The 122086-nt window shown below is 37.7% G+C and overlaps 1 long non-coding RNA gene across 1 annotated transcript; it reads left to right on the top strand.

Annotated features, from left to right (window-relative positions):
* Positions 1-60115: 60115 nt before the first annotated feature.
* On the top strand, positions 60116-115072 carry LOC149169980 (uncharacterized). The gene is made up of 3 exons (XR_016259823.1): positions 60116-60725; positions 60820-60918; positions 114782-115072. It is a non-coding gene; the product is annotated as an uncharacterized LOC149169980 (long non-coding RNA).
* Positions 115073-122086: the final 7014 nt, after the last annotated feature.

Here is a 122086-nt window from a genome sequence, read left to right as displayed (position 1 = left end):
TATCGGCTTAGCTATACATAATATTTCTACAACTGACCACCCCTGAGCCCTCAATCAACGTACTACTGCTAGGGAATCCTTTGTCTCACAGCATTTTTCTCCCAAGAGAATGGATAAAGGAATGATGAATTTTATCTTCCTCATCATTTATTAAATAGACCAAACAACAGAAAGGTTCTGCATGCACACATTCCATGTGTCAACATGCAACTTTTATTTCTTTATTTTAAGTTTTACTTAATTTGATTTTTTTTTTTATTCATTTTTACTTTTTGATAACTTTACTTATTTTTACTATTTTTATAGTTCTCTTAATTTAACTGTTTATTATTTTATTTTACATTTTTTTTTTAATTTTATTTATTTCTATAGTTTAATTTTATATTTAATTATTTAGAACTTCAGTATTATTATTTATTATTTTATTTATTTATTATTGTTATATTCTCTTCATTATTTATTATTTATTTACTATTATTATCTTGTTTTTAATTTTTACTATTTATTTACCATTATTATCTTTTCTTTATTGTTTATCATTTATTCTTTTATTTTATTTATTATTATTAGGGGACATCACAAGTGTCATGTCATGTCATGAGCCATTATGCACCACATCATTTGTGGTTTATGTAATTCTTTATTGGAAAATGTAATGTAAAGTGGAAGTATAAAAGTTGTCTATGTAATGTGAAAAGTCATGTTAGAAGTCGAAAAGTCATGAGAAGTCAAACATTCATGAGCTTAGTCCAAGAGTTATAAGGGAGGTGAAGGATCACCCCATTTGTTATATATGCACCCTCATTGTTCATGCACAAAACATTTCACCTTGGATTCTCCCACAAGGCATTAGAGAGACAAAGTCAGTACTTTTGGGGAGCAAGTAGTGGCTCCAATGCTCCACTATTGGAGCTAATGATTTTCATTGTATACATGTATCTTGGGACTTTTACGTAATACTTAAAGCCTGATGGCCAACAGATTTTCATGCATGGACTGTGAATATTTGTAAGACTGTTTTATAAATGTTTATGATTCATGTTTGCTTTCACCTGTACTAAAGTAGTTGAACTATTTCGGTTATTTTAGTGATTAGCATATTGAAAATGTGTTGTAATGGTTGTAACAATCATCGCATCTATGTGGACTATTCTACTTGACGTTAGGCGATCCGTCCTTGCTTATGTGCGCATCTACTAGGGTGGTAATATTACCTCTCTCTTAGAGACTCACTTTTCCTCCCTCTGCATTAGAAGAACCTTGATAGACCTGCAACCGAACACTCACCAGGCACACTTGCTTATTTTTTCAAAGGCACATATGTGCTTCTCTCTCTTGTTGACAACTAAATCCAATGCAACCCTGTATGAATATATGGCAATCGATTTGATATTTCGGATGGGGCTCCTATTCTAAATGGTGTAAGGTCTAATGGGACTTCACATCAGGGAGACCCCCTTAGTTGACGGATTTCCAACACCTATCAAGAAATGGCGCTAGAAGGAAGGACAGATGTCAGGTTGTGCCCATTAAGTCTGCTTTGAATATATTAAATGGCTCTTCCCCAAATCATAATCCAGGGATGTTTTTCTAAAGAGCTTAATCTTACCATCCCTGCAGAAGTTTTTCATAACCTGTCCTAATTTAAGTTTGATGGCGAGGGTGAATTAACTCTTCGTGAACATTTGTTTCAAGTTATCTGTTTTTTCCTTTCTAGTGGAATACATTGCAAATATGTCATTGCTAGATTGCTCACCCTCACATTTAAAGGTCATGTTAAGAGATGATATCACACATTACCTGCTACTTTTATCCATTCATTCAACCAGCTTGTGAAGTAGCTTCATAAAGCATTTGACAGGTATGATTACCAGCATGTTCTTAAAAGAATTAATCAACTAAGAAATGAATCAATTGAGGATTTTTCCTTATCAATTCTTCCACCTTTTTTACGAACTTCCGAGAGAAGACATAGATTGAAATTTGTTTAAACACAAGTTTAAGCACTTGGTTTATATCTCTTTGCATGGAGAATCTAAACCCTCTTATGTTTTTACTCCGCCAACACTTGTAAATAATGAGACACCTTGAATTACAGAGGAGGAACCTACTACTCCTTTTGTTCCTTGTCCTCCTCCTTTTCCAGTTTCGATGAGGGTGCCTCCTTGTGATGATAATAAAGTATGGAAATTTGCTAATCAAATTCATAATCTGGCTTCTCATTCCCCTTCCAATTTTCATGATTCAGATCCCATGGAGGAAATCCCAGAATGGTTCATGAAGGCTATCGGTGAAGGCTAATTTCTCCATTTCGCAAGATGACATTACCACTCATAATTTAAATCTTGAATCTAATTTGGATACTTATCATCCTCTACCATCTCTTCCAAATCTAAGCAATGAATAGATGCAAGGTAGTCACATTTCACAGGTAAAGGAATAAGAAAGTGAGGATTGTTTCGATCGTTCTTCTCCTTTCCATAGTCCTCTAAGTGAAGATGGTGTTGCTTCACTCTTGGCTGATAATGAATCAAAGAATCTTTGTGATGAATCAAATAGAATTGACTTGCGTGATAAATCTAAAGTCTTGGACAACCATCATATTGATGATTCTGACTCCATTATTGTATAAGATGATGTATGCCCAAATGCACGAACTGATCTTTTAGTTCCTTCAGAAGATGTTGATTTGATAGAATTATATCTTGAATCTGATCCATCTGAACAAAAGGTTCTTATCAATACTTCCTCTTCATCTCACTATCCGTTGTGCTCTCTCGTTTGTAATGCATAAACTTGCGATGAAGATACTCCACACTATTCAAGTTCTCCATTTGAAGAGTTAAATTTTCAATCGACACAAGTTGGTGAGATTATCCATGATGAAAAAAAAAAATCAAATCATTGAGTATTATTTCCATCCCTCATTACCTTTTTTTGGCATGAAGATGATTCTTCTCAACTTTCTCATGAAATTTCCCGATTCATCTATCTTCAGATTTGCGATCAAGATAATCTTTCAACTTGAGTAATCTGGTTATTGTTGTAAAATATGATCGAATCAATGATGGATTCAATCGGTTAGTAGTAGTCTTATTGAAATCAATGGTAGTAGTTATTCTCACACCATGCATGATGTGGTTCAATCTTCAAAATGTGCTTTTACAGTCCTTGAAAGTTTTGGGACTTGCCAGGTAGTTGAGGCACTTCAACTTTCGTTGATGGTTATGACAGGATCTCACGACTAGGGTAAAGTCCTCGAACTAATTCATATATGGTTTCTCTCATGAAATCCTTCTCTTCACATTGTTTCACTCGATGAAAATTTCTTCGTGAAAGATGTTTGGTATTTCGGATGTAGTCATGAAAGCTTTTATTTCTGATTGGATTCGTGAATCCTCCTCAGTTGATTCATCTTCATGCAAATCTCTTGTATCAAACTCAGGTTTTGAATGTGTATCTCTCATAGAATCATGGAACTGTGAAGTTAACCATTTCGAAAATAATATTTAGTTGAAACAATCATGCCTGTCATATTCATTTTAGAATAGTCAGCTCTTGGTCTTTCTTGTGAATGTTATATCGCGAATCTTGTTCTTCATTGCACCTGAAATCCTCTTGGGTACTTGATGCAGGAGCATACGAGAACTCTTCATTAAAAGAGGAATCCAAAGATGAGAAGGAGGAGACGTGGACAAGCGTGCAAACCAAGAGGCAAATTCTGTTAAAACAGGGCTAAAATGATGGAATAGATAAAGTCTCTAGAAGACTTATTTAATGTAACTTAATCTGCCATGTATGCTTATAGAGAGATTTAGGGGTTTGTTGAGCGATTGTGGGAGAAATTCATGGATCGTAAGCAATCCCTCCCTTTTGTAACTTCTTATATAAGAGAGTCTGTGTAAGGAGGTGAGATAGATAGAGTGACAGATAGAGATTTGTGTAAACAAGGTGTGGATTCAATGTAGTCGAGAGAGGAAGTGTGACTAAGGCTGAAATGACTTAGAATGTAACCAAGTTCTGTATAATATAAATCTGCGTGTGTGTGCGAATTCCATGTATCTGTGTACTTATGCATTTTAAGTTATGTTGTGTATATATGTGTTGTTGAGTTAATTTATGTGTTACGGGTTTATTGATCGACCATCGATCACTGTGAGGATCGACAGCGATCCAAAGTTAAACAATTCAATTATTGTGTGAAGTGTCGAGTCGAAATGGTAGAGTTAATTAAGTGTTGATGCAGATACCATCATATGTGAAGAAGTGCAGAAGAAGAGTCATTGGATCATTGAAAGTGGTTTTACAACAGGAAAGTGGTTCATCGGACGTCCTAAGGGTTGTAAATGGTTTTTCAAAAGACGGACCCGATGGATGCTTGAACTGGAATATAAACGAGTTGAGATCCGGGGATGATCGGACCGTTCGTTGGTTAGACATATCTTTATGTTGACAAGAAAGACCTTCAATTTGTTGTGCAAAATATTGTAGCTCTTATATTTTTTGTTGCACATTGTTTTATCTCAATTTTAATTGATTATATCTTTGTGATTGCAGGTCAGGAACAACTATTGTGGGTACACTGGAAATTTCATTATACGTGACCCCAAACTTCTAGGTGGTTAGGTTAGGAATAGGTCTAGTTGCATGTTATTTTACCTACACATTCATATTGAAATAATTTTCTATAGTTTTTCATGTGTTTTATGATTTTGGTTTCACATCATGTTTTGGTTTAGCCTCCTTCTATTATGTCTTCTAGTTTTGTTTCCTTGTTGTGTGTTGTCTTTTCTTTCGTTTTGTAACACCTTACATGAATATGCTCTGTTGGCTCAAAAGGAAATGTGGCAACATAGAAATGGACTTTGTGACACTGCAACATTTGGCTAACTCCATGTCCTTGTTCCTTGTCTTGGTTACACCTTTTAGTCGATGATATTCCAACAGAAAATACGATCCTTGCATAAGGAAAGCCTTGTGTCGAACCATGATATCCATGTCTATTCTAGAAACCTCATGCCTAAACTCGGGTCTTTATGTTTTGTTGTTTTTAGGATGATCCAATAAAGTAGAGAAGGATAAGGGGGAAACCTAAACGAGAAAACCAATATCAAAGGTCTTATACATGCTTCTCTGAAGGGACAAAGTCTTCTATTCTCAATAAGTCAGGATTCCTTTTCCGCCCATGAAATAAATAAGCGTCGATGCACAACCCTATATAAAATAAATAAGTAAATAAAGGTGAAAGAAGAGAAAGACTTCCTATGCAGAGAGGTGAAGCAAGCAACTTCATCGAGGCACTATCCAGGCTTGCTGGAAACGGAGCATTGTTTTTGTCCCATAAGTGACTTTGTCGGGGTACTGTCCAGGCCTATTGGGAGCACAACAACAACAGAGATGAAAAAACATACTCTGAAAATTTAAAGCTCAGAAACTTCATTACCCTTTCTTGATTCAAAACATTGTGTGATAGTTGATCTTGTGTTTGTGTTTAACCGAGTAAAGGAATGAAGGGGACTATTTTTATGCACAGGGTAAGTGGGAAGCCATGGTAATCTGAATGATGAATCAATACTCCCTAAACAACTAGACCCTTCAAGAAAGAATTGACCAAGGCAGAGAAGTTGGTGTTCTACATATTTGTCACTAAGTCTTGTCACTACGACAAACACCCTCCAAAATTTTACCTACACTTGAATTTTGGAGCCTACTATAGATCTTGCGACCGGTCGTTCCGTGGTTACTTCTTGATCGATCAAAGTCATTTGCTCACAAATGATCAATTCACAACAAGTTCATGAGCACAATTTTTTACACAAGCTTGAAAAAGCATAGCACATCCCATCAAGATAGTGCTTGTGCAATCTTCAACCCTTATTGACAGTCAGTGCGCATGGTCATTTTCAGTCCCTCACTTTTGGTTGCGTTTGTACTTCTATTTCGGTGAGTTTTTCAAACCATCTCTTTTGTGCACCTTTGCTTTCGTAAGTGTCGTTTTCATGTTTTCAACTGTCACTTTTGCTTGCTTTCACTTTTATTAATATTGATTTCATGTTATATTTGCTCTGGAATGTGTCACTTTCACCTTCATTCACATATTGCAAGTGTCATTCTCACTTTTCTTGTTGATATAGCTAATGTCATCTTTTAGCATGTTAAGTGTCGCACATTATATAAAATCTAGTTCTGGTGTGTTTCAAGAGGTAATCTTTGCTATAATGAGTTATTCTCATCATGTAAACATGTATCGTACTCATTTCAAAAGTTTCATGCACGATCGCACAAGTGTCACCACGGTCGTCGCAAAGTGTATCTTTGGTGTAGGTCGTTGCAAAGTGTATCTTTGGTGTCGCACTTGGTATAGGTTGTCGCAAAGTTGTTACACTAAGGAAAGGATGTTGTTCAATTGTTCTGAGTGTTCCATGTTGTGTCATTAAGTATTATAAGTGTGTGGTCATGTTCAAAGTCATTATTTTTCTTATCTTCCTCTCATTGAGCCAACACTTAGTCAAATTGGGAAAACTCTCTGACCAGATGACTCAGCCTCCTTTAACCAACCTAAGTTGTGCATTGCATAATTTAAACCCTCAAGCAACAACCTTGTCTCTTGGAACTATGTAATGCACAATTCTTTCCTTTTAGAACTACGCACTACACAATATCAGTGCTCAGTCCCAACCCTTGAGCTCTAAAATTGTGCAATCCTTTCCTCCAGCCAACCCTCTCTATGTATTATGCAGTCTCAAGCATCAAACCTCAGCCTTGAGATCTTGCACTGTGCAACTACAGAATCACTTGGCCTCTGACCCTCTTGAACTGTGCATTGGGAAACTTTAAGCCTCAAGCCTGAGCCCTTGAGCCCCTCAACTGCGTATCTCTTGTATGAACTGTACATTGGTAAAATTCAAGCCTCAAGCTTGACCTCCTGAGTTCCTCAACTACGCATTCACTTAGCCCAGGCCTTTAGAATTGTGCATTATGTAGTCTCAAGACTCATGCCTCCAGCTTGGGCCCTTGAGTCCCTCAACTGCGCAATCCCTCTGCCCATGCCTCCATAATTATGCATTACGCAGTATCAAGGCTCAAGCCTCCATCCTAAGTCCTTAAGTCTCTCAACTGCACAATCCTTTGACCCTGGCCATCCTGAACTACATATTACACAATCTCAAGCCTCAATCCCAAACCTTGGCCTATGGAACTATGCAATCCATGAGTCAGTCACTCAAACAGTTTAACCCTGAAAAGTGATCTCATGAAGCATCTTAGGCTATGGGTTTATCGGAATGATGTCGTCTTTTCATGGGTGGATTTCAGTCCTAGGTATTCTATTTTGTCATGTCAGGATGATAATGAAGGAGATGGAGAAGGAGACCATGCTACAAGGAACCTAAGGAGCTGAGGAGATAATATGATAATTAGACAAAAAGACGAAGGAACACTGGATCATAACAGGAGTTGGAAGAGCAAGACCACATTGAAGACTCCTTATATTCAAGTCATAAGGAGGAAGAAGAAGAAAAACATGCACCATATTTTTAAGAAGACACAAAGAAAGTAGCAACAAAAAGTGACTTGACATTGTCATGTCATCATGTAGCCCATGTCATCAGTGTCATGTCATGTCATGAGCCATCAAGTGCCACATCATTCATGGATTATGTAATTCTATATTGGAAAATGTAATGTAAAGTGAAAGTCCAACAATCGTTTATGTAATATGAAAAGTCGTGTAGGAAGTCAAAAAGTGATGAGAAGTTAAATAATCACGAGAGTAGTACAAGAGTAATAAGGGAGATGAAGGATCGCCCCATTTGTTATGTATACACCCTCATTGTTCATGAAAAGGAATTTTCACCTTAGCTTCTCCCATAAGGCATCAGAGAGATAGAGTCAGTAATTTTGGGGAGCAAGTCGTGGCTCCAATGCTCCACTATTGGAGTTAGTGATGTTCATTGTATACATGTATCTTGGAACTTTTTCTCAACACTTGAAGCTTGATGGCCAACACGTTTTCATGCATGGAATGTGAATATTTGTAAGATTGTTCTATAAATGTTTATGATTCATGTTAGCCTTCACTTGTACTAAAGCAATTGAACTATTTTGGTTATTTTAGTGCTTATCATATTGAGAATGTTCTGTAATGGTTGTAACAATCGTCGAATCTATGTGGACTATTTTGCTTGATGTTAGGCGATTCTTTCTTGCTTGTGTGTGCCTTTACTTGGCTGTTATTATTACCTCTCTCTTAGAGGCTCACATTTCCTCACTCTGCAGTAGAAGAACCTTGATACACCTGCAACCGAACATTCATCATGTACACTTGCTTGCTTTTTCAAAGGCACATATGCGCTTCTCTCTCTTGTTAACAGTTAAAGCCAAGGATAAATTGTAAGAATATATGGAAACTAGGTTGATATTCTGGATGGGGCTCCTATTCCAAACGATGTGATGTCTAATTGGGACTTCACATCAGGGAGACCCCCTTGGTTGACATATTTCTAGCACCAATCAACACAATGTTGCAATAAAATATATTCATGTTGAAGCATTCATAAAACCCAATTCATTAATCCTGGATTAGAACATAATTATAGTTTCTTTGACAACATCTAAAAAATACCATGGGAAAAAACCATCATGCCAAAAACCATGCGAAAAATCATGGATAGGTTCATCCAACTATTATTGGGCTACTTCCTCCCTAGAAACCCCCCAACAAGGGGGGTTGCCGCCCCCATGTGACCCCCCTGCTACACCTGGCACACTTACTAGCTCATGGGACTAGTCATGGAAAGAATATAACACATACCCCAACATTCTCCCACTTGTTGTTTTCTTTCCACATAAGTGGGTGCAAGAGTGCACAATCATTGGTCCAAGGTTGCAATGCCCATTGTTTCTCTACACCAAGAAAATTTCTCAGTGTTGATAGTCTTTTTCAATACATCTCCAACATTATTCAGAGTTTTCACCTTTACCAGCAACACCTTTTTTTCTTCAACCTTATCCCTCACAAAGTGATACTGAACATCAATGTGCTTTGTCTTCGAACGATAAGTAAGATTCTTTGCCAAGAAAATTACACTTTGGCTATCACAATCTATACTTATAGCTCATTGTACCAACCCCATACTTGAACACAATCTCTGCAACCAAATTTCTTCCTTGCTTGCTTGAGTGGATGCCATGTATTCAACCTTTGTAGTTGAAAGTGCCACTACATACTGTCTCTTTCTCATCCAACTAACTACTCCTCCAGATAGGTTAAACACATACCCACTTGTAGATCTTCTCCAATCCAGATCTCCAACCTAGTTTGCATCAACAAAGACATGTATGCCCAAAAATATATCTAATCCTAGTCTTCCTTGGTAGCACAAACCATAATCACTACAGCCACACAAATAACTGAAAGCTTGCTTCACTACTATCTAATGCTCCTTCCCGGGTTTTGACATAAACCTGCTCAATACTCCCACTGCATGTGCAATGTATGGTATAGTACAAACCATTTCATACATCAAGCTACTTATTTCACTCACATATGGAACACGAGACATGTCCTCTTTCGCTTCTTATGTCTTGGGACACTGTTCAATAGATAACTTTAGACCTACAGGAATAGGAACTTTCACCGATTTACTATCATGCATATTAAACCTATGTAATATTGTCTCAACATACTTCCTCTGGTTTAACCAAAGCTTCCTCTTTGCCCGATCTCGTTTAATTTCCATGCCCAAAATATAATTTGCAGCACTAGGATCCTTCATGTTGAATTAAGAGGATAATTGGGTCTTCAAATCTTGGTTATGACAGGATCTCACGACTAGGGTAAAGTCCTCGAACTAATTCATATATGGTTTCTCTCATGAAATCCTTCTCTTCACATTGTTTCACTCGATGAAAAATTCTTCGTGAAAGATGTTTGGTATTTCGGATGTAGTCATGAAAGCTTTTATTTCTGATTGGATTCGTGAATCCTCCTCAGTTGATTCATCTTCATGCAAATCTCTTGTATCAAACTCAGGTTTTGAATGTGTATCTCTCATAGAATCATGGAACTGTGAAGTTAACCATTTCGAAAATAATATTTAGTTGAAACAATCATGCCTATCATATTCATTTTAGAATAGTCAGCTCTTGGTCTTTCTTGTGAATGTTATATCGCGAATCTTGTTCTTCATTGCACCTGAAATCCTCTTGGGTACTTGATGCAGGAGCATACGAGAACTCTTCATTAAAAGAGGAACCCAAAGATGAGAAGGAGGAGACGTGGACAAGCGTGCAAACCAAGAGGCAAATTCTGTTAAAACAGGGCTAAAATGATGGAATAGATAAAGTCTCTAGAAGACTTATTTAATGTAACTTAATCTGCCATGTATGCTTATAGAGAGATTTAGGGGTTTGTTGAGCGATTGTGGGAGAAATTCATGGATCGTAAGCAATCCCTCCCTTTTGTAACTTCTTATATAAGAGAGTCTGTGTAAGGAGGTGAGATAGATAGAGTGACAGATAGAGATTTGTGTAAACAAGGTGTGGATTCAATGTAGTCGAGAGAGGAAGTGTGACTAAGGCTGAAATGACTTAGAATGTAACCAAGTTCTGTATAATATAAATCTGCGTGTGTGTGCGAATTCCATGTATCTGTGTACTTATGCATTTTAAGTTATGTTGTGTATATATGTGTTGTTGAGTTAATTTATGTGTTACGGGTTTATTGATCGACCATCGATCACTGTGAGGATCGACAGCGATCCAAAGTTAAACAATTCAATTATTGTGTGAAGTGTCGAGTCGAAATGGTAGAGTTAATTAAGTGTTGATGCAGATACCATCATATGTGAAGAAGTGCATAAGAAGAGTCATTGGATCATTGAAAGTGGTTTTACAACAGGAAAGTGGTTCATCGGACGGCCTAAGGGCTGTAAATGGTTTTTCAAAAGACGGACCCGATGGATGCTTGAACTGGAATATAAACGAGTTGAGATCCGGGGATGATCGGACCGTTCGTTGGTTAGACGATAGGATGGATATCCAGTTGGAATACGCGCATAATTTAATCTAGAAACCGGACCCGAAAAATTATAAATCGCAATCTAAAGTCATATTGGCTCCGAAAGGGTGGCTAAATGTCGTGCAAGTTTCTTGTGCGATGTTGCGACAACCGTCGGATCAAGAACCAGATCACCTGCGGAGATTTAATCACAAATCTCATTCGGTAAAAGAGTTTGTGTCTGCGATAAACCCAGATTTGCGATATTACAATGAGCTGAGATTTGCGATGTTGCAATGGACTATGGACCGTCAGATCAAAGGGTTGATCGAACAACGGAGGTTAACTCTTGCATTTCGTAGGAATCAAGTGCTGGCAGATTGCAAAAACTGCGATGTGCAATGAAGCGTCGACCGTTGGATCGTGATGCTGATCAATGGCGGAGATTGAAGAACAACAAAAAGGCTTGGGAAAGAGTAGACTTGAGAAGTTTATGGATGCGGGTTTATTCTATTTGACATTCGGTCTTAGGCGTTCATGGTCGGGTTTCCACGTATTTCTGTGTATTTATGTTGATTGTTGTTGTCCCAGTTTTTAAGGCAAAAGCGCCAATTAACACTCCCGATAGAAACGTGGGCCCATAACCAACAGTCCACGATCGATATTTTGGAAATGAAAGGGATATTGCCTTAGCGCAATTTCTCCTTTCATCGGTACTAATGAATGCATGAGTTATTGTGTGAATCAAACTCTTCTTCATTCACTATATCTTGACTGGTCTCATGTGTTTGTTGTACTGGCATTCCTTTTCACTTCTTTTGACGATTATCGTGCCCGTACAGAATGCGACCAATCACAAGGAAATAGTTTGTTACATTTATCATGTGAGGAAGATGATTCATTTGTTCAAGGAATTCATAAATATGTTCAAACTACTCTATATTTGTTATCTTCTAATCGAGAATCTCTTGCCACAAATGATCCATCTAATCATAATATTAACTGTCATTAGTTTTATCATTTTCCCACCAGTATATTTGATGATAGTTGTTTCACATCGATTAATATTTGTGGTTTATCTCACCATCCGGATACTTGTCAAGTAGTTGAGGCACTTCAGACTTCACTGAATGTCGAGCCCTTACTATCTTGACAAGCATTCTAAATATGATAAGATTCATTTCCCTTACAAAATTGTCAGTGTGATCCCACAATTTTAATTGCAAATTCATCTTTTCAAAGATTTCAGGATTCTCAAGAGGATTGTTTTGAGTTCCATGATCTAGTCACTGAATGGTTGGAGCAATATTACCTGGAAAGCTCTATCGTAAATAATAATTTTCGGCCTTTTCTCATGCTTTCTAAGGAGTAGAGTGTAGATGAAGACACATTTGCAAGAAGCCCCCATGATTTGTCTTCTTGCAATTTTCAGGAAAAAAGAAAAAGAAAAAAAAGAGGTAAGAGTGTGAAATGGTTAGAAGTAGTGGTTATGACATATCTTTATGTTGACAAGAAAGACCTTCAATTTGTTGTGCAAAATATTGTAGCTCTTATATTTTTTTTTGCACATTGTTTTATCTCAATTTTAATTGATTATATCTTTGTGATTGCAGGTCAGGAACAACTATTGTGGGTACACTGGAAATTTCATTATACGTGACCCCAAACTTCTAGGTGGTTAGGTTAGGAATAGGTCTAGTTGCATGTTATTTTACCTACACATTCATATTGAAATAATTTTCTATAGTTTTTCATGTGTTTTATGATTTTGGTTTCACATCATGTTTTGGTTTAGCCTCCTTCTATTATGTCTTCTAGTTTTGTTTCCTTGTTGTGTGTTGTCTTTTCTTTCGTTTTGTAACACCTTACATGAATATGCTCTGTTGGCTCAAAAGGAAATGTGGCAACATAGAAATGGACTTTGTGACACTGCAACATTTGGCTAACTCCATGTCCTTGTTCCTTGTCTTGGTTACACCTTTTAGTCGATGATATTCCAACAGAAAATACGATCCTTGCATAAGGAAAGCCTTGTGTCGAACCATGATATCCATGTCTATTCTATAAACCTCATGCCTAAACTCGGGTCTTTATGTTTTGTTGTTTTTAGGATGATCCAATAAAGTAGAGAAGGATAAGGGGGAAACCTAAACGAGAAAACCAATATCAAAGGTCTTATACATGCTTCTCTGAAGGGACAAAGTCTTCTATTCTCAATAAGTCAGGATTCCTCTTCCGCCCATGAAATAAATAAGCGTCGATGCACAACCCTATATAAAATAAATAAGTAAAAAAAGGTGAAAGAAGAGAAAGACTTCCTACGCAGAGAGGTGAAGCAAGCAACTTCATCGAGGCACTATCCAGGCTTGCTGGAAACGGAGCAATGTTTTTGTCCCATAAGTGACTTTGTCGGGGTACTGTCCAGGCCTATTGGGAGCACAACAACAACAGAGATGAAAAAACATACTCTGAAAATCTAAAGCTCACAAACTTCATTACCCTTTCTTGATTCAAAACATTGTGTGATAGTTGATCTTGTGTTTGTGTTTAACCGAGTAAAGGAATGAAGGGGACTATTTTTATGCACAGGGTAAGTGGGAAGCCATGGTAATCTGAATGATGAATCAATACTCCCTAAACAACTAGACCCTTCACGAAAGAATTGACCAAGGCAGAGAAGTTGGTGTTCTACATATTTGTCACTAAGTCTTGTCACTACGACAAACACCCTCCAAAATTTTACCTACACTTGAATTTTGGAGCCTACTATAGATCTTGCGACCGGTCGTTCCGTGGTTACTTCTTGATCGATCAAAGTCATTTGCTCACAAATGATCAATTCACAACAAGTTCATGAGCACAATTTTTTACACAAGCTTGAAAAAGCATAGCACAGCCCATCAAGATAGTGCTTGTGCAATCTTCAACCCTTATTGATAGTCAATGCGCATGGTCATTTTCAGTCCCTCACTTTTGGTTGCGTTTGTACTTCTATTTCGGTGAGTTTTTCAAACCATCTCTTTTGTGCACCTTTGCTTTCGTAAGTGTCGTTTTCATGTTTTCAACTGTCACTTTTGCTTGCTTTCACTTTTATTAATATTGATTTCATGTTATATTTGCTCTGGAATGTGTCACTTTCACCTTCATTCACATATTGCAAGTGTCATTCTCACTTTTCTTGTTGATATAGCTAATGTCATCTTTTAGCATGTTAAGTGTCGCACATTATATAAAATCTAGTTCTGGTGTGTTTCAAGAGGTAATCTTTGCTATAATGAGTTATTCTCATCATGTAAACATGTATCGTACTCATTTCAAAAGTTTCATGCACGATCGCACAAGTGTCACCACGGTCGTCGCAAAGTGTATCTTTGGTGTAGGTCGTTGCAAAGTGTATCTTTGGTGTCGCACTTGGTATAGGTTGTCGCAAAGTTGTTACACTAAGGAAAGGATGTTGTTCAATTGTTCTGAGTGTTCCATGTTGTGTCATTAAGTATTATAAGTGTGTGGTCATGTTCAAAGTCATTATTTTTCTTATCTTCCTCTCATTGAGCCAACACTTAGTCAAATTGGGAAAACTCTCTGACCAGATGACTCAGCCTCCTTTAACCAACCTAAGTTGTGCATTGCATAATTTAAACCCTCAAGCAACAACCTTGTCTCTTGGAACTATGTAATGCACAATTCTTTCCTTTTAGAACTACGCACTACACAATATCAGTGCTCAGTCCCAACCCTTGAGCTCTAAAATTGTGCAATCCTTTCCTCCAGCCAACCCTCTCTATGTATTATGCAGTCTCAAGCATCAAGCCTCAGCCTTGAGATCTTGCACTGTGCAACTACAGAATCACTTGGCCTCTGACCCTCTTGAACTGTGCATTGGGAAACTTTAAGCCTCAAGCCTGAGCCCTTGAGCCCCTCAACTGCGTATCTCTTGTATGAACTGTACATTGGTAAAATTCAAGCCTCAAGCTTGACCTCCTGAGTTCCTCAACTACGCATTCACTTGGCCCAGGCCTTTAGAATTGTGCATTATGTAGTCTCAAGACTCATGCCTCCAGCTTGGGCCCTTGAGTCCCTCAACTGCGCAATCCCTCTGCCCATGCCTCCATAATTATGCATTACGCAGTATCAAGGCTCAAGCCTCCATCCTAAGTCCTTAAGTCTCTCAACTGCACAATCCTTTGACCCTGGCCATCCTGAACTACATATTACACAATCTCAAGCCTCAATCCCAAACCTTGGCCTATGGAACTATGCAATCCATGAGTCAGTCACTCAAACAGTTCAACCCTGAAAAGTGATCTCATGAAGCATCTTAGGCTATGGGTTTATCGGAATGATGTCGTCTTTTCATGGGTGGATTTCAGTCCTAGGTATTCTATTTTGTCATGTCAGGATGATGATGAAGGAGATGGAGAAGGAGACCATGCTACAAGGAACCTAAGGAGCTGAGGAGATAATATGATAATTAGACAAAAAGACGAAGGAACACTGGATCATAACAGGAGTTGGAAGAGCAAGACCACATTGAAGACTCCTTATATTCAAGTCATAAGGAGGAAGAAGAAGAAAAACATGCACCATATTTTTAAGAAGACACAAAGAAAGTAGCAACAAAAAGTGACTTGACATTGTCATGTCATCATGTAGCCCATGTCATCAGTGTCATGTCATGTCATGAGCCATCAAGTGCCACATCATTCATGGATTATGTAATTCTATATTGGAAAATGTAATGTAAAGTGAAAGTCCAACAATCGTTTATGTAATATGAAAAGTCGTGTAGGAAGTCAAAAAGTGATGAGAAGTTAAATAATCACGAGAGTAGTACAAGAGTAATAAGGGAGATGAAGGATCGCCCCATTTGTTATGTATACACCCTCATTGTTCATGAAAAGGAATTTTCACCTTAGCTCTTCCCATAAGGCATCAGAGAGATAGAGTCAGTACTTTTGGGGAGCAAGTCGTGGCTCCAATGCTCCACTATTGGAGTTAGTGATGTTCATTGTATACATGTATCTTGGAACTTTTTCTTAACACTTGAAGCTTGATGGCCAACACGTTTTCATGCATGGAATGTGAATATTTGTAAGATTGTTCTATAAATGTTTATGATTCATGTTAGCCTTCACTTGTACTAAAGCAATTGAACTATTTCGGTTATTTTAGTGCTTATCATATTGAGAATGTTCTGTAATGGTTGTAACAATCGTCGAATCTATGTGGACTATTTTGCTTGATGTTAGGCGATTCTTTCTTGCTTGTGTGTGCCTTTACTTGGCTGTTATTATTACCTCTCTCTTAGAGGCTCACATTTCCTCACTCTGCAGTAGAAGAACCTTGATACACCTGCAACCGAACATTCATCATGTACACTTGCTTGCTTTTTCAAAGGCACATATGCGCTTCTCTCTCTTGTTAACAGTTAAAGCCAAGGATAAATTGTAAGAATATATGGAAACTAGGTTGATATTCTGGATGGGGCTCCTATTCCAAACGATGTGATGTCTAATTGGGACTTCACATCAGGGAGACCCCCTTGGTTGACATATTTCTAGCACCAATCAACACAATGTTGCAATAAAATATATTCATGTTGAAGCATTCATAAAACCCAATTCATTAATCCTGGATTAGAACATAATTATAGTTTCTTTGACAACATCTAAAAAATACCATGGGAAAAAACCATCATGCCAAAAACCATGCGAAAAATCATGGATAGGTTCATCCAACTATTATTGGGCTACTTCCTCCCTAGAAACCCCCCAACAAGGGGGGTTGCCGCCCCCATGTGACCCCCCTGCTACACCTGGCACACTTACTAGCTCATGGGACTAGTCATGGAAAGAATATAACACATACCCCAACATTCTCCCACTTGTTGTTTTCTTTCCACATAAGTGGGTGCAAGAGTGCACAATCATTGGTCCAAGGTTGCAATGCCCATTGTTTCTCTACACCAAGAAAATTTCTCAGTGTTGATAGTCTTTTTCAATACATCTCCAACATTATTCAGAGTTTTCACCTTTACCAGCAACACCTTTTTTTCTTCAACCTTATCCCTCACAAAGTGATACTGAACATCAATGTGCTTTGTCTTCGAACGATAAGTAAGATTCTTTGCCAAGAAAATTACACTTTGGCTATCACAATCTATACTTATAGCTCATTGTACCAACCCCATACTTGAACACAATCTCTGCAACCAAATTTCTTCCTTGCTTGCTTGAGTGGATGCCATGTATTCAACCTTTGTAGTTGAAAGTGCCACTACATACTGTCTCTTTCTCATCCAACTAACTACTCCTCCAGATAGGTTAAACACATACCCACTTGTAGATCTTCTCCAATCCAGATCTCCAACCTAGTTTGCATCAACAAAGACATGTATGTCCAAAAATATATCTAATCCTAGTCTTCCTTGGTAGCACAAACCATAATCACTACAGCCACACAAATACCTGAAAGCTTGCTTCACTACTATCTAATGCTCCTTCCCGGGTTTTGACATAAACCTGCTCAATACTGCCACTGCATGTGCAATGTATGGTATAGTACAAACCATTTCATACATCAAGCTACTTATTTCACTCACATATGGAACACGAGACATGTCCTCTTTCGCTTCTTATGTCTTGGGACACTGTTCAATAGATAACTTTAGACCTACATGAATAGGAACTTTCACCGATTTACTATCATGCATATTAAACCTATGTAATATTGTCTCAACATACTTCCTCTGGTTTAACCAAAGCTTCCTCTTTGCCCGATCTCGTTTAATTTCCATGCCCAAAATATAATTTGCAGCACTAGGATCCTTCATGTTGAATTAAGAGGATAATTGGGTCTTCAAATCTTGGTTAATTTTTTTGTCATTTCCAATCAGCAACATATCATCCACATACAATACCAAATAAATAACATGGTCACCAATTAATTTAAAATACACAAAATGATCTGCTTTGCTCCTTGTGAATCCAAGTCCCCATATATATGTATCAAGATTTTGATACCACATCCTTGTGGCTACTTTAACCCATACATATACTTTTTTAATGTGCATACCAATTATTTCTTACCCTTCACTGCAAAGACTTATGGTTTCTTCATGTAGATCTCTTCTTCCGGATCCTCGTAAAGAACTATTTTCTTCACATCCATATGTTCTACCTCAAAATAAAAAGCAACATCAATAGATACAAGTAATCTAATAGAGGCTAACTTGGAAACAAAAGGAAAAATATCACCAAAATCAATTCTTGGCACCTGGGAACAACCTTTTGCTACCAACTGATCTTTGTATTTCTCCACCTTTCCTTCTACATTCATATTCTTCTTAAACGCCCATTTTCTACCAATGGGTTTCCTTCTATTCGGTAACTCCACCAAATCCCAAGGCTGATTTTTGTCCAAGGATTTCATTTATTCAACCATGGCCTTTTTCCAAACTTTGCCATCCTCTAAATCAAGTGACTCACTGACAGTTCTGGGATCATCATTAGTAATAGATAAATCAAAATATAAATAGAAAGTAGATGGACTATAACTCTTTGGTTTCCTTCTCTCTCGAAATAATCTCCTTAAAACTAGAGTGTGCATATCTTCCTCTTCTAATTCTTGTTCCTTTGTAGAGTCTAATTCTTCCTCTTTAATGTCAAACTCTATCTTCTTTGGTTTGTCTTCCTTTGGTAGAAATTCATGTTTAATAACATCTTTCACTTCTCTAAACTCCACATCTCTATTGTACGCAACCTTCCTTGTTTCAAGGTTCCAAATCTTTTAACCTTTTAAATTGTCCTTATACCTAATAAATATGCACCTTTCACATTTACTATCCAACTTGGTTCTTGTCTCCTTTAGAACATGTACATATGAATCGCAACTAAATACCCTGAGATGTGAGAAAGAGGGTTTCTTACCAGACCATACCTCATGTGGAGTCTTATCCTCCAACACTGATCAAGGTGATATATTAAACAAGTAACATGCAGTATCGACTGCTTCTGCCCAAAATTCCTATCTTAATCCAACGACACTGGGCGTGCTTCTTGCCTTTTCCACCAAGATCTTGTTCATTCTTTCTGCAAATCCATTTTGCTGAGGTGTATATGAAGTAGTCTTTTATCGTGCTATACCACACTTCTTACATAACTCTTTTAATTCCTTCTTGCATAAATCTCCACCATTATCTATCCTTAACACCTTAATCTTCTTCTTTGTCCGATTTTCCACCAGAGCCTTAAGTTCTTTAAACCTGTCAAAGACTTCAGATATCTTCATGAGGAAATATATCCATGTATTCCTTGAGAAGTTATCTATAAATGATACACAATACACAGATTTACTGAGAGATGTAACCGAAATAGGTCCAAACAAATCACTGTGCACAAGCTCTAATATCTCTTACACTCTCTTAGCACCATAGGGGAAACTCACCTGATTCTGCTTCCCATATACACAATGTTCATAGAAATTTAAATCTTGGGAGAAGTTATACATACCTTCTACCATACCATTACCTTGTAGTATTTAAAGGCCCTTCTCTCTAATGTGTCCCAATATTTGATGCTGCAACATAGTATTTTCACGAGACACTGCAAGAATTTTTGCTCCACTTTCAGGAACCACATAACTATTGCACCCATCAATAACAACGCTACCCAAAAGTTTGTACAAAGTCCCAGTTAGAACTCCCCTCATCAATACTAGTGCTCCCCAAACCATCTTGTAGGTATCTTTCACAAACACTATTTTTAAACCTACAATGTACATCCTGCTTACAAAAATTAGATTTCTGGCCAATCTTGGAATGTGCAGAACACCAAAAAGTGTTCTAATCCTTCCACCTTGCAACTTCAGCTTGAATTTTCCACATCCTATGATTATGGTCTTCCTATCATCTCCTATGAATACATCACCACCATCATATTTCTTGTACTCACATAAAAACTTCCTTTGGGAATTTATATGAAAGGATATACCTCAATCAATCATGCCTCATGATCTACATTTGTACTTGAAGAAGAAGCCAAGTACACATCCCCACCTTCATTTGAGGTAGTTTTTGCCTCTACAGAAGGAGCATCATCAGATCTCTTTCCTTTCTCAGGATTTTTAGATCTACAATCCTTTTAGTAGTGCCCTTCTTTTCCACATTTCCAGAATACCTTTACAGATTTTCCTAGAGATTTAGATCTTCCTCTAGATTTAGATCTCCCATTTGAGGACTTTTTCTATTTCCATTCTAGGACCATTCTCTTACAGACAAGGCATCTACATTTTGGTTGTCCATATTTTTTTGTCTCATCTCCTCCAACAACAAGGATGATACTATTTCATCAAATTTCAATGTAGTTGTGTTGTTACCTATAACAAAAATCATACTATCCCACCAGTCTAGTAGGGAACAAAACAAATTGATACAAACCAAGAAAATCAAATTGATTTTTCATTATATTCCTTTCAATGTTACAGTATATTATATACATTTTGAAGCATTCATAAACCCCAATCCATTAACCCACCATCCTTGAGTCCGTCCCCTATCCTTGGGTTCGCCCAACTATACCACATGCCCAACAAACATAAAGGAGACCATAAAGACAATGCACCAATATTTGATAATGGAGTTCACTCACAATATGTGAGCTACATCTGCTAGCCTGACTTCAAAGTGGAGAGGCCTCTATATTATCTTAACAAAATGAAAGGAAAGTACATGGAAAAATACATCATTATACCTCACTTCTGGGAGTGACTTGAAAATGCATTGCTCCAATCCCAAATCTAACTACACCAATGAAATCCTTATTAATTTCTGAGTAAAATGAGCATACAATCAACTAGATTCCCACATTGCCAATTATGGACACCTAAAAATCTCTAAGATTCCACGGTAGAATACTTTAGGAATATTCTTGAGAATATTCTAGGTAATATACCTTGGGAATATTTTTCTCAAAAAGCACACCCGCAGGGTTTCGCACCTAATTCTTCTTAGCCTTGTCCTGGTTCCATCGACCTCCTTGTTCCACCCATCACAGTTGTGCCTCCTCCATCTGTTGAATGCAATGGCACAACTTAAATAACATATCATCGATGAACTTTGCAAAGCCTCGCCGACTGGCTAGTTGGTTGCCGCATTAAAATTAGAGTGTTGGTTTATTTGATGAGTCGCAAGTTCAATCCCCGCGGACCTCTGCTTTGGGTTACAAACAATCATTCATATATATATATATATATATATATATATATATATATATATATATATATATATATATATAAACAATTTGCAAATTGTTGCTAAAATTAACATAGGTGTCTCCAATTTCAGTGATTTTTCCAACTTTAGTCCTGACTAATATTGTCGCGTATCTAAGCCTTTGTAAATTTTAGGTCCCCAAATTCGAAATTTCTAGATAGACAACCAACTTTGACTAGGGTCCAAATTTATCTGGAGCATAACTAAATTTTGTCCTTTTGCCAAGTTTGATTGGAACTTTGACCGTTTATAACTTTTGCATACGAACTTGGATTGAGGTGTGGTTTGCGTTGTTGGATTCCTTGTGACGAGATCTTCAACTTGACGTTGGTTTCGCTAAGTTTTGAGGACTTCAATTCTTAGGCCTTTTTGGATTCTCTTGGATCAAGAGTAATGGAGGTTCCTCAGTCTAATTTATCTAGGGGTAGCTCCCCAATCATCTGGAAAATGTATTTTCCCTTTGGAATTTCCTCATACGAATTTTCCCTCTCATGCTTTCTCTTTAATTATTGCCCTGTTAGTCAGTTCAACATATCTTTGTGCTTGAATCTTAGATACCCATGGACTATGGGGTGTTGTACACCACCCATAAATCCTTGAGTCAACACAAATTTTAATAAAGTGGAGTCTTAAGGAGATGAAGATCGTTTACTCAAGCTTGAAGGCAATTTGAGCTTGGGTATAGTCATGATAACTTCTTCAGATTAACTGCAGATCGGACTCTCTAAAAAATGTGATGCAAGGGAAGGTGATGTCTCCTCCTTCTTCATATTTTTTGTTTTCCTCTGTGCTTCCTAGTAAGGTCTTCTCAATTTTTTGGACCTCTATGTTTTGTTAACAAAAGCTCTAACATAATGGATGTTTAGGTATTAAAGGTACACAAAGTTGCATAAGCCCATTCTAAATAATATCCCAGATATAAGATACACTCCAACTTTTTGAGAAAGTTTGTATCAACTTTAAAGTACACTTGTATAGACACAGTCATATGAAACAGGCATACGCCTTTCATAGATTTATTACATTGAAGGCAAGTGGAACTAGTAAGCTCTATATGATGATATACAATTTTGCGGTTTTTTTCCTATGTATCTCTTCATGTGAGTTCTGGCAACATGATTTTATTAATATAAACATTTTCTAGCTTATGTTATAAAAATAAATGAATAAATTACCACACTAACAAAGAAATCATTTTATCTTGACCTTCCTCGTTACTTAGTAAGGAAACAACTTGTTTGCATACATTCCTATACTCTTGAAAATACTCTATTTTTTCAAAATTAATAAGCTCTAAAGAGCGACTAATGTTCTTTTTTACAAAATAACAAGGCTTTTCCATACTGATATTCCCTAACTCTATTTAAAGCTATGTGAAGCACTCAAATTTCACCGTTGTTGAATAGTTTAGGTTATAATGCAAAAATTCCACAATGTTATTACCCAAATATATCTTGAGTAAATTTATTCCAATGGAAACAAAGAGGTAGGGAACAAATATTAAGCTCCACTAACTCAAACAAATGTTTATTGTGATATGGGACAATTATATTGCAGCAACCCTTTATAACAATAATAAAAAAAATAGAATGAAAGAGAAAGAGAAAGTAGAGGCAAGATATTAAGCAAGGAGACCATCTAATTCATTGTTATACACCAACATCATTATGTTTTTTAATCATCGTGTTCATCCTATTTCTTAGCGCTGACAATTAGGGAATATTTCAATAATATAAACTACTAGTGATTTCAAGAAGGGCAAAGACATGTTGTAGAAATAACTATTGTATTAAAAGATATAATTAAAGATTCAATATTTAATATTTTTTAATATTCAATTTTACACAATAGCATGCTATGAGTAGTATCAAGAGACATTTAAACAATGGATCTATTTTAAATTTTCCATGTATAGTGTGATCCAAGTTAGAGGCAATTGCACAGTCGTGGATGTGTTAAAAATAAAAAGACCCTCAAACTAATATGTGTACAAAACATTTTGATTGAAGATGTTTTATGTAAAAATTGACAAGTAGGATAATGAAATTTAATATGTTATTGTTTTTTTTTATATGAATGCATTTTTGAAAGCAATTTTATGGATTTTAAGAAATGTTATCTACTATCTTATTCGATGCTAACATCTTAATGCATTACATAAAGGTTGGTCAAATCCAAAGCCACTTACTACCTTTGTTCTATCAACCAATCAATGAAACTATCATTTTATCTATTGGTTCTATCATTTAGAAATCAACAATACCTTCCCTACCAACAAATAGTTAACATTCGATATCAACAAGGCAAGGGAATAATTCTGCCACCTAATCTAATACCTACCATATAAAAACAAGGATTGAAGGGAATGATCCCATCACCTACCTACCAATTAAGGGAATGGTCCCACCTCCCATATTAAGGATTCAAGGGAATGATGATCGTACCACCTATTAATGAATGGAGGGAACGATCTAGCCACCTACATATAAAAAATGGATATAAGAGAGAGAAGTGACCACCATCACATCATCAACTTCTTATCCGTGAATCAATGGAATCAATGTATTTATGAATCATGGTATTAATCCTACCTACGTGTTAGGGTAGGTGAGTAACTCCAAGAATGAATTGATTTTTGTATTGAGAGAAAACATGGATATATACAAGGAGAGTGAGACTATTAGAATTCATCTTCCAATGTCTCTTCACCTTCCAATGTCCTTTCTTTTCTTATTTACAACATTTACAATAATTTCCCAATCCCTTAGGATTAGTTGTCAACATTCCCCCCACCGCCCTCCCCCCCCCCCCCCCCCACCTTAATATGAAAGGATGTTGGTGAGTCCAAGCGTCATTCTAAATCTTTCAAACTTTTCTCTTCCAAGCGCTTTGGTGAAGATGTCTACAATCTGCTCATTTGTGAAACAATGCCATAGATGGATAGTCTTGGCCTCAACATGATGTCAAATTAAATGATACTTTGAATTAATGTGCTTGGTTCAATCATGGAACTTTGGGTTCTTGGCCAACTTTGTTGCAGAAATGTCGTCAATTAAAAGAGGAGTTGAATATATTTGTTTCTCCAACAAATCTTCCAGAATCCTCTTGATTCACACAATTTCCTTTGTTGCTTTAGCTACTGCCATATATTCTGCCTTAGTTGTGGAATTTGCTGGAACTAATTGTTTGTGTGAGCTCAAGGAGACAACTCCTGATCCAAGGCTCATAACATAACTTGAAGTAGATAATTTAGTTTCTTTATCTCCATCAAAATATGAATCAGAGTATCCAATCAAGCTGAAGTCATCCACTTGTGTATAATTGAGTCCAAAGTATTGAGCTCCCTTCAAGTACTTTAGAACTCTTTTTGCAACAGACTAATGACCCTCACAAGGCTTTTGCATAAACCTAGAGAGCATTCCAACAACAAATGAAATGTCTGGTCTGGTAGTAGTCAAGTAGTTGAGACTTCCTACAAGTTGTTTGTACTTTGTTCCATCCTCAAATTCTTTTACTTAAATGGATGTGAGCTTTAAATTATGTTTCATTCAAGTAGTTAAAGGATTGCACTCAACCATGCCAAATTTATTCAACAGATCTCCAATGTACTTCTTCTAAGAGAGGAATATAAACTTTGGATGTTGGGTTACTTCAATACCAAGATAACAGTGAACATACCCCAAATCTATCATTTTAAAACCTTTCTTCAGTTCTTTCTTTATGGATGCAATGAAATTGTCATTGTTCCTTGTCATCGAAAGATCATATACATACACCACAAGATATACAATTATTTACTTCATTGAAAAACAAAGTTGCATCATCAAGATCATGATGTTTGAAATTAAGTTTCAGAAGATGCTCGTTCAATTTCTCGTACCAGGCTCATGATGCTTGTTTTAGGCCATACAAGGATTTGCAAGCTTGCATACTTTGTGTTCTTGACCCTTCACAACAAATCGTTCTGGTTGGGACATAAAAACATTATCTTCCACGTCTCCATTCAAGAAAGCAATTTTTACAACCCATTAGATGGACTTTCCAACAGTTCTGAGTTGCCAAGGCAAATAGTGTCTGGTTGGTAGCCTATTTTGTTGTGGGGGAAAAAGTATCCTCATAATCGACCCCTTCCTTCTATGAAAAAGTTTTTTCCACGAGTTTAGGTTTATGCTTGTGATGTGAGCCATCCGCTTTATACTTGTTCTTGAAGACCCACTTGCAACCTATTGGTTTGGTTGCCAATGGAGGATCAACCAGCTTCCAGGTGCCATTCTTTACGAAAGCATCATATTTTTTCTGCATCGCTGCTTTCCATTCATCATTAGAAGCAACTTCTTTGAAGGAAGTTGGTTCAAAATCTGTAGACAAATTTAGTTCACAATAATAAGAAACATCCATATCAATAAGTGAATCAAAATCATCTACATCACCTCCATTTTGTCTAGAAAAACTTCTCGTCTCACTATTTCCAACCTCATCAGGATGAGCACTTTCAAGTGTCTTTGTGAGCCATTTTGGAGGACCTTTCTGAGATGGTCCAGGCTACTTAATTGATTGAGATTGTCCATGCTACTTAGTTGAAAGTGTCTTCTTGATCAGGGGTTGGAGCTTCATGACTGGGAGAGAGTGCTTCAAAAGAGGTTATGTAGATTAATCCAGCATACGGATCCCCCCTTCAAGATGTGGAATCTCATTATCAAACTCTTGAAAAGTTTTTGCATGCTCGAATTTGTCCAAGAGATCAAGTTGATGCTCAATAACATTGTCAGTCTTGGAAGATTCAAGAAAGATCACATCTCTAGTTATTAAAAACTTCTTATTCACTTCATCATAGGGATGGTATGCTTTGGAGGCATATGAGTACCCCGAGAAGATAAATTTTTGACTCCTTGCACCAAGTTTGTTTCTTTGTTCCTTCAGTATGCAGGCATGACAGGTGGAAACAAAAACCCTAAGATGCCTCACTGAAGGAATGTGGCCATACCACATTTCACAGAGAGTCTTGTTTTTTAGAGCATGAGATTGACACATATTCTTAATGTACACAACACATAGAAATGCATCATCCCAAAACATCAGATTAACATTCTTGAAAAACATCATTGAACATACCATATTTAAGGATGTCATGTTCATTCTTTCAGCTACACCGTTCTGTTGAGGATTTTATGGCACAATTGTTTGATGTTTGATCCCATGCTAGTGAAGATAGTTTTCAAATTCATTTGAAGTATATTCTTTTCCATTATTGATCCAAAATGGATCTTGGATAAACCTGTAAGTCTAAAAGACTTCATATAAGAGGTAAAAGGTGCTAAAGGGCACAAATCTTTTGAAAATCTGAGTCGGATAAAGAAAAGGGTCAAAGGTGGAGTTGTATATAGATATCGCATCGGAAAGGTTCCAACGGGAGGACTTAAACTGAAGGGTGAAGACTCCCCGATTAGCGCTCTCCAATATATCGCATCGGAGGGAGGCCTGCATGTGATATTGGAACCCCAGGCAGAGCCGATTGCAATTGTGATTAAAGCGATGATCTTATCAACGATTACGATGGGTGACTTGCGATTGCGATGATCGGATCGGCGGATTGACATTGGCAATATATATTGGGTCGACACAATCCATTGGAAAGTTGTATAGACCCCTGGGACATTGCGATTGCGATATGCGATGCACCGATATCGGCGATTGGTGATCGAGATCGCAACCATATAAAGGGTCGTTGACATATGCCTGTTGCGATTGTGGTATGCGATTGAGGCACGGACATAATGAGGTTTTGAATGCAATTGCATAAATTTTGAAATCTGGATTTTGGATTTTCAGTGTATTGCTGTGTATTTGGGTTTCTTGGCCTTACGTAATGTGATTGCGATATGCGATCAGAGGACGGACCTGAGAGGATTATAGGGGCGATTAAACTTTATTTGAGTTCCTCCTAAAGGCTCGTGATGTGTTTTTCATGAGTTTCCTGCGTGTTTCTGTTATGCTGCTATTTTCGGAATGTAGGCAGAAGAACGACCGACTATGTCATTTCCATTGGAAATAGTCCATCGCACCTATGCCACTCTATAAACGGGTGTTTCTGTAACAGGAATGCATTATAGAAGACACAGAGCCACAGAGCCAGTGAGCCAGAGGGCCAGGTGCAGAGCCAGAGAGCCAGACACAGAGCCAGTGAGCTAGAGGGCCAGTCGAAGAGATGCAGAGCCGCAAAGGAATGATTCCTCATGATGAGAGACAGAGGAACTGCTAGGGGAACCACAGAGTCAGAGGATTCCTCAAAAGCCAGAGAGTATGACTCTCACAGGGGGGGCTCACAAACATGTAGCAGCAGAGAAGTAAGTCTCCCTTGAGGGAGCTCACAGCTGGGCGAGAGCCAAGAGCTGTGTTAGGGTCCCACCCTAACCCCCTTATTTATGTAATGGGATCACGTCATAGTCAAGAGTCAATAAAGCCCAGATTAATAATTGTAAGTGGTTAATCCGCAATTAATGACGGAACCACAATTAGTTGCAAATGGGCCGTAGTATTAGATAGATGGTATTAATAAAACCCACGGTATTGGTCCGTGGTATTGCATGTATGAGTCATATATAAAGGATAGAGACTCCCTGCGAGGAGCATCGTGTCTTATTTTGTAATCGAGCTCTGCTCTATTGGAGGTTGCCCCCTCGAAGAGGCAAGTGAACATTACTCTCTGAATAATAAAATCATTGCTATTTTGTGTTCTGGGTATCTTTTCTTCGCATATTCTGTATTTGGGTATCATTTTGCAGGTTAAGAGCATAACAAGTGGTATCAGAGCACTTTCCATGGCCGGTGGGATCTCCATTTCCTAGCAAATTTTTTTTTGGCTAGAGACGTGTTCCGGCGTCTTTAAACCACGGGATCTGTCGTTGAGCGCATAAACCTGTGGATTTGGGGAGGCATGCACGCAGGAAATACAAGAGGTGGTCACGTCTGTTGGACTCCCTTGTAACCCCTGTGGGTACCCCTTCGAGTAGTAGCGCATTAGACAGAACCACGCACGGACTGTCTTCCATGTACCCTCTGGGTATATCGGAAGCCCCCTAGGCTCCCTTGAAACCTCGCCATAGATAAACCGTTGATCGTCTTGCGGCTACACTACACTGAGAATAGCACTCGGAGAGATTACTCGCCTGTACGATAGGGTAGTCGGGTTGTACGGCTAAGGGTACGGTCGATCCTCCCTAGTTAGAGCCCTGAAACATTGGGCCGAGTACTACTGCCAGACCCTTATGTATATTGCGATCTATAGCACCTGACACTCCTCAAGACCATAGTTCCCTTTTCTATCGGGGGATCACACATAATCTCTTCCAGATCCGCTTGTGCAAAGGGGTGCAGCAGCAGCAGACATCAGTCCCGCAGTCTCGAGTTCGCAGATCAGCCATTCCGATCTATTAGATCCATCAGATCCACAGAAGCAGTCTGTTCCGCCGCCCAGAGCTATCAGATCCGCCATTCAGATCTCTCAGATCCACCAGATCAGAGTTGTTGTGAAGGGTTCCTATACTGGGGTATAATTTTCGCATGCCTTTTGGTCTGCGATCTTTCGGGGCGCTTATTGGTGATCTAGCCCATCAGAATCAGGACGACGAGCTGAGCACGGTGGTACCATTCACTTCTTAGTGGAATTTTTTTTTGGGCGGTCCCCATTTTCAAAAAATCAGGTTGGTGTATGGTAGAAACTAGAGCTCAAGTGATGGCCAATGAAAGGATGGACAAACTTGAAGAATCGGTGCAAAACCTCCACATTCAGCTTAGCGGACTATGTAGCATGGTCGAGAAAATAATCCCGAAGGGCAAGGAGCAAGCCCACGAGGAGGAGTATAATGGCAATGGACACAATGAGGGTGAGTCTAGCCACTCTCCTCACGTCTGGCACACCCACCAACAACCCAGTCAGCGACCTCCCAAGTTGGATATGCATAAATTTGACGGTTCTCACCCGTCGGCATGGATAGCACAAATGGAGCAGTATTTCAAACTGAATCACATGATGATGAGACTCAACTTATGTTAGGGAGCATGTACTTGGACAATGAAAGGTGGCAATGGTGGGAATGGCATCAACGTAGCACTGGACCTTTTAGGACTTGGACCAAATTCACCAAAGCTCTTCAAGACCGCTTTGACCAAGAATCATCTTTTTTGGGACGTCTTACTAAGCTCTGACAGACTGGTACAGTGGATGAATATATTACAGCTTTTGAAGCCTTAGCCTTCCGCACTTGGGGTCTCTCAGATGTGTTCTACACGGAATGTTTTATCAGCGGTCTTAAAGAAGCCATCAAAGCTCAAGTCCTACTGCACCACCCTCCCACACGGACGGAGGCTTGCAAGTAAGCTCATAACGTGGAACGTGCATTAGCAGCCCAATACAGTCGCCCAAATTTCTCCGCTAAAGGTCGCCCCCCACAGGCTCACAACACGACTCAAACACTTAAGGTCCAAAAGGTGTCCCCTGCGGAAATGGCCGACAGAAGAAAGCAAGGACTATGTTACTACTATGATGAAAAATACTCCCCAGGTCATAAATGCAAGGAGCCCAAATTTTTTCAAATTGATGCCACTGACTACAGCTCAACAGAGGAAGATCCACCACTTGAGGAACATGAGCCGCTAGAAGAAGACAACCAAAAGGACAATGTCTCTGACGAACCAGTTATTTCGTTGCATGCTTTGGTAGGGATTTCTTCCCCTCAAACTCTCAAAATCAGAGGTTTTATTAAACATCGCCCAGTAGTAGTCTTGATTGATAGTGGAAGTACACATAATTTCATCCATCAAAAAGTCGCAGAAGCAGTGCATTGTTTTGTACGAGCAGTTTCTAACTTCCAAGTTCAAATTGCGGATGGAGGCACAATGAAATGTGAAGGCCACTGTGAAAATGTCAAACTTCAAATGGGGGATTATCAGTTGAAAACCCACATGTTTGCCATACACATGGGGGGTTGCGACATTGTCCTCGGCGCTGAATGGCTCCGCACTCTTGGGCCAATCACAATGGATTTCCAGGAGTTATATATGAGTTTTAAGCAGAACAACTACACACATACCCTCCGTGGACTCCAAGCGGGAGCCCCCTCTATCATCAGCTCGCATAGGATGGAAAAATTGTTAAAAAAGGGCAATCATGGAGTTGTAGCTCAATTTAATGCCATCCAGACAGTCGAAACCAAGCCTCTGCCAATTCATCCTGAGATGCAACAGATTTTATATAACCATCTGCCGGTCTTTGACAAGCCTCATGAGCTTCCACCCTCGCGAGGGGAACATGATCATAGCATCACCTTGGTTCCAGGGGCCCAACCCCCAAATGTTCGCCCATACAGATATCCGTTCACCCAAAAGAATGAAATAGAAAAAATCATCAAGGAACTTTTGGAAGCAGGTGTCATTCGTCCCAGCATTAGTCCTTATTCATCCCCAGTGGTCATGGTGCTCAAGAAAGATGGGGAGTGGCGGATGTGTCCCGACTTCATGGCCCTCAATAAGTTGACAGTCAAAGATAAATTTCCCATCCCGGTGGTTGATGATTTGCTGGATGAACTCAATGGGGCTCAATTCTTCACTAAGCTGGATCTTCGCTCAGGCTACCACCAAATTCGCATGAAGGAAGTCGACATTCCCAAGACTGCTTTCAGAACTCATGAAGGCCATTATGAATTCCTGGTCATGCTATTTGGTCTTTGTAATGCCCCCTCTACTTTTCAGAGCCTTATGAACCACATTCTCAAACCATATCTCAGGAAATTTGTCCTTGTCTTCTTCGATGACATCCTCATCTATAGTTGCACTTGGGCCGCACATCTTCAGCATGTAGATCTACTCTTGCAACTGCTCCGCAAGCATAAATTATTTGTCAAAATGTCCAAGTGTTCGTTTGGCATCGCAGAAGTAGAGTATTTGGGCCACATTGTGGGGCGTGATGGTGTCAAGGTGGACCCCAAAAAGATCCAAGCAATGCAGGAATGGCCTCAACCTAAGACCTTGAAGAGCTTGAGAGGATTTTTGGGTCTCACAGGCTATTATCGTAAATTTTTCCGCAACTATGGTCGCATAGCAAAGCCCCTCACCCAACTCCTAAAGAAAAATTCATTCTTCTGGAATGAGGAAGCACAACAGGCCTTTACAGCTCTAAAAAATGCCCTGTGTTCCTCTCCAGTCTTAGCACTACCTGACTTCACCAAATCTTTTGTCATTGAATGTGATGCTTCGGGTAAAGGTATTGGGGCGGTCTTAATGCAGGAAGGGCGACCGTTGGCCTTCACAAGCCAACAACTAAGTGGGAGGAATCTGGGCCAATCTACCTACGAGAAGGAAATGATGGCCATCTTACATGCAGTCGAGACCTGGCGACCTTACTTATTGGGGCGACGTTTCCAAATCCGCACACATCATCACAGTATTAAATATTTTTTGGAGCAATGCCTATCCTCCCCACAACAAAATAAATGGCTCGCCAAAATGCTGGGATATGATTATGAGATCATTTACAAGAAAGGGAAAGACAATAGTGTAGCAGATGCATTATCTCGCCAATTTGAGGAGGATAGTACTCTGCTACCAATTTCCCTCCCCATTCCAGAATGGATTGAAGAGGCTCGCAGGGAATGGTTTTCACACCCCGGGCTCTCCCAACTCATTTCTCAATTGCAGGTAGATCCAAATTCCACCAAGGGCTACTCGTGGCAGGATGATATTCTTCGCTACAAGGACCGAGTCGTAATATCACCAACATCCACCCTTAAAATTGCATTTTGGCGGAATTGCACTCATCTCCCATTGCAGGACATTCGGGCTTTCAGAAGACGTATGCGCGCACCCGAAGATCATTTTTTTGGACAGGCATGAAAAAGGACATCCTTACTTTCGTAGCAGAATGCGATGTCTGTCAACGCCACAAAGGGGAAACCGTCAACACACTAGGCACATTACAACCATTGCCCATTCCGGCATCAATTTGGACGGAGGTTTCTATGGATTTCATTACAGGTCTTCCAAAGTCAGGGAACAAGTCAGTCATCATGGTGGTTGTGGACTGACTGTCGAAGTATGCTCATTTCTGCGCCCTACCCCACCCGTTTACACCAACTTTGGTCGCTCAATCTTTCATGGATCAGATCTTCAAATTGCATGGCATGCCCACTTCTATTGTGTCCGACCGCGACCCGATCTTCACCAGTAATTTTTGGCAGGAACTCTTCAGGATACAAGGCACTCAACTAAAACTCAGTACTTCCTATCATCCGCAAACAGATGGTCAAACCGAAGCCGTCAACAAATGTCTAGAAACCTACCTTAGGTGTTTCACTTCAGAAAAGCAACACCTTTGGGTACAGTGGTTACCTCTCGCTAAATGGTGGTATAACACCAACTATCATGCCACCACCAAAATGACTCCCTATGAAGCAGTATATGGTCAACTCCCGCCTTCACCTACTTCGTATCTCAAGGGGTGCTCAAAAGTACAAGCAGTGGATCAACTCCTACAACACCGCGCAACCATGCTCGCCCATCTTCGAGAGAATCTTCATCAAGCTCAGAACCGCATGAAGCAACAAGTAGACCAGCATCGCTCCGAGCGCCAATTTCAAGAAGGGGATCATGTATTTTTACGACTACAACCATATAAGAAAACATCACTCAAAGACAAGGGGTGTCAGAAACTATCTCCCAAATTCTACGAACCATATCAAGTACTTCAGCGCATTGGAGAAGTGGCTTACAAGTTGGCCTTGCCACCTGCTGCAAAAATCCATCCAGTTTTCCATGTCTCATGCCTCAAGAAAGTGATTGGGAACAATTGTAGAATTCAGACCAGTCTACCTGAATTGGACGAAGAAGGGTCCATCTGGCTTCAACCTGAACAGGTCCTAGACACACGAGACAAGCAACTGCGCGGCCGCATGATTAAGGAAGTCCTCGCCAAATGGAAAGACACCTCTCCGGAAGATGCAACTTGGGAACCAGCCACTATTCTTCAGCAGTTTCCGCAGCTTCAGCCTTGAGGACAAGGCTAGTCTTAAGGGGGAGGGCATGTTAGGGTCCCACCCTAACCCCCTTATTTATGTAATGGGATCACGTCATAGTCAAGAGTCAATAAAGCCCATATTAATAATTATAAGTGGTTAATCCGCAATTAATGACGGAACCACAGTTAGTTGCAAATGGGCCGTAGTATTAGATAGATGGTATTAATAAAACCCATGGTATTGGTCCGTGGTATTGCATGTATGAGTCATATATAAAGGATAGAGACTCCCTGCGAGGAGCATCGTGTCTTATTTTGTAATCGAGCTCTGCTCTATTGGAGGTTGGCCCCTCGAAGAGGCAAGTGAACATTACTCTCTGAATAATAAAATCATTGCTATTCTGTGTTCTGGGTATCTTTTCTTCGCATATTCTGTATTTGGGTATCATTTTGCAGGTTAAGAGCATAACAAGCTGAGAGCCAGCCGAGAGCTAAGATCCGAGAGCTAAGAGCTGAGATCCGAGAACCGAGACCAGATCCAAGAGCCGAGAGCTAAGAGTCGAGAGCCAAGAGCCAAGAGCCAAGAGCCAAGAGCCGAGAGCCAGAGACGAGAGCCAAGAGCCAAGAGCCAAGAGCCAAGAGCCAAGAGCCAAGAGCCAAGAGCGAGAGCCGAGAGCCAAGAGCCAGAGACGAGAGCCAAGAGCCGAGAGCCAAGAGCTAAGAGCCAAGAGCGAGAGCCGAGAGCCGAGAGCCGAGAGCGAGAGCCGAGAGCTAGAGCCGAGAGCCAAGAGCCAAGAGCTGAGAGCTGAGAGCTGAGAGCTGAGGGCCAGAGAGCCAAACAGCCAGGGATAAAGATGACATTCTAAGCCCATTGGTTCAGTTGTAAACCTATGGAGTTGAGTGTGTTACTTGTAAAAGAATTTAAGCCATAATCCCAAGGAGCCTATTTGAGTTGACTAGAGCTCATGGAGACTTAGCCCAAGATGTTTGGGTGAACTCCTAATTATATTGGTGTTATGTGTGTTGGTTATTATTTGCATTATTTTCTGTTATATGTTTTTATATTAGTTTAAGCAAATAAACTTAAAGCACTTAACAGTTAAAGGCAAACAAAAAGTATACACCTATTTCCAGTTCTTTTAATTCCGCAAAATATCAATCATAAGCATAGATCTTGGGAATATATAAGCTTTGGAGTGGGAGATGTTCTTGTAAGCATGACAAGAAGCCTTTAGTGCCCCATTTCAGATCAATTATCAATACGAAGAGAGATAATATAAGATTGTGTATCATTTTAATTCCATGCATGAAAGTTCTTAAAAGTTTCAAAGGCTTCAGATTTGTTCTTCAATAGGTATACCCAACACATTCTTGTGTAGTCATCAATAAATGTCATCATGTATTTATTGCCATTTTCAGAAGGAATAGGCATTGGGCCAAAAATATCAGAATGAATGAGTTCAAGTTTTCTAAATGAGAATCATGAAAACATTGTTTGTTGTGATTTCCTAAGATACAAGCATCACATTGCTTAAGTTTCCTAGGAATTGTAGGCAAACTAGTAACATCATTTTTCTTCAACAAACAAAGGATATCATAATTTAAATGTTCAAATATAGTACGCCATAAAAGACTTGATGGAAGTATACCTTCACCATAGTGAGAACTCTATGAAAAGTTATGTGCATAAGCAGAGGTTCTTTGCAGCTTCCATAGTCTTTCTTCTTCTATCCCAGTAATGGCAAGTGAGCTATCTAATGATTTTCTAACCTAAACCTTACCATCAAATATGTGAATAAGTATCCTTGTTGATAGATGTGGACCAAAGACAACAAGTTTCTCTTCAACTTCAATAGGTATAGAACATCATGTAGAAGAAAGCCTGGAAGACCAGGCAATTTGAGCTTAATGGTGCCAAGCCCTGATGGCTTGATTTTTGACTTACCTGTAAAGTAGACTACTCCATCAACATTTCCTTTGAATTATTCAAAGAAATATCTTCTAAAAGTCATGTGGCATGTTGCTCCTGAATCAAGAAACCGAGCATCTTTCCATGAAGCAAGTGAAGCATTAAATAAGTCTTCAATTACTCCAACGTTGCAATGTGCCACAACATAATGAGCAGACTTCGGTGCTTTACCTTTCCCTTTATCTAATGATTTTCCTTTTTCTTCATCCCTTTCCTGTCTAATCTTGTCCCATGAGAGCTTATATGTGGAATCGTCATGACCATTTCTATTACACCGTATGCAATGAAAATCATACCTTTCTCCTTGGAAATGTATACCCCCTCCCTCTAAAATTCTTCCTTCCTCATCCTCTTCGGCCAACTCTTCCTATAGAAGAACCTTGTCCTTGATTCTTCTCTTTTTGTGCAAGGCATCCAACTTCTTCAGGAGACTGAGCAATCGTCTTCTTCTTCCCAAAATATTTATCTCTTTCAGCAAACTTGTCCACAAGAGAGTTAAAATTATTACATGCAACTATTATAGGTTCCAACGCTTCAACAGAGGACAATGCATTCAAGACAGAGGATAATGGCAAAATAAATAAGAGTTACAAGATAGAGGGAAACTAAAAATGGGGTTTGCTCTGATTTCATGTCAGGCTAGGTGAGTGACTCCATGAATGAATTTATTTTTGAATTAAGAGAAAACATGGATATATACGAGGAGAGGGAGACTATTGGGATTCATCTTCCAATGTCCTTTATTTTTCTATTTAAAAATTTTCATGAATTTCCCAATCCCTTAGGATTAGGTTTCAACACTACGAATCATCATATCCATCACACCCACAAATCAGATGATGAGTATGATGCATATGATAGATAGAAGATATCACCAGCCAACCAACCTAACGGTATCACATCATCAGCCTACCTTAGAATCAATGAGATGAATGAAGTCACCCCTATCATTGGAGACACTGATTAATAAATTAACCAATAAATTTATCAAAAATCAACAAACTAACAAAGAATCAATACTATCTTAGAGAAATAATCCACAAAAGCAACAATAAGAAAATGACAAGAAAAAAACCCATGAATGATGTAGGGGAGATAAGGCTAGTACTTTATGCTCTTTTCTCATAGACATGTCTAGTTATATCAAGAAACCGTGTTACTTACCTGATATATTAGTTTGACGAAGTAAGGAGTCAATTTACATACCTAATATCCTAAGAATTCATCCAAGCTATCTCCTGGGTCAACGACATTAGTTTTGTCTGAGAAAGGAGCATTATTACATACCCATTTTTCATGCTCTTTCCTCACCATAAATAAATACTTTTGAGTGATCATCATTACTACTTTTACACCCCCATACTTAAGAGGATATCAAACATACCTATTGAGAGCATTTCATGAGATCAATCTAACCGTATGAGAGCACTTATGCAACACTAAAAAAAATTGAACTTACTGATCTAACAATGAACTCTCCCCTACTTTTACTTATAATTAACCTATAATTAAATATGGTTGAGGACATGAATCGAATTGTTGCATTAATCATAACCACAAATCAAGTTATTAAGGAATGAATGAAAGATGCAATGCGATATGCCTAATCACCCATCAATATCCTCATTAAAAATCTTGACTAGATCATTTTCTCATGACCCAATATATGAAGAGTGGTCATATAAATGAAAATACAAATGTGTTATTATATGTTTCACCCATCTTAAGAACAATTAATTCATCTTGGCCGCTATCACATATGGATTGAATCAAATTTAAAAAAAAATAAAAATGTGATAACATAATAGCTACACTAAAAATCTATAACCACCCACATGCCCTAGAAGGAACATGCCTCTCTTATCACAACATGTGGTTCCTCTACATGTGGCTCCTATATTATCTCATGTTTAGGGTCTACATCACAAAAAACAAGACATTAGTGGAATTATGGATGAAAGGATTTATTTATTTTTATTTTTATATATATATATATATATATATATATATATATATATATATATATATATATATATATATATATATATGGCAATATATGCAACATAACCTGAAGAGTACAGAGTAGCTTGTGGTTCCCATAAAAATGGTGACCAGTCTCTAGAAAGATAGATTTGTACAGATTTAACAAGGAAAATAAATGAGAGTCACATATAAAACATTGGGCATCCATATAGGAACATATTGTACTGAGCGGAGCACAAAAAAAAACATATAAACGCCGAAACATGCTGATAGATGGTCTGATACGACAAACATAGCCAAAAACAGCGAAAGAGCTGTGCCCGAAATATCACTCAGAACTTATTCGGCTGCCATTCGCACATCCGCCGGAGGAACTTTGACAATGCAGATAGGTCAAAACAGGGCAGCAGAATTCCCCAGGTGAAGGAAGCCGGTAGATCACCTGGTCACCCACGTCGAAGGCGCTCCGCTTCGCTCCAAACCAAGAACCTGCTCGGATCTTAATCCTAACTATGGATCGATTCATCGAGGGTGGATATGCTTAACACAACAAACTTGAAAGGGAGATTTGTGTCTTAAAAAATCTTTAGATTTCTCCATTTCCAGACACACCATAACACAATGGGAAGGATTGGACGCTTAGATTCCTCTTGTCTTCCCCACCAACCGAAAGCTGCATGAATAGAAATGAAACCCAGGTGAGGTAAATGAAAAGAAAAAGACAAACCATACCAGATTTGTTGGGAGGCCGCACATTTGAAGAACATGTGAAAGTTTGTCTCCTCCTCAGCTTCGCACAACACACATCTGCTAGGGCTGTGCCATCGTCTCTTCCTCAAGTTTTCCCATGTTAAGTTTTTGTTGTAGAAAACTAACCATGAGAAGATAATCACTTTGAGAGGACAACCGAGTTTCCACCATACCAACGGAAAAATCTGTCTTGCAGGCATAATCTTTTTGGAAACAAGATCGTAGTAGATATCTTTTACATTTGTTGTCGAATGAGAATGTGATAGAGACCATACTAAATGATCTTCTTGCTCGGCACGCTTTATCCATTCTTGCCCTAGAGCATTCTTGACATTTTCCCAAGATGATAACAAGGCAGCTGGTAGGCCAATTTCGGCAGCGTCCTTCAGAATAGGCACAAGGCCCCTCCAATCCGCAATGATCTTGTCCCATGTAAAAATGACCATTCTGTGAAGGACAAAAAGAAGAGGGTCTAGAACATGAAGAATCCCCCTATAGCCATCAAAAGAGTCGATACCAATAAAGATATTCCTTCCAGAGAACATCCTCCATTTCAGATTGTTTAAGAAGTATTTTTCATTTTTCTGAAACTGTGCCAAATTGTAGAACCCTGTTTAATTCCAATAGAGCCGAACCTGAACCAGAACTCCAAACTTCTACCTTTTAGATACTTATGATGGATGATAGCACTCCAAGGATTAGCGCCAAAGATGCCTCTCCACATTGTTTTGCAAACCAGAGCCTTTCCGAACAGCCTTTGATCCATAAGACCCCAACCCCCGAGCTTTTTTGGCATCGATAAGCTATTCATTTTAGACAGATGGATTTTGCCTCGGTCAGCCTTAGCACCCCAGATAAAGTTGGCGGAAATCCTGTTCATGGAATGAATTATGCTAGCCGGGAGAATAAAAAGATGGGCCCAGTAAACCGCCAGTTGCATCAAGACAGATTGGGTGAGGACAACTCTGCCTCCCAAAGATAAGGATCTATGTTCCCACATCGAAATCTTGTTAAAAAATCTGTCAATTAGCCATCGCCAATCGTTCCTTGTATAAGCTTTCGCTTTGAGGTGGAATCCCAAATATTTGATTCCTTCTTTCAAAGATCTTGATTCTATCCCGAAGAGCTGTGAGATCCATATAATCATGTCCCGGTTGGAGTCATTGTGATACAGGAAAGATTTTGCCTTGTTAATAATAAGCCCAGTCGCTTTTTGAAATCTGTCAAGGATATTTTTAAGGCAGATCCAGGATGCTCTAGACAGCATTGCAAATAATAGGACGTCATCAACGAACAGGTTATGCGAAATGAAGATATGCTTGCAGATCTTTATCGGAACATACATTTTTTCCTCAACTGCTCTGTTGATGTGTAAACTCAAGGAATTCATGGCCAAGATGAAAAGGAGTGGCGACAGTGGGCAGCCCTGTCGCAAGCCCCTTTCCGCACGAAAATAAGGAGAGGGAAAACCATTTATTATAACGGCATAGTTAACATTTTCAATACATGCCATGATCCATCGGATAGGGTCGGGTTTCAGACCTATTTTTGCCAGGAGACTTTGCATAAACCCCCAGTCCAAAACATCATAAGCTTTCTGGAGATCGATTTTCATAATAGCAGCCTCTGAATTGTGGGAGAACATAGAATGTAGGCACTCCTGTGTACTGGCGACAACATCTAGTATATTGCGTCCTTTTAGAAAAGCATGCTGATTTGGAGTAAGACAGGATGCCAGCGTCTCTTTGATTCTTTCAGCTATAATCTTAGTAATGATCTTGAATGTTATGTTGCATAAAGAGATCGGTCTGAAATCAAGGAACGATTCAGGCTCTCCCTTCTTTGGGATAAGAGCAATCAGAGTAGATGAAGTGTGGTGGTGAATGCTGCCCGACATTCTGGATGCTTCCACCATTCTCAGAAGATCCAATTTGAAAAAGTCGAAGAAATGGATCAAGAAATCAATTGTCCATCCGTCGGGCCCAGGGTATTTGTCTTTCTTGAAAGACTTCATAACTCTAAAAAGCTCATTTTCAGTGATTGGCTGAAACAAAGCTTCGTTCTTCTCATCATCAAACATTTCCGGGATCAAGTAAATGCCCCATAGAATATCCCTGATAGCTATATCTTTTCTTCTGCAATATTTTTCCTTGAAAAAGCTGATTGCCTGCTTAGTAATACCATCATGTGTGACAACATACCCGCCCTTATCATCCTTTATTTTCCAAATGGAATTTTTGGCTCTTCTTACACTTGCATAATTATGAAAGAACTTGGTATTTTAATCACCTTCCTGAATCCATAAGGCTCTGCTTTTGAGCCTCCATAATGATTCCTCCTGCTGCATCAAATTGAATTTTTGCTTCTCCAATTTCCTAAAGCGGCACTTCATCTCGAACGAGCAAGAGGCATAATCTGTTGATCCCAGCAGAGAGTCCAACTCTTGTTGAACCCTCTGTAATTCTCTTTTGTCTTTCTGTCGCTTTTGGATCTGCCATTTTTTGACCATCTTCCTGATCTCTGCCATTTTTTCTCTGAAGGTTGAGAAAAAGGGGGGCTTGGCCCTCTCCTTAATCTCTTTCCACGCATTGTTGATATATTCATTGAAAGCTGTGTCCTGAAGGAGGGATCTGTCAAACTTGAATGAGTATCCCAATCTGAATTGTTTTCTAGGCCATGTTAATAGAATAGGTCTGTGATCCGAGACCAAAATATTTTCCACAGTTGAGCAGTGCATGCCCATTTTGTCAAGGATACTAATATGTACGAGAAAACGATCTATTCTTTTAGCTATATAGGCCTTGTCGACTCTGTCATTTGACCATGTCGGTTTCATCACCGTGGGCATAATATCCACCATATTCCTGTTAAGCATTTCTAACTTGATGAAATCAACATGTGCATTGTTTATCTTCCCCTGGCCCCATACCTCTTCAGTGCTCAGTGCAATGTTCAGGTCACCAGCAATAAGGAGATGATCAATGTCAAACAGATCTGTAGAAAAAAGGTTTTTCCAAAAAGGAACTCGGTTTTTGTATGACGCGTATATATTAAGAATATTGATGAGAGATTTGCATCCCCTGATGGAAGTCGCAATGCTAATCCCTACACAACACCTGTAAGCCTTTGCTCTTACTCGAATTGGATCCCAGAGAGTAGCAAGACCCCCCTGATAAACCATAAGCCTCTATTGCAACCATATACCATGTAGGAAGCATTTTCCTGAAATAAGATAAATTGTCCTCCCGATTGTGCATGGTTTCCTGGATGAGGATTATACCAGCCCTGGAATAGAAAAAGAAATTTTTTAGCGTTAGGAATTTGGGATCAATGCCAAGACCCCTAATATTCAGAGAAATAATAGGGATCATTTAGATGTTTCATTAGCCATGCTTGCTCTAAGAGGCTATGAATCTGGCAAATCATAGATGGGCACCTCAACCAAAGACAAATTTCTGATTCCTCTATCTGTAACTGTAGTTCTCCCTCTAAAGTGCCTGCTGCCGCCCCTACTCTTCTTCTGGACTGTTATATTCCTTGCTGAGTCCGAGCTGATGACAAGCATTGCTATATTCCCGGGCTTGTGTATCATAAGAGGCTCCAATTCGAGGGATTTCTTGTTGAGCAGGTGATCCAGATCACTGTCATAGGGATTGACAGGGGATGAGGCTGGGGAATTTAAGGGGGTAAGCAAGACACATGGCTCCTTTCCTTTTATGTGGCCCAGGCGAGCATGATCAGGTTGCGGAGATGAGGATGAGATAGGAATGGGGATAGATCCAACGGAAAAATCTTCCCCCTTCGAAAGCAAAGGATGAGAGTCAGTTAAGAACTCCTTCTGGTTCATAGGATGCGGCGATGGGATTGGCCTATCCTCTCTCGGCTCAGGAATGGGGGATCTTTGGATCCCAGAAAGGCTGCAAATGACAGGGCTATTTGAAGTAATCAGACAGTCAGGAATGGAATCGGGGGGCAAAGGCGGATCCATAGATTGAGCACGTGGGGACACAGGATATTTGGGACTGTGAACCAGGATTCCCGGGGAAGAGGGAGAAGATGGTAAGTCGTTGCAGAACATCTTTTGCCTGTCCCGCCTGAAGCCAGACAATTTGACACTGGGGAAATTTTTAACTAAGTGGCCCATTTTGCGACAAGCGGCACACCTAAAAGGTATACCCCAGAAATCCAATCTCTGTTTAATGATCTGGTTTTTCCAAGAAATCTCGATATGGTCAGGATAACCCCCCCTAAACGGCTTTTGAATGAGAATCCAGGCGATTCTTTTATCCTTTTCACCCAGACACCAAGGATCGACGTAGATGAAAAGTCCTATAGCATTGCCAATCTCCTCCAGGGTTTCAATGGACCACAGCTCTAGGGGAAGGTTTGGGCATTTTACCCAAATAAGATTATTCATGGGAGTGTTTTGCAGAGGATTAAAGCCGATATACCATCTATACAAGGCTAGAAAACTCCTTTTGAAGACCCATGGCCGACTCTGAATGGCTTCGGCGTTAGCAGCACTTAGGAAGTGGAAACAATACCACTCTCTCATAAGGCTTGATATGACCGGAACATAGCCAATCACAGGTTTCTAGAAATTCGCAAGCCATTTCCTCATGTCAGAATCGGACATTTCGGGGAAATGCCACTTACCATTAAGAGCAAGGTTCTGCAGGCTCTCAATCCTGTCATCTAGATGCGGGGGGGGGGGGGGAGAATTTTTGACAGGCTTGTGTGCCTTGTTATAGCAGAAATTTTTTCCCCCTATGCACCAACCTTCCTGTGACGCCTCTACTTCTTTTTGTGTGGACAGATCAGATTTCTGAGTGGATGGCTTGACCACCAAGTCATTTAGAGTTGATTGCCAATCCCCTGCCAATGAGACAACACCCGATGCTTGCTCAGCTTTCACGGTAGCTTTGATAAGGTCATCCGTGGCAATAGCGTCTGAGACCCCCTCCATACACCGCCAAAAACTTACCTGAGGATATGATGACAATTTGGACAGATCCAAATCCGGAAAAGGACCCAAAACCAAAAGGAAACTGACTTTCGAGGCCAATCTAGTCTATGGGAAATTAATATCAAGGCGGATGGGGGTACAGAAGAAGGACACTGAAAGAGAGAGTCTGGAACAATTCATAAAAAATCAGCCTTCAGAGACTGTTCAGGAGATGACATCTATGCCGCCAAGGACCCCAAAAAGGATATTTTTAGGATTTGGTTGATAGGACTCGTACAAGGCTTAAAGGTGACTGACATCAAAACATGAAAGCCAAGACCAATTTGAAAAATCCAGGAAAGGACAAGAACAAAACCGGCCACTAGAAAAAAAATTCCGGAGGGGAGGAGAGAAAGGAGAACCTTGCCAGGGTCTGGGGAGGCTCGATTACGAGACCTCTGGAGAAAGCTTTTTGCTATGAAGAAGGTTCATCATAGCCAAAACAACAACAATAAACCTTGAAGATGCACCACCAATATCCTATTCTAAACCTTACATATGTGCATGGTTTGTATATGACAATTAGATTTCTAAATCTAAGAATAAGTGCTTTTATCATCCTGAGAGCACTTCATCAAAACCAGATATAGACACACTGTGACTCATAAAAAGCTTAAACAAGAAATAAAACGTGATGATATCATACAGTCGTATCATATGGCGACAGAAAGATCAACCTATGTTACCTTGTAACAGAAGAGGAAAGAAAAGCATGAAACTGAGAGCAAGGATGTGAAAATAACTGACCTGGAGCGAAAGCCGAAACACCCCGAACGTGAGCTCCAGAGAAAACATGCACCAGACATCCGGCCAGCGTCGCGTGTACAAAATCTTATGTTCTAAAGAGGTATAAAAAGGCCATGCAGAGACATGGGAAAAGTTGACGAAACAAAGTAGAGAGCATGGATCGATTCAGACAGGCACCTGGGTCCCGAGGGGCAGAAAAAAGACGCGCGAAAGCCAATTGAGGGATTAAAACGAGAGTTCTAACTTGGCATAACTATGACACCATGAGCCCAACATTTGCAATGCATGCAGGGAGGGCGTGTCGGAAAGGTGGGAGCCATCGCGTAGGCCAGTGATTGGTTCAGGGGGGTCGCTAGAATCCCGCCATTCACGCGACCGCCGGAGGACCTACGTCTATGCAGATGGGTCGGAACTGGGCAGTTGAAGACCCCTGGAGAAGGATGCTGGTAGTTCGCCTGGTCACCCACGTCGAAGGCGCTCCGCTCCTCTGCTCCCTAAGACCTGTGCATGTAATGGGACAACTATGCATGTGTTTTCATATATTATTTCCTCCCTCAAAAAAGGCTAATAAGGTGTGAATCATAAACTATGAATTAACGTGGTTGAAGTGGTTATTGGAAAATAACTATTAAGAAAAATTGAAAGATTAGGAAAAAAGAAGAAGAAGAAAAAAAGAACAGAAAGAAAAACATTGACGAAAGGTATATGTGTTGCAAGAACGCACAAAAAGCATATATGAAAAGTATATGTGTTGCAAGACTTATAGTTCCATTAAATTAATATCTATTTGCTAGAAAAAATGATTCTATATGTATATTATTATTTTATATATTTTTGAATAAAAAAATTATTATTTTCAGAGAGAAATCCGTGAATCTCAAATCTATGTAGCAAAAGTTAAATATATGTGAGTTAGTTTCCATTAAAGAATCTCATCATTGAATATGATACTTCTTGACCTATTTTCATGGATTGTTTTTTTTTAAAGAATACTAAAGTTTTATCTATATTTTTATCATTTTTAACTTAACAAACCATGACATTTGTCCTTTAAATTAGAATTCATTATTTTTATCATTTTTAACTTACCAAATCATAATGCATAGTCAAAACTTCTTGTATTAAATTTATTATTTATATTTTTATCATTTTTAACTTAACATACCACGACATTTGTCCTTTAAATTAGAATTCATTAGTAAATTGTAATAATAATTCAATTGATTTTATAATTTACTATGGTGCACATTTGCAATTAATTAGGCTATAAGTTTAAAACTAAAATCTAACAATAAATCTAAAAACCAAAAATCGTGAATGGATGCACAACAATCCATAATTTGTCATTATGATGTATGGCAAGCACCAAAATCCATGCATGTGAACTTATAACTAAAATCTAACAATAAATCTAAAAACAAAAAATCGTGAATGGATGCACAACAATCCATAATTTGTCATTATGATGTAAGGCAAGCACCAAAATCCATGCATTTGATTAAACAATAATCCATGCATTTTAAAGTAATTTGTTTTATGATACTTTTTGATGAGATTATTATTTGTTTTATGATGATAGGTTTTGGTTAGATCATGTATGAAGTGAGATGAAACAAGAAGCCTATGAAAATAAAAACCTGAAATAATGACATAAAACCTGAAATGTTTTCCTATAATATAAATATCCATCATAATTATTATAAAATATGTTAAATTAAAATATTAAGTTTATTTACATAATATTTTTAAATAATAGTTGATATATATTATTTTTATGAGCGGATGATGTTGTGGTGAATAAGTATGACTAGGAAAAGACAATGTAAATATCATATATTTTGTTATTCACTTTTAAAGGTTTTTTTAAGTTGTACACAATGTGATTATTATTTTTTGAATTAATGTTTTTTTAAGTTAAAGTTTTCTATTAAGTCATTTTAATGATTACATTGTGAGAAGTTTGGTTGCAAATTTTTTTTGGCTTCATTTTTACCAAATTTATTGGTCATAAGGTAGTGACAAAAAAATATTGACAATAATAAACTAAAACTGAGAGACCACATATAGATAGCCCAAACTAGAGCCCAAGAACCAAAATACAACCAACATTCATCCTTGATCAGCCAAGTTACCTAGAGCTGGAGCGTCTAGTCCATTGCCTGGCAATGGAGAAGGATGAAAGGCTTCATCAATGTGAGTTTCCATGTGTTCCATCTTACCTTAATGAAAATCCAACCTCTCCTGAATACTTTCCTAGTTGCCACTAAGTGAGACCAACCTATCCATCATGTGACATTGGTTGCGTTGGACATCGTTCATAAAAGCAATAACATCATTATGGTCCTCATGTTGATCTTGAGCCAGCTACTCTAAGAGTGATGTAACATGATGAACCTGTGCTTCTAGAGAATCAAAAGGAGGGGGTAAGTCTACTCTCCCTAGTGAATTGGTTGGTTGTTGGTCCACTTCTTCTCCAAAATCCTAGTGTTCCACGCAGTGGACAATGCCTTAGCCTCGAGGCTCTATGCCTTTACGAGCACATCCATGCTCGCGTTGCATGCGCATCAATATTCAAAATATATTTTTAGAAATCCATATGATATATTTATAAAAAATATATTTAAAACATTTAGATAACGTGTTTTTATTTAAGGTGTTTCAAGCCTCCTCCTGTGAAAAAGATCATTCTCATTAGTTACTCTTCTCAAAGGTCTAATTTTCAAAAATATTTGAAATCTTTCCAAGAATAACTGAAACACATTTTTATAAAATCTTATAATATATTTAGAAAATATATATTTAAAACATTTAGATAACAAGTTTTTATTTAAGGCGTTTCAATCCTCCTCCCGCGGAAAAGACCATTCTCATTAGATACTCTTCTCAAAGGTCTCCAATCAAGGTTTGTAAACTTGTGAAATGTACGACAAAATATATCGAAGGATTTAGTTTCCAATTCTATCAAATGTAAACTGATGTGAAAAGAAATTCTATTTTGTGAAAGCAAGTAATTTGACATGAAATGAAATATTACTCTATCAAAGCAATAGAAATCTCAATCTCCGAAAGCGATGGAAATTTAATCTAGGAAAGCATTTTGAAATTAATCTAGGAAAGAATTGGAAGATTAGTATAGGAAATCATTGAAAATTTAATCTAATAAAACATTGGACAATTAATTTATGAAAATAGGTAAATTTTATTTATGAAAAGATGGAAACTTAATCTATGAAAGCATATAAATATGATCTACGAAAACTTGGAAACTAAATCTATGAAAGCATGTAAATGTGGTCTATGAAAACATGGAAACTTAATCTATGAAAGCATTTGAAACTTAGTCTATGAAATCATGTAATATAATCTATAAAAGCATGTAAACTTAATCCATAAAAGCATGGAAATCTTTAATCTAGAAAAGCGAGTAAATTAAAAATATGAAAACTTTTAAATTTAATTTAGAAAGCATTTGAAATCTATTTATATATATAGTAAATTGAGGTTTTCTAATCATTAAAAAATATTACATCTTCTATTGGCAATATCCAAAAACTGGTTGGACTCACTCTTATTAGATTTATTGGCCAATCTGTGGATCCCCAAGTACATTACAAACTTACAAAATGAAGTATTAGAGGCTGAAAGACGAAGAGAGAGACATTCGTTGTTCAGAGGGAGCATCACGACAAATTTTCCCAAGGGTTGCGCAGTTCCTAGCTAGGCAGTGCGAATTGCTGGACAAAGGGGTCAAATTTCTAGTTGTAGGAAGGGTTGATTTGTCTAGGAAGTGACTCCAGCAAGCAGAGGGAGCAACAAATTTGTAATTTTCACAAAGTAGACTCTTGATCCGGGCATAGAGGGTTTGCAGTAACATATTTAGAGTGTTTGGTGGAAGAGAAATTACACACACATAGGGAGTTTTCTTAGAGGGTTTCCTTTCTAGGAAATTCGTGACTTCTAGTAGCAGAGGCAGAAATAGCTAGCAAGGCTGCACATTGCAGAGCATGTAGCCAAGCAGGAGAGGAGGAGATTCTTGTTTATTACCTAGTTGTGAGATCTATAGAAAATGGCCTCAATGGGGCTTAGAGATCAAGACAGATTAGATGGTGCACCCAACTATATCATTTGGAAGGCTAGGATGTCCTTTCTGCTAGATGAACATGGTTTCAAGGCGTATGCAGAACGATTTGTAGCATAACCTACAGACTAACAACCACCAGAGAATTTCATGAAGGAAATAGCCAAGGTGAAGTGGTTGATCCTAGATGGAGTTTAGAACCATATAGTCTCTCACCTTGCGACCAAAAATATGGCCAAAGAGATGTGGGATGCTCTCACATCACTATACCATAATCCTTTCGAGAATCATAATATGTTCCTAAAGGAGAAGCTGAGAACTACCAGGATGCAGAAGGGAGAGGGAGTTACCCCCTATCACACCAAAATTTAGGACATTCAATATGAGCTTGCAGTTGTAGGTGAGAAGTCAGAAGACATTGAGCTTGTGTGTGTTTCTCTCAATGGTTTCACCGAGGAGTGGGCTACCTTCATCACAATTATTTATGGACAAGATATGCTACCTGGATGGGGTCAATTATGGGCAGACTTCACTAAGGAGGAAACATGACTTGCTCTAGTCAACAGTAATCTTGGTGGCAACAACAACAAAGGATCGAAGGGTGTGAAGGAGGAGGAAAACATATCCCTTACATCAAAGGGAAAGGAAAAGATGGGTCCCAGTTAGGAACAAGGCTCACAGGGAGGAGGAGAGAAGAAGAAAAAGGACCTGTCAAATATTTAATGCTTTATATGTGGTGAGTTTGGTCACTACAGTACCTAGTGTCCTCAAAGGAAGAAGGACAAGAAGGAGAAGTAGGAGCAAGTAGAAACTTTGACAAAAAATGATCAGCTATCATTTAGGCTGGAGAATCAACTAGCTTTGTATGCAGCTATACCTCCAGGAGAGAGGTGGGGAAACATCGAGTTCTAAACTCCAGAGTTGCGCAGAGCTGGGAAAGGTCCATCAAGGTGAACATGAATTTGGTGTTTCTTCCTAGATAATTACCCTTGCTACAAGGGCCCACATCTTTCAGTAGCAGATGGGTTAGTGTCGGATTGATGCAGTCAGTTCTTGAGGGACAATGGTAGTACTAGTAGTAGTCAAGTGTCGAGGAGCACAGTGCAATTGCAGTGCAGACAAACTCAATAGACAATGCAGAGGATAGTAACAATCAAAGACTCAGGAGATACTTGCAGCATGAGGACACAATTGGTCCATACTTTTTAGTAGTTGCAACAACAACAACAACATGAGATAATATGTAGTGAAGTGGCAGAGTTGGCAGCGATATAGTTGTACAATGTAGTGTCAGTATCAACACAAATGCAACATTATCAGATTTGTGTAGTAGTTGGTGGACAGTGGAAATTAGTCATGGATGTAAAACATCAACAATGTAGAGATGTTGCAGAGACATGATGTTATGGGAGAGAACACCTTCCTCACTAAGATGGAGTCTTAGTTTTATAACATTGGATGGTGTTCCAGTCTCAAACTTTATGGAGAGGCTAAAACACATGAGGTATCCAAAACCCAGAAATCGTTTATGGAAACTCCATGTAGAGATAGCTCAATTAAATTAATTGACCATCATTTAATTTTTTCATAAATTAGGAAAATTGGTTCATTATTAGAAATTAATTGAAGTTGAGAATTATCTAGAAACTCACACAGATCAACTTAGAAATGATCTCAACCATTGATAACGATTTAATCATGGTCGTTGAAGATTCAACTAGAGATTATAAGAGGAGGTTAATGGGGTTAATGGAGAATACACTTGGAGAGTGAGTTTCCCTTGGCAGTTCGATTTTCTAGAGAGAAACATTCAACCGGAAGAGTTCAAGCTAGTGAGGGGACATAGAGACAGAGAGGTGCAGAGACACTGAGTCTAAAGGATTTTTTCCAGTATCGAAGAGTCAGCGATAGGAGGGCCGAGTTTCCTCAGTGAGGTTGCACAAGGACTATGCAGAATCTTTAGAGGCAAGAGTTCGATTTAGCTGGATTGAGGGTCCATTTAGTTGTTGGAGGCCGAGAAATTTTTTGGAGGATCTAGCGAGTCATTCTCAAAGGATGAGTTGGGCTAGACGGCTTGATCAGAGAAACTTCCAAGCAGAGCGGTGGTTTATTTGATAATCTCATGGGAGTCCATACCTACAAGGGAGACTATGTAACACCATATGGGTTGGGGACAAACTCAATCAACACTACACATGTGAGTATTTCTTTTTCCTTGTATAACTCTCAAGGGGCTAAGAAACCATCTTGGGGAGACTGAGTGCCTGATATTGGAGTAGGGATGTCGAAGTCTAGAGGTGTGTGTAGGACTCCGATGCTTGGGGATGTGCACCTTAGTGAGTTGTGGAGGGAGTTGAACCAACCTTGTGAGATGCTAGGAGTCACTGAGTATTGGGATCAGATGCTTGCCTTGGGGTAGATGAGGTTTGAGCCTTAGGGCTATGGTATAGATCGATGAACCTTTATGCCTGATTACAAAAGTTGGGAAATAAGTTTGAGATTCCTTAGGATTTCCTTGATGTTTTGATGTAACTTTCGATGCTTATTGATATAATAGTTCAACCAAGGATGTATGGTATACATGGCGTAATAAATAAACAAATACATAAGTTAAATGATTAAGCTTAACTTCAGGATGAAGTTCATTGAGGAGAGGGAGTATGTAACGCTCCATATTAATAATTCAGAAAATAATAATAATAATAAATGCAATAATAAACAACAAAATGTGAGAATATTAATATATAAATAAATAAAATGATGATAAGAAAGTGAAGTTATGAATAAGTAAATAAAAATAGCAAGAATAAATAAAGTTAACAAAAAGTAAAAAAGAATAAAATAAGCGAGAATCAAATTAAGAAAAAACCTTGAGTTAAAGAAAACTTAAAAGTTGGCATGATGACACATGGATTGTGTGCATGAAGATCCACATTCCAATCCCCTTTCTATTTAATGGATGGAAAGGAGATGAGAAACATTCATTCATTCCATAAGAGAATGCTGAGAAACAAATGATTCACTAGTTGTAGTAGTTGATTGAGGGCTCAAGGGTGGCCAGTTGTAGAAAGATTATGTGCAGTTAAGCATATGGTTGTGTGGAGAGCCATCCCCAAAACTTTGTTATGCTCAGTGAGATTAAAATAGTGCCAAGGCTTCGAAATCTCCAGTAAGATATATCGTCGCTTTACAAGTAAGTCTTATCTTCTCATGTTTTCGTAAATTATATGCTAATCAATTGGTTATTTTTATGTGTTCATTATTAATAGCAATGATTGGTGTACATAGTTTGTATGTTTTGATTCCAGGTCGTTACAACTCTCCACCCACCCCTTTAATGCATTATTCTATGAAAGGGAATAAGTCCAAATACAAACTTGTCCTCCATAATGGTTTCTTGTATGAAAGGAAATAAGTATAGACATAAGTTTGTCATGTGCATGCAAGAAACATGCATGGGCCTTGAGCACTTTTGTCTTTGGCAAAATGGCACATATTGTATACATAAGAAAAATAAGATCTACAATACCCAAGATTGGAAATCACTTCCCACTCATGTTAGAGGGGATTATCCAACAAAGGGCAGTTGAAACTAGTGTATGATCAACAATGACCGTCCCGTTTATGTCTTTTCCAAGTTGTTTCCCAAATGCTATCATAGTAAAAGTTGAAGCAAAGACAATGTAAGTGATGAGTCTATTGATCTAGTGTTGATTATAGTAGGGTGCCCTTCCTATCATATCACTTATTATTACATTAGTGCTTTCCACTGTTAGATTTGAAGGTCTCAACCATTTGTAATTTTATTATGGATCATATTTTCCATATTCATGAGGACCATACATCTCCATCATTTGTGATTGTATGATTTAACTTTCATACCATTTTTTTTGCAAATGCCATTGTTATCTTTATGTCAAGGTTGACTTTGCTTGGTTAGAGTTGAAGAAGCTTGTAACTTTTAGTAAGTTATGTAGATAATTAAATTTAAGTAAATATTATTTATAAAAAAAATTAAGTGCATTTTAATGTATTTTATAAATTTATTTAAATTGTAATATTTAAAGCCTGTTAGGGGTAGACCAAGTGGATGGGACTCTCAGTGTTGATGTCACCCACCTTGGTTTGAATCTACCTAACATGCTTGATATGGCTTGTAAGTGGTTATTTCCAACTAGATGTTATAGAGAAATAATGTGTTATGATCTTTAGTGGTGTGAATGATTGTATTGTCTAGTTAATAATTCTATTTTTTGAAGAAAAAAACTATCTTCAAAGTTATAGAAATGGCACGAGGATATGGCTTTGTAGTTATAAATTTTCGTTATGGACATTATTTAAATTTGAAAGTGTGTACACATAAGAGAGTGAATTATTGAAAATCATCATTAATAGAATCACTTATGCAATACACTCTAAAAACTTGCTTTTTCCAAGGTATTTTCTTAGCAACAACCCAATTTTTTTGTGCAACATATAAAGATAATGACAAATAATCTATATAAATGCATATAATTTCTTGGTGCCTAGACCTCAACAACTTCAAACTTAAATGTATCTTGAAAGCTTCCAAATGCTAACCTCTTCCACATGCCTTGGGGGGGGGGGTGGTTATATTAGATGGAAGAAGAATCACGTATAATAAAAAAACCTACTTTATCTCAAGGTTGTCTATGAAATATTTATATTTTTTTGTATAAATTATATACATATATTTGCCTACTAAATCTTTACATTTTTTGGCTTGAATTCTACACATATTTATCCAATAATTTAACTAACATTGTTTCTTGATGTCATCAACTTATCCTTTATATGTGTTTTTTGAGTTTAAACTTTTGTTCATTGTTTCTATCATGTACCTTTGTTAGTTCAAAACCCTAATATGAATGACACCATCAAAATATATCCAATGATCAATCATAATATTACCAACAATATGAAACCTTTATCACAATATTGCATAAGACATTTAAATCCCAAAAACAAATGGTTAAAAACACTAAATACATTGATTTCACAACATAAACTGTATGCCAACTTTTCAAAATATAATCACAATATTGAGTACCACGAAGGTTGATGCATGTCTTTAGTTGTCTTAACTCCAAGACTATATGCCCTGTGTTATTTTGACTCCACAATTCCACTCAGGCAACAAACCCTACCAAATAGACGAACCACATCTATGTTGACTATAGGAAAGTAGAGTGGGAATGTTGGAAAATGTTGTTATAAAACATGAGCTCAAATAAGGCATTTTTAGTGAGCAATTGGAAATTGAAATACTTCATTCCCAGGGTGCTCCCGATTTGGAATACAAAACTGTCCAACCACCCCTTTATTGGCTATCTTAGGAAGAGAAAAAACAAAGACAATGTAAGCAATGAAACACTAATCTAGTGTTGCTTGTACGATGGTGGCTTTTCTTTTATATAATTTATTATTGCATTAGTGTTTTATATTGTTAGATATGAATGACGACTTTCTAGCATCTTCACTCAAAAGTGTAGTGAATTTAGATACCCATTGACCCTATAAGTTGTTCCCACTAACTTTGTACCCAATTTACTTCAAGGTGTGTACCATGAGGAAAATTGCACTATTTATATGCTTCACCTAAACCTGTATTTTTTCGCTCAATGCATGCTTCCTTGTATCCCACTTCAACTTTTGACTAAAAACACAATTTAGTTTCATGGCACACATTAAGAACAATGAGGAAATGCAAAAATGTGATTATGAAGGAACACATTTATTTTGGTAAAATTTTAGATATTTGTGTCTCTACCAAGTTGTTTCCCAAATGCCATCACAAAAAGAGCAAAAGTGAAGAAAATTCAAGTGATGAAACCACTAATCTAGTGTTGCTTATATTATGGTAGTTTTCATCTGATATTGTTTATTACTTTTTTTTTCCACAGATACAACGGTGTATATTCTACATGAGGAACACATTTATACTATTATTACTATCAACATCTATTATGTCACTTGCGGGAATCGAACCTGGGTGGGTAGGATTATGTTCCTTCCTCCCAACCGCCCGAGATAACCTAATTGACACACCTAAATAAACCATTTTCAACGAGCATTTGGAAATTGATATACTTCATTCTCGGGGCGCTCTTGATTTTGAATACAAAACTCTCCAACCACCCCCTTAATGGCTTCATTCCTTCTTGTATGGAAGGAAAGGACTCAAACACTTTCCTCTTTAGCAAAATTGCACATATATGTACACATAAGAAGATTGGGATTTGTAATGCTAAAGATTAGCAATCACTTTCCACTTATACTAAAGGGGAATAACTATCTCACAAAAAACAACAAAAGCTAGTGTTTTGACAACAATGGATGTCCCATTTATGTCTTTGCCAAGTTGCTTCCCAAATGTTATCATAGGAAGAGCAAAAAGAAAGACAATGTAAGCAATGAATACACCGACCTAGTGTTGCTTGTAGCATGGTGGCTTTTCTTTGATATCATTTATTATTACATTAGTGTTTTATATTACTAGATTTGAATGACGACTTTCTAGCATCTTTTGCTCAAAAGTGTAGTGAATCTAGATACCCATTGGCCTAATAAGTTGTACCCACTAATTTTGTACCTAATTAATTCAAGGTATGTAGCATGAGGGAAATTGCACTATCTATATGCTTCACATAAACCTTTTTTTTTTTGCTCAATGCATGCTTCCTTGTGTCCCACTTCAACTTTTGACTAAAAACACACATTTATTTTCATGACACACATTAAGAACAATGAGGAAATGAAAAAATGTGATTGTGTAGGAACAAATTTAATTTGGTAAGATTCTAGATATTTGTGTCTCCGCCAAGTTGTTTCCCAAATGCCATCACAAGAAGATCAAAAGTGAATTTTTTTTAGTGATGAACCACTAATCTAATGTTGCTTATATTATGGTAGTTTTCATTTGATGTTGTTTATTATTTGTTTTTTTTGTTCACAAATACAACCTTGTATATTCCATATGAGGAATAACGTATACTATCATAACTGTCAACATCCATCATATCACTTACGAGAATTGAACCTGGGTGAGGATTCTATTCCTTCCTCCCAACCACCTAAGATAACTCCAATTGACATTTAAGATTGTTTATTGTTTTATTAGCGCTCTTAATTATTAGATTTGAATGACAACCTTCACTTAAAAAAGTAGTGAACTTAGATACCCATTGACCTTGAGAGTCGTATCAACTAACTTTGTACCCAACTTACTTCAAAATATGTTTTGTGCATGCCTCCATATAATAATATTGATGGTGTAATCCTAAGGTCATTACTAAGCTACACGTCAAATTGGTGTATGAGGCCCCTTATTTGTGGGACAAAGAATCTCCCTTCTCACAAAGATTTGATTATTAAAGTCTACGAAGTGTACATACCCTATACCCATGTATAACTTATTAAAAATAAACGCATATTCTTAATAATTAAGCCCACTCAAACTATACATTAACTTTCGTAAACATACATTTTTGTTTGTTTGTAAATTTGGGCAATACCTTTCTATTACTTCTTCAAATTGTAGCACACATTACAACATCAACATCCTTGTCCACATGGTCTCAACCTACCCAAAGGGAAGCTCGGTCTGTTGACCATCTGGTTTCATTATAAGCAGTGCAAAAACGAAATTGTCTGAGATTTTCCAACAAAGCTAAATAAACTTGATTGTCTTTATGACCTCTAATAACTATAATCCTATAACAGCAAACCAAAAAACTAGACTATGCATCTAAAGGATTTTAATCATCATAAGACTCCACAGGCGTTGGACCTTTGGCACTAGATCTAGGCTATTCTGTTGGAGGCATCCACAAAATGTACCTCTCGATACGAGCTAGGCAGTCCTTCTAGTGCTAAATCTGGCACTGAATTAACTGAAGTTCTCTATGAATATTTTGCATCTCCTCTGAGGAAACTGGGTTTCCTGAGAGGGCAACATCAATGGTTTAGCTAATAGAGTCTTCATCATCCAATATATGTGAAGTGTTTGCAAAAATAGAGAGCGACAACCTCTTGTATTACCCAGGTCTGGAATAATATATATGAAATTGTTCAATATCTCTTGTTCACTAGGATCCATCTAGGCTCGAATATCTACCTCCCATTTGTTGGTGGCTTGGCGGGCTCAAGGATGGGTACCATTCCTATATGCATTGGCTGCTGAAGTGCCTAAATGCTGAGAGCTCCCGTGACCTCAACCCTTGGTGGGTCTTGACTGAGCATGACCATGGTCACGGCCACGCCCCCGTCCAAAACCATAATTGTTGTTATGCTGAGACAATGGTCTCACCATCTCTGTAATCAAACTTCTGCTAAGAATTTGCCTAGATGCTTTAATAAAGAAGACCCATGCGCCACTGACCCATGTTGGGAGGATGGTGTGGCAAGACTTTGGAGGACAAGAAAAGGGATTACACTTGGAGACTTGGAGATGAAGATTGCTTGTAGTATCATTTGTGATGGAGATGGAGAGAAGAGAGCGCACCAACACGAGCCTAGACTAGGGCCTTGAGCTTGCCTCCCGCTGAGAGCCCTATTCTCCTCTTTCGCTTCGAATTCCCTGTAAAGATTTTCTTGTTCCATCCTTTCAAAATTCCAACATTGGTTATAATGATAACACATACGGCCCTCCACATGCCTCCACCAACGTTCATATTGAATCCCTGACATCCCATGCATGTATATACATGTGTGGGGTTGGCCACGCCACCACCCTTTTTTATGATCATAAAAACCATAATTGTGGCCCAGATCCCATAGTGACCTCTGTCTTGGCTCTCAACTCGATCGAGGAAACATGTCTTTTTTTTGTAAGCTTGGTAGGATTACATCTTCATCATGTCCAACTTCTCACCCCGATTGAGGGGGGTAGCACAAGATTTGAACCCAAGACTTCCGGTTCTGTGAGATTTCATTTCCACGGCCATTGCCAATTGAGCTACCCCAAGCGGACCGGGGAAACATGTCTTTAATTTCACAAGGAAATGAAATATAAAAATAATGTTTAATTTCATGACACACTAACAAGTTTATTATAAGAGATATTTCACTTGGTAGGAGTGAAAACATGCCTCCTTATGGATCACACATGAGTAATTCTAAGTGACTTGATTTGCCTTGAATTACAGTTATGAGCAAGCTTACATTTGCATTTTGGATAACACCCAATAATAGCCATCCCACCACTAATTTAACAAATAAATTAAGATAATTTTCCAACTATGTAAATGAAAATATTTGAGATTTAAAAAACACATTTTTCCCTTTTGCATATTACCACACCACGATTTGAAATTGTGTTGCTTGTCAAAAACACATTTATGAGACATTTTTTTGGTAATCAAAAACACATTTATGAGATTCAGTTGAAAAGCTTTGACAAGAGTGCTTCCAACTCTAAAATGGTACAAACTAATGACATGTGTTAACTTACATTGGCACACAAAACGACGTATTGTTTAGTGAACATTCCCTCTCTTTTCGATTGGGAGCATCGGCCAAAAACAACGAGCGGAGACCTATAGCCGATCCTTAAAATTAAACCCAGGAAGTCAGAAAGGTGGAGCAGGGAATTTTGGGTGACGTAGGCTGAGAAGCAGAGCCGTCGACTCCAAGAAGCAGCCTCACTTTAGCCTTCACTTGCAACACATACAATGGGGCAAGTGTTTTTGACTATGTGATGTATTCACAAGGCTTAATAGAAAAGATAGATGAAGTTAGTATTCTTTTATACCCAATGCTCTTGACAATCACTATCAAGTGGCAAAATTCTTCTAACACAAGAAAATGGTACTATCTTCAAGACAATGTTAGAGAGATTAATTCAGAAGGAGAAAACTGGTTTCAAACGCTTCAACGACCATGAGTTAACAAATAGAATTCAAAGTGCACTTGAGAAGTGAAAAAGAGCAAAAATTAGAAAATCAGAATCAAATTGTTTTCCTGTAAATGCTTGGTTTGATGAGGAATGCAAAATAGTAAGGAGAACATTGAAAAAGGCAGGAAAAGAGAAGATGAATGTAAAATTATATAAGCAGATACTAAAAAGGAAAAAAGATGAGTTCATGCAAACAAGGAGAGAAGAGTTAATATATTTAAGCAAGAATAATCGAAAGCTTTTCTGGCAAGAAGTGCAACCAAGGAAGAAGAAAATTGAAAATAATATTATAGCCAATCAATGGTTTGAATATGGAAGGCAACTCTATGAGAAAGAATCTAAGGCGGAGTCAGCCCCTAGGATTAACACAAATTCAAAGCTCTTCACATTACAGGAGGTGGAGAATGGAATTAAGAAGCTGAAAATAGGAAAGGCAAAGGGCTTGGTTGAACTTCAAGCAAAGTATCTAAAATGGGGAATGAACGCTCTTGCACCGCAAATCATGAAAATATTCGACAACATCCTTCAGCAAGGATTCCCAAGACACTGGACAACTAGCCTAGCAATACCCCTTTTTAAAAGTGGAGACATTAAATAATCCATCCAACTATAGAACAATTATGATAAATCCTTTGTTTGCAAAGCTTTTCGGCAGCATGGTAGAAGACAGAATTAGCAAGTGGGCAGAAGTAAAAGAAAAGAGGGCAAGAGGACAAGCGGGTTTTATGTCGAAACATTCTATAATGGATCATGGCATCACATTGAGACACATTGTTGAAAAGGTTTGGGAGGACAAAGAAGAAGTATTTTGCTGCTTTGTTGACTTCAAAAAAGAATTTGACACAATCCCTAGGGATAAGTGTGGCGTAGAATGGAAGAACTTGAAATTCTTGTGCATTATAGAGTTGTTGTCCATAAACTTTACGAAGAAGTGAAAGTCAAATTAGAACCTTAGCAGGTATTTCTTAAAGCTTTAGAAGTGACATTGGAGTCAAACAAGGTTGCCCTCTATCCCCCAATCTTTTTGGTCTATATATTGATAAATTGGAAGAGTGACTAAATTTGCAAGGTGGAGATGGTGTTCGGTTGGAGGAGTTTGTGATAAAGCTTCTTTTATATGCTGATGATATTGTATTGATTTCTAAATCGACCCATGGATTGCAAATGCACTTATATGCCCTTGAGCATTTTTGTAGAGCAGTGGGGATGCAAGTCAATACTAGCAAGACCAAAATAATGATTTTTTTCTAATAAAATGAAGCAGAGCCAACATACTTTCTTCTTTGAAGACAACATTCTTGAAGAAGTAAATGAGTACAAGTACCTTGGGATTGATTTCAACAACAAACTCAATTGGGAGGACTGCAGAAAGAAGAGAATTTTAGGAGGGTGGAAAGCATTATATGCTCTTCAAAACAAATGTAGAGAGGCAGAGTTATGGGATTGGAAAATGATTAAAGTGCTTTTTGGACTCCTAGTTTGTCCAATGATGCTATATGGGCGTGAATTGTGGGCTAGCAGCACTCCCGTTTCAAAATGGAAATAAATTGAGAAAATCCAAAAACGCTTGATCATGAGCAATTTCAAAATAAAAAGTTCGGTACCTTATGAGATAATGTTGAGTGAAATAGGAGCAACTTCCATTGAAGCAATTGCTATGGTGCGGCTCATAAGATACCTAAAAAGAATTGAACGAATGAGAGTAGGTAGATGACCTAATGTTATCTTCAATGAAGGCATGAGTGAAAGAAAGAAAACATGGATGAAACAAAACTACACATGGATGCAAAAATGGAATATCTACCTCAATGCCTGTCCCACAAATAGCAAGGAGCTAAAGGATTTTGTTATGGAGAAGTTTCGTGAAAAGGTATGGGAAAAAGAGTTGGGTAGAAAGAAGAAATATTATATTGAGAAATTCAACCTTACGTGTGATTTACACCAAAAAGAGTTCATTGGAGCTAGCATTTCGTGGAGGGCAAAGGTTCTTATTGCTTAATTAAGGACCAACTCACATCAACTTCGGTGTTACCAACTCACATCAACTTCGGTGTGAAACATGACGGTGGAAAAGGCCTAAAGAAGCTTGGGAAGAATGGGTGTGTACATTTTGCACGTCTAGGACTGTGGAATTAGAAAACCATTTCATTTTGGAATGTGATGCATTCAAAGACAAACGAGAACATGTTAGCATCCGTTTCTTGGCATTGTCTTTTTAGCGAGGAGCTCGTTGGAAGGTTGGGTCAGCTCATCATCAACTTGAATAAGAAAAGCACTGAATTGCAAAGAACAAAACACAGAACTAATGATCTCATAAATTATTTTAGACTATTTTTAATATCGGACACCTTAAAATATCATTTCATTTTATTTGATTAAAAGAGGTTCGGCGGTAAATGACAACCACTGCTAATCGTTAAAATTGAAACCAGGAGGTTACGGTTCATTTTATTTCATTAAAAGATAGAGGTTCGGCGCTAAATGACAACCACTGATAATCGTTAAAATTGAAACCAGGAGGTTACGGTTGCAGTGGAAGGGAGTAGGATGAAGTAGGGTCTTGGAGGCCAGGCAGACCCGCCGGCTCCAAGAAGAACCCCAAGCCCTCAGTCAGCACAAGCTGCAGATCTCCAACGGATGCAACGTGGGGGAGACAGCAAGGAATCTATGTTTTAGGTGGCAGTGGATTTCTGTTCAATGTTTCCATCGGCCGACCTGCTGCGAAATTGTGTCTTTGCATGGGCGCTGTCAGATTCTTTCAGATTGTCGGGAAGCATTATTTTGCTTGCCTCCTTCAATCTTCTAGCGATAACCTCTGCAGCCTCCTTTAAGTCAAAGCAAACGCATTGGAGGAATCAGGGAACTCGCATTTCAAGGAAAATTGGTAGGTTTTTAACCATTGGCATTTCACAGGAAATCACAAGGGTTTTATCCATGGACATTTGATGGGAATTTCGAAGGGTTTTAACCAGTGGCATGTGAATTTATGGAGATATTCTAGGTAAAGCTTGTCTGCTTTTTATTTTCTTGTCTGTTGCTTTTTTATTTAGTTTTGGCACGGGTAATGATTTCAGAAGAACTCTGCTCTGCAACAGTTGAAGGCAAAGAAGAGGGTTCATCATTGTCGAAGAAGATGAAACGTGGAGAGTTCGTATAGGTCCGAGGGATCAACCTCATTCTTCGCCTGGAATCAGGTCGGTATACATTGGTCATCTTCCCTCTGTGTATGCATTCTGTCACTCTCTTTTTCAAAAATAAAGAAAAGAAAACACCTAGGTGAAACCCCATAAGATAATGTGGTTAAAATTTATAAAGCTGAAATCATTTAGGGGTTAATATTAAGAACTAGATATATATTCTATCATTAATATAGGGAAAAAACGGCTAGGTAAGCCCGTAACGCGATGTAGTTAATATTTAAAAATCTGAAATCATCTAGTGGTTAATATTAAGAGCTACATGATTACATTGGCCAGTCATGGTATGTGATAACTTTTAATTGCAATTTTCTTTCTGTATGAGCAGTGTTGTTCATACAACCTTTCGGGCTGGTACCTTGTAGATAACTGTTTTTAGTTATGATCTAATTCAAGGCCCTGGTTTACTAGATGAATTCTTTCCTCTAAATATTGAAGTCGGTGTTGCATTAGTGCAGGAATAGATCTTTATATATATATATATATATATTTTTTTTTTCAATATCTAATGATGCACCCTACCCTCCGACGCGTAGGCAATGGTGAGATATTCCTCTCGGCTCAGGAAAAACCTCAACCACCATTGGCTTAGGAAGAGTGAACATGTCACTAATGGGATGTGAACCTGGGTGCGAAAGATAACTATTCTTTCTCTCAAGCACTTGAGTTATCCCAGTTGGCAAAATGTCATCAATCTTAATGTTTGACTGTTCATATTTAAGATGAAAATTGTGTGTAGGCAATGGTGAGATATTCCTCTCGGCTCAGGAAAAACCTCAACCACCATTGGCTTATGAAGAGTGAACATGTCACTAATGGGATGTGAACCTGGGTGCGAAAGATAACTATTCTTTCTCTCAAACACTTGAGTTATCCCAGTTGGCAAAATGTCATCAATCTTAATGTTTGACTGTTCATATTTAAGATGAAAATTGTGTGTTAAAGCTGAGCGGGGATAAAACAACCATTTCTAATAGATCCAATGAAAGTTAAAAGGTTAGGAGTGAAGGCCCTTAAAACAATATTGAGATTTTCCAATTTGATAAGGAGAGGCATAGTGCTAGAAGATACATGAGACACTGGGTTGCTTCCTTCTTTTATGTTGTCGGTTCCGTCTTTGTTCATATCCATGTTATTTTCATTTGTAATTAACTGAGATGCAAATTGTGACTTTATTTTTTGTTTTAATTATTTATCCTCGTTAAAGAACTACCTTGAAGGTTATTCCTCTTCTTCATGAGATTTTCTTTAAGATGACCGTAAACAGGAATGGAAATGTGCACAAGCAACATGTCGTGTAGAGTTAAAGTAAATCTGGGCTGTTTTGTTCACTCTCTTGAGGTTGCTTGAAGTTTATCTCATTTTAATCTTGTTTGGTTCTCATGAGGCATTGTTTTAACAAGATCTATTAGATCATCTTTTAGAAGTGCATGTAGTTCTCTCATTAACCATTATTCATGCTATTATCCCTATTTCTAGGTATTTTTGGCAAAACTAGGATTATTCGAGAGCATTGCCTTTGATTACTTGATTGAATGTGAAAACCTTACCTAGGTAATTAAATTAATCCAGTGGAGGATCATTTGCTATGTTTTTTCCTTGGTCTTTTTTAATGGTCTCCCTCCTCGGTGGGGCCTATATGCCTTCTTTTGTTTTCATGTATAACTTCCATCCTTTGCTTTTTGGCCTTGAATTTTGCCTTTTTGGGCATTCCTTTTTTGTTTCCTTTGAATTCTATGGATCCATGGATTGTTCTATATGATTTATGGAGTTTGGGAGTATTCACCCTTGTCCTTGTTTTGTGGGCTCTCCATCACGATTCATGTTACATAGTAGGCCCCTACCCTACCCTGTTGTGTAATTTATCAACAAGCTTGCTATTTGGATTATTTGTCATCGCAATGAGTTAGATGCTCATTTGATTTGTAGAAATCCATTGCACCCTACCCTTACTCATTTTCACAATTTAATTTTTTTTTATCTTCTGCTCGTAGCATTTCCAATTTTGCTTTATATCTTTGCCTTGTAGGTGGCCTTGTCCATGAGTCATGGTCCTCTACGGTTTGTCATGTATTTGTAGTTTTTGCCAATCCCTATTTTAGTCCTTCTTTTCCTTTATGTTGTGTCATCTTTGACACCTCTTTCCCTTTGTGTTTGGTGGATAGGTTTAAACCTTCACATTTTAGTTTTCTTTCCTTGGTTTGTACTTGACATTTCTTGTGGCATCCTCTAGTGTATTGCGGGCAAGTTTTATTGGCCCTTTTGTCTTTTTTTTTTTCTTCTATTTTTTTAGTGACAAATCCTTTGGCTCTTTTCTTAATTGTTTTCCTTAAAACACTAGGGGGCTTAGTGTTTTCCTTGCTCATGTCAACCTTTTGATCACTGTTTCAATCCCTCAATTCTCTTTTTAGCCTCTCTTGTCCCATTTGGTGCTTTGGCCTCTATTTCAACCTGTCAGTCCTCCTTTTTGGCCTCTTTGCCCCATTTTTGGTTTCTCAACTTTTCCTTAGCTTCTTTCCCCTCTTTTTTGGCCTCTTGACGACCTTCTTAGCCTTTCAGCCTATTTTTAACTCTTGTTATTTCCAAACATCTTCTCTTTCTCCAAATATAATTTTTGTTGGGGCACTTTTTATGTTATCTCATAGCCCTGTTTACTAGTTGGTAAAATGCAAGTCTTGTTTTTCCTTGTTTCTTTGAATATAGATATTGATCTTCCCCTTCATCATCCTCTCATTTTATAAATGAAGCGAGCTCGAAGAGCCATATGATTGTGATTATTAATGGTAATTAACAACTTCCTTTTCACTCATGCAACAAGTCAAGTTCGTAGCACACCTCCAATGTAGGCTCCCTCGAAATTGGATAGGGTAAAATGGACTTGTTCAATGTGATTGCAAAGAGTAAAATATTACGTTGAATAGAATACAGATGACGCATCACAAAAAATGGCATAAAAGAAAAATGTGCATCTATTAAGGGAGGTGTAGTGTATTCGAAACAAATCTCACAAAGGTTGCGAGTGATTGTGTCAAGTGTGAAACCCTGCATACATTATGGTGCAAAAGAGACTGATCATTAAAGTTTGTGCGTTATGCATAGTGCATTGGGAAAATATCAAAGTGGTCTTGAAAGGACTGTAGCGAGTGCGCAGGTTGAGAAAACAAAAACCACACAAACATTACAAGGCCACAAGCATCAAAGAACTTTATATCGAGAAGTATATGACGAGATTGTATAACAAAAGATCATTTGAAATCATGCAATGACATGTCCATGGTCTATAGTATTGTTCCAAAACAACGCAATGGCAACCAAAGGGTGCGATAATGCACACTTTGATGAATGCATGCTTTGAGAACATCATTAAATTGAAAGAAAATATCACATGATAAAGATTGCGCCCAATTGTAATGAGTGAGGAAGCAGTGTTGCAAAGAATTTGATGCACAACAACACTGTGGTTCTCGCTGGTCCTTTGGTGCAATAGAAGCACTTTCCAATAGGTTTTGCATTCACTATAAAAGGAACGTTACTCTCTCTGAAGATGCCCTGGTGGCATGTTGTGGATTCCAGTGTGGGGACGACTGTGATGGTGGCTTCCCATTATCTGCAGGGTGATACTTCATCAGTACCAGCGTTGTGACTGCCGAGTGTGACCCTCACTTTGATGAAGCCGATTGCCAACATCTAGGCTTCGAGACTTTGCATCTAACTCTCAAGAGCACATGCCACATTCTTAGAGCACAATTCCTAACTCTTTGCTTCTTGCACATGTGCCATGCGCTAAACTTGGCAGTGTTGCCTTCGTGAGCGTAGAGTGCACTTATATTCGACAAACATCCAACCTTCGTCCCATACAAACCTAGCATGTGCTCATTCTCTGTGCTAGCAAACTCACCTACACACTGTGTTGCACGGGTACCCGCACCCGGGGGTGGGGTTCTCGAACTCGTCCGGGGTTCCCGCACCCAAGTACCAGATTCGGGTACGGGTTCTTCCCAGACGAACCCAGAAGAACCGAGTTCTTCCATGAAGAACCGGGTTCTTCAAAAAAAAATTGGGTTCTTTTCCTTTAATGAGTTCTTGGGTTCTTGGGTTCTTCGGGTGCTTGGGTTCTTCGGTTGCTTCGGGTGCTTGGGTTCTTGGGTTCTTCGGGTTGGGTTCTTTGGGTTCTTCGGGTTGGGTTCTTCATAAAAAACTATGTTAAAAATTTAATTTTCAATTATTTTTTTTTATTGAAATTTAATAAATAACTTATAACAAAGGTAAACTTAAGAAACCCTAAATCCAGCGGCAGTGGGCAGCTTCAGCAGCAGTGGGCAGCTTCAGCGCAATGGACAGAGCAACTTCAACGGCAGTGGACCGTGGTATTTACAAGTTTTCATTTGCAATTTTATTATTTCAATTTTCGTTAAAAGTTTAAAACCAAAAACCCAGGCCTGTAGACCCGTGTTCTCTGTTCTCTGTAGACCCGTGTTCTTATTTCAAAAGATTACAGACCGAAGACTGTCTTTGTTCACATGCCTTAGCATTGCTCTGTGGGCATGACGTGCTGCTCAAGGGTAATGAATCATTGTAAAAATTTATCAACAGTGATAAGTTTTTCAAAACTTATGAGCGACACAGTATTCTGAAATCATATATGATTATGATATCTCAATATTATAAAAGGAACATTATGGGTGTACAATCCCACAAGCAGAATATCATATCATATTGCCTGTAGCTTTGTGGAAATATTTAATAAGGTGATGACCATAGTTGGAAAAAAAAAGGTAGCTGTTTGCACATTCATGAGTCCCTTCCTACCACAGGAGACTCTTATGATCAGTCTCTCCATTAGTCTTATGCTATAAAAACAATTTCAAAACTTATGCCCAAGGTTTGTTAGAGTCTCAATGTAAATTATGGATCTCCTGTATTTGTGGATCTTCAATGCCTTTAATATTGTATGGCATCGAAACCAGAACTGGAAAAGAGACCTCTTACTCTGTAATTTGAGCCTGTAGATTCTTGTAAATCAATTTGGAATGAATTTAATAATTTATGAAACATTCATTCCCAAGCCAAATAAGTTAATAAGTTAATAACCCTCAAATTATAAACTGTAAATGCACACATACAGGTTCAGACATTTTCGGTCAAATAGAAAGTAGGATTGAGAGTCGAGACCAGCCATAAGCTGTAATCAGCTGATGTTGTTAAATGGCGAAGGGCTATTTTGGACAATGGCTAAATTAAGTATCAAAATCTGCCAATTTCTCACAGCATTCTGATAACATCATGTTAAGATTAAAACTAGGAAAATATGCCTAAATGAATAAGCGTGTTTTGTGGAAGGGTAAGGCTGCCACTGTTTTAACTTTTAACTTTTTGGGATTGCTTTACCACAGAGCACACCATGCATGGGGCATTTCCTTCTAATGATGTGCATGTTCAAATTTCATATATATTATTAATTATAAATTTACAATTTATAAAATTTAATATTATTATATTACCCGACGAACCCACGCACCCTGTTTCCAAAAATGCCGTCCCCGTCCCCATCCCCGTCCCCGCACCCACGTTTCCCGGCAACATAGCCTACACATGAAGAATTGCCAAATGCCAAAATATTTTATATCGTATTTTTTGAAGGTCAACAAAACCACGCACAAGCAAGGAGATAATGCCATCGCAATTGTCCATTTCTCCAAGGGTGTATGATAATCATTGCACGAGAGACATATTGTTGTAGACACCAATGTGTTTTGCAAAACAACATCGGTGGACGCAATGACAAAACAAGAGGTCGGGAAAGCACATGCTCTTGCTCTAGAACCAAAGGGAAACAACATACCCATGTCGTGGAAAGGGTATATGAGCCATACGATGAGTTTATAGTTTAGTGAACTTTATGCATTACAAGTCCACATGGAGTGTGGTGTAAGAGCGATCAATACAATGCGTGTAAGAGGAAGGACGGATCACAACACTCACAGAGGAATGTGATGAGGACACATCATAGTTTTAGAGTGCAATAAGCAATTGAAGCACTTATGCCATCTAGTGGGAAATGCTTCAACAATGCGCATGCCTGTGCATACACGACACATGCAATGGGAAGATGAAACGCCACATTATATAAGTGCATTTCGTTAGAAGTTGAGAGATGCGCCAGTGAGAATATGCATGCTGTATGCAGCTGTTGGTGTTGGGAGCCTTCTCCAAGTTCCAACGATCTTTATCTGGATACCAGATTGCGTTTTGGGTGAGATGACTTCCCCAAGAACATTAGTGTGATAATTGTTTGCCCAAAGGGCATAGGACCATTTTTAAGATGGTTGTATGGCTAGGGCCAAGAGCTTGATGGTGTAGGAATAAACTCTAGCTTTGCTGTGCATCACGATGTTGATGGGAGAGTAACAAACGGTGCTTTGCGATGGTTAGTTGCTTTGGGTTCACCCTTAATGTTCAGAATGATCCTGGAGGATGAACTTGAACAGTTGCACTTCCAAATGCAACTTGAACAGTCGCATCATCAATCCTTGAACACAAATCGCATATGCAATAGCCAACTAGGTAGAGCTTGAAATTGTGACTAGCTTTGTCACAGGAGAATGCAACCTATGCTGCATTTGAGAAGTGTGATCGTCCTTGTGAGCCAAATTTGCGACTAGACCATTGTATTAACACTCCAGGTCGCAAATCGCAATTATGAGCCTTAGAGATGCATTAACAAGGTGTGATCTGCCATGCAAACGCGAACTGCGACCTATCCTGCCACGAAACTGTGGAAGGCAACCAAATTTAGATCACAAGTTGCATTCACGAGCCTCTCCAATTGATGATTGTACATGTGATTCACGCTAATGTTCAAATGTGTGACCTGCTATGCTCTCATTGTGATCTGCTCCCTAAAATGAAAACTGCGACCTCTCTACTTTGGTCGCACATGACAAGACCAATGTGTAACTTTGAATTGCGACCCCCTGTGATGCAACAACTACCATTGGTGTTGATCTGGAGAATGGGTTGCACAAAGTTGATTTAAAGGTTCCAAGGGGTGATTAATAAAGATGTTATTGGAGGAGGAAAATTGCCAATCCTTGAGTCATTCTTTTGAATTGTTCGCTCAAGTACAAAAGGGGAGAGGACACGACAAATGCATAATTAATTAAAAAAGAAGACTGAGGTGTTTTATTGAAGATGGAAGAGGAGTACATAGAAAAGATGTGTGTGCAAATTTTATCTTTCACTAAAAAGTGGCTTAGTGATCTTGTTGCTCGCTACTTGAGTAAGGCAAGGAGTTAGTGCAATCAAATTTTTAAAGTAAACAGATAACAATAGAATTGCTAAAGATCGTGGAACTACAGTTGTAAAAGGATCGAAGGAACTACAAAATAGTGATGTTGGAATTGAGGCAAGATTGTTTGAGGTCCAAAAGATTGGGGACACTTATTTTACTTTTATTGTTGACTGCAAGGATCAAAAGCTTGCACAATTTGTTTGAGAGATTCCAACAGAGACCTATTTTGCAGGATGCCGTCCAAGAACTTTGGCCCAGAATTGTGGTGTGAACATCATTAGAACCATGACAACACTACAAGCAAAACATGCAAATGCGGAAAATGTGTGGACTGGGATATATGGCAACATAGGAGAAATCACTGATATCAAAGAACACAGGATAAGGGGTGCATATCTCTGAAACAATTGAGAATTCAAGAGGAAAGGATGTAGAGCATAAGGACCTTAGCAGAAACAATTGTCAAGTTATGGACGAAGAATTATTAAGAGAAATGACAAAAGAATAGGGACTGTACTGGGCTCCAAATTGATATCTTACTTTCAGCCAATTTGTTATATTTCTAATATTATTCCTTGACTGCAAATATGTATGACCCATGTAATTTGTTTGCAGGTAGAAAAGAAGGAACGAGAATGTTGACCTATGTGGAGGAAGCCAGGGTTTCTCACAAGAGGTTGTGCAACTAGGGTTTTCGCTGGTGGACAAGTTGGCTCTTTACAAGCTTCGAGGACCTTTCAACAATCCTAAGGGCACGATATTATAAGTTGGTTGAATGATTGATTCCATGTAGATGAGATACAAAGACAATTGACATACATTCTGTGAGGGTTGGGACTAACTGTCAGAGAATGGCCCCATATAGCTGCCCAAGGCACTATGTCAACCAAGTTGGGGAATGTTGATATTGGTCTTAAAACCAATCTACTCGATGGAGGGTGCAGTAGCAGGAAGATAAACACTTAGCACAACAAATGAACATTGCCACCTTGTTCATTAGCTCGTGCTAGTCTCCATATCGTTGCAACAACATTGACAACAAGCATTCTAGGGTTTCCAAAAAACCATCTCTATTCTCCTCATAATTCCTCTTCTCTCATAACGTGGATACTTCTTATCATAATGTCAATAGTGATGCAAAGATCAATTGGGCATGTAATAGTCATTAGACATGAGAGAGTAGGTGAATAGTCACCTCATTTCTATAAATATGCCATCGTGCCTCATTTGTCAAGGACTTTAGCACTTGAGCTAGGACTAGCATTAGATAGCTGATTTGTGCTTAAGGAGCTAGAGACACTCAACTCTTGGGAGCTAGTAGGGAGAGTTGTGGTGAGTCTAGGGTTTTGCTTTGAAAATGGTATGAGCAACCCATGTTCCATTGTTGGGCTTTGATGGTTTGTAGGACATGTATTTGTAGCAACATTAATAAAAAATTCCCCTCTTTCGACATTGATTCCCATGCACTCTCATGGTGGTTATAATGGCTATCCGGTATTTCCATTATGTGTGTATGTGGGCTTGCGTGTGGGTGATTTGTCTATGAACTAATTCATTGCTATTGCACATGTGGTTGCTTTCGAATCTCTGCTCATATATTCCACGCTATGCTAGTAACTTACTGTAAACTAGTTTGCGATTACTTTTTGGTACTTTCCTCTTCATGTGTGTTCTATATGGTTTTAGCGCTCTAATCCTTCTTGTGGAATGCTTCTTGTTGTTGTTTTCCATTTACATCCTTGTATCTCGTTCTGCATGTTATCAATTGTGAGCTGATCTCATCCCCCTTTCTCTGGGCATTTCATTCTTTCCCTCGCTCTAACATCTCACATTTGACAACTAGGTGCAAAACAACATGCTGGTTGCCGAGCCTACATACCGGATGGGATCCTATCCCAAAAGGTGTGAGGTATAATTGGGACTTCGCATCGGTAAACGCCCTAGTTGTTGGCGGGCAATTTTCTCCCATCAACAACATCCTTGTTTCATAGAGTTGATTCCTTAGAGATATCTTTTGACTGGTTATGTTGATGACGTATATAATTTTACCAATGTATCATAGACTTCCTTTGATGTAGACAAATATGAAACAAAATAAATGAGATGATATTTGATGCACTCAGAGAATCCTTTTAGCTCTAATTTCTCCCCTGTTGTATTTGGCCACTTCTCTAGCTTTGTTCCTATTTGGTATTGGAACAACGCCTTCAACAAATTGCATGACTTCATTTTCTTTAAGGACTAAATAAATCCTCTTCTTCTAGGGTTTGAAGTTGGATGCTCCATCAAGATTGTTGCCTTCTTTGTAGATAAATGCCATTTGATTAGGAGTATTAGACATATAGAATAGAAGAGTATTTACTTGAAAGTGAGAGAGAAAGCTGCTTAAAGAATATCTTCACGGATGTCTTCATGTGAGTGAGAGTTGCTTCAAAAAAATGAGTGTGTGTGAACGATGTCTTCAAGCTTCGTTTCTTTGCTTCGGTAGTGAGAGAGTACTGCTACGAGGGTGTATTCAAGTATGCCCACAAGTTGTGATCTTCAAGCTACCTTCCTTCACCTTAGCTCTGATACCATGCTGAGAAATGAAGTGTGATGGAGTCGAACACCTAATTTATTTTCTTGATAATTACTTGTGAATATTACATGTCTTGTTCATACTTCTTATGTCTTCTTCATCAAGCAATTATACACATGTTCGACCTTTAAGGAAAATATAAAGATCACAAAGAGACAAGCTTAGTCACCAGGTTCGGCGAATTTGAACGAATAAGTTCGAAATTCGCCAAACTTCAAACGAATACGAACTTATTCTTTCAAGTTCGCCGAACTTTATGGCGAACTCGAATTTAAAGCCAGACTCGAATTTTTTTGCGAACAAAGTTGATTAAATTTGTTTTGGTTCGATTTTTTTTCCTGCTTTAAAATTTTTTCGAAATGAATTGCGGCCCGCAGGCACGTTTTGCTTTTGGTTTCATTGTTTGCGGATGCCGGAGGGTTAGGTTTCATTGTTTGCGGAGGGTTAGGTTTGATACACTACTAGTCTACCACCGAGCGACCGACAACCACTGACCTCAACCAGTTACTGAACTACTAGTTCGCTTGAGCAACATACAGACTACAGTGACGGGCCACAGGTTTTCATCGTTCAACAGGGTTTTTGACAGGTTTTGGACGGCTTTTTCGACGGGTTGTGGGCCGTGGCTATTTAATATTAGATGAAAACAAGCTCATGAATTAATTCTCTAATCTGACCCGATGAGATTTACATCACCCACGTTTTCACATGTTAATTTAATAAAATTTTAAGAAATGGATTTATTAAAATGGTTTTTATCCTTAGCTCCTCATTTTAATATGATTTATATTTTCTTGCGTGTCTTATAAGGTGATATTTCACATATACCACGATAAAACATTTTTTTAGAGGAGTTTATATAAATTTTAATGCATTAAAAACTTTCTCATCGGACTATGAAAAGTAATAGGGTTGCTCCATATTTATGACCTCCAATGCAATCAAATGATGTATATCACTTGTAAGTGCGTTTAATAGAGTTAAGACAGAAAGATTTATTTTTTTATGAATTGATATTAGCTAAAGGTTTTGTATAGTTATTTATTTATTTTTATTTTTGGATTTTTAATTTTTATTTTTTAATTTTATTTTAACTGATTTGAACAAAATTTAAATTTTGATGATGAATAGACAACATTACACATTATACTTTAAACTGATTTTTTTTGTTACTTTGTTTATATACATTTTTTTTTTAATTTTTTTAATTTTTTCGAATTTCTATATGTTGAACTTTATGAGCAAAATTTTAGTTGCCGAACTTTATTCGAATTTCAAGGTCGCCAAGCTCGAACACGAACTTGGTGACTTTGGAGACAAGAGACACCAAAATTAGGCTGCTAGCCAGGGCAAAACCCACAAGGGGAAAACTCAACAATCCTTCTCTTATAGTATCACATCAAAATGAGAAATATCCAAGATCAAGACCAAACTGCCACGAAGATACCAAGTCCAACCCCTCCTCCAAGTTACTTCCAAAGTCAAATTCAATGCTGGTCAAACTGCTCCAAATCTAGTCAATAATATGAAATTCGGACTTGCAACTAGGCCCAAATTTCAGCCTGCAACTATCTCAGAAGTTTCGACCTTTGTCACAGAAGTTTTGTCCTTCCACATGTGCGAGTTGTCAAAGTCAAGGATTCAATCAATAAAAGGAATATTCTTCTTGTCTTTAGCTTTTATTTCTCTCTCCTTTGACTCGTCTTTCTTCTTCTTCGCTTAGTTCAAAAATTGCTTCTTGTGATGTGTGAATGTGTGTCTCAAGTAGGTCGAATTGCCTCTTATATATAGCTGTCTAGGAGGGTCAAATAGGTGTCTCTTGGAGGGCTAGGCTGACTTGTCCAAGGAGGGCCAACTTGGTCATCTTCTGGGCTACTGACTTAGCATAAAATTCAAATGTCTTTTTCTTACAAATGTCCAAATGGGACATGACTCAAATACATTTTCTTTTGACTGATAATAAATTCTTTTTGACTCTCTAAGCATGAAGAACATGCTTCGACAAAAATATAATAAATATAATAAATACATCAATGTTATTTAGTATTTACATTATGAAGACCAACTCTAGTTACAACTTCAACACTTCTACATCGACCTAAGTGTTTAAGCATGCAAAAGTGGCGCAAAGTGTCCTTAGGAATCTTTCTCAAGTATTGAACAAGTTGCTATTGTAACTTATCCTAAGTCTAACTTTAGTGATTATATGATTTGAAGTGAGGTATTCTAATCTCGGTCGTCAATCACATTGGGGATTAGGGTGAGGGATTTAGCTCAATGTAAAGCTATAAAAGAAATGCTAAAGAGAGGAGAAAGACATACCATACAATGGCACGAGCCATTGAGAGAGGAATTTTTTCAAGTGAGGAGTGTGATACTCAACTGTGCAAGGTCCAAGGAAGGTGCAAGGGTGCAACACAAGAGTTGTAAATCAACCAAGGAGATCAAGGGGAGATTTAGGGCCTGATTAGCTAGATCAGATCTAGGGCATGTTGTAATTTTAAATTTCTTAGTTGGGCCATTATCCTAGGATGAGATCCCAAGTAGGTTCTGATTGAGTTATTAATGAAGAACTGTTGTTTGAGCAGAATCTGTGAGTCTCACATGTGATTGAGATTGGTTGTTAAAATTTTGCTTCCGCTGAATGTTTATGTTAGGAACCTAGTTGTGCATTTATTCAATCAATCTGTAATCTGCTAGGTTAATATATTGACGGGTGCTGGGTTTAGGGAAATTAATAAGAGTTTCCCTTCCCCAAGTCTAACACACATGGCATTTTATCAAGTTTCACATGCTTTGCATTGAACTTAGTAGAGTTCTTGGCACAAATCCTCCCACTGGATGTGTAGGGAGTTATTATACTTGTCTCGGTGTTTGACTACTCATAGACAATGTTGGAAATCTTAGTGGAAAAACTTACTTGTCTGTGATGTGGACCCAAGTACAATAAAATAATTTGTATTGACTAATTCGTTTGTTGCTTGCATGGCAGAAAGTGAGATAACTTGGACATTTGGTAGTCACTTGGACACTAAAGGACCTTATTGTTCATCTGGTTTCTAGTGCTTGTCTTAGTACTCCCATGGGTTACAAACAACAAATTTAAATTCATCCCACAGAGATATAGATGGTAAACACTCTATGTCATCTTGTAACCCATAGGTTAATGTAGCTATGATCTTTACCCTCCTTTTTTTAATCTTTTCCCAAGGAAATCCTTGCAGAGAAACCCATGGGATGCTTCCCCAGATTTGTGGATAACATCCCTAGTAAACTCGTTAGCATAGACTAGTGCTCCTCACCAAGGGCAATTCAAATTGGGAACCTATTGGCACAAAACTAGGTGAGTGCCTAGTAACACCGGTGACAGCTGGTTGAACTAACACCTTGGGATCTTTTTACCCTCTTTTATTTAATCTTTGTTGCTCATTTACTTCAAAGCTGTTTTCTTGCTTACACCAACATTGTTTACTTGTCTAAATTGTTAGAGTAATATCATATTAACAATTGTCAATTAGTTGTAAGCATTACTAAAGTCATTTCAGCTCTAGGTTATTTTATGCTTTATTTCATTTTAGTGTGTTTTTCGGTCTATCTATTCCACATTCATAAAGTGTATTGACTTGACTAGCTTGTAACCTCATTAATAAGGAAGCTTTTTGTCCTCTTTTTATTAATTCAATAAGGAGAACTTTCTACGTTATTTTGGTTTCTTTGTCTTTGATTTTCATGATATGGGTATCAGAGCTTATTTAGAGCCACAGAGTCTGTAAGAGCAAGACCTAGGAATTGTTTGGCAAAGATGGATTGAGGAATCACTAGTTTAGCACATTGAAGAGTCAAAAACTTTACGCAGAAATAAATATTGATTCGTTTTACTTTCCAATTGAAGTCGTGCCTTTTTTTAAAGGAACCTTGCAATTGTGGTTTCGAAAAAGGATAAGAAGGGAGATTTGTTAAAAGAAAAGTTGTGCAGTTCAGCTCTATGACAGTATGGTTGTTAGAGTGGCCAGAGGTCAGTCGTCAATTGTACATATGAGCTGAAAGAGTCATACATGTAATGATCTGTATGAATCGACAACCAGAAAGGATCTAGATTGCACATGTGGATTTCAGACTTATACAATGGTTCCTGGAAGAAATTTTGAGCTACCAAATTGACTGTATGGACACCAGAAATTGATTGTACGGGTGAATAATGATCAGTTTTCCATGAAATTTCTCAAGTTTTTGACAATACAGACGAATTGGAAGTAGATCTAAACTGTTCTTGTCTGTAGTATGCCTATATTTGTAGTCCCGGAAGTTTTAGCTACTTGTTTCACGTTTTTCATTAGATCCTAGGAGAAATGAACTATTTTGGTGTTGTTTGTTAGCAGATCTGCATGATTTGGCGCTGTTTTTTAGCAGGTCTATCAAAATCTGCATGTTTTGGCTTTGTTTGTGCAGATCCCTGTGTTTTGTTGCTAATATTGAACAAATTTATAAAAATCTGTGGTGTTTTGGAAAGATTTATCATAAATCATTGTGTTTTTTAGTTTTTTTAGTGATACATGCCTGCTACAAGTGTTTAGAGCTATTGTCCGGGTGTTATTACTTCAGGATTACAGAATGAGGAAGGGAAGAACATATATTTGAGCATTTTACTCTGTTTTAGTAATATTTCTGCATCTTCAACTTGTGCCATGGTCTATTGACCCAAAATCATGCTTTAATGCAGCCAAAGATTCTCTGGTAAGAACTACACTATGTGGAAGCAATGTATGTTGGGCATATTTGAGTACAGGTGCTTGGTTGCTATCGTTCTAGTTAAAGATACTCAACCACAACCTGTGGGTAGAGATTGGGATGAGTTTGCTGAGTGAGATGGAAAAAGAAACAGTAACACCAACTTGTCCATGACAGTTGAAACATCTCTTCAGTTGCAGAGAGGGAGGACTTTAATATGGCTTTGGAAGCATTTGAGAGAGTTGCATGAAACTTCAGACAAGGGAAGAACCTTGTTCCTTAATAACATGTTGTTTTTGTTCATGATGGATGAGAGTACAGCATTAAAAGAGCATTTATTCAAAATCCAGGATATTAGAGAACAATTGTTGGCTACTGGTTGTTGGAAGATGCAAGAGCTGGACATGTTGGTAATCCTGTTGAAAAACTTACCATCAACGCTAATATCATTGAAAGGCTTACCATGAGCACCTTTTTGATGCCTTAAACATCAACACTATGAACGTTGACCTAAAGTTTAATGAGTTGTGCAATAAGCTCTTATAGCAGGGTAGATGGAAGAAAGAGTTTGGTAGTAGTAGTGAATTAAAGGGTAGAGAATAGGCCTTTGCAGCAAATGTCAAGGGCAGAGGCAAGTGGGCAAAGAAGAAAGTTCAAGGCAGGAGATCTCATTGATATGCTTACCATGAGCACGTTATTGAGGCCTTAAACATCACCACTATGAATGTTGACCTAAAGTTTAATGACTTGTGCGATAAGCTCCTACAGCAGGACAGATGGAAGAGAAAATTTGGTAGTAGTAGTGAGGTAAAAGCTAGAGAGTAGGCCTTTGCAACAAATGTCTAAGGGCAAAGGCAAGTGGGAAAAGAAGAAAGTTCAAGGCAGCAGTGGAGTTGCAATCAAGAGTTTGAAAACATCACATGTCACCATTGTGCAAGGTGGGCCATATGAAGGAGCATTGCAAAAATAAGTTGGCTCATTGGAAAGTCAACCAAGGAGGGCTTTAGTAGAAGGCTTATGTCGTAGAGCATATAAGAGGAGGAGTTAGCCTCTTATGCAACCATGATCAAGAAGTAAGCATATAAGCTTTGGTGATCTACTTGGGACTTTTATTTTGGTGCATCACACAACACTTCACCAATAGGAAGGGTTGGTTCGCAGAGTATCTACCTATTGCTATAAGGATTCATTAATATTTGGTGGTAGGCAAGAGTTCATGGTAGGAAGCCAAGGGTTTGCGGAAATTTATTTTAGAGGGAAATGTTAATTTTCCTCAATGTGTACTATGTACTAGGCATGAAGCTTAAATACTCTCAGAGGGTTAAATTATGAGGCATTTCCACCATCTGGATGTCAACTTTAGCAATCACAAATACTACGAGTTAGTAAGTGCACAAGGAGATAATTGCCCTTGGTGTAGAGGATCATGGATTGTTCAGATTGGTCGACATCGAATAGGTCAGGGAGCATGCACTGGAAACTAGTAGTGCATTAGACATCAATACTTTGGCATTTGTGGTATGGGCACCTAATCTAGATCTATGTCTCTTAGTTGGATCGAGAGAATATGGTAGATGGACTTATTGACATCCAATAACAAATAGGGTGTTTGTGGAGCTTGTTAGGCAAGGAAGTAGGATAGAATGACATTTGATGAAGGACAAACTTCGAGAGTGAACAAAGTCCTTTAGCTAGTTCATGCAAATGTTTGTGGACCAATGAGCAAGACATCCATCACTAGTGCTAGGTATTTCCTCCTTTTTGTTGAGGACTACAATAGGAAATTGTGGGTGTATTTTCTAAAATAGGAATTTGAAATATTTCATAAATTTCAAAAGTTTCAAGCATTAGTAGAAAAAGACTTAGGTTGGCACATTACTACTCTTAGGTCTTAATATGTGAGGGAATTTTGTTCCAAGGAATTCAATAACTTCTTAAGTTTTATGCTAAAACATGGGAATTGTTGGAGGAGGAACCACACTATCGTAGAGATGGCCATGTTTATATTGGAGAACAAGTTTGTTCCAAATAATTTTTTTAGTTGAATAGATCTCTAATGATGGCAATGAAGTAGAAGACCATAGAGTGAGCTCAAAGCTAGTCATCTTAAGGTCTTTGGTTCTATTGCATATGCCTGGATTCCACAAGAGAAGAGAACCAAGTTAAACCTAGAGAGAAAGGAACTTATGATCAAAGGGTACAATGATTATCATTAAGCTTCTCTAGAGATCACCATTACAATAGAGTAGTTGTTGCAGCTAAGGATTTGGAGTCAAGTTTTAGGTAGCTCCACCTAAAAAGGGGGAAGATTGTGCGCATGAGGAGTCTTCCAGGTTGATAATGGCAAAATTTTATGTGGACCAATCGAATCAAAATTTGGATGACTCGAGTATAGGTAGCCCAAGTCATTGTGACAATATCAATTTGGATGAAGAGCACCCAAGAAGAGGCCAAAGTTGTGGTCCAACACCATTAGAGATGTTTGGGTGGGTGATATGATTGAGGGATGATCATTGAAAGATGAGGGCAAACATAAACCAAACATGGTTAACTTTGTTCATATGGCCAATGTTTAGGGTGTTTATGAGCCATAGGTGTTTGAGGAAGCAACAATGAAAACTGAATGGGAGAAGGCCATCGCAATCAAAATGAGAGTCTAATGAAAAATCATACTTGGGATCTCATAGGTGTTCCACCAATGAAGAGATCCATTGGGTGCAAATGTGTGTACAAAGTCAAATATAAGGTGGATGGCACACTTGACAACTACAAGGCACAATTGGTTGCAAAAGGGTTCTCTCAGCAAGTGTGCATTGGCAATGAGGAGATCTTTGCTCCTACAATAAAAATGACGCCATCTAATTAGTTCTAGCCATGATAGTGCAGTTTGGCTGGAAGGTCCATCAATTGGATGTGAAAAGTGGCTTCCTCAGTGCAGATTTGGAGGAAGAAGTCTACATGTATCTGTCATAGGGTTTTGGGGGTCTAGGGAGAGAGCATCTTGTTTGTAGAGTAAAGAAGGCTCTATATGGCTTGAATTAGGAATCTAGGGCATGGGACATTAAATTGATAGATACTTGGATGAGTATGGGTTCTAGTGGGGTCTTTTGGATATGTCAATGGCATTTTATTATACTTAGTGAGGCAAGTGCTATTGAACATATCAAATCTAATATGAGTAAAGATTTTGATATGAATAACCTAAGGCCCCACACATTACTATCTAGGTGTGGAGGTTAGGCAAACATGTAGCAACATTTTGGTCTCACAAACAAAATATGCCAAGGGTTTTCTTGGCAGGTTCAAAATGATAGATTGTGAAATCTCGTCTATACCTATAGAGAGTGTTGGAGCTTTTAACCAAGATTGATTTTAAGACAATTAATGAGTTAGTCTATAGGCAACTTGTGGGAAGCTTGCTAGACCTTCAACCACTAGGCTTGATTTGAACTATGCCACAAGCTTCATTTCCAAATTCATGATAGCACTAAAAGTAGAACATTGGATTGCAACAAAGAGGGTGTTAAGATATCGTAAATGGACACTTGACTTTGGTATTCTGTACAACATAAGCAAAGCCGCTATGTTGTGGGTATGTACGTTTAGATTTGGTTGGTTTGATCGACATGATGTATGGGCATAACCCCCCCCCCCCCTTCCAAAAAAAATATTGATCCCCAGAAGCCTTCAGAAGGAGCCACGTGGAAATTATAGGTCATGATTTCCTCTTGTTTTTGTAAAATTGTGAACAAATATTTGTTTGGAAGCCTCTAGGAGGCATGCCGTGGAAAAATTACGTGGGTTGCAAGAGTTCGTATGAGGTTTGCAGTCCTAGAACAAAGGAAACCTGTTGAGTTTGATACTCCATGCATTTGGCGCACGCCAACTCTTGTCAATAGAGAGAGCAGAAGATGCAAGGAGGGACAGATTGAGAGTTTAGGTTTTGATCGAGGTTGTGGGAATGATCCAGAACTTCACTGAGCGAATATTCAATCAACTCTAGACCAAACATTTGGACTTCAACCACAAGACAAACACGTGAAAAAGGGTGAATCCCTGGACATAAAGGGGAGCCACGTGTATTCGGGCCTTCGGGCTTCAAACAAGGTTGTCAAGTGGAAAAGGGTTGGACCCCCGAATGTCTCAAACCCCAAATGAAGTGGAACCCAGCTCAAATAAATTTGGGATTGAACCTTTCAGCATCAAACGAGAGTCCTTTGTCGAGTTGTAGATCAGGCAAGATCGTTCAAACCCTTGAATAAGATGGGATGCATCCTAAATAGTCCTAGACCTGGCTGATATATTGATTTGGAACCCCAAACCTTTGAATTTTTGATTGAGTGGCCAAAACCAATGTGTATCCAATGTCGTGCAAAGAACAAGAGAACGCCATTTCTCTAAGGGAGAGAAGCTTAAACGCCTTCGATCATTGTTTTTATTTGGGGATTTGGAGAAGTGCGAGTTTCATTGTTACACAAAAGGTTGAGATTGCCCGATTTTCATGTGCCCATAACCCACAGGTTCAGGAGATTGAACTAGTAGGGGTCCGAATTTGATACACCTCCAGAATCTGTTTTCATCAAGTGGTATCAGAGTAGGGAAATGTTTCCCGCAGGATGAAGGAGGACAACTTCCAGTTGTGGTTGGGTAGAAGTTGTTGAGACAATTCAACAGGCGTTTGTGGGTAGAATTTTTAAGGGAGGTGAGCAACGTGCAACAACTAGAGGAGCAAAGGAAGCTCGAGAGGTTATAGAGGAAAGTGAACTTGTGATACCAGAAGGCTGAGCCGGAGGAGAGAGCTTGGTGAGGTGTTAGTGTCGGGTTAGTTGCAGCGTACTGCTGAGTTCAAGCAGAAGCTCAACGATACATGAGGAAAAAGAAGACCGAGATTGAAGATGAACGAGATGCAACAATGAAGGCTCATGATCAGGATATCATGAAGATTTTCAATTGTGGGAGTATGATGCAAGGGCATAAACCACCTCCACCCCCAAACCGAAAATGATTCCAGAAGCCTCTAGATGGAGCCATGTGGAAATTGTAGGAGGACACGATTTCCTCTGGTTTTTGTAAAGTTGTAAATGAATATTTGTCTGGCAGCCGCTAGGAGGCATGGCATGGCAAGATTCTTCTTGTCTGTTAGGGTTTTGTTTATTTTTATATGGGCAACCTGTGAATGTTAGGAAGGTGGCCAATCCAATGTAAGAATTAGGTCGAGATGCAGGGGCATAAACCACTTCCACCCCCAAACCGAAAATGATTCCCAGAAGCCTCCAGATGGAGCCATGTGGAAATTGTAGGAGGACATGATTTCCTCTGTTTTTTGTAAAATTGTAAATGAATATTTGTCTGGTAGCCTCTAGGAGGCATGACATGGCAATATTCTTCTTGTCTGTTAGGGTTTTGTTTACTTTTATATGGGCAACCTGCAAATGTTAGGAAGGTGGCCAATCCAATGTAAGAATTAGGTCGAGAGAGAAGGCCTCAGACTTGAGAGGCGTAGGATGTAATTGTTTCCATTTTGAATCTAAGTTTTCGTACCCCTTGTTTGAATTTGTGTTTACCAAGCTATTTTTGTGAGTCTTGTGGGTTAATTGAATGAACCTTAACCAGGTGAGACGGCGAGTTTTCAGACCCCAAAAGACGAGAGGCAAGAAACCTTAGATTGGAGGTTCGTGTGACGTTGCAGTATCGGGCCAAGGCCAAAGTTGAGTATGGAAGAGATGGACAAAGTCTTAGATCAGATTGAGCCTTCGGGATTCAAACACAACTAAAGCATGATGTAAGAGCTGAAGTTGAATTGGCAATGGACCCACTTATTTAGTTCTTTGGGCCTCAACATAAAATAAATGTTGGAAAAGGGGTTGGACCCTCGAACTCGTTTGGACCCCCGAGTGGGTCGAACAAGATGGGACTCAGCCCGAACTGTTGGACTGAGCCGAATAGATCATTGGGGAGGAGATGCGATTAGAAGTGGCCAGACTATTGGCACTGATGGATTGACAACCACCGATCTCTTATGGATAATGGTTGTCGATATTTAGGCCTGTGCGATGAAAGTGCCCGGTCACAAACCCCTGATTGCTTGGACAACTTAGGTGAAGCGCCTTCAGACCAGTGCTGTGCCTTTGAGTTGGGTTGTGGTGGAAAAATCCTCTCGGACCTTGATCTAAGGGAGAAGACAGTTTTGGAGAAATTTCATTAGGGATAATGACAAAAGTTAGGGTTTTGAGAGCCACGAGTTCCATTGCTGCACAAATAAGGTTGAGATAAGCGAGTTTCGTGGGTCCATAACCCATAGGTTCAGGAGATTGAACGTTGAGGGGTTGAATGTGACAACCCCCTAGAATCGGTTTTCATCACAACAAAAGTAGAATACTAAGTAATGAAAAGAGTATGTAAGGCAGTTTTTCTTAGGAGAATGCTTTTTGATATGAAGATTTAGAAAATAGGGTTTTTTACCACAAAATATGACAGCCTAGTGCAAAGTCTCACTAAGCTCTCATCACAACAAAAGTAAAATACTAAGTAGTTGGTAAATTGGAAACTAGGGCCAAACTCCATGTGGGTCAGCTTATTTATGGCAGCTGATATTTTTATTGGATCCTTCTCATCGAGAGGTGTAGGATTGATCCAAAGATCATCCGATTCCGATAAGTATTTATGGAGATATGAATTTATTTTGTTTATGTAATTGTTATCAAGCCGACCAGTGCTTATGTAGGCTCTAGAAGCCCAAACGTCATGTCTATTCAATCATCCGCTTTTAGTATAAATAAGAGAGGATTTGGAGTCATTAATACAACACATTCTTCAAGCGATCTCCTCCTCTCCACGTCTTGGGTTATTGGTGAAGGAGAGACACTAAGAAGAATACGCTGACCTTGGATGATGATGCCCTAGCTGTTGTACGTTGTTGAAGGAGATCTGGCCGCAGTAAAAGAGGCCTCATATGCAGCTAAAGGGAAGGCCCTATCCGCAACAAAGGAAGGCTTGGATAAGGCTAGATCCACAGACATTGAGGAGACCCTATACACAGTTCAGATGATGCCCTATACGCAGTTGAGATAATGATCTAGTTGCAGTTCAACTGTGCCCTAGCCACAGTTCAGACGTGCCTTAGCCGCAGTCAAGGGAAGGCTCCTATCCACTAACTAAAGAAGCTCCATTACACAGTCAAGTGATGCACTAAATACGCTGTCCAGAAGTTTAATACGGAAGCACTAAATATGTTGTCCAGAAGTTTAATATGGAAGCACTAAATACGCTGTCCAAGAGTTTAATATGGAAGCACTAAATATGCTGTCCAGAAGTTTAATATGGAAGCACTATTACACTGTCCAGAAGTTTTATACGGAGGCCCTAATACGTTGACCTGTAGACTTATATTCAGGCCCTAATACGCAGCCTAATGCAGTCCATATTCGCTGGCCAAAGGAGGCCCTAACCACAGATAAAAGAGGCCTAATACGCACTCCAAGAATAGACACTATCACAGCTAATCGAAGCCTGTTGACACTGTAAAAGAAGAAGGAAAGTTCGAGTTGCTGTAGGTGACAACATCGTCATAGAAACAAGACTGTCTGCGTATTCTTTTGTGACTGCATAAAGTTGTTCTCTTCTTGTAGGAGAACCGAGTTAGAGGAGCTAAGGGATAGATCTGTTGGTATCTCGTTGGAAGGACAAGAAGCAAGGTTTATGTTGCCTGGAAGCCATAGAAAGACTGTGTGTTAGGCCGCAGGCCATAATACCACAGTCTGGGATTGTGTATGAGTTTTGAGGACTTGTACATATGCCCAAATCAACATCATAACCAAAGAAGTGTCCTAGTTTGTTTGAAGGACTGTTTCAATAGTGCTTGGTACCCTAACCGGTCATCATGATGACAATAGCATAATATGTACAACATGATGATGGAGGGCAGTAAAGTTGTATACAACATCTCAGCAATAGAACAGTCTGATGCAGCATGATGGGCATGCATAATGATGATTGAGACAGCATGGTGAGATCATGGGCAGCATGATGATGCATGAGCAGCTAAAGTATGAAGTCATGGACAACTTGATGTATGGGTAGCACAGTGATCATGAGCAGCATGAAGATGCATGATGACGCTACATGGTAAGGTGCAACAGATGGATGAAATGGATAGATGAAGTCGTCACCTAGGAGATTCAGTGGAAGTAGAATGTCTTCAACTGATCTCATCATTATAGGAAATGATCTATGCTCAGATCCAGATAAGTCAAAGTGTTGACTTTTGTTGTAAATGTATTATCTCTCTCTCTCTCTTTCTTTGCTGAACTTTGAAGATAAAAGAAGATTTGATCAAAGGGTTTCCCCACACATTGTGGGGTTTGTCCCTGGCATGCGCCACATCTTGTGTCCTCTTGTCTTGGCTTGTCTTTTGCGATTTATATTTATGTTCTATCTACAGTTTACTTTACGCTGATGTGATTGCTAATATGGAAAATAAATTAAATAAATTGCTCTAGCATAGAACATACGCAAAATTAACATGGTATCAGAGCTTAGGTGAAGAGAATGCCCAAGCAAGAGTGAAAGAGCAATCAACGAAGACAATTGGGACAAGACAAAAGGATCAATGGATTCTTCACAATTCACTTAGGGTGAAGTCGAAACAGAGCATATTATAGAATGGCGTAGCAGAACTTCTAATGGGATACCTTAAGATCACTTCATTAGGAAGTTCGGATCTAAGGGTGGAAGGAAAGGTAGATGTCTTGGTTATGAGTTCGGCCCTTATGCGAAGGAGTGTCTGAATGACAGAGATGCAGGTCATCAAAGACATGGCCGACTCTTCAAGGAAGCAAGGAACCCCAGGTAAGAAGAATCAAATATTGTTTTTGATAAGATAGAGAAGTGTTATCTTGTATTGGCCCTCTCCTTTAGATGCTTTGGGAATCTGGCATATTGATTGTAGTGCTTCAAAGCACTTCATTGGATAGAAGGGTGCACTCTCTAATTTGATAGAGATGGAAACAGTCGTGGGATTACACGTGGAGCTGATGCCACCTATCCCGAAAAGGGAGGAAGTAAAAGGTTTTATGGTGGCATTTGTCAATGGAAAGTTATGTGTTTGAAAATTGAATTTTCGAAGATGTTTTTGAGTTCAGGGTTGTATCAAGTTGCAGGAAATCCACTGGGGACCATGTCCATTGACACAGCACCGGAGGTTTGTGAGTCAGATGGTGACAGAGATGCCTGAATTCAAAAAGAGCATGAAGGTACATGTCTGAGATGTACTGAAGGAAAATCTTACAAGGGGACCTTTCCCCCTCATGTAGCAGATCCACAGGTTTGGAATAACCTGTGGAGTTTGAGATTCATGAACAGGAATCTCATGTATACAAGTGGAAGAAAGCCCTCTATGGCTTGAAGCAAAACACCCCGGGCGTAGTATGAGAGGATTGATAGCTGTCTGATGAAGCTGAGATTCACTAGGAGTGAAATCGATCCAAACCATTACTCGAAGGTTGTGGATGATAGACCTCTCATACCGGCACCTATGTCTGACAGGTGCAGACCCTCTCATTTGTAGGAAACAGAGGGAGTTGGATTCTGTATGTGGAATGATAAATTGCAAGCCTGTGACTACCTCAAGGATATTAACTTTCAGAAGCTATATGGTAGTGATGTCGGACCAGATTTGGGAAATGCCTTTGAGTTTCATAAACTCAATCTCGTTGATGTTCTTGGTGAACTTCTGTCCAGACATATGTTTTGCAGTTAGCATGGTGAGCTCATATTTGGTTGGGCCTCACTAGATTGATGCCAAGAATCCTCTGAGATATCTTCGGGGCACAATCTCTCATGGATTGAGATACACTGCCGGAAATATGAAAACTGCATGATTATTCGAATGCTGACTGGGCAGGCATTGTGGAGGATCACTAGAGCACTTCTCAGTGTTGGTTCTCTTTGGATTCTGCTTCAATATCATGGATGAGCAGGAAGCAGAAATCGGTTGTTATAAGTACCGTCGAGACCGGATACCTAACTATGAGTATGACCTCGTATGAAGTTCCCTGGTTATGGAAACTCTTCAGTGAGTACACATGATGAATATCACTGTGATTCTCTGTGACAACCAGAGGTGGGATTCGATTATTGAGGAATCCTGTATTCAATGATTGCTCCAACAGATAGACATCAAATATTGCCTTATCTGGGATATGGTAAGTCGATGAGCAAGGAGGCTCCATCCCACTGAGATGATGTACAAGTCAGAGCCACGGGGAAAGATTAAATTTGTGATTTTCCCAAATGACTTGGAGTCGTCGAGAGACCTTTGTAAAAGGGTCATGCATACATTGAGCTCTGGGAGCTCTGGGGAGCTTGCGGTTCTTTCTGGAGCAACATACGACCACAGAGTGACTCACCCTCCCCTGGTGGTGCGCACTGGAACAAGATGATTTGCTCTCTTGTGGGACAAGATGATTCACTCTCTTGTGGAACAGGATGATTCGCTCTCCTGTGTAGCAGGATTGATGTGTTCTCCTGTGAGGCCTGCATTGATGTGTTTTCCATGGCGATTGTAGCAAGATTGATGTGTTCTCTTGTGAGGCCTGGATTGATGTGTTCTCTTGTGAGGCCTGGATTGATGTGTTCTCCATGGCGGCCTGGATTGATGTGTTCTTCTGTGAGGACAGGATTGATTAGTTCTCCTGTCGAGGCATCCTACCCATACAGTGTGGGACTTATGGGAAGTACCTCTCATCTGATCAATGAGCAGGGAAATGAAGTTAGGGACCATAGTGGTACCGATGGACGCATCGTTGTATTTACCGTACTCCCTATGCTAGGATGGCCTCCATTGATCTGGGATCAATGATACTGGTCTGGGACCAGTGGTAGGAGTTGTACCATACTATGACGTTGACTTCGGGTCGGTTGAGACTGGTCTGGGACCAGTGGTACATACTCCGAGACTGACTTCGTGTCAGTGCAGGACTGGTCTGGGACCAGTGAGAGTGGTACATACTATGACGCTGACTTCGGGTCGGTTGAGACTGGTTTTGGACCAGTGGTACACTCTCTGAGCCTATGATACTGGTTTGGGACCAGTGAGAGAGGTACACACTATGATGTTGACTTCGGGTCGGTTGAGACTGGTCTGGGACTAGTGGTACACTATCTGAGACTGTGATACTGGTCTGAGACCAGTGGTAGGAATGGTACATACTATGACGCTGACTTTGGGTCAGCAGAGACTGGTCTGGGACCAGTGGTACGCACTCTGAGACTGACTTCGGGTCAGTGGAGAATGGCATGAGACATTCTCGATCAATTCTTCTTCTTCATAGTTCAGCAGAGCTAAGTTGAGAAAAGCAGAGCAGAGCCAACAGAGCTGAGTTGAGCAGAGCAGAGCTGGGCCGAGCAGTGCAGGGTATTGATGGCAGAGATAGTACAGTCGGACTTATGGATCTATGGATGGAGTTCTCCCTAGTTGAGAGGGAGTGTTAAATTGGCAACTAGGGCCAAACTCCATGTGGGTCGGCTTATTTATGGCAGTTGATATTTTTATTGGATCCCTCTCATCGAGAGGTGTAGGATTGATCCAAAGATCATCCGATTCCAATAAGTATTTATGGAGATATGAATTTATTTTGTTTATGTAATTATTATCAAGCCGACCAGCTCTTATGTAGGCTCTAGAAGCCCAAACGTCATGTCTATTCAATCATCCGCTTTTAGTATAAATAAGAGAGGATTTGGAGTCATTAATACAATACATTCTTCAAGTGATCTCCTCCTCTCCACGTCTTGGGTTATTGGTGAAGGAGAGACACTAAGAAGAATACATTAGCCTTGGATGACGCCCTAGCTGCTGTACGTTGTTAAGGAGATCTGGCCGCAGTAAAGGAGGCCTCATATGCAGCTAAAGGGAAATCCCTATCAACAACAAAGGAACGCTTGGATAAGCCTAGATCCACAGACATTGAGGAGACCCTATACACAATTCAGATGATGCCCTATACGCAGTTGAGATAATGATCTAGCTGCAGTTCAACTGTGCCCTAGCCATAGTTCAAACGTGCCTTAGCCGCAGTCAAGGGAAGGTTCCTATCCACTAACTAAAGAAGCTCCATTACACAGTCAAGTGATGCACTAAATACGTTGTCCAGAGGTTTAATACAGAAGCACTAAATACGTTGTCCAGAAGTTTAATATGGAAGCACTAAATACGCTGTCCAGAAGTTTAATATGGAAGCACTATTACACTGTCCAGAAGTTTTATATAGAGGCCCTAATACGCTGACTTGGAGACTTATATTCAGGCCCTAATACGCAACCTAATGCAGTCCATATTCGCTGGCCAAAGGAGGCCCTAACCACAGATAAGAGAGCCCTAAGACACACTCCAAGAATAGACATTATCACAGCTAATCAAAGCCTGTTGACAACGTAAAAGAAGAAGGAAAGTTCGAGTTGCTGTAGGTGACAGCATCATCATAGAAACAAGACTGTCTGCGTATTCTTTTGTGACTGCATAAAGTTGTTCTCTTCTTGTAGGAGAATAGAGTTAGAGGAGCTAAGGGATAGATCTGTTGGTATCTCGTTGGAAGGAAAAGAAGCAAGGTTTATGTTGCCTGGAAGCCATAGAAAGACTGTGTGTTAGGCCGCAGGCCATAACACCACAGTCTAGGATTGTGTATGAGTTTTGAGGACTTGTACATCTGCCCAAATCAACAACATAACCAAAGAAGTGTCCTAGTTTGTTTGAAGGACTGTTTCAATAGTGCTTGGTACTCTAACCAGTCATCATGATGACAACATCAAAATATGTATAGCGTGATGATGGAGGTCTGTAAAGTTGTATACAACAACTCAACAATAGAACAATATGATGCAGCATGATGGGCATGCATAATGATGATTGAGACAGCATGGTGAGATCATGGGCAGCATGATGATGCATGAGCAGTTGAAGTATGAAGTCATGGACAACTTGATGTATGGGCAGCACAGTGATCATGAGCAGCATGAAGATGCATGATGATGCTACACAGTAAGGTGCAGCAGATGGGCGAAATGGATAGGTGAAGTCGTCACCTAGGAGATTCAATTGAAGTAGAATGTCTTCAACTGATTTCATCATTATAGGAAATGATCTATGCTCAGATCCAGATAATTCAAAGTGTTGACTTCTGTTGTAAATGTATTCTCTCTCTCTCTCTCTCTCTCTCTCTCTCTCTCTCTCTCTCTGAACTTTGAAGATAAAAGAAGATTTGATCAAAGGGTTTCCCCACACATTGTGGGGTTTGTCCTTGGCATGCGCCACATCTTGTGTCCTCTTGTCTTGGCTTGTCTTTTGCGATTTATATTTATGTTCTAACTGCAGTTTACTTTATGCTGATGTGATTCCTAATATGGAAAAGAAATTAAATAAATTGCTCCAACATAGAACATACCCAAAATTAACAGTAGTGAAAGGACTATATAAGGTAGTTTGGCTTAGGAGAATGCTTTAAGCTATGAAGATTTAGAAAATATGGTCTTTTACCACAAAATATTGCAGCCTAGTGCAAAGTCTCACTAAGCACTCTAGGTTATGGGAAACAATGGGATTAACTACCATTGTTACTGTAGTAGTTGTTTCCCTGTTGTTTTGTGGATGGATGTTATCCCATAAGGAAGGCTTCCTTGATGAGTCTTGGAATACCTACGGAAGATTTAGTAACCCAAGGATTCCTAGGGTAAATACTCTCAAAGGACTTTTGTGAATTAGACAATCTAGAATAATATTCAATAAGGTAGGGCTCTAGATGAAATGAGATGGCGAGTTCAAAGAAACTTGATTTTTTCAAAAGAAAAAAACATACTTTTGATATTTCAAGAATAGAAGTCAAAAAGTACAATGCCTTGGCTACATAACAACTCATCTGATTTCTTAATAGACATTTTATCTTATCATCTAAAATATGCTTTAGTCATACATAAAAATAAAGACTAACATGTCATTGGAAAAGAAAGATTAAAGAGATTAAAGGAAAATTCTGACAATAAAACACCATTGCAAAATTCTGAATAGGTACAAATGCCAACATCCAAAAGTAAAGCTTCATTTGAGAGCAAATCTGCTAGAAAATTATGCTCTCCATAATACTGAAGGATTTGAATATCATCAAAGTATTGTTGTAGTTGTTAGATCTTCCTTTTCCATGATTCCACCTGAAGGATTGTAAGATCCACCTTTACATTGAACTTATCCACTATTATTTTGGAATCACCGATCAGTTTAAAAACCTTCACCTACTTCCACAAAGCTAACCTCAAAACACACCACAAAGCAATTAACTCAACAACAAAGTTTGTACCATTTCCAATGCCCAATTTACATTTTAGAACCACATTTTGAGGGAATAGAATGACAACACCAGCTCCACAATTCTCCTTTTGACAAGCACCATCAAAAAAACCCCATGCATTTCCTTCAGATACTACCAGCTCCCTTATAATTCTCGTCTTCTCCGATTTCAAGGGCTTGACCTGTTCTAGAAAAGCAACTCTAGAATTATGTGCAATTACTATTGAGCATACACATCATTTTGAAAAAGAACTCTGTTTCTCCCTAACTAAATGCCCCACACCACAAACAATGGGAAAAATGTAAAAGAGGACAAACTAAATCTTTGAAACAAAAGCCACAAATTTTTTTAAACAAAGTTCCCAAACCACCAACTTTTTATTTTTATGATTGAAAAAACCTCTTTCCAAACAATCTTCACAAAATGGCAAAGAACAAATAAATGGTCAACAAATTCACCATTCTGACGACATAAAACACAGAATCTAGGGACCAGGGTAGGAATTTCAAATCCAAATCACTTGTCAAATTTGACGATTTAGGCAACTATAGTACTTGTTCTAATGATTTTTACAAAGGATGTTGATGGTTACGAAAAAAATTGGTTGTATTTGACGGGCAATTGACCCCATGACATGCAATTTGCCCGTCAAATTCCATCCTTACTAGGGACCTTCCCACCCATTTCTGCTAAAACATCCCAAATGAGAATTTTCCTTTCAAGAATAAAACATAAAAAGAGATGGCATTTTGGGGGTCCTTGACCATTCAAACTATATTAAACCACCATTTTGATTCACAAGTCATATTTTACTGAATCAAAGCATTATATCTCTGCTTTGTCGAAATATCCCCACATTGCTTATTTTTAGACCAAGAAAGACTATCCCTTCATCCTTATTTAAGAAAATACCTGCTTTCTCCAAAGTCGTAAAACAAAAGGATTCCATTCACCTATTAAAAAATGGTGAGATTTGTAAATCTTGGGCAAAAGCACAAACTTGATTCTCAGCATCTGTGGGATCAGCTCTAGCATATTTGCAATATAATAAACACCATGAGAATTTAGAAAAACTACTAGATTTGCAGACAATTTGTGCCTACTGTCACACCCAATCCACATATTTCGTATATTTAATACATTTCTGCGTTTACCATTTTTCCACGTGATCCAATTTTCTATAACCTATATCCCTCAAACCACAGTTCTCCAAATCATTGACCTCCCCCTAGTCGATTTTGACTGTTGTCTTAACAATACCTCCATCGACTTATCACTTTTAGGTATTATAACCTCATGGCTAAGCACCACAAGTTATTTTCAAAAAAGCATCCACCATCCACTTTTGGTAGCAAAGGGCTAAAGCGAACTGCTCCATATTTCTCAAGCCCCATCCTCCAAATGGCTAAGTTTAAAGAACTAAAACATATGACTAAGTCTGGATGGATGAGATAAGTCCTAAAGATGCTCAAATAGATTCCAAACACATGCTACCTTAATTAAATGATTGCTACCATAAATTATGGTTTATGATATAGGTAATTTACAACATGCAAAATTTATGACAACACTAATGAAAACATCCCACCATTAAGTTTAATCAATAAATAATCAAAGGCTATTTAATAATGAAGTAAGGGAAAATATTACAACATCTTTTCAATGGAAAAAAATGCAAAAAGCAACTACTAATCCCTACACGTAATCCCTAAAATTATGGCTGAAAAATGCATAAAAATGATTTTTTCCTTTTTCAATTTAAGAGATGCAAATCCTAACCCTAGGACTATGACATCTAAGGTATTTTATCTTATTGAATGTAGATTTTGCTGTAACCTAACCCTTGTTTACCATGAAAAGAAGAAAAAGATCAATTTTTTTTGAAAGATTGGCAAACCTAACGATTTTCATTTAATTGGAGATTTAAGGTCAAGGGATGCTATTCTAAGTTTCTTTGATGGATCTAGGTGACCGATCTTGCAAAGGAGATTTTCGATTCACAAAATATCCAACATGTCATGAAAGACTAATAGAAATCCTAATTCTACAACATTGCAAAATGGAAGAAAGTACTCATAATAAAAAAGCACAATTCACTATAACATTACTTCATCAATCCAGGACAATATCCCTCCAAGCAATTTTATCCTCCCCAAGCCAATTCACTATCCTTTAGTGATCCGTTGCATCCAAGAGACAAGAGAAACTAGTGCGCACTCTCTCCTAAGAGAAATAATGAGCATGTGTTACAATGATCCTCCCAAATCGACTTCCCTCTATTTATCCACGGGAAAGCAAGTCACTTTAGGGAAAAATTAGACTAAAACCCCTAAAAATAATATTTTAAGTGTTTACAAGTTAAATATGCCATAAAGTCTACCTAAAAGATAGCTATCTCAGTCAATTTTGCTAACATCGCGATCGAGATTAAATCGGCGAGGGTTTGAAATCGGAAAAAATCGAGATAAAATCGGTAAAAATCGGCAACACTGATCTCAATAGCAAAACATAATAAAAGGCCTCCTTTTAGGCCACATGTGAGAAAAAGGTCCTCCAAGGGTGACATTATCTTTCAATGTTGAAGATCTCCATAAAAAGTGTTCCAAGGATGGATCAAAAGATTTCTCCTCACTTCAAACCATCTCCTCATTGACAAATGTGCAATCAAGTAAAATCCTCATCATCATCAAGTTGTCACTAATCGAACTCCACCTCATCACTCTAGTTTTGATGAGGGTGATGTCCCAAGCTTAGGGCATGATGTCATCATCCAAAATGGTTTACCATCCCTTGCAAAAGGATCTCAAGTCATCATCATCATCATCAAACTGGTGCAAGAATAAGGTAATTTCCCTTAAGGTGCAATGCTAGCCTAGGGCGTGCTATCTCTGGGGAACATTCTCTTTCTAGCCAACATCTTAGCATCAGTGATCAATGTTTCAGGTTTTGGAGGGAGAAGAGGTGATCATCATCAATGCTGGATCCATCCGAAGGTCAATGCTCTTCACTAAATGTTCAACATTTTGGCTATAGTGCCTGAAGTGACATTGAGTGGAGTTTTATGTTGATCTATAAACTGCAGTGGATGTTCCACTAGACAATTTGTCATGACAGAATTGATAAAAAAAGATTGAAAACTGAAATCTATACAACGAGGGTTAATTTTCCTTAGTTTTATTAAACCCTAAATGTAAGCCCTAAAATTATGGTTGAAAAATTCATAAAAATGATTTTTTTTCCTTTTTCAATTTAAGAGATGCAAATCCTAACCCTAGGACTATGATGTCTAAGGTATTTTATCTTATTGGATGCAGATTTTGTTGTAACCTAACCCTAGTTTACCATGAAAAGATTTTTTTTTTTTTTAAAGAATGGCACACAAAGGCTAATGCGTTATCAATCTTGGGTATATGGAGTCAAGAAAAAACGCAAGGTCAAAGATGGAAGACGTTGGTTGGAGTATGACAAAGAAAGCCTCGTAAGAAAACCTAACGATTTTCAATTAATTGGAGATTTAAGGTCAAGGAATGCTATTCTAAGTTTCCTTGATGGATCTAGGTGATAGATATTGCAAAGGAGATTTTAGATCCACGAAATATCCAACATATTAGGAAAGACTAATAGAAATCTTAATTCTACAACATTGCAAAATGGAAGAAAATACTCATAATAAAATTACACAATTCACTATAGCATTACTTCATCAATCCAAGACAATATCCCTCCAAGCAATTTATCCTCCCCAAGCCAATTCACTATTGTTTAGTGATCCATTGCATTCAAGAGACAAGAGAAACTAGTGTGCACTCTTTCCCAAAATAAATAATGAGCATGTGTTACAATGATCCTCCTAAGTCGACTTCCCTCTATCTATCTGAGGGAAACGAAGTCGCTTTAGGGAAAAATTAGACTAAAAGCCCTAGAAATAATATTTAAAGCGTTTACAAGTTAAATGTGTAATAAGTCGACCTAAAAGATAGCTATCTCAATAACAAAACATATTAAAGACCTCATTTTAGGCCACATGTGAGAAAAAGGTCCTCCAAGGGTGACATCATCTTTCAATGTTGAAGATCTCCATTAAAAGTGTTCCAAGGATGGATCAAAAGATTGCTCCTCACTCCAAACCATCTCCTCATCAACAAATGTGCAATCAAGTAAAATCCTCCTCATCATCAAGTTGTCATCAATCAGACCCCACGTAATCACTCTAGTTCTGATGAGGGTGATGTCCCAAGCTTAGGGCATGATGTCATCATCCTAAAAGGTGTACCATCCCTTGCAGAAGGATCTCAAGTCATCATCATCATCATCATCAAATTGGTCCAAGAATAGGGCAATGTCCATCTAGAAGGTGCAATGGTAGCCTAGGGCGTGTTATCTATGGGGAACATCCTCTTTCTAGCCAACATACTAGCCTCAATGACCAATGTTTCAGGCTTTGGAGGGAGAAGAGGTGATCATCAACAATGTTGGATCCATCCCAAGGTCAACGCTCTTCTCTAAATGTTCAACATTCTGGCTATATTGCCTTGAAGTGTCATTAAGTGGAGTTTTATGTTGATCTGTAAACCGCCGTGGATATTCCACTAGACAATTTGTCATGACATATTTGATAAAAAAAGACTGAAATTTGAAATCTATACAATGAGGAATAATTTCCTTAGTTGTATGGATTTATTAATTACTATTTTTTTGCTTATGCTTGCAACAGGTAATTTGCAAAAAATAGAGAGCAATGAAATACAATCACACACTAATCATCGTGAATACCAAGATATGATTTGGTAAATCGTTTTGGGAGAAAACTAAACTGGAAGTTGAGGTTGCACTGTTGTCTTTTGTCTGAATGGAAATGATGCAAATACAAAGCTGTAGGCACTTTGTATGGAGTTACTTGAGACTTATGGCCTGTGGGTTGTTAGAGAAGACAAACACCTTGCGTTTTTCTCTCTCTATATCAACTCCCATCTACTCTACTCTACTACGGAACAAAAATGCATTGGAATAGAATGGAACCCCTTTTCCTCCTAGTGGCTTAGTTGTAACACTACCTGAGCAAACTAGGGGTTAAATGTGACCCATCAATCGTCAACATGAGTTGCAACTCGACCCTTCTAGAGTCTTCTTTATAGTCCCGATGTGGCTAGCCCCTTTTCCATGAGTAAGGGGAGTTGACGTGGCATCCTCTCAAATTATGGTGGCAAGTAACAATAGGTCTATTGGGAGGCATGCTTTTTTCATTCGAATTCCAATCGACACAATTTTTGCATTGTTGAAAAGCTCTTCGAGTGTAGAATAACGTCACATAGAGTTTTACTCCCAAAAAAACATCATTTAAGGCATCAAATTGGCCCCCAAAAGTTTTTGACTCCTATTCTCCAAACCGGTCCCCACCATTAAAATTGTTGCTATAAGTTCATTTTAAACGCACAATTCGCAGAGAAAACAAGACCTAGTTGATATCGCTAACTTCTTTGTTTTCATTTGAGTGTGACAGAATGCCAAACAATTGGAGGGCCATCTAAAGTTACTTCTCCATGCCATGGTCTCTTCTTGCACAAGTTGTAAACCATAATATTCATCCTTTCTTGATTCCATTACTACTTTGTTGTTTCATTCTTCTAGACATTTACCTGTAAAACTTGTATATATTTGATAACCTCAAGAAGAAAGAATGCTTTGTTTCTTTCTTTATCATTATGTGGTACTAGATCTCTCAACATTTGAAACATTGCCACGCTAATTGCACATTTGCAATAAATCCAACAAGGGATTCATGCTTTGTGCATCATGAAAAAGCTTTCGTGATGGATATCATCTTAAAAAAAATGGGCTCCATTGCCAATTGATGAGGGCCTTGTCGTATGGGGAAATGATGAATTGAAGGGCTAAAAGTCTAGTTCCAATGCATAGTCATTGTTGAACCATTTCTCATCCTCGAGGCATTCTTTGAGTTTTACCTATTTTGTATTGTCATATGTTCTATTTAAAGATCAATGGCATTGACATGATCCATGGTATCTTAACAACTGATTTTTGATGCAAGTCATCTATTTTTTTAATATTTGATTTACTTGCAAAGTACCAACTCCTCTTTCCTTTATCCCTTGATGGGCTACGAGTTTTGATAGATAAACACTAGATAAAATGAACACTTGCCCCCTTCGGAAATTGACCTCATAACCTTTCTCCATGAGTACCTCTTGCGCATGAAAGGACCCTCCTGACTCATGCTAGAACTAAACTATCCCTTGCCCCCTCACTACATACTTGGCATCATTGCCAAGCTTAATATGTCTCTGAGTCGTTCTATGCAAATCTACTAAATATCTCTCTAGCCTTTGAGGCAGTAGGTACCATTGTGCAAGTACCAGGGGTTTCTAGCAATAACATTGGTAAAAAGGTAAGACATGCTTGAAAACGTTACTCTCGAACATGGAAGCAAGTTCGCTCAACCGTTTCTCTAATGTTGCTGCAACTTTCTGTGACTTCCCTTTGATCTTGCTCATATTTCTCTTTTGCCTGGCCCTCATTGTTGTTAGAAAATCGGAAAGGAAAAAATCTTTTCTCTTGTTGATAATTATTTCTGATATCTTTGAGTTCTTATCATCTTTCTTATGTTCTTTTATCTTGGTTTCATCAAGCAATTACCAAAAGCAAAACACGAAGATAAAGTACACTAGATGTAGGCACTTTGCCAGGGCCAAAACCCGTTTATAGGGGAAAGCCTAGTAAAAAACTCTTCCTTCAGTAGATTCAAAATGTGATAGACCAAGACCTAAGACCAACAGACCTCCTCCACCAAATCAACCTTCCAATTAAATTCAACAATCTTTAGTAGTCTCTTCTTGTCCAACAACTTTAGCCCAGCAACAACCTAGAGATTTCGACCCCTAACAACACAGAATTTTGGCCCAACTTCATTACTACAATTTCGACCCGTCCAACAACCTAGCAGCTTCACACGTGAGAGAGAGGGAGAATTTCAACTTCTTGTGCTTCATAGAGACCTCCTCCTCCTTTGCTAACCCTTTCTTCTTCTTCCTTGAATTTCACAGTTTTTCTGGCCCCAGAAGTTGCAGATCAAACTTGATGAGTGGCTTCGAGTTGCTGCCTTTATATAAGAGTTTCTGCCCTTCAATTACGCTGACGTGTCCCTTCTTTGAGGCGTACTTGGGGGAGGCCTAGGAGACTCTGATTTTACATAAAATAAATTTCTTTCTTGACAAATAAATCCCAAGAAGGGTCTTTTACAATGTGACATGGACAAGGACATTTGACATAAACCCTAGAAGCCTGCAATTGAGGCTTTGACCTATAACTAATTGACCCAAGCATGAAACCCATGCTTTAATAAGTCAATTTTATTTATAATAAAATTTATTTTTTCTTTTTCTTTTGACAAAGACAACACATCATGAATGAAATACAATTATGAAGATTGACACTAGTTACATTCTTCAACAATTGTCACCCTTTTTGCTGAAAAATTTCCCTTTGGTCTTCTTCGTCTCACGGACCAGGACCAAGTTTTCATTTGTTGCTCCTCTCTGCTCGCTGTTCCTGGACTCTTTACGAGTATCCTCTTGGATGTAGTCATCCCAAAGTCTCTTCCACTTGGGAAGATACTTTTGGGCACAAATGCCCATGATGAATGGTTCCCAAGCCTCGGTGAACCCATTCAGAGCAACATTCACTAGCTTTGCATCTAGTACATCCTCTCCAATAATTGCACGTTGGTCATGGATTTGGGTGATTCTCATAAGGCAGTTGGTCACATTGTTGGAGGGGTTCATTTTGCACTCTGAGCTTAGTTTTGAGAATCTTTTTTTGACTCATGTTATCACTTTGAAAAAGTTATACTACGACATCAAATATCTCCTTATAGTTGGTCTTTTTGCAACATGTGGAATTAGATGATCCATAATAGTGTAAATGATGACGCTCTTTTCCTTTATGTCCTTATCCCATGCTACCTTCACTATAGGGTCTACTATTGTTGGTGCCTGCATGCTCCCTAAGGCCTATGTTTGAGCAAGAGGGTCGGACATAGATTCCCACAAGTATTGCTCCTTAAAGATCATTAAGATTCTTGCTTTCCATGGCAAGAAATTCAAAGCCCCATCAAGCTGATCCTCAACTTTCACATCGGTTACAAACATGGTTGTCCTGAGCTCTATCTCTCAAGCTTGTTAAAGTAACTTGGAAAATAATAGATCTACTTTTCTCCCAAAACAAAACCTCTGGCACTATGTTAAATTATCCTAAAACCAACTTTCTAAGCAAGTAGATCAGATCTAGTTGGAATTGTTAACTCTTGCATTTAGTGGAAAACGAGAAACACAATCACACACAATGCACAATTATTTTTGCTCTTCTAGATTAGTTCATCATTGAAAACAAGAAAAGCAATCACATAATGCACAATTATTTATGCTCTTCTAGACTAGTTCATCATTCAAAATATATTTAGAACTTTTACAAGAGCTCCCTTACATGGAAAATGGCTTTGAGAAATTAACAAACAAATAATAAACTTGGAAATTTTTTAGTTTGCACAAAAATCAAGGCATATCTACACGAAATGCGTGGTCTGCGTTGCAATTTGTTCGGCCTACTCTGCAATCCGTACGACTGTACGAATCTGTACAAATCACTGTATGTCCTCCTTTGCTGGGTTGTACGACTGCAATTCTCCTTGCTATTGATTGGATGTCTTCTTTTTGCTGAACTATTGCTAAAACTCCTTGCTAATGGCTAAAAATCAGACCTTTGATTTTTTTCTTCACTCATGTGACTTGTGAAATGAATGCTCTTTGTGTGCCTTTGTCGTTTGTCCTCTCTTTCTTTTATAACTTTTCTCTTATGACTTTGGCATAAGCCAAAAACCTAATCTTTAATGGTTTTGATCTAATCGTGAAATCAATGACTCTCTTTTAATTAAATCATTAAGTGATCCACTTTAGTCACTTTATTAATTAAAAATCATTGGAATTAAAAAATGTTCACTTCGTTAATGAATAAAGTGAACATTTAGAAAACGCATAGGATACATTTAATGAAGATTTGCATAAGTAGATACCATCCTGGAAATACTTGTATGAGTTACATCTATTTTCATTGCCTAGGAGCTTTGGGGTGGAAGAGGTTTGGGAAGGCAAAGCCACCTCTTGGTTGACCTAGGTCATAAATGGTCACATCTACAATGATCCATGATTTGAGAGCAAAAATAGATGTTGGGATAAACGATGACATGTGTGAAAGAAGACAATGTTAGATAGTGGTTACAATTTTAGTTTTAATATCCCACTATTATTGATTAGTGAATGGTACACATTGCCCATTTTCCATGTTTTAGGTTCATCTTGACTTGACATTTTAAGCTTTGTCTCTCTTATCTTAATGCAATGATTTTGATGATATGTCGGTATTTGTTGCAACATGTCTTTTTTTGGATGCTAGAGGTCATCATTTTTGGTTTAGAGATGGATTGCACTCGATATTATTTTGGTTATATGCACCCTTGTATAATTGAGAACTTTTGCATATTTGTATATAAATGGTATGGATTCATAGGGATGCACATGAATATATACATTTTTCTTTAATTTTTGAATATTTTATATATTCTCTGGCCAACCAGATTTTTTGGTTTCGGTCCAATTTTCACTGGTTGGGGGGTTTACTTGCTTGGTGAACTATTTGGTTTTGCTAACATTGCCTCATATTGAGGCAGAGGGTGGGAAAATCATTACGGCGAATGGTAGATAACTTCCATTAGAGGGGATGCTATCTGCTCGAGGGCAAGCCATAACTTCATCAAAAGGCATGGGAAATCCACCTATACTAGGCAAGGTAGGTGGACAATTTTTTCAATTGAAAAATCAATAGTTTGTGGGCCTCAAACACGATTTCATGCAATTTCATGCATATGGGTTGACCGTTGAGTATTGAGTCATTGAACTAAAATAGGAAGAAATCTAGGAAGAAACCTTTGGTTAGAGTGAGGATGGGTGCAAAGCCCCCACCCGAATCTAGTGTTTGATCAACAAATTAACAAGCACCCTTCCATTGAAGTAATTCAAAATGGAGCTCACTCTTAAATGGATTACATTCTTGGAACAAAATTTTGAGGAGCCTTGATTCTCCATTATCTAGACTGACAAAATGACGATGTATCTTTTAGTGGAGACCATATTAGCTCGAGAAGTTTATATTTAAATAGAACAATGGGAAGAGCTAATGCTATAAAATTGCGTAATTACTCAACCACCCTAAGGATCTCAATCTCTCAAGTTATAACTCTTCTCTCTCTAATTATGGTCTTAGTGATCACCCAATTCATGATAATCTCTATCTTCATTATGCAAGAATATCAATAATGAGCATAGTAATTAATATTGTATTTTTCCAATTTATGAATATACTAAATTTACTTGTATTTCTTCAGTTTATGAATTTCTTCTTTGTGATTTCTACGTTAAATTTATACTTTTGAATTTCTTTTCATTGAAAGTGTTGCCCAATATATCATTTTCATTTTGAGAGATAATTTCGTATATTTGTAACTTTAATTTGCTTGTCTTGCCATGTCAATTGGTGATTGTGGAAGGAATTGACAACAAACTTCAAATGGTCTCATGTGAGTAGATGATTGAACTGCCTTATTGTGTTCACGTGTTGAATGTAAGCTTTCATCCCATGTTTTGGGATGCTTGTGATTATATCCCCTCAATAAATGAACAAGTATTGTGTTTACAATTTTTGTGTATCCATTTACTTGGGTATGGAATGAGTGGATTTGTATCCACACCTTCTCAAGGAATTTTTCAGTTGTCTTTTGGGCTTTGATGCTCTTCTTACAATGAGTAAGAGCAAACACTTATTGAATCTATCCATTGCCACTATAAAATAGTCATTTGCACTCTTTGTCCTTGGCAAATCTCCCGAGAAATCCATGGAAATGTGTTTTGTGTTCTAGAAGGAAGGTGTAACGGTGTATACAATCCCAAGAGGGAGGTCATTGGTTTGCTTATATCACAAAGTGTGCTTGCACTAACATACCTTGAAACATCTTGATCTATGCTCATGTCCTTTCAAGTTTCAACAATTTTCCTTTGATGCTTCCTCCTTGTTTGGATCTTAACACCATTAAAAGAACTTTTTACTCACAGTTACCAACCTTCTGGCTTGATTGGCACCTAATGACACAACCTGACATTCAATTTCATCAGTATACTTAAGTAGTATTAAATATAAACATGTATTTCTTTGTCACTTGCATATTGGTGTCTTTGATTTTCGAATCCAATGGATATGTTTGGGAATGGGCATGAGACTCCAAGCCAAGTTGTTGCACCAATGATTTGGAAATCAAATTATCTTAGAAATGGGATCAAAGAGTCGACATCTTATTTGTGATCTAAAGCTTTGGTAGGAAAAGTGTTTCTCTTTCCTCTTCAATTTTTTTCTTTCCCTTCCTTTTCCATCTGTAAGGCTGATTTTTGTTCACTATTGAGCAGATTTCTCTTGCTCATTTCTAGATGATTTGTTTTTCTCTTTCAAGACTGATTTTATTTTGCTTGTGGATAGATCCTCTTGCACATACATGACTGATTTTTAATACTTGCAACTATTAATTGCATATTTAGCTTTGATTTTGGGGCTGGGCATACCAATTTTACACCTCTAAATTGCATTCATTTGCTTCACCTCTAACTTGAGCGGTCATTCCTGGCTTCACATCTTTGTTTTTATTTTCTCCTTTCTGAGTTCGTTGATGATGCAGTGCTTGTAATGATGTTTTGGGTCTCTACATGCATGAGATGTTGCAAATGCATTTTCTTGCCTTAATTTTTTTTTTTAGTTGTAATTTTTTGTTCAAAATTGCTTCATACGTTTTGCTTACTTGTCATCTCCATATACTTTTTCATGGAAGCATCATCTAAATTCCTTGAAGAAGAATTATGACTAATGGCACAACATCACATTTGTTTTCATCAATATACCTGGAAATAATAGAAAATCTGAACTCACATTTCTGTCACTTGCATATTGGTGTCTTTGATCAACCAATCCAAGGTGAGTGCTCAAGGATAGGCATGAGTTTCCAAGCCAAGTTGTTGCACCAATGATTTGGAAATCAATTTTTTCGCAAAATTGTGATCAACAAGAGTCAATGCCTTCAGTAAGAAGAGTCGATTATTCAAGCCTTTGGTAAGATGAGTATTTTTCTTTCCTCAATTATTTTTTCTTTTTCCCGTAGTTTTTGATTTTATCAAGCTTGATTTTTGTTCCTCATTGGCAGATTTATATTTGTCATTACTAGCTGATTTATTTTTCTTTTTCAACACTGTTTTTTTTGGCTTGTTCATAGGTTTTCTTGCTCATACATGACTGATCTTTCTTCAGCCATAGCTGATTTTTCATGCTTGCAATTGCTTATTTATTTATTTTGCATATATGGGGTGGTTTTAGGTCCATAAATGTAAGTTTTGCACCTCTAAATTGCTTAAAATTTCTTCTTTGTTTTTATTTTTTAGATGGGCATGAGGATGGAGCTTTCAACATGTCATCTTTTTATATCCATCAATGCTACAAGGCTCACAATGATGTTTTGAGTCTCTGCATGATTGAGAAGCTTACACGTGTTTTCTTGCCTTCCAAAAATATGCGATTGTAATTTGTTTTCAAAATTGCTTATCTTGATCCAATGGCACCCCCTAGTTCTATATAGCTTGTTTTCTTGGAAGCATCATAAAACAGAATTATGACTAATGGCACATCACATTTGATTTTATTGATATACTCGGAAATAGTAGCAAATCTGAAATTATATTTATTTAACACTGTCATATGATAAACATGTCTGAAGATAGGCATGAGTCTCCAAGCCAAGTTGCTGCACCAATGATTTGGAAATTAGATATTTCTAATAAATGGGATCAATAAGAGTCGATAACCTCTGATCTTAATCTTCGATTGGAAGACTTTTCCTTGTTGTTTTTGCACCTGTAAGGCTGATTTTTGTTCACTGGGAGATTTCTCTTGCTCTTTGCTAGCCGATTTCTATTTGTTTTTCAAGATTGATTTTCTTTTGCTTGTTATTAATTCCTTTTCACATACTTGCCTGATTTTATCTATACATGCTCATTTTTAATACTTGCATATTTGGGGTTGATTTCAAGGCCAAACATGCCAATTTTGCACGTCAAAATTGCATTCAATTTCTTCACTTTAATCTTGAGTGATCGTTGCTTGCTGATGGAGCTTCCGAATGTCAATCAATGCTACAATATTTGCAATGATGTTTTGGGTATTTGTAATGAATGAATGAATTGAATTGATTTACAATGAGCAATGAAGCTCAAATAAATAATACAAATGTATTTACAAAAACAACAAGTTTCTACTAGGAAATAGAAACAACAAGTTTCTAATAAGAAACTGCTAATAAGATCACAAACGATCTTATCCGAATAAAATATATAAATGAGCATTAAACTCTAAAATAACATTATTCTAATACCCTCCCTTAATGCTTAATCTATTTACAACATCTATAGACCCCCTAAATTTTACAAACTTATCAGGACCAAGGGGCTTGGTGAAGATGTCTGCTGGCTGCTCTGTTGTGGGAACATACAGCAACTGAATGGATGCGTCTTCAACAAGTTGTCGAATGTAGTGACAATGGGTTTCCACATGCTTTGTTCGTTCATGGAAGACTGGATTCTTGGCGAGTTTGAGCACTCCCTGATTATCACAGAATAAGGGAGTAGGACCTGCTTGGGAAACATTCATATCGACAAGCATACGTCGAAGCCAAACTGCCTCACAAGATGCCTTAATTGCGCCCCGATACTTTGCTTCTGTCGAGGAGAGAGCCACTGCTTGTTGCTTCTTACTTGTCCATGTGATAGCCCCAGATCCCAGACTAAACACATACTCGATTGTAGATTTACGGTCATCAACCGAACCTGCCCAATCGGAATCTGTGTAACCACCGAGTGTAGGATCTGAACTCTGAGTGTGCAGAAGTCCATAATCAAGAGTGCCACTCACATAACGTAGCACAGCTTCACTGCGATCCAATGATCAACCTTAGGAGTTGTCATGAAGCGTGAAATGTAGCTCACTACAAAATTGATATCAGGTCTAGAGAGTTTGAGAAGCATAATAGCCTCTCGATTTCAATCATCAAACTTATCTTGATCTGTACCAGGTGTACTAGGACTGAGCTCTTTGCCCAAAACGAGCTAGTCAAGACGCCTATATTCAAAAATGGTTAACATTCTCTGTTTCCAGAGGTTATAATTGGTGCCATTAAAGCGCTGACTGCCTTCCAACATCAGGTTGGATAGCGAGGCCATTTGCACGTTTCCCAAGACACAGAAAACAACCAAGGAGTCCCACACGGATTTCAATGCAGATGTCGGCTGATCTGGACAAAATTTGACAGGTACAAAAATTCCCTACGCTCAATAATTACGCTTGCATAAACATGCATTTGCATGCACTGAAAATATACGTCCAATCGTCGACTTCTGAAAACGCTGAAAAGGAAATGCCCTCGGCCCCCACCGATTATGCAATTTGGAGAATGTACGTTGACTTAATTTGCCCGTTTGTGCAACGAATAATTAATTCGAGAAATGACTGTCCCCTAAAAATACTGTTGTTGTTGTCGGGTTTGATTTCAAGTCGGCCTCAGCAAATTCGATCCTGGAAGGTTTGATTGACCACCTATGTTAAGCGATATGGGCCACGAGAATGGAACCTTATATCGGAAAGAATGAATAGAGCCCTGGACAGAGGTCCAAAATCCTGTGTAGAGAGGTGGAAGAACTACTCGAAGCCCGGGATCAAGAAGGGCTCTTATCAGAAGACGAGCAGTGTCTCGTTATAAGACTTCAGGGAAAATACGGTAACAGGTGGGAGAAATCCAAGTGCAAAAATTCACAATAAAACGACCACATGAATCCAACAGTCTCTGATTAAGTGACTCGTGCCAGGTTCTTGATCCCCCACGGATTCAGTTCCTACGATTCGATTCCTTGTGCTGCGTGTAACAAGAACTCGTCGTCCTCTGCGTGCTTGGCATGCGCTGCAAAAATAAACTCAGCAGAGGTAGCCACGATTCCAGTCAATCGGTGTCAGTGCTGCTATGCAGAGAAAATCGTCCCAGTCAGTTATAACTCCGCCCGAAGTAGATGACGTCAATCCCTTCTGCGACATAATTAGGGATAGCCAATTACGGCTCTGACAACTTAGCCTTGGCTGAACTCGACCTCTTCGCTTGACGACTCTAAAGAGAATGAGCCATCGACCCTAGCAAGAAGCACAAATTTCTGAGGGGTGACAGGTCAGATTAATTGTGAGTACTCGGGCAATTTCGTTATCCGTGTCCACAAAAAAAAATCCGAAGCCGATCTTTACACGAAGAGCATTTCACGGCCGAAGAACTTCAAGGCAAGTTATCTTTCAATGAATTTGTGCAAGCTGTACCTTCAAACCCTTGTGGTGGCCACTCCTGAAGCATCTGTTTCAGCAATGTCAAAACCCTCTACGAAGGAAAAGGTCGAGGAATTTTGAGCAAAGACGGAAGAGCTTTACGTCGGTAACTTGAAAACCCTCAGAAGGCTCCCGTGGTGTTTGCCAAGGCCTCTCGAACTCCAGCGGAAAACAAACGCGACACCCAATTAAAAAACTGCGGCTCAGAATTGTGATTCGCAGTAAAAAAAAAATTCAGACTCCTAGAGAGCAATTTCGAAATGAAGCACAAAATTTTTCAAACGAAGAAAAAATATTTCGAAAAAAAATATCCAAGCTCTGATACCATAATGAATGAATGAATTGAATTGATTTACAACGAGCAATGAAGCTCAAATAAATAATTCAAATGTATTTACAGAAACAACAAGTTTCTACTAGGAAATAGAAACAAGAAGTTTCTAATAAGAAATTGCTAATAAGATCACAAATGATCTTATCCGAATAAAACACATAAACAAGCATTAAACTTTAAAATAGCATTATTCTAATAATTTGGATGCTTGAGGTGTATACCTTTGAAAAATATTGTTTTGAAATTGCTTATTGCTCCAAAATTTTGCTTATTCTGATTCTCTATGTAGCTTGTTTTCATGGAAGCATGTTAATTTTAGGTATGTTCTGTGCTTGGAGCAATTTATTTCAATTTTCACAGTTAGCTCAATATCTTTTCCAAATTAGCAATCACATCAGCATTAATGTAAATTGCAGATAGAACATAAATATAGATCACAGAAGACAAGCCAATACAAGAGGACACAAGATGTGGTGCTAGCCAGGGACAAACCTTAATGTGGGGAAACCCTTGATCAATTCTTCTTATATGGTCTTCAATAGTTCACAGAGAGAGAGATAGTACAATTACAACGTAAGTCAACAATCTCTAAGAAGATGATACATGAGATAGTTGAACTCAGTTGAAGACATGCTGCTTCAACTGATTCTCCAAGGTGACTCCTTCATCTATCATTGTGTTGCATCTCGTCATTACGCTGCACCTCACCATGCTGCACCATGCTGCACACATCATATTGTTGCAGCTTATGCTGCCACTGCTGTCCCATGTGCCATTGTTGCACCATGTTGCCACAACTGTCCCATGTGCCATAGCTGCACCATATGGCATACTGCTGTCCCACTGTTAGTGACATTGCCATTCCATGGTTGCTTGTCGTCCCATTGTTTTGTTGCTGTCCCATCACAACTTGCTCTCCCAATTGTGCCATCATTGCACTATGCCATTGGTGCTAACACTGTTGTCCCATCACACTACATTGCTGCTCTCTGGTTAGGGCATCACCTACAGCCCTATTCCTTCACACAACTCAACAATCAGCGCTTCAAAAGACTATGGTTTACCAAGGGAATATGCCTCCACTCCTATGCTGCCTTTATCTACTTGTTTTACCTCAAACGCAACACATAGATGGCCTCTTGCTGCTGGCTATGGCCTGCAACCTAGCCCAACAACGAGTTGTAGTTGCGGCTCCCTTATACACTGTTATGTAACCAGCTCACAAAAAGATAGAAAAGAGAGATCCACGCCTTAGAATTCAGCCTCTTCGAGGGGGCAACCTCCTTTACATTACATAAATGAACAATTCTTGGATGATACAAATGAAAATACCTCCTTTCTATATATAGGAGTCTAACTGGTCCCAATACAATCAAAGCCTACATAACAATAATATTGTAGGGCACAACAGTAACAATAGTGGGCTTCTATGTGGCACAATAGTAACAATATGGGCACTACATGGGTATATCAATATAATAAGTGGGTTGTACTAATAACAATAAGGGGTTACACTAGTAGTATAGGGGCCTAACATGCCCCTCTCCTTCAAAAAGCGTTGTCCTCAACGCTTGAGTAGTTCTTGATGCTTCTGTATAAAATTCTTGTCCTCCCATATGGAATATTCAGCAGGTAAGTTCTTCCACTTGATGAGATACTCTGAAACTGATCGATTTCGTAGCTGTCGGGTTCTTGTTTCTGTGACTGCTCCAGGTTCCAATATGATTTTTCCTTCCTCTTCAATTTCTGGCAATATTGCTTGAATCGGGATCTTTTGCAACTTTTGAATAAGTGGCCATACTTCTTCATCCTTCTTCCATTCATCCCTTGCTTCGTTTATCCAATCTGGTTGGATAATATAAATAGCACAAAACAATGCTTCCACATCCTTATCCTTGAAGAGTCTTCCCATTCGGTAAGGTCGCCATTTTTTTAGTGCAGGTAGTATTGCCAACATTTCCTTCTCATAAGTAGCTTGCTTGAGATGTAGGACTAAAGATACACAATCACCTACATCAAAACATTTTTCACTACGATGTTGATCTACCTGTTGTTTCATTTGGTTTTGCACCAAAGTGGCATTATCCTTTAAAAGTTCGAGAACTCGCTGTTGATGCTCGATGTGATCTTTCTTTGCTTGAACCTTTTTCTTCTTGATATGTCCTTCTATCTTTTGAGGAGTGGTAATTTCTTCCAATCCTTTACAAGATATGGTCGGATTTATTTCTTGATGCTCGATGTGGTCTTTCACTTCTTGAACATTTTTCTTCTTTATATGTCCTTCTATCTTGATAGTTTGAGGAGTGGTAATTTCGAACAATGAATTACAAGATATGGTTGGATTCATTTCTTCTTTCTCGATGTGATCTTTCACTTCTTGCACCTTTTTCTTCTTGATATGTCCTTCTATCTTGAGAGTTTGAGGAGTGGTAATTCTTGCCAATGTTTTACAAGATATGGTCTTATTCATTTCTTCTTTCTCTGGGGTGGGGTCCTGGCGTATATCTTCTTCTTTTGTTGTTTCTTGATCCTTTTCTTCCTCCTCTTCATATTCTATGTAAAATAATTTCTTCTCAGCACACTTATGACCTTTAGTGCATTTGCTATCACAATTGTAACAAAGCCCTTTTTCTCTTTTTTCTTCCAATTGTTGTGGTGTAACCCTTGTAGGTTGTGGAAGGCTAGGAGAAACAACACTTCCATCTTTATAGTTGTGAGGGGTACACTTCCTGGTTTCCATAATTTTGCTTTCCACTATGTCACAAAGCCCTTTTACTCTTTCCAAATGTTGTGGTGTTGCTCTAAAGAAGGTGTTGCTCTTTGTATCCTCATAATGTGCTATCATTTCCTCCGTGAAAATTGACCACGTAACAAGTTTTTTACGAGAACAAAGCCCTTTGTACCATAAAAATTGATTTGGTTCTAAATATGAAGATGCAATACATACCTTTTGTAACAGTTGTACACCATGTATATCAAAATATTGCTCCATCTGAAGTATCCAATTTACCGGATCCTTGCCATCAAACTTCCTCATCTTGCTTTTTCTTGATTTTAGGAGCTCTAACTTGAAATGACTGTAACTCTGTGCTTTTGGATCTTTAAGTTCTGAAATTGTGAACTATAGTAGCCCTCTATGTCCTCTTTCCAATGCCACAAGTCTGACCCAAATTGGATTCTCCAAGAAAGAGTTATGCACAATCTCGCGCAGTGACCTGATTATAGACTAGTTCAGTAGAGCGAACTTGTACGGCGTGCCACGAGTCACTGTTTCGACCTTTGGATCTGAAAAACACCCACACGAAACTACAGTCCGTCCTCTTTTTGTACCTTTTTACGAAACTTCAATCCGATCCCCAGAGAGAAAGTTATGACGATTTTCCCCAGGTCACCTGTTTTGAATGTAATTCAGGAGTCTGCAAAAAGACCAACTTCCTCAGATCATATCTCCGCAAATGTCGCGCAAAAAGTTCTGAAATTTGGACCCAAGATTCAGCACGATTTCTTCTCAAATGGGTTTTGTTTGCGACTTCTGAAACGTCACAGAAAAAAAGTTATAGCGAAAATGCCACGATGACCTGTTTGGAGCAGCGAAACCCTAGAATCCAAAGTTGTGATACCAAATGTTATGTAACCAGCTCACAAAAAGATAGAAAAGAGAGATCCACGCCTTAGAATTCAGCCTCTTCGAGGGGGCAACCTCCTTTACATTACATAAATGAACAATTCTTGGATGATACAAATGAAAATACCTCCTTTCTATATATAGGAGTCTAACTGGTCCCAATACAATCAAAGCCTACATAACAATAATATTCTAGGGCACAACAGTAACAATAGTGGGCTTCTATGTGGCACAATAGTAACAATATGGGCACTACATGGGTATATCAATATAATAAGTGGGTTGTACTAATAACAATAAGGGGTTACACTAGTAGTATAGGGGCCTAACATACACCACCCAAACAACCCTTAAACAACACAATGTTATCCTCTAGATTTGCGGCCTTCCTTACCCAACAATCTGAACCCAAGACGACTCTTAAACAATCCTCAAAGCAGCCCGTTGTAACCTACAACAACTCGGCCTCTCCACAGAAAAACCACGCTGTTCTTTAAGCTCCCCCACGTTGTCCCTTTAGCCCTTCAAACTACAGCTAAGACTCCTGCAATCCCTGCTCTAAATCTGCACTTGAAACAACCCCAAACAGATTTGTCTAACCCTTAAACTTACCTCAGAAATACGCTGTTCATACAACCCTTCCACGCTGTCTAGGGAAGCCTCCTTCTCCACGCAAATTTCAGAGCTATACTTAGAGATATATATCCACACATGGATGCGTAGAGTTGTCATAGGATAGGGCTTGCTAGGACTGCGGCTAGGGCTGCTAAGACCTCCTCCATAGTTGCGTTGATCCTCCTTCTTAGGACTACATTAGGGCATCCTCCTTAGGACTACATTAGGGCTTGTAGAGACTGCGTTTAGGGCTTCATACTAGGGCTCCTTTACCTTCAACGTTTTAGGGCTTCCTCTCTTAGATTTCTCTTCCACTAAAACCTAGAACAAGTGGAAAGAAATCAAGAGTGAAGTGTGTAAAATGACTCTCAAGTGATCTCCTTTTATACTAAAATGTTGAGCACATGTGGGGTTTATTTGGTCGCTGGCCTACCTTGACAAATTGTCTATTAACACAAATAAATTCATAACTCCATGAATACTTATCAGAATCGGATGATCTTTAGATCAATCCTACACCTCTCGATGAGAGGGATCCCAGAAAAATATCTGCTGCCATAAATAAGATGACCCACATGGAGTTTGGCCCTAGTTGCCAATTTTACCAAAGCATCATGAAAATCCTTTGCGCAAGAATTATGACTTATCTGCCTCCTTAGGAATTGCAATCCTCAAATATATCTAGATAACATATACAGGACTTGATGTAGATACCCCATGTACATGTGAAGTAAATTGGTTGTGTATTCTTAGATGTTTTGACCTTGTTTGTTTTTTTAAATTGCCATTTTATTTTCTACTTGTGCTCATGACCTATTCTGTAGAAATTTCTTCTCATCATGGATTTGAATTCTCCCATTTGGTGATTGGTCTCCCTCAGGAATTTTAATCCTCAAATATATCTAGATAACATATACGGGACTTGATGTGGATACCCCATGTCCATGTGAAGAACATTGGTTGTGTATTCTTGGATGTTTTGACCTTGCTTTTTTTGAAATTGCATTTTATTTTCTACTTGTGCTCATGTCCTATGTGTAGAAATTTCTTCTCATCATGGATTTGAATTTTCCCAATTGGCGATTGGGAGCCATCATTTTTCTTTGAAGACTTCGCATGGGTGGCCCACCATATGAATGTAACTTAGAGATCTTCAATTTGGTATACGTAATTTTTTTCTTATCTCCATAGTGATGTGCTTATACATCTCCAACATTTTATTTTCTACTTGTGCTCATGACGTATTGTGTAGAAATTTCTTCTTATCATGGATTTAAATTTTCCCAATTGGTGATTGGTAGCCATCTTTTTTTCTTTGAAGACTCCACATGGGTGGCCACCATATTAATGCAACTTAGAGATCTTCAATCCGGTATATGTAACTTTTTTCTTATCTCCATAAGGATGTGGTTCTACATCTCCAGTTGTTCAATGATTTACTCTACCATGTTTTAAAGGGTGGATGTATCTTAAATGTCCTTATTCCCTTGGACTTTTCTTGTTCTGTGTCCTCTTGCCTTTGTGGAGGCTCTTCTTCTTCTTTATCTTCCTCTAGGACATAGGAACATTGACTTCACTTTTTTTAAAATCATCACAATTTCTTCTATTGACTTCATCAATTTAATTTTAATTGTAAGCAATTTTTCTACACAATTCTCCAGTCTTTTGAATCTTTCTTCATAAGTGTTGTCTTCATGATTTAATATATCATTTCCAATTTGTTGACTATATCTATAGTTTCTCTTTCTCTAATTCCTTTGCCAAGGGCCTTCCCCTCTTGATTTAGAGTGTTACTTTTCCTTTCACTCCCAAAACTCTTAATGCTTGAAATTGTAGGTCACTGGAGAAAGTACTATGCCACCTTGTACAATCTCTTTGTAGTTTGGATTAGTGCTTCCTAACCTCACGTGAATCCCTATTCAATTTGGAAACATAATATGAACTCGAGAGACCAAAATCTTGAAAATGCACCCTTTGAATCTTGCTTCATAAGTGTTGTCTTCATGATTTAATATATCATTTCCAATTTGTTGACTATATCTATAGTTTCTCTTTCTCTAATTCCTTTGCCAAGGGCCTTCCCCTTTTGATTTAGAGTGTTACTTTTCCTTTCACTCCCAAAACTCTTAATGCTTGAAATTGTAGGTAACTGGAGAAAGTACTATGCCACCTTGTACAATCTCTTTGTAGTTTGGATGAGTGCTTCCTAACCTCACGTGAATCCCTATTCAATTTGGAAACACAATATGAACCCGAGAGACCAAAATCTTGAAAATGCACCCTTTGAAGATGATTCTTTGATCCCAAGTTGGAGAGTGTTTGCTATTTCCATTCTCATAGCGTAAGACTTCACATTATTACTTGTTTTATGCTATAATATTAAAGTTGTTGCTTTACATATATTCATTATCAATGGTCATGTTATATGTGTCATTAATATGATGTGATGATTTCATATTATTTTTGAATTTATGGACATGGTGTTGTGATGATTTGTTTCATTGCCATATCATTATGAATAACACATGCATGACCCATTGTGGCTGGTATATAGTTATGTACAAGTTATATTATTTATTAGCCTGTGATAATTGTTATGTTTTGATCATGAAATAATGTTGATATAATACGCGTGATTACATGCTTTGATAGCATGCATTGTGTGTGATTTATATATCGGCCACAAGATGGCGATGGGTTGATAGCATGTGGCATATGCTAGTTACATTTTCATTGTTGAGTGGTGATAATTGGATACATGTTATAACTAATATTTTGTTATTGTTGCTCACATTCTCAATGAAAGATCTCATGGGATCCCATATCCATGAAAATAATATCCCCTTATCAACAAAATTTTCTCCCTTGGGGGCAACTCAACAACTTCTCATTAAACATATTTGAGAAAATAGGAAGTTGACTACTTAGTAGGGTGACAACTAATTACATTTATGGACAAGCAATTAGGAGGGGACAAGTGAAGTACCTTAGGCTGGAGTTGTGGTGGGTGTGAGTAATTTAGATGGAGAATTATGTAATTGGGGCGAGTACTAGTGATTACATCAAAGATCATGAGCTAACTAGGTCAACAAAGGCCATTGGCTATGTTTTACCACTTTGAATTCTCTATCTTAAGACTCAATATAATGACATCACCATTATGGCCTTTGACCAATTACCTAGCCCCTTGAGATTGTTAGTAAAGCGACCTAACCTCTAGTTTGGTAAGAGGATTCCTTGAATAACACCCAAGTTCACCTTAGAGCTAAGTAGATAGCTAAGAGCTTTAACCACCCGTGTTGGGGGCAAGGGGCACCTTTGTCGGATATATTAGAAAATTCCAACCTACTTTGAGGAACATTTCTTAACAGTAAGACACGATAAGGCATGGGGTAGTGTTTCAATGCTATTGATAAGCCGAACCCTAGCGCAAAAAGAATTATTAGAGTGAAGAGCCACTCTACTTGATCATAAATGATGCACCAAACCCTTGAGTAGAATTCATAGAGTAATCTCCAAGAATATTTATAGACGTATAACTCATGAAGCAAAAAAAGAACAAATGTAAAGGTCGATAATGCAATGATTCATAACACCACATAAATGTGAAGGGACACACTTCTCAATCATAAACTCTCTAAATCAAGGTAAAGTTGAATGAATTGTGCACTATGGGGCACACTAGCGACTTTATTGCAAGAGTTTCTTGCTTGCAGAACCTTGAAAGCTTTTTGGGCTGGTCCCCAATTTTCACTGAATGGCATTGTAATGTATTTTTTTGTTAGTCATTCAAACCCCATAAATCCCATGGGGTCACTTTTTAAAGACTTGTAATCTTTGCTTTGTAAGGAAATAACTATAAGGGATGAGTATGTTCCTGTCACTGCTTCCAGTGGGCCCCTAACACATTTAACCACTTTAAGTGGGTGGGGGTGCTAAAGAGTGTGCTCTCCATATATTCGTAAAAGGACACTGGATATATTCGTTGAGGAACGACTAAGGGCTATTGTCTTTGGGGTGAGGGGTTTTGTTGCACTATACCTTCCTTTTTCAAAAAACATTTCAGCCTAGACACACCTTCATCGACTCATGGTCCATGACCTCAGAGTGAAAGTAAAATGCAGGATAAGTGATGTATTGAACTTGTTTGCTTTAACTTGATTACGAACTTTGATGAACAACCTTGTGGTCTTTGGAGAGACGTAAACCTTAATGCAAACTCCATATTGAAGTCGAGGGTGGGAAAATCACCAAGGCTTCATGGTAGATAACTTTCTTTAGAGGGGATGCAATTTTGCACTAGGGAAAAAAGCCATAACTTCATTGGAAGCCCTCAGAGATCCACGTATACAAGGCAAGTTAGGTGGGCAATTTTTTCAATCGAAAATTCAATATTCGAAGGGCTGCACGCATGATTTCATGCATATGGGTTGAGTGTTGAGTCAAGGAGCTAAAATGAGAAGAAATCTAGCAAGAAATCTTTGGTTAGAATGGGTGCAAAGCTCACATACCTTGAATCCAGTGTTGGATCACTAACTTAGGAAGCATTCTTGCAAGTGACATGATGAGCTTTGATCTAATGGTGCCTATGATGTAATGAGTAGGAACAATGCTGAAGTAATTAAGTGGATTGATTGGTATTTTTCTCTAGTTTAGTTCATATTGTTTTTTTAATATATCTTTTTTTAATTCACTTAATTATTGTTTAGTTTCCTTTGATAATTTGTTAAATATTTTTAGTATGATTCATTATAATATTTAGTGGTGTATATAGTTTCCATTTTAATTATAAAATGGAATAAAAGCTTTAATTTGAATTGGTTGATCTATAATGCAGGTAAAGGGATGTTCAAATATTAGATTATGGAGAGCTGGGTAGAGGAGAGGAGGGAAAGAAAAACTACATTTTATATAAGTTACAAGTTTTGACCAATGGACTTAAACTTGTTTTCAATAATGACCTTAACGACTTTGAGACTTGTTCTTTCATCCATCATACTTACAATATGAATCCATCCATATTATTGAAATTCATTCATTTTTTGTGGTTGAAATTCAATTATTGTGGTTGTGTATTTTGGTAATCACATTGACATGAGTTTGTTTAATTTAAAGTTTTTTATGAATCCATCCATATTATTGAAATTCATTTTTTGTGGTTGAAATTCAATTATTGTGGTTTTGTATTTTGGTAATCACATTGACACCTTTTGAGTTTGTTTAATTTAAATTTTGTTTAAGTGATTTTAAAAATTGAAAATGTGTAATCGTTTTAATATTAGTGTGTGTGTATTAATTTGTGAATGAAAAAGATATTAATGTTATGTTTTTATAATATATTGAAAAATCTTGAAATTATATAATATGTATAATTTTTAATTAATAAAAATATTAAAAATAAATTGTAAAGATCAAATAATTTAATATGATGATTATATATATGAGAAAATGCATTATTGATATTTTGTGGTTCGAGGAATATTTTACAATGAAATCTAAGGAATGTTTCCTTTGATTTGTTAGTTGTAAATTAGAATAAATTTCATATGCATTTGAAAAAACAATTTCTAATCTTATGAATTATGATCTCTTTAAAAGGGAGAATAACAAGTGGAATATTAATTAAAATATAAAGTGCAAAATAACTTGTTCTTAATTTTTTAACGAAGTGCATAAATGCTGAAAGATGTAGCTTGATTGTATCAATAATTTAGATCACATTTCTCATAGGAATCCTTTCCAAATTTAATGATTTGTGATATTGAACTAGAAATATGGAGGATGGGTGCCACAAATAATAATAGACGAGGCTCTCAAAATTTGATAAGCATGGCTGATCATTATATTCAACTAGAAATATTATAAAGTTGAACATTATGTTGGAAATAAACGATATGGAAACCCAACTCCACTACAAGTAAATTTGAAAGAAATAAGATGGAATAAATAGAATTAATCTTCAAAATTGATGGTTACAATTTGGAAGGAGAAATTTCAAACAAATGTCACATGCGTCTTTTGTAAGTGTTTTTTTTTGGGTGTCAAGTGATAATTAGTGATTACATTACTCAAAATGATATTGAAAACTCGAAGAGTTGCATTGTTTATTGGCATTTTTAATAAAAACAAAACCCTTAATAATATACATTAATTATAGATTAAAAATAATAAAATAATAATACATTAATTAAAACTTTAAACTTGAAAAATTACCATATGGACTATTGAATTTCTATTGAATTTTATTTATAAATGAAACGATATATGTAAGTAGAAAAGATAACATGTATATTTAATTTTAAATATAGAGAAAATTATTTTATTTTATTATTTGTCTAGTCCCATATCCATCATATTGTACCCGCTCGCCTGGAAATACGTCGCATAGCCGACAATGGTTACTGGAATTGCCCAGAATGAACTCAGGCATACGGTGTCGGGATTGGTTGGCGCGTGACGCAAATGCTATATCCGGCACAGAGATTTCGCATATCAGGCTAAAGTTAGTCGCATATACTACGAATGACTCACTTATCATAGGCGTTGCAGATAACGGCCATGGAAATTCACGCGAATTTGCATATAATGGCGGTGGTAATTACCAAGCGGTGCACATAATGGCCATGGTAATTCACGCGAATACTGGGTTGCTCAAGCCATAGTCTCTCTCATGTAGGTCATATGTACTTGAATTGTCGTAAGGACCAGACAGCCTAACCCTTATGTCAGGAAGTCCCTTTTACTGTGACGATCTTTAGCCCAGATAGGCGCACTATTTTCGACATTCTTCCTGGGCTGTATATCATCAATCGTTGTTTTTCTCTCCATGTCCCCGCGTCCCTACGCTTCGAACCCTTGCCATCGTCTTGCAATTTTTTTTATTATCATGCTTTCGATCGCATACTCTTCTTGCTGCCGACTCTCATTAATAGACTCAGATAATACGCAAGACCCTCTCTGTGTATATCCACTTGGGGCTCTTTATTCTTAAGGCTTATCTCCTGTGTACAATTCCTTTTAGTTTCTAGGATTTCTATGATTTGGTGCATGTCTTACGCGGATTTCGCGTGCTAGTACTGTCACCCACACTTCTAACTATCTCAGCTAATGTAGTTGCGAGCCTTGAGGGACCTTTTCGGCGATTCCGAGCCGTGAAGGAATTTTGACCAGGCCCCTGGCAAACGAAAATGATAGATTCGTATGTCAAAATCGCTAGAAGCGTGTGACTCCTAATACCTCAACGCCCCCAAAAATTCATTTGAAATTTAATTTCAGGCTAAAATTAAAGATCCAACGCCTTGACCTTTAAAGCCACCTTACATCTGAATTTGGGGCTAAATTTATGTGTAGCAGCGCTAGTAGGAATATTTCGTAAAGATTTAGCTGCCTAAAGAAAGAAAGGACCCTGCTTCCTTTCTTTATAATTACTCGCGGACCACAAGATTCTGCTAACCGTACTGTCAACGGAAAGATTGTCCATTGTACTCAAATTTACATATATGCTCGGGTGCAATTATCCCTTTTTACATCTTTTGTATGTCCTTAGGGTTTGAGTCAGCACATAGGGTTTTAAATATTTCTTTGGCATTTAAAGGTTTATTTTAAAAAATCCACACATCATCTGTAAAAGATTGGTAATTACCCTTCTTTTTTTTGCATCTTTGTAAGTCCTTAGGGTTTTAAGTATTTTTGCGGTTTCTTTGTCATTTAAAGGTTTATTTTAAAGAATCCACACAACATATGTAAAAGATTGGTACATGTATTTATGTATAATCATAGGGATCTGCAACCACAGGCCTTTCATAGGACTATTCGGATCTTCTAAGTCAAAATATTGACTAACTTTAGTTCATCAATATAGATTCTCTTTTATTTTCTTTCTCTCTTCTTCCATGTCAGAGATTAGACCTGAGCTCCAATGATACATGGTCTGGGTTTATGGAGTTTACCCACTCATTCCAAACATTGAACACCTCAATGATCAAGTCTCTTTCTCAAGATTCGACCTCAGCTCCAACAATACATGGTAAGTCTCTTTCTCTTCTTCCTTGCGAGAGATTCCACCTCAGCTCCAACAATACATGGTTTGGGTTCATGGGGTTTACCCACTCATTCCAAACACCGAGCACCTCAGTGATCAAGTGAGGCTGAGGAATCAGTCATGATACCTCAGCCATGAACATACACATACGACATCCAATACTTTTCTTAACATCCAATGCTTTTCTTAATCTAAATGAGAAAATAGGTAGTTTTCATACATTAAAAACAATTCTTACATATTAAATTTATAATTATGATATAGTTATCTTACAGAGAAGAGAACCTCCTACCATAATAACTTAATTATAATATATATTTTTTCTAATTAAAATATATTTATTATAGATATCTTTTTTAATTAAAATATCTTTATTAAAGGATTATAGAGTTGTCTTAGAATTTTATGTATCATTGCCCTTGTACAAGATTTCATATTTCAAATTTTGTTTAAACTTCATAAACCAAATTCTATTCTATTTTTTAAGAAAACCTTAAATTTCATAAACCAAATGAATATATTTCTTCTATTTATTATAGATTAATTTATAATAATCATCTACCCACAATACATAAATATTAAAAAGATCTCTTAAACATTAACAAAACTAAATACATAAAAATCAACACTTTCTAACCTATAAATATAAACTAGCCTATAAATATAAAATTGATTTTATTTATTATAGATTAATGTATAATATCATCTACCCACATTAGATAAATATTTAGGCAATAAGGTGTTAATTTTATATATTATAAATTTCTTGAACATAACAATTTCTTTAGCATAAACAAGTCTAAATACATAAAAGGCAACACTTTCGAACATACAAATATAAAATTGATTTTATATATTATAGATTAATCTATAATAATCATCCACCCACACTACATAAATATTTAGGCAGCAAGGCAAATTCTCTTATGTGCCACCCTGTCCTATCATGTAAGGCGGTTTGATGTGTTAGACGATTGGAATGGTTCCCACCATCCAATCATCGTACAAGGTTATGGAGTTAGTTCCTGTAACAACCCAGCACTGTGAATACTGAGAAGACGGGTTCTGGAACAAGGGCATCTTTGCCTGGGCTGTTTGCCACTGTGCCGCCCCTATCTTCTGCAAACGGCCACTGGCCGTGATCGAGGGTTTATAGTTTACATATTGTTCATTAAAGTTGTTTTCTAATATTTATTTATATAGGTTTATGGCTGGTACATATTGTTCATTAAAGTTGTTATTTAATAGTTATTTATTTATGAGGTTTGGTACATTATTGTTTATTAAAGTTGTTTTTAAATATATTTATTTATGTAGGTTTATGGTGTATTGTTCATTAGTTGTTCTTTAATATTTATTCATCTATGTTTGGTACTTTGTTCATTTACTTATCTAGGTTTATGGTTTTACATATTGTTCATTAAAGTTTTCCTTTAATATTTATTTATCTATATAAGTTTATGCTTAGGACATTATTGTTTATTAATATTTATTTAAGTAGGTTTATGGTTGGTACATTTTGTTCATTAAAGTTGTTATTAAATATTAATTTATCTATTGTTCATTAAAGTTGTTTTTAAAAATTAATTTATATATGTTTGCTACATATTGTTCATTAAAGTTGTTTTTAATGTCTATTTATGTATGTTTATAGTTGACCATATTGTTCATTAAAGTTGTTTCTTCATGCTTATTATAATGTGTATTAAAAATAAAACAAGCTTCTCTTTGCGGTCAACCACGGGAAGGTGGAAGCTAATTTGCCCCAAAAACTGTGCATTGTTGATATGGGGTCTTTAACATATCAACATGCGAAAATAATTTTATTATATTAATTTATGAGATGAATGTAATGTTTTTAATATATTGTTAAAATGATTGAAAATAATAATTTTATTAATTTGGTTGAAGTGGAAGATAAAGTGTGATTTTTTTTTAATATGTTGATTAAAAATAAAATATATTAACCATATTTATATTATTTTTATGGAGTTTATTAAAAGCTTATTATATTATTATTTTATGAAGTTTATTAAATATTATTATTCATATTAAGTTTTTATGTTTGTAATATTTATTAAAAATAAAATAAAATAAAACAAAATAATATCAAAATAGAAATAAGTAAAATAAAATCATAAAAATATAAAATAGAAATAAGATAAAGAAAATCATAAAACTATATAAATAAATAAATAAATAAAAGTGAAAAAATAATATTTATAAAATTAGATATATAAATATTTTTTAATTAATATAATAAATAAATAGACACTTATAAAAATATAAAACTAATAAATACACATATCTAAATTTATTTAATAAACAAATAAAGAAACATTATTCGAGTCACATACACAGTTTCAAATCAGAATACAAATTGAATCTATCAAACAAACAAGCATTTCCAAACGATCATACATACATTTTTTGAATTTCAAATACTCAAACACAACATAGCATTTTAAACTAATAAACATAATACAATTTCAACTTAGAATACAAACATTATGAAAAATTCAATTAAATAAATAAACACACCATACAATTCCAAATCAGAATACAAATTGAATCGATCAAACAAACAAGCATTCTCAAACAATCATACATGCATTTTTTGAAAGCACACATACAAACATAACATAAACATCATTTCATAGAATTTCAAATACTCAACACAACATAGAATTTCAAATTAGTAACATAATACAACATTATAAAAAATTCAATTAAATAAATAAACACACCATACAATTTCAAATCAGATTACAAATTGAATCTATCAAACAAACAAGCATTTCAAAACAATCATACATACATCTTTTCAAAGAACACATACAAACATAACATAAACATCATCTCAAAGAATTTCAAATACTCAACACAACATAGAATTTCAAATTAACAAACATACTACAATTTCAACTTAGAATACAAACATTATGAAAAATTCAGTCAAATAAATAAACACATCATACAATTTCAAACTAAAATACAAATTGAATCTATCAAACAAACAAGCATTCCCAAACAATCATATATACATTTTTTCAAAGCACACATAGAAACATAACATAAACATCATTTCAAAGAATTTCAAATACTCAACACAACATAGAATTTCAAATTACCAAACATAATACAATTTCAACTTAGAATACAAACATTATGCAAAATTCAATTAAATAAATAAACACATCATACAATTTCAAATGAGAATACAAATTGAATCTATCAAATAAACGAGCATTTCCAAACAATCATACATACATCTTTTCAAAGAACACATACAAACATAACATAAACATCATTTCAAAGAATTTCAAATACTCAACACAACATAGAATTTCAAATTAACAAACATACTACAATTTCAACTTAGAATACAAACATTATGAAAAATTCAGTCAAATAAATAAACACATCATACAATTTCAAACACAAACTTAGAATACAAATTGAATCTATCAAACACACAAGCATTCCCAAACAATCATACATACATTTTTTCAAAGCACACATAGAAACATAACATAAACATCATTTCAAAGAATTTAAAATACTCAACACAACATAGAATTTCGAATTAACAAACATAATACAATTTCAACTTAGAATACAAACATTATGAAAAATTCAATTAAATAAATAACATAAACATCATTTCAAAGAATTTTTCAACTTAGAATACAAACATTATGCAAAATTCAATTAAATAAATAAACACATCATACAATTTCAAATGAGAATACAAATTGAATCTAACAAATAAACGAGCATTTCCAAACAATCATACATACATCTTTTCAAAGAACACATACAAACATAACATAAACATCATTTCAAAGAATTTCAAATACTCAACACAACATAGAATTTCAAATTAACAAACATACTACAATTTCAACTTAGAATACAAACATTATGAAAAATTCAGTCAAATAAATAAACACATCATACAATTTCAAACTAGAATACAAATTGAATCTATCAAACACACATGCATTCCCAAACAATCATACATACATTTTTTCAAAGCACACATAGAAACATAACATAAACATCATTTCAAAGAATTTAAAATACTCAACACAACATAGA

The sequence above is a fragment of the Pinus tabuliformis genome, chromosome 4_2 (genome assembly GCF_031772625.1).
Source record: "Pinus tabuliformis cultivar Carrire ecotype Pingquan chromosome 4_2, CPIR1, whole genome shotgun sequence".
In the NCBI taxonomy this organism is placed as follows: Eukaryota; Viridiplantae; Streptophyta; class Pinopsida; order Pinales; family Pinaceae; genus Pinus; species Pinus tabuliformis.
This window is presented reverse-complemented; position numbering and strand designations above follow the sequence as displayed.